Source organism: Amphiura filiformis, chromosome 15 (genome assembly GCF_039555335.1).
Source record: "Amphiura filiformis chromosome 15, Afil_fr2py, whole genome shotgun sequence".
NCBI lineage: Eukaryota > Metazoa > Echinodermata > Ophiuroidea > Amphilepidida > Amphiuridae > Amphiura > Amphiura filiformis.
Window position 1 is genome coordinate 35,179,336 of NC_092642.1, and position 144,179 is coordinate 35,323,514.

Below are 144,179 nucleotides of genomic sequence, written 5' to 3' on the forward strand. Positions count from 1 at the left end.
GTATAATATGTACTGCTGATGAGGGTATGGATGACATATCTGGTATGCTATCTACTGATGATGAGGGTGTGGATGACATACCTGGTATGCTATCTACTGCTGATGAGGGTGTGGATGACATACTTGGTATGCTATTTATTTCTGATGAGGGTGTGGATGACATTTGGTATGATATCTAACTGCTGATGAGGGTATGGATGACATTCCTGGTATGTTATATCTACTGCTGATAAGGGCGTGGATGACATATTTGGTATGATATGTACTGCTGATGAGGGTATGGATGACATATTTGGTATGCTATCTACTGATGATGAGGGTGTGGATGACATACCTGGTACCGGTATGCTATCTACTGCTGATGAGGGTGTGGATGACATTTGGTATGATATCTAACTGCTGATGAGGGTATGGATGACATACCTGGTATGTACTACTGCTGATAAGGGCGTGGATGACATATTTGGTATGATATGTACTGCTGATGAGGGTATGGATGACATATTTGGTATGCTATCTACTGATGATGAGGGTGTGGATGACATACATGGTATGCTATCTACTGCTGATGAGGGTGTGGATGACATACCTGGTATGCTATCTACTGCTGATGATGAGGGTGTAGATGACATACCTTGTCTGCCAGCTACTGCTGAGTGAGTGTGTGGATGACATACTTGGTATGCTATCATCTACTGCTGAGGACATGGATGACACACATGATACTGCACACATGATCTCAGACCCGATTATAATTACTTTCAACACCGTTTACGGCTGAATATTTTATTTTATTATTTTATTTGTTGCTTTTTATTTCAAAAATATACCAATGGTGAACTCAATATTTGTACAGATCGTGTCATGTACTGCTTGTGCTCGTCCAAATATTAGCCTTGAGCCTATCATTAACAATATGTGTGACTGTGACACATAAGTTTATTGTGCATACTCCCGATCCCGGCCCCTGGGTGCATTGAAGTGCTGGTGTATGCATGGTCGATTTTGTGCAAAAGGAATTATACACCCAAGGACTTTTCGCCATGACGAGTGTATATTAAGCTTGATGTGTATATAAGCCTACATTATGTTATAGAACATCCATCAGTTATACTAGTACATGCATAAGGAATATTAATATGGCAACTAAAGATATTTTACCTATACTCATACTATCTATTGCGTGCACAAGTTGCACACCATTTCGTCCGTATAAGCCGGATCCAAAACTAAGAACACCTGCAGATATCCCATTGAGAAAATTTGTTAATTCAACTTTAAAGTTTCACCAGAAGTTAGGCAAGTTGTGTGATAGTCCGGGAGGAAAACTAACGTATGATCCTGACACTAAATACAACGCGGTAAGTACTCTTTTTGCGACTTGATAAGACACCCCGGGGACAAACTTAAAAGGCGCGCCTACATGTTATTGTAGACACATGTCCCCCTTCTCTCTGTCTCTCCGAGTCCCTCTGCCAGTCTCTCTCTTCCTCTCCTCCTCCTCTAGCTTCCTCTCTCTTCCTACCCTATCTAGATATGTCTCACACATGCATCCTCATACACGTATATTCCTCATGCAGACCAGGATTTTTGTAGATCACGCAAGTTGCAAGTAAAGATGTCCGCCTGATACAATTAAATTATTTAAATAATTTTAAGAAATATATAACGTCACATAGGGATGAAAATTACATAGTTCTCTGGGTTGATAGGATGAACAAATTTTAATCTTTACCAGAACAGCCAGCGCACATAAACGGTTTTTTTTACAACGTTTATGTGCGCTGGCTGCTCTGGATAAAGATTAAAATTTGTTCACCAGAAATTGACAAATACAGCAGTTTTCACGTATAATTTACATTGCCAGCAGTTTTCAGCATCTGCCTAGACTACCCCGTAGTCCACTTGCCCATTGTGCATATCTGGATATTGTATTTTTAAATACAATATCCAGAGTAAGCTTAAAAGCTTAAAACTCTGATTTAATTAATGTGTGCACAAGTGATAGATTTTCACATCTGATCATTTCAGTCACCCTACTCCCTCTGTTTGTTAGCTTCCATTTTTAACCTGGAATTTCGCGATTAATAAACTGGCAGATTCTAAAATCAGAATTGTTCAGTATTGCCAATACAATTATGACATTATGATATGTTGCATTCAATAATATAAGCCTACGTACACTTTACTTTAACCGTCACTAATATAATTATACAAACTTTTTCATAACAATTTTATACTAGTAATAGTATTTTGATGTAATAAATATCAGTATAATTTCGAGTTCAACTGAATGCTTTCATCATGATTAACATTAATAACATGCTTTTATTTATCAAAAATCGAATATGGCATAGTCTAGCATCTGCCAGGAAAACGATGAGGCCCATTTATTTAAAAATAAAAGATTATGAGGGATTAGATCCATTAAGATTTCCACAAAGCACTACTTGGAAACTTGTACGTGATTCATGTTGACTAAACTTGTTTATTAACATTTTACTTGAATATTAAAAATCTTAAGATTTAATATGAAAATTAGTATATATAATATCCCAAAAAGTGAGGAGGGAGGTGGGCGCGAAACGATTTAATTTTTTATTTGGCCTAAATATCAAAAAGAATGAAAAAAAGAAAAAGAAAGAAAAAAAAAAACAAGCAAAAAAAAAAAAAAAAGTAAAGAGACATAAATGAAGGAAAGGCAGAAACTTTAAGACAAAAACTAACAAAATGAAACAGAGGTGAAATCGCAGATGGATAAATCAGGATTAAGGACAGGAAAGAAAGGAAGGGATTACAAAAACATGAAAGCATAAACACATTGCAAAAATGAAAAGAAAGGAAAATAAAGTTCAGTAAAAATTGTAAAAAAAGGAGAATGATTATATTAATCCTTCATAACATTTAGGCTAATTGTTATGATTTCAGAGTGGTTTGATCAGCAGTAAAGGCTATCCAGTGCAAGATTTTGAAGTCCCGACTAAAGATGGCTTTCTTCTTGGTATGCAGAGAATACCACATGGTAAACATGACGGGGATCTCACGGGTAAGCTTATACTTTGATCAGCTCGTAATCGCGGCGGGAATTGTTAGGCTTTTATCACTACGCCGAAAAGTAGATCCACTTTAAGAGTGATATAGTTATAGTTGTCCTGTCTGGTCTAGTCTATAATGTGCTTGTTTAACATGAAGACTAAGTATGGGACTTCAATTAATAATTTGTGATGCTTCCGACGTGTTGCCACAGGGCAATTCTCAAAATAGAACATATTGATATTAATCCGCGATGTTAATTCTATATTATTGCGATTGGTTATCATTACAAGTTTTATCTGTTAAAACAGAGTATGTGAGCAAGGGTGCTGTATATTTATTTTCATCAATTGGTTCCGATGGTGTGTTTATTTTATTAAAAAAGACTGATTTCAATACAATTTTAGCCTGTTTAGGGGTAAGGTGGATCGGTGGTGGGGGCATACAATTTTTGTTGCCGAAATGGGGGGGGCACAATTTTATTGACGCCGACTATTGGAAAATTTGGGACCCCCCTTTCGAAGAAAATGATAGCCCCCTGCCCTAAGTTACCCGGCCATACACTGCCAAAACGTGGGTTAAAATTTTTAACCAACAGGATTACCAGGTGAAACACACAAATATTGGTTAAAATTTTAACCAACAAGTTTAAACTTTTTAACCCATGTCATCAGAAGTTTAAACTTGTTGGTTAAAAATTTTAACCAACAATTATGTGGTTCACCTGGTAATCCTGTTGGTTAAAAAATTTAACCCACGTTTTGGCAGTGTATATACACAGGTGAGGAGGCAGTGGCGTAACTAGGGTTGGTAACGCCCGGGGCAAGAAACGAAATTGGCGCCTACGCGCCACCCCCCACCCCCACCGAGAATATCTTAGACGCGGGTGTGGGGGAATGGCATCGGCATTATGATTTGGCGATTTGGCGCCCCCCTAGTGGTAGCCCCGGGGCACGTTGCCACCCCTTGCGCCCAGTTACGTCACTGAGTAGAGAACAGTGCTTAAGCTACAGTTGCAGCCTGGTTGCAAGGGGTTTGATGAAATTTCATATTATTCTTAAACATGTCCTCTTATTATCATGATAATGCATAGTGGCATTTAGTTTAGAGAGGAAGGGAATAATACAAAATCCTGACTATCTGAAATTGTTTTAAGCCATTTGTTTCATTATCAGAACCAAGACCAGCAGTTCTCTTACAACATGGTTTATTGGGTACTTCAACCAACTGGCTTGTCAATCTGGCCAATGAGAGCCTGGCTTTTATCCTCGCTGATGCCGGTTATGATGTGTGGCTTGGTAACGTACGAGGCAATACCTACAGCCAAAAACATCAGTCTCTGAAACCAAGTCAGAGGGAGTTTTGGTACTGGAGGTAAATAATGAGAACTTTACATGACATGTTTCCTCTATCTTTCATGTATGTCTTTTCCCCCTGTCCGAACCTCTAGTCTCCACCTATCTGTCTCGTCTTTGAGTCTCGTCTCGTCTCTCTCTCTCCTTATCTGTCTCTGAACATCTCAAACTTTTCCACATTATTATACAGCCGAGAACCGCCAAATACGGGTAACCGCCTAGTCTATATAATAATACTGGTAGTCTGTGACTCTGTCTGTGCCTCTGTCTGTGACTCTGTCTGTCCGCCTATTTTCTCGGAGACTAGGGGTCGCACGTTCCTCAAACTTGGTGGGTGGGTGCAGCTTGACCCCACACAGAACAAGTTTGTATTGGTTAGTGGGTCAAGGTCACCCAAGGTCACCCAAGGTCATCCAGGGGTCAAATTAGTAAAAACTGTTTTTCTCAGGGACTGGGGGTCGCACGTTCCTCAAACCTGACGGGTGGGTGCGTCTTGACCCGGGACAGAACAAGTTTGTATTGGTTAGTGGGTCAAGGTCACCAGAGGTCATCTAAGGGTCAAATTAGTAAAAACTGTCATATGGGCATGCAACTTGGTGGGTAGGAGCATCTTGACCTAAGACGGAACAAGTTTGTATTGGTTAGTGGGTCAAGGTCACCCAGGGGTAATCTGAGGTCAAATTAGTAAAAACTGTTTTCCGCCTATTTTCTCGGAGACTAGGGGTCGCACGTTCCTCAAACTTGGTGGGTGAGTGCATCTGGACCTCAGACAGAACAAGTTTGTTTCGGATAATGGGCCAAGATCACCCGAGGTCATTTAGGGGTCATCTGAGGTCAAATTAGTAAAAACTGTCGTATGAGTATGAAACTTGGTGGGTACAGTCAACTTTTATAGTCAAATTTTTGGAAGGTAATTTTGGGGTCATCCGGGGTCACGCAGGGGTCATCTGAGGTCAAATGAGGAAAAATGTCGTATGGGCATGAAACTTGGTGGGTATAGTCAACTTTTAGAGTCAAATTTTTGGAAGGTCATTTTGGGGTCATCCAAGGTCAAATTACTAAAAACTGTCATATGGGCATGAAACGTGATGGCACAGTCAACATTTAAAGCCAAATTTTGGAAGGTCATTTCCAGGTCACAAGGGGTCATCTGAGGTCAAATTTTTAAAAACTGTCCTATGGGCATAAAACTTGGTGAGTAAAGTCACCATCAGCCAGGTAATCGCGACAGCCGAGAACCGCCAAATACGGGTAACCGCCTAGTCTTACTATAATTCACCAGAATCTGTCCATCTGTCTGTTTGTTTGTCTGTCTGTCCGCCTCTTTTCTCGGAGAATGGGGGTCGCACGTTCCTCAAACTTGGTGGGTGGGTGTATCTTGACCCCAGGCAGAACGAGTTTATATTGGTTAGTGGGTCAAGGTCACCCAAGGTCATCCAGGGGTCAAATTAGTAAAAACTGTTTTTCTCTGAGACGGGGGGCGCACATTCCTTCAACTTGGTGGGTGGGTGTATCTTGACCCCAGGCAGAACGAGTTTATATTGGTTAGTGGGTCAAGGTCACCCAAGGTCATCCAGGGGTCAAATTAGTAAAAACTGTTTTTCTCAGAGACTGGGGGTAGCACGTTCCTCAAACTTGACGGGTGGGTGCGTCTTGACCCGGGACAGAACACGTTTGTATTGGTTAGTGGGTCAAGGTCACCAGAGGTCATCTAGGGGTCAAATTAGTAAAAACTGTCATATGAAACTTGGAGGGTAGGTACATCTTGACCTAGGACAGAACAAGTTTGTATTGATTAGTGGGTCAAGGTCACCCAAGGTCATCCAGGGTCAAATTAGTAAAAACTGTTTTCCGCCTATTTTCTCGGAGACAGGGGTCGCACGTTCCTCAAACTTGGTGGGTGGGTGCAACAGTAGTAAAAACTGTTGTATGGGCATGAAACTTGGTAGGTACAGTCAACTTTTATAGTCAAATTTTTGGAAGGTCATTTTGGGGTCATCCAAGGTCAAATTACTAAAACTGTCATATGGGCATGAAACGTGGTGGGTACAGTCAACATTTAGAGCCAAATTTTGGAAGGTCATTTTGAGGTCACAAGGGGTCATCTGAGGTCAAATTAGTAAAAACGGTCCTATGGGCATAAAACTTGGTGAGCAGGCCTACAGTCACCATCAGCCAGGTAATCGCGACAGCCGAGAACCGCCAAATACGGGTAACCGCCTAGTGTTCTATAATGTCTCTCTCTTTCTCTCATAGCACAAACACCATTATACTAAAGATATAGTATACTGCACAATGCTTTCTTCTGAATATTACACATAGTAAAACTGTTATTTTCTGACGACTGCTCAAATGTTATCATCTGAAGATTGCACAAACGGTATCTCCAGAAGAGTTCACAAATGTTATCTTCTGAAGATTTGCACAAATGCTATATCGTCTGAAGATGTCACAAATTCTATAATATCTTCTGAAGAAAGCAAGCATATACAAGAGCAGGTATTCCTTTGTTGGAAACAGTATTGTTTTCCCTGTATGAACACATTTTCACTTTTCCTTGACCCTTGGTAATTGTTTCTTTACACAGCCGTGACGCTAGTCACGGCTGTGTCTTTTTCCTTATTACACAGCCGTGACGCTAGTCACGGCTGTGTCTTTTTTCTTACAGGTTCTTTCTGCCGACCACTACATTTGCTCTAGCACTCACATGCTTACACCGATTTGGACCTAACTTGGTCACAACCATCATTGACCATGCCCCTACATGTCACATGAAACTCGTGGGGTCAAAGGTCACGCTGGGGTCATAGGGGTCAAAAACGTGATTTCAACTCAAAATGCTTCTTCTCCTACAGATTACGTATGACGGTGACCCCACTTGCACACATGCATTGCTATTACCCAGTGTCTATGGGGTCCTCACAGATTTGGGGTCAAAGGTCATTAAGGGGTCACTTCCGGTATAAAACGAAAAACCTTCAAAAATTTTTATTTGCTAAGAAAAACATAGGACAGTAACGGAATTTTCACACATAAATTGTAGTTACCCTGTGTATATGTGGTATTTTTTTATTTAGGGTCGAAGGTCATTAAGGGCTACTTCCGGTATAAAACGAAATACCTTTAAAATGCTTCTTCTCCCACAAATTACGTAGGACAGTGACAACACTTGCACACATGCATTGCTATTACCCAGTGTCTATGTGGTCCTCACAGATTTGGGGTCAAAGGTTATTAAGGGGTCACTTCCGGTATAAAACGAAAAACCTTCAAAAATTTTTATTTGCTAAGAAAAACATAGGAGAGTAACGGTATGTTCACACATGAATTGTGGTTACCCAATTCATATGTGGTATTTTTATTTGGGGTCAAAGGTCATTAAGGGGTCACTTCCGGTCTGAGACGAAAAATGCCCTTCTGTCACAAATAACATAGCAAAGTGGTGCCACGTGCACCCATATATTGACATTAGCAAATGTCTATGGGCGTTTTCATATATTTTGGGGTCAAAGGTCATTAAGGGGTTACAACACGGCTGTGTTCGTGGTCTTAGACCACAGCTAAGTCTAGTTACACAGCCGTGACGTTAGTCACGGCTGTGTCTTTTTTTCTTACAGGTTCTTTCTTCTTTCTTTCTTCTTTCTTCTTCTTTCTGCCGACCACTTCATTTGCTCTAGCACTTACATGCTTACACCGATTTTGACCTAACTTGGTCATAACCATCATTGACCATGCCCCTACATGTCATATGAAACTCGTGGGGTCAAAGGTCACGCAGGGGTCATAGGGGTCAAAAACGTGATTTCAACTCAAAATGCTTCTTCTCTCACAGATTACATAGGACGGTGACACCACTTGCACACATGAATTGTTATTATCCCGTGTCTATGGGGTCCTCACAGATTTGGGGTCAAAGGTCATTAAAGGGTCACTTCCGGTATAAAACGAAAAATCTTCAAAAATTTTTATTTGCTAAGAAAAACATAGGACAGTAACGGTATGTTCACACATAAATTGTAGTTACCCTGTGTATATGTGGTATTTTTTTATTTAGGGTCAAAGGTCATTAAGGGCCACTTCCGGTATAAAACGAAATACCTTTAAAATGCTTCTTCTCCGACAAATTACGTAGGACAGTGACAGCACTTGCACACATGCATTGTTATTACCCAGTGTCTATGGGGTCCTCACAGATTTGGGGTCAAAGGTCATTAAGGGGTCACTTCCGGTATAAAACGAAAAACCTTCAAAATTTTTTATTTGCTAAGAAAAACATAGGACAGTAACGGTATGTTCACACATACATTGTAGTTACCCTGTGTATATGTGGTATTTTTTATTAAGTGTCAAAGGTCATTAAGGGGCCACTTCCGGTACAAAACGAAATACCTTTTAAATGCTTCTTCTCCCACAAATTACGTAGGACAGTAACACCACTTGCATACATGCATTGTTATTACCCAGTGTCTATGGGGTCCTCACAGATTTGGGGTCAAAGGTCATTAAGGGGTCACTTCCGGTATAAAACGAAAAACCTTCAATTTTTTTTTATTTGCTAAGAAAAACATAGGACAGTAACGGTATGTTCACACATGAATTATGGGTACCCAATTCATATGTGGTATTTTTTATTTGGGGTCAAATGTCATTAAGGGGTCACTTCCGGTCTGAGACGAAAAACCTTCAAAATGCCCCTTCTGCCACAAGTAACATAGCAAAGTGGTGCCACATGCACCCATGCATTGACATTAGCCAATGTCTTTGGCCGTTTTCATATATTTTGTGGTCAAAGGTCATTAGGGGTAACAACACGGCTGTGTTCGTGGGTTAGACCACAGCTTAGTCTAGTTACTGTTTGTTATTGTATTAGACATGTATATTTTAATGCATTAAGGAATATGAAGAAAGTCTGTCTGCATGCAGATAAGATATCATGCCATCCTCTGAAAATAACACACATGCTTCTGAAGATAGCACAAATCATCTGAATATATCACGCTGGCGTATCATCATGATCATTGTATATAGGCCTATATACAGGGTGTCCCATAAAAAATTACCGAGTGAATAAAATTGAACGTAAGTTGAGAAGTAGACATCAGAATAAAAAAATTCAAAATGACAGGAAATTAAACAGGGAATCCAAAAATGATATTAGTTTCCCAGTAGGAAGATGGTTAGGGAGGTAGTGGACTTTGAATAGCAACATTTTTCATAAAAAATGTTTGATCTTCAGTGATATATATTTTTACATATTACACGCTATGCTGAAAAGAACATCATATTTGAGTTCCTTGGCTCAAGAGCTTTAAAAAATGTATACTTTTATTGTGATACCTGCAACAGGTTTCGCTGTGTGCGAACATATTTGAAACACACGTTTGAGGCATTCCGAATAGGGATTTACACACAAACAGTGCAATTTAAGGCATTATCTGTAATCAAGGGATTTGCACTAGAAATTCACTAAACTTAAAGACAGAGTAACCTTTTTTAGTTTCTAAATGATTGTTCTTAAGTCTTTACAACATAAAACCAATTAAAAGAAGCAAATATATCAATATACCCCCATTTTTTTGAAATTTTTAGTTAAATTTACATATCAATCCTCCATATCAATCCTCGGCTCCACCCTGTCATGTTTTCATTAAAATCAAAATAACTTAAGAATGCTTTATGCTACATAAATTGTTATGGTATCAATACAAAGGTCTCATCAAAATGCAGCGCATAGCCTATTTTGTTGTTCATGACATACGAAAATTGTATTTGATTCGGTTGACTGGTTCCGGAGAAAGGAACGATTGAATAATGCGTGCATCAATGCAGTTCATTCCAAGTTTGATCAACAGGCGCTTTTTGGGCGAGAAATGCGGAGCATTTCTCGCCCTTTGCGCTGGGTTTTGACATACATATTGGTCACAGCGTTGCAGAAAATATTCGTGCTGTCTATATACTCGGGAAATTACAGAGGCGAGAGTGTTCATGAAAATTTGTAATTATTACTTCATTTTGATATCTAATCAGTGCTATAAAGTCATTTTAGGCAGCAATGTGTTTGTATTAAAAGAGATAATAAAACATGTTGTTGTAGAACTAGAATTACTTTTATGCAAATCCGAAAGTTGCAACAGATTATTTTCATTTCTTTGTTTGTCAAGCATGATTGCCAGTTTTTACGTAACATTGGGCGCAAGGTACCACTAGGGCGTAAATAGATTAATTTACCGCGCCTACTGATAGTCGGTCACCGAATCAACTATTCACACACCGGATTTATTTGTCAACCTCACTGAGTCAATTAATTTATGTCAACATGTCCAGATAAGAGCTGGCTATCTAATTCGGAGATCGTCTTTGTTTACTAAAGAGATTACTGGGTACTAGCATTGGTTTGAATTACTTTGCGGAACTTTTTACGGTGAAAATATATTCGATTTGTAAGAAAACGAGAGTATGTTTGGCCGTTTCAACGAATGAAAACGAGTGAGAATTTCAAAAGTTATGGTTTGAAGAAAATATGACATTAAAAGTTATATGCCAGGCCTATAATTGTTTCCACAGCATATCAACGAATAAAATCTATGGTTATAATCAGGCGTTCATACATTTGCAGACCTCCTGGAGACCAGCACAGCATGAGATGCGAGTGTATTGATATTACATGATTAAAACATATAGACCCTATTTCCAGGGTCTATGATTAAAACCTTTATGGACGTAAAAGTCAAAGTAACAATATCCTATATCCTGTATCGTTTTATGGATAAAAATGACTCAAAATGTCATTAATGAAATAATTGATTTCTTAAACATCAGTTTTGTTTTTTCAACGGGAAAAATTCGATGCAATTTCAGGGCCTATCTATGATATGGGCATAATTTATACATGTAGGCCTATTGAACAATATACCCCCATTTGACATGTATTAAAAATAGGAGAAAGGCGCTATAACTGATAATAGCGATATTAGCGCTCTTTTTTTATACTAGACGCAATTGCGCTATTTTGTCATTCGTTTCTACACATAATTGCGATAATAGCACTGCTATTATCAAAAAGTGCTAATTTCGCTATTATCAGTGTATTTTTTAGACTTAGAAGAAAATCAGTTTGGTGAAAATGGCTCTTAGACAAAATTGCGCAATTATGCAATTTTCACTTTACCCCACCACTCAAGTGATAATAGCGCTATTTCGCTATTTTCAAAATGGCCTTTAGACAAAATTGCGCAATTTTGCAATTTTCACTTTACCCCACCACTCAAGTGATAATAGCGCTATTTCGCTATTTTCAAAAATGGCCTTTAGACAAAATTGCGCAATTTTGCAATTTTCACTTTACCCCAGCACTCAAGTGATAATAGCGCTATTTCGCTATTTTCAAAATGGCCTTTAGACAAAATTGCGCAATTATGCAATTTTCACTTTACCCCACCACTCAAGTGATAATAGCGCTATTTCGCTATTTTCAAAATGGCCTTTAGACAAAATTGCGCAATTATGCAATTTTCACTTTACCCCACCACTCGAGTGATAATGGCGCTATGTCGCTGTTGTCAAGAATGGCCTTTAAACAAAATTGCGCAATTATGCAATTTTCACTTTACCCCACCACTCAAGTGATAATAGCGCTATTTCGCTATTTTCAAAATGGCCTTTAGACAAAATTGCGCAATTTTGCAATTTTCACTTTACCCCACCACTCAAGTGATAATAGCGCTATTTCGCTATTTTCAAAAATGGCCTTTAGACAAAATTGCGCAATTTTGCAATTTTCACTTTACCCCACCACTCAAGTGATAATAGCGCTATTTCGCTATTTTCAAAATGGCCTTTAGACAAAATTGCGCAATTTTGCAATTTTCACTTTACCCCACCACTCAAGTGATAATAGCGCTATTTCGCTATTTTCAAAATGGCCTTTAGACAAAATTGCGCAATTATGCAATTTTCACTTTACCCCACCACGCAAGTGATAATAGCGCTATTTTGCTATTTTCAAAAATGGCCTTCAAAAATGAGTGGTATTTTTTGTTTTGAAAAAATTGACTTTCAACTGAAAGGCCCTGTACAAAGCATTAGGGATTTTGCAATGTCCCCTTTCAGAACCGTGACAAGTGGGTAAATGCAATAGATGGAAAAACCCGTTCGGCTGCTGCATGTATGTTATTAAGAAAAATAGAAACACATTTTGGCCGTAAATCCCCAGATGTGAAGGAAATGCGTAACCATCAGACCTAACACGTCAGACCTAAGAGTTCACACTTTCTTACTTGCCCTGCGGGGCTCTTCCGTTTTGGTCCCACTTGGAGCACGTTCTCGAAACGTTTCCGCTGCTGCGTGTATGTTATTAAAGAAATGAGCAGTTCAGTTTCTTTCTTACCCTGCGGGGCTCTTCCGTTCTGGTCCCACTGGGAGTATGTTCTCGAAACGTTTGGGCTGCTGCGTGTATGCGTAAACGTTGAACAGTAGAATGAAGAGGTAAGGTGAAATTCTCAAAATTTCTCAATAACAGTTCGCACTTAAACTGCATAAACATCAATTTCTTAAGAAAGACCTAACACATCAGACCTAACAGTTCACACTTCCTTACTTGCCCTGCGGGGCTGTTCCGTTGTGGTCCCACTGGGAGCATGTTCTCGAAACGTTTGGGCTGCTGCGTGCATGTTATTAACAAAATTAGCAGTTCACAGTTTCTTTCTTGCCCTGCGGGGTTCTTCCGTTCTGGTCCCACTTGGAGCATGTTCTCGAAACGTTTGGGCTGCTGCGTGTATGTTATGAAAAAATTAGCAGTTCACAGTTTATTTCTTGCTCTGCGGGGCCCTTCCGTTCTGGTCCCACTTGGAGCAAATAGAAACACATTTTGGCCGTAAATCCCCAGATGTGAAGGAAATGCGTAACCATCAGACCTAACACGTCAGACCTAAGAGTTCACACTTTCTTACTTGCCCTGCGGGGCTCTTCCGTTGTGGTCCCACTTGGAGCATGTTCTCGAAACGTTTGGGCTGCTGCGTGCATGTTATTAAAAAATTAGCAGTTCACAGTTTCTTTCTTGCCCTGAGGGGTTCTTCCGTTCTGGTCCCACTTGGAGCATGTTCTCGAAACGTTTGGGCTGCTGCGTGTATGTTATGAAAAAATGAGCAGTTCACAGTTTATTTCTTGCTCTGCGGGGCCCTTCCGTTCTGGTCCCACTTGGAGCATGTTCCCGAAACGTTTGGGCTGCTGGGTGTATGTTATTAAGGAAATTAGAATCTGGAAATTGCAAAATGTAGGGCAAAATTGCGCCATTTTGTGGAAATAGCGGAATAGCGCAATTATCACTTGAATGAGGAGGTAAAGTGAAAATCTGAAAATTGTGTCATTTAGCGCAAAATTGCGCAATTTTTTTGAAAATAGCGGAATAGCGCAATTATCACTTCAATAAAGAGGTAAAGTCTGAAAATTGCGCAATTTAGCGCAAAATTGCGCAATTTTTTGAAAATAGCGGAATAGCGCAATTATCACTTGAATGAAGAGGTAAAGTGAAAATCTGGAAATGTGAAAATTGCGCAATTTAGCGCAAAATTGCGCAATTTTTTGAAAATAGCGGAATAGCGCAATTATCACATCAATGAAGAGGTAAAGTGAACATCTGAAAATTGCGCAATTTAGCGCAAAATTGCGTAATTTGGTTGAAAATAGCGGAATAGCGCAATTATCACTTCAATGAAGAGGTAAAGTGAAAATCTGAAAATTGCGCAATTTAGCGCAAAATTGCGCAATTTTGATGAAAATAGCGGAATAGCGCAATTATCACTTGCATTTTGTGAAAGTTTCATAATTGCAATGTTGACTTCATAATTGCGCTAATTTCAAAATGGGGTTGATAATTGCGCTAATTTGAACAAGTTATTATCATAATTGCACTATTTTCATCATAATTGCAACGTTGAGTTCATAATTGCGCTAATTTCAAAATGCAGTTGATAATTGCGCTAATTTCAACAAGTTATTGTCATAATTGCGCTATTTTCATTGAGCATTGTGAAAGATTCATAATTGCAATGTTTAGTTCAAAATTGCGAGTGAACATCTGAAAATTGCGCAATTTAGCGCAAAATTGCGTAATTTGGTTGAAAATAGCGGAATAGCGCAATTCACTTGAATGAAGAGGTAAAGTGAAAATGTTGAAATTTGCGCAATTTAGCGCAAAATTGCGCAATTTTTTTGAAAATAGCGGAATAGCGCAATTATCACTTCAATGAAGAGGTAAAGTGAAAATCTGAAAATTGCGCAATTTAGCGCAAAATTGCGCAATTTTTTGAAAATAGCGGAATAGCGCAATTATCACTTGAATGAAGAGGTAAAAGTTTCATAATTGCAATGTTGACTTCATAATTGCGCTAATTTCAAAATGGGGTTGATAATTGCGCTAATTTGAACAAGTTATTATCATAATTGCACTATTTTCATCATAATTGCAACGTTGAGTTCATAATTGCGCTAATTTCAAAATGCAGTTGATAATTGCGCTAATTTCAACAAGTTATTGTCATAATTGCGCTATTTTCATTGAGCATTGTGAAAGATTCATAATTGCAATGTTTAGTTCAAAATTGCGCTAATTTCAAAATGGGGTTGATAATTGCGCTAATTTGGAAAAGTTATTATCATAATTGCGCTATTTTCATGGAGCATTTTGAAAGTTTCATAATTGCAACGTTTAATTCATAATTGCGCTAATTTCAAAAGATGGTTGATAATTGCGCTAATTTCAACAAATTCTTATCATAATTGCGCTAATTTCAAAGCCTCACATTGATAATTGCATATTAGCAGTCAGTGTTGCTATTCTGTGTTAATATCGCTATTGTCAGTTCCAGCGCCTTTATGAAAAATAGGTAGGTAAACAAATGAATTATTGTATTAGTCTATCAATTATAAATAAAATGACTTAAGTGAATCCACCTTTTCTTATTTGATCATGTTGATTATTAAATAATTATTATGGCATTCAACAAAATGATTGAAGAGAAAACACACAATGCAGACTATAGAATTCATAGCTTCGCCGGAGTATCGGACTAACAACCAACACATTCAAAAAAGTTTAAAAGTTAAGATTGGAGCATGGAAATAAGAGACATTCTTACTTCCATGATTGGAGTGAGCAGTCTTTATAATTTTATAATGTGCTATAGTAAGTATACATTGCGAATTAATATAAAATTAATGTCATGTATAAGGCAAGTGGCAGTTTTTAGCCAATTAGCTACAAACTGCAGTGTATTTCTTAATATTAATAATGTGCTAAGGGTAGCCTAAAAGGCAGAAAAGCACAAAAAGACAGAACAATTTGGAGTAATGAATTAAAGAGTTGACATGAAGTTATAGGAGTTAATGTTTGGTTTGCTTTTTCTGTGTGCATGTTCTCATCATTGATGGTTTGGTGGACTGTCATGAAACATGATGGATCCTAAAAAAGCGTGATCCTGAAAATGCCTTCCACCCAAACTAATTACAAGACCTCTTCTGCATTGAAGCTGGCTTTCTCTTTTAAAGTGAATTTTTATTGAGATCGCATGCAAACATTGAACATCTCATTTACATAATAATGAACCCATGTCTGTGAGCCCATTTTAATGGCCATTATCTTATTTACATAATGGTTTTGGATTCAATGTTTAATTGGCATAGTCCTCTAAATATTTTACCGTAAAGTCCTATGGTGGAGGGCCTTTTTGTTGTGTAGTCCTACAAAGGTGGGGTGACTGCTGGTACATGTTTTACCGTACAGTCCTATGTGTTTATTTTGTTGTCCTAAATTTGATTGCTCTCCGTGGTCTCTTCGTCATTTAGATAACTTTCAACACCAACCTTCCTAGTTTAATTCTTTCAATCAAAATTTCACTCCTCTGCTAATGATGACAAGTGAAAATCGAAGTAATACTGCAATATCAATATGGAACTACACCTTTATCTTGACAATTAATTTGCTCGCCCTATTCCTTTTAAAGGAATTTTTATTCATACTCGCTCACCGCTTCCTAAAGCTTGTGTATCTCATTAAATTTAGCCTACATTATCTATTAAAATCCCACTGAAGATCTTTCACTGAAGATGAATAACAGTTTGTCCGAGAAAACTTTGATTTCTGCAATTGAACACTCTCCAACTTTAATTCTTTAGGTTGTGCAAATATACTTAAAAAACATTTGAGCCAAGAATGACAATGATCAAGTGCTTAAAGCTTTACGTGTGATTTTTGATACCACGCAACATTAATGTTGAAGATTTAAAAGATTTTAACTTTGCATTACAATTTCTTGGAAATATTCCGAAAACATTAATGTGTGTGAGAAATTTTTAAGCCAGCTGGAATTTTTTATGTAGTAATTCTTTATGCAACATTTATATCAACATTAACGAAAAAGATATTTACAAATGCCGAGCATCATCTTACATGCAAGCTTTCATTTTCAATATCGTGCAGGTTTTCAAATTTGAACAAAACCTAATTAAATGTTTTGCAAGAAACAGGTTGTTTAAAAAGAACGAAAAAGATTTCATAGAACAAAACATGAAGCCCATTGATAGTTTAACCATTAGTGCGCATTGTGTTGAATGATCTTTCTTTGAAACTTGGAATGAAGTGAATTGACACATGCGTTATGTAATCGCCCATTTCTTTGCGATTAGTCAACCGATTCCAGTTAAATTGGCGTATAAGATGCAGAATACGATGGGCTACACGCTGATGTTTAGATTTTTGGATTTTGATGTCTATTTTTCGACTTACGTCCAAATACATTAGCCTGGTAATTTTTTCTGGGACACCCTGTATATTCTGAAGATACAGGTGCGATATCTGCTGACGATAGCACAAAATGATATATATTCTGAAGATGATCACAAATGCTATCACTCTTAGAAAAAGAGGTGTAACTTGTAACCTTTTTGCCCCGTATATAGCACCCTAAGGTTTTATAAAGAACTTTAAAAATGTTCTAAGAATCTTTAAGATTTGAATAGGCCTAGGATTAGGAACTTTCTAATTCAAGGTCTGATCACAAAGGTAGGAAGAGTGGAAAGCAGTGTGAACCGTTTTTGGTTCTACAAAACCATTTTCTTGGCTAAAGAATCTTTTTTCTATTCTACAAAGAACCATTGAAGGGCTACATTAGCTTAAGATTCTACAAAGAACCATGTTCTTGTCTAAAGAACATTTTTTGGTTCTCCACGGGGTTCTTTGTAGAACCAAAATTGTGTTTTAGCCAAGAAAATGGTTCTTTGTAGAACCTTAAGCTTGAAGAACCGTTAAGGAACCCTTAATAAAGAACCCTTTAAGGATTCTCAACAGAACATAAAAAAGGGTTACTTAGCCAAGAAAATGATGTTTTAGAACCGGTGGTTAACACGTCTTTACACATTTCGTAACTTTGCAATGAGCTATAGAAAAGTTTTAAGTTCCAACTTTTTACCTCTGAAGATATCACAAACTCAATACATTATTATACATCTTCTGAAGATAGCACAAATATCTTCTGAAGATACTGCTATATCTTCTAAAGATAATGATATATAGGCCTATATACATCTTCTGAAGATTGCACAGATGCTATCTTCTGAAGATATTACACACAATTATAAACCGGTATATCTACTGAAGATAGCGCAAGTTTACTGAAGTCTGAAGAGAGCCCAAAATACGCAAATGCTATCTTCTGAAGATAGCAAAAGGCTAGAGTGGAGGGGGGCGGGGTGCGCGTGCGGGGGGGGGCGGGGCGGGGAGGATTATGTGTGGGTGTTACATGGTATGTTTGTAAAAAACAATTAAAACTATAGGCCTACTTTTGCTTCTTACAGTTGGGATGAAATGGCTAAATATGACCTTCCAGCCATGGTGGACTTCATTCTCAATACAACAGGCCACAAACAGATTTCATACGTCGGCCATTCACAAGGCACTACCATGGCATTTGCTGGGTTGTCCATCAGCAAAGACCTGCAGAGTAAAATCAACCTGTTTGTAGGCCTAGGACCTGTTGCTAACACGACACATATTGGCAGCCCTGTACGTTACCTCGCTTATCCTGATGTGTACATACCCATTGTAGTAAGTTGTTAGTCAGATTTTATATTTGTTTGTTTGTTTGTTTGTTATAAACGTACGTACCCCATCCCTTCAAACAAACCCGTCACACTTATTCACACACCACTATACCGCCGTCAGCACCAACATCACCACCACCACCACCGTACTCACCACCAACATCATTGCATCACCACCACCACCACCGCCGACCACCACCATCATCATCACCACCACCACCGTCACCACCACCAACATCACCATCATCACCTCCACCGCCGCCACAACCACCACTATCTCCACCATCACCACACCACCACTACCACCTCCACCACCACCAATACAACCATCACAACACCACCACCATTACCATCATCGTAGTCGTCGTCGTCCCCGTCCCAGTTTCATCATCGTCGTCGTCGTTGTCGTCGTCATCATCATCAATGATCATCATCATCATCATCATCATCATCATCATCATCATCATCATCCCCGCCATCATAGCTATATTCCACCATTATAATAAAAGGTAACTAACTCTACAATAACATATTTTTGTTTTTTCTTACTTTTCTCATATAATAGGAAGCCTTAGATGAACTTCACCAATACGAATTCCTGCCAAGTCATCCTATAATGGATAAGCTATTTGCAAATACCATATGTGCCAATGCCCTCACGGTGGTCATTTGTCAATTATCGTTGGCTCTTTACGGCGGGTATAGCTGCGAACATATGAACTCTTCCAGAATTCCAGTTTATTCTGCTAATGGATCAGGAGGGACCTCCATATGGACCATTGAACACTGGGGTCAGGTAATATGGTCTTTCTATATTTTTCAGTGGCAGCGGAAGCAAAAAAATTAGGAGGGGGACGAGCATATTTGTGCCGTTTGTACTGGAACATTTGTGCGTGAAAAATTGTCAATTTCAGACTATTTTTGCCCAAAATAGATTAAAATTTAACAATTTTGCGCGCTTTGTGCGCACTGGTCCGTCATATACCAAATTGCACCTTCATTTTGGGCTAAAATAGTCTGAAATTGTGAATGACACAAATGGTATGTTATATAACGGCTGATGACATACTTTTGGTATGGTATCTACAGCATACGAGAGTGTGGATGAGATACCTGGTATGCTGTTAATGAGGGTGTGGAAGACATAGCCTACTTGGTATGCTACGATGAGGGTGTGGATGACATACTTGATATGCTATCTGCTGCTGATGAGGGTGTGGATGACATACTTGGTATGCTATCTACTGCTGATGAGAGTGTGGATGACATACTTGGTATGCTATCTATTGCTGATGAGGGTGTGGATGACATACTTGGTATAGTATCTACTGCTGATGAGGGTGTGGATGACATACTTGGTATGCTATCTACTGCTGATGAGGGTGTGGATGACATACTGGTATGCTATCTACTGTTGATGAGGGTGTGGAAGACATAGCCTACGTGGTATGCTATGTGGATGACATACTTGGTATGCTATCTATACTGTTGATGAGGGTGTGGATGACATACTTGGTATAGTATCTACTGCTGATGAGAGTGTAGATGACATATCTGGTATGCTATCTACTGCTGATGAGGGTGTGGATGACATACGTGGTATGATATCTACTGCTGATGAGGGTGTGGATGACATACGTGGTATGCTATCTACTGCTGATGAGGATGTGGATGACATACTTGGTATGCTATCTACTACTGATGAGGGTGTGGATGACATACTTGGTATGCTATCTATTGCTGATGAGGGTGTGGATGACATACTTGGTATGCTATCTACTGCTGATGAGGGTGTGGATGGCATACTTGGTATGCTATCTACTGCTGATGAGAGTGTGGATGACATACGTGGTATGCTATCTACTGCTGATGAGGGTGTGGATGACATAATTTGGTATGCTATCTACTGCTGATGAGTGTGTGGATGACATACGTGGTATGCTATCTACTGCTGATGAGGGTGTGGATGACATACTTGATATGCTATCAATGTTTAATCAACCTTTTAGACCACATGGATATATATTTTTTAATATTGTAATTTAGGTGTTTCATGTTTTAAATAGTTGTATATATATATTTTTTTCATTATTGTGTATTTAAAAGGGCCACTTTTTGAAGGACCCCATTGGAAATAAGTCTCTGACTCCAAGGGACATCCTTGGCATATTATCATGTCAATATTTTGTATTTTTTTTAGAATTGCGTTTTTGTATAGGCCTATACCGTATGTTCTGTGCAATATTTTTATTGACTGTATGATGACATGCTGAATCAAATCAAATCAAATCAAATCAAATAAAAGTACTGTACGATAGTACATATGTACGATAGTAATTTTTGAATATTGAATGCATTGTTTTGTGAATATTTTTCTTTTTTTCATGATAACAGATGACATATGCTAAGAATTTTGCAATGTTTGACTATGGTCCGCTTGGAAATCTAGCACATTATGGGCAGGTAAGAACCATAGGCGTAGATCCCGGGGGTGGGGGCGGGAATAAATCCCCCCAATATTTTGTCAGGGGGGATGCTCCATACAATCATCCCCCAATGTTGATGCCTGCATGTGGGTTTCTGACCAAATTAACCTCATGTTTAGCCATTTTAGCCCCCAAAGTGCAAATTTTTCCGCGCTTCGCGCGAATTTACTCCGCTTTTACACCATATTTCATCAATTTAGCTTCAATATGGCAAAAATTTTCGTACGCTTCGCGCGCATTAATAGCATAAAGTTATTATGTCGCTAAAAGGTGCTTGATTAACTATACTTCAATAAATTTGTCCAACTCCATTCCCCCATGTCAAAAAAGAAATCTACGCCACTAACACCCCTACACTTACCATCAACCGTCCCTCTCCTCCCCCTAAATAAACATACAAACACACACATGATGCACAAAGAGTTGTTACGCAACTTGAGGGAGCAACATCTTGGGAAACCTTAGACTATGCCATCTATTTGGCTATTCCATTTAAAATCCATACTACCCCTGTGGAAGATTTTGGAAATATCATCTTCAGGGGGAGTATGAGTTTTGAATAGAATAGACATTTAGGTAACTTCTATTTGAAATACTTACTCCAGTTGTGCAAGATATAGATAAAATCATAATACAGGGGGAGTATGGGTTTCAAAATGATTAACCCTGACCAATTACATTTTGAAAAACATACTCCCCCTGTGGAAGATATTTCCCAAATCTTCCACAGAGGTAGTGTGGATTTTAAATGGAAAAGCCCATTTATCAAAAATCGACTATGGAATCGACTAGGAATGGGGAGGATCAATGTCGGATGATTTTTAGTGTGTGTGTGTGACGTGAGGGGTACATATTGAACTCTTTCCAACAATTCTGATTTTAGAATCTACCAGTTTTGCGAACATGCGAAAGCCCGCTTAAACTTGAGAAGCTAACAAACAGAGGGAGTACGGTGACTGAAAAGATCAGATGTGAAAATCTATCAAATGTGCACAAATGTATACAAATCAGAGTTTTATGCTTCAACATGTTAAATGTAATAGCCAGAGTATGCACAATGGGCAAGTGGACTACGGAGAAGTCTAGGGGAACCTGCACTAGTGGCGTAGCCAGCACTTTCTCAAAGAGTGGGCAAGGGGGAGACATCTTTCTAGGGGTTGCAAACTTTGAAGAAAGTGTGGAAAATATGAGCTATAAAAGTTCAAAAAGGCCTAAACATCGTAAATATCACTAGTGACGTAGCCAGCACTTTCTCAAAGAGTGGGCAAGGGGGAGACATCTTTCTAGGGGTTGCAAACTTTGAAGAAAGTGGGGAAAATATGAGCTATAAAAGTTCAAAAAGGCCTAAACATCGTAAATATCAGAGTGGTAGGTTTCCCACAGGTTGCAAGATGGGCCAAGATGGGTCAGGTAATGGTCTTTCTATATTTTTCAGTGGCAGCGGAAGCAAATAAATTAGGAGGGGGGCGAGCATATGGGGGACGAGCAGATGGGCCACGCCACTGGAAACCAGTTGCTACCAAAAGACAAGACGACAAGACATTAGGATATACAAATTAACGACACCCTAAGACAATAAACCCATCAGAAATCATAAATAGGTATGGATGGGTCTGGAAAGTGGGAATGTGCTTCATGCGAAACTTATAGGAATTGATAGAAGAGATATCCTGAATTGAGCAGACCCATGGAACCAAAACTGAAATTCTCGATTTCTAATACTTTTTAAACTTCTTTTTCAGGTAAGACCACCCCTATATGATGTGTCCGAAATCGACATTCCTGTAGCTTTGTTCTATGGCAGTGATGACTTCCTAGCAGATCCCACAGACGTCCAGATCCTGATACCACAGTTGAAGAATCTCGTCTATCAACATGAGATAGACACATACGGGCATTTGGATTTTATTTTTGCCTTTGATGCTGTTGACTATGTATATACAGATATCTTGAAACTTATAAAGGAAACGATGAAATAATGAAAATGTATTTCAAATCAATATCAATGTTACTATTGTCTTGATATCCTAAGGAATTTAACTCAGGGATTTTACCGTAGGCGTACACTTCGGATAGCAACGTTTGCACTCCCACAAAAAATACGTGAAAACGTCGCTATCCGAGCCCTTAAGGTGGTAGACATTTGAATCAATTATTATTAAATCAATCAATTAAATTAAATCAATTATAATAATCGTGGTGATCTCGACATATTGCTAAATATTGCTGCAAAAAGTGGACATTTTTCGTAACAGTTGAACGCCGTTTTGCTTTGGTATAACTACTCGTATTTCCCAGCAAACACAAAACGTTACAGAAAACGTTTAAATGTCGGATATGAATTATATAAAGGGTATAAAACGCTTTAATAACATTCAGAAAACATTTTTTCAAACTTCATCATAAACATTAACATAATATGTTGACAAAATATTTTGCCAAAATGTTTGCAAAATATTTTGCAATAACATTTTGTCCACATTTTTAATGTTGTTGTTGTATTTCTTTCATATAAAACGTTTTAAAAATGTTTCAATGATCTTTATAATTATAACCCGACATTTAAATGTTATTAATGCGTTTTGATCAAAAACAAAACGTGTTTGTAGAGTTTAAAAACATTTTCGTGTTTGCTGGGTTGTTACAATATTAATAATAAAAAAAAAAAAATATAGTCAACTTGAAAATTATTATAATTAAATTAGTATAATAATTTTCATACTTATGTGACTTCGTGTATTTGTTATAAATATGCAGTTCTGATGTCTTCCGCTAGGAATGTGACGAACACCATTCGAACCTAATACCTGTAATAGATTTATATATCTTCCGCTCTTCTCCAACGTGCCGCTATAGCTCAGTTGGTTAATACGAAGGTCGCCGGTTCGAATCCGGCCGGATGCACTGGTTTTTTTCAACGTTTATGTGCACTGGCCTACTCTGGGGAAAGATTAAAATTTCATATACGCTGGCGAAGTTACGTAATTAATCGGATTAACTACCATAGCAATAGGTACAAACAATTTTGAATATACCGCGCTGCACTACAAGCAGGTTGCACTCATCACCTGTCGTCAATCGTATATGATAGATTGAATACAATACCGATCTTTTCAAAGAGACTAATCTTACAGGTGCAAGTGATTAGCATTTCTTTGACATCTATGGTTCAATGCAGAGGTACTGCATGGACGTAGTAGTGCAGCGCGATATAATCAAAAATTGTTTGTACCTATTGCTATGGTAGTTAATCCGATTATTACGTAACTTCGCCAGCGTATAGTCCACTTGTTGTTTTGTGCATTTCTGGCAAAAAGCGTAGAACTATTAGACATACACATTCCACATATTTATTCACTAAACTCGCACGTATCGCCATTTTTGCTACAACTCTTTAGTCTTTAAAGATTTTGGATAAGTCGTCAACGAAGGTCTGTCAGCTCAACTAATTTATATAGACCCTATCTATTTAGCATGTTTAGTACAGGCAGCATTCATTTGTGACATGATTGATGTATACCCATCGGTTCATAGATGTTCATAGAAACCTTATTTCTTCAAAATGCATCATAATTTGACCCTCTTAAAATTAACGAATTGATAGCTTTATGACTTGTTATAACAATAATCTACATAATGATGTGGATCTTATGTTGCATTTTTGATGAGTCATGATGTGGATCTTATGTTATATTTTGATGAGTCATGCATTCTTGTCCATAATCATGGATAACTGATAACACTTTATGTTAACACTTTAACGTGTTAATTTATACGTTTAATAATAATCATGTTAAACGTTATAGAAACATTGCAAGCAGTGGCGTAACTATAGGATATTTTTGTAAAGGGTGGCAACTCCACGGTGAGGGGCTGGGTCTAAATAATTAGTCAACACAAAATGGTATGCTATCTACTAATGATGCTATCTATACTGCTGATCAGGTAGTATGTGACATACTTGGTATATGCTTACTGCTGCTGATAAAGACGTGGATGACATACTTTGTATGCTATCTACTGCTGATGAGGGTGTGGATGACATACCTGGTATGCTATCTACTGCTGATGAGGGTGTGGATGACATACTTGGTATGCTATCTACTGCTGACGAGGGTGTGGATGACATACCTGGTATGCTATCTACTGCTGATGAGGGTGTGGATGACATACCTGGTATGCTATCTACTGCTGATGAGGGTGTGGATGACATACCTGGTATGCTATCTACTGCTGATGAGGGTGTGGATGACATACCTGGTATGCTATCTACTGCTGATGAGGGTGTGGATGACATACCTGGTATGCTATCTACTGCTGATGAGGGTGTGGATGACATATCTGGTATGCTATGTACTGCTGACGAGGGTGTGGATGACATACCTGGCATGCTATCTACTGATATTGAAGATTACACACTTTGTATGCTATCTACTGCTGATGAGGGTATATATAGATGACATACATGTTACATTATACTGATGAGAGTGTGGATGACATACTTGGTGAGCTATCTACTGCTTTTGACATTGTAGATTACCAGCTATCTATACTGGTGATGAGGTTGTGGATGACATACTTGCTATGTTATCTACTACTGCTGTTGAGGGTGTGGAAGACATTATTATTATCGGCCCTGATTTGGTAAAACGATCTAACTTGAAATTTGGACATTTTGAGATAAATCCATATCATGGGTAATGTGAGGGCGCTCTTTCCATTGGCGACATCCTAAAATCACCACCACTACTATAGGGTTGTCTTCAACACAAATCGCCCTATGACCTCTTCCTCCCCCTCCCCCTGCCCCTCCCCCCTGAAATGGTGGCGCGAAGCGTCATGGACAAGGTCGCTGAACACGTTATAACTTGTTTGTTAATATAATTCTTTTGTTTTAAGTAAAAGTGTCCCCCAAAACACCTGGGATCGTGTCAAAGAAGAGTGAATTGAAGAAAAGTCAGGGTTTTCAACTGCCCGCAAGTTTTGCATCTGATAATATAATTCTTTTGTTTTAAGTAGAGATGTCCTCCAAAACACCTGGGATTATGTCAAAGAAGTTGAAATTAAGATAAATTGAATATAATTATTTTTGTTTTAAGTAGAGATGTCCTCCAAAACACCTGGGATTATGTCAAAGAAGTTGGAATTAAAATAAATTGAAGAATTGAACAAAGATGTAAGATCTGAAACTCGAACACACCTGTGTTTATGGCATTGTCTTAAAGAAGTTTTGAATTAAAGAAAAGTCAAGGTTTGCAATTAACCGCTTGTTAATATAATTGTTAGATCAACTTGACCGCTCACTATTTGATACCCTTTTAGAGTGAATGATTTTGAATTGGAAGTCAATAATGACTTTTACAGCCTTATGTCTATATAAGCGTGATCTTGCTCTACAAATGTATTACTCGCATTCCGTCAACTTGTATCAACTAGAAAACTTTTAATCATCATTGAAAAAATGGCAGCCGTATTTGCTGAAAAAGCTCATGTATCATTGGATACACTTTTGGCACACATACGATTCCGCGCTAGGACATATACACCAGAACAGGGTATGTATAATTCTCTATAACTATATATATATATATATCTATATCATGTTTTTAAAAAAATCGAACATATTATACCTTTAAATTGTTTTCTCATTAAAGTAAGCAAAACTAATTTGTGTTATTCTTTTTGTTCTGTATAGGTGCTGTAACTGTCGAACAGTTTTTGAACACCATAGAAATCAATGCGGTGGAGGAGGAATTGTTTTCAATTCTGCGGAATGGGGTTCATTTTTTCCACATCGGTTCTGTTTACTATGGTGAGGGACCGATGTTTGCTGAAACGGAGGGCATCTTTTGGCTCGCAAATGATTATGGAGAATTGTACTTTTTGACGGGAAATGAGCGAGAAGATTTACTAGCGTTATTTGGGGAAGATGCCCAACAAGAGACAATAAATGTAGAGACCCTTTCCTTAACCATACCGATCAACGCACCAGAACCAGCTGTAATAGCTATGCATCAAAATCATCCACCACCCTGGGAACTTTTATATCAGGATGATCCTGATATGATTGCAGCAGTGCATGCGGCTGTTCAAATGCCACACCCATATCCACCACCACTTCATATACAACCATTTGTAGAGGAGTATTCGGACACAGATGAGGGTTTTTACGAAGACATGGATGAATAAGAATAGGTAAATTTGCTTCATTTATATACAGATTATTACTCTCTTCGTAAATAATACATATTTTGTGATTTTAATCAAATCTTGAATACTTTTTTTATAAGATTACGCGCTAGGACACCTTTATTTACAACTGTGTTTTTGTTTGTTTTTTTATTATATTTGCAGAAACAAAGGATTACGAAACGAGAGCAGCTGCACAGTTGATGATGTCATATTTATTTTTGAGAAGATGATGTTATGTCTAAAAATAGAACGGATTTTGTATATAACATGAAGATTTTCTCAGAATAAAGTATATCATTATTAAGTTCTCTCAGCGATCATCACTGTAGCAAAACGAAACAAAGATGGAGTTTGCAGGAAATTACAGTTTTCCAATAAATGCAAAGAGCAACGAAAATTTAACCGAGATGGATCTTCCACTGCCAAAGTTGTTTGGAGATTTACATATTAATGATAACTCCAAAAACATGACTACAATGGATCATCATATTCCAAAGTTGTTTGGAGATTTGAAAGAACTTCACACCACAACATCTAAGAAAAACAACACAAGCAGCATAGCCGTTGATGTTGAAGCAGGTGTTAAGGAGGAACCATCTAATGAACGCGAGTTGTATCGACTACCTCTTGGTCGTAATGAATTGAAATCCAAACATGCAGTGGTGAAAACTTTCAGAGGAAAGAAGTACATACACATTAGGAACCACTTTCGAAAATCTAACAAGGGGAGTTGGTATCCAACGAAGCAAGGTGTTTGCTTGTCTCTGGATGAGTTTCAAGTCTTGAAGAAAAACATGTCAGCTATAAGTCATGCTGCGAAAGAAGACAATAATTGATCAATCATCGTGACAGAAACTTGTTACAACTTGTTCAGTGAACGTTTATGAACCATAACTGTAACATGACGTCATACCTTTATAAATAGACATTACGTGTTTCAACATGTATAAAATGGAGAGGTTCTATGATTTTTTCTTATAATTGAGTTTTACGTGCACAAGAGTGGTAACTAACACTATCATGACTATGGAGAAACACACAGCTAATGCAGATATGATGTCTGAAGAAGAGGTTGTTCAGACTATGCAGAAACTTTTGCGATATATATTGACACGTTTCCTATCAGTAGCCATTAACAGCACATTCCTACGTTGTTGTAAGCAAGGGGCAGACCAACCGGACTTTCCACAGCCAGAGGAATTGGAGCTAAGTTTTCCATGGAAAAATGAGCTGTCTGTTATCACCGGAGAATCGACATTGGTAGAACTCTTTGATAAATCGGCCAGATTTGTGAGGAGCAAGTACTTTGAAAATACAAAGTATCTGTATGAAATTTGTTTGCCACAACTTGGACTCAACGATCCTATTCCTGAAGTGGATGTTGATACTGTTCTGGACGACTGTGTGAAAGAGTGGTATCTCAGTGACTTTCAAAGTTGTATGCTTGATCTTCTACCACCCGAAAAAGTAACAAACGCTGTGTTTAAAACTGAACCCAATATACACCAGCTGATTCGTAACATACACTATTTGGATTTCTTTACGGAACACGTGGTCTCATCAGACGACAATGGAGATGTACAAGAGGAAAGCCATGGAAAAGAAGACTAAAGAACTCTTGTTGAACTTGATGTTGTATAGAGTAAATAAAAATGTTAAAGGAAAGCAAAGTGATTTTTTCAAAATAACTAAACGTATCTCTGATGAAATATGTTATGAGATCAAACTAGTTGAACGTTTTGAAATAAATAAATTTTTACAACAGCGTTCAAATGTAGAGACATTACTGTCAGCATTGTATGTAAACGTTAGCACAGAAAAAGAGTATATTTCAAGAACTATTACTTTTTTTATGTACGTCTCTGAAATATGTAAAGATATCTCTGAAGAAAAGTACCCACTAGTTGTGGAAAATGTTATTGATATATGTATGAATTCTACACCCTTTTGTCATGCAATGGAATTGATTTATGATATTGAGCGTGCTAATGAGTGTAAAGATACCTTTATAAAAATATCAATCATATCTGTATGTATGTTTGGAGTTGTATGGTTACTCAAACAAATATAACGCATATATAAAAGCGACAATAAATCTGTTTGACTAATTATACAAACGAACAAAGTTGAACAATATGTGTAACACTGTAAACAAATATCATAAATTATACTTAAACGTACTATTCTTATTATAATATTTGTATATAATTATATATCTTTGATGTCGATTGTTTATTGAAATAATAATTGTATTGTGTGAATGGAAAAAAGAAAAAAAAAAAACAAAAAAAAACATATATGTGTGAGTCTCATTACTCTGTGTCCTCATTGTGTATTTTAAGGTCTTAGAGGTATAATCTAATAAAAGTTTGGCATCATGTCTGATCTTCCAAATGTTTTAAACGATATATACTACAACCCCGAACACCCAGCAAGTTACGGTGGTATACAAGCTTTATATCGAGCTGTAAAACAGGATGGAAGGGTCAAACCTGTTGTTAAAGAGATTGTAAAATGGTTGCAACAACAAGATGTATATACTTTACATAAACAACCCAAACGTAAATTTAAAAGAAACAGGGTCATTGTTTCGGTTATTGATGAACAATGGCAACTCGATTTGGTTGACCTTTCTTCTCTGAGCCGTCATAACAAAGGTAACAAATTTTTATTATGCTGTATTGACATATTATCCAAGTTCGCTTGGGTGATTCCTTTGAAAGATAAGTCAGGAAATACATTGGTCAAAGCCTTCAAGTCTATTCTTTCAACCGGGCGTAAACCAGAGAAAATTCAAACTGATCGGGGTACAGAGTTTACCAATAGACAGTTCCAAAAGTTGCTAAGAGAAATGGGAATTCATTTTTTTACTACTGGAAATGAAACAAAAGCATCCATTGTGGAAAGATTTAACAGAACTCTTAAAAATAAAATGTATAGGTATTTCACAGACAAATCAACGTTGAAATATTTGGATGTACTTCCCAAGCTCGTAAAGAGTTACAACAATTCATACCATAGTAGTATTAAGATGGCACCCAGTTCCGTGAGCAAGAATAACGAAAACAAAGTTTGGCGAGCTTTATATGATGAACCTAAAGATACTTTTAAATTTATGTTTGAGGTTGGTGATAATGTAAGAATTTCAAAAGTCAAAATGACATTTGAGAAAGGGTATTTACCAAATTTTTCTGACGAAATATTTACTGTTCATGCTCGCTACGCACGAAGACCTCCAGTGTATAGATTAAAAGATTACAATAATGAAATCATAGAGGGTACCTTTTACGAGGCAGAACTGCAAAAAGTTATAAAACCAACAGATACATTATATCGTATTGAAAAAGTGTTGCGAAAAAGAAAGAAAGATGGAAAAGTTCAATATCTGGTAAAGTGGCAAGGCTACAGCGATAAGTTTAACTCGTGGATTGATGATATAAAAAAGATAGGTGATTAAGAAGACAAATAGTTGCATTTAAACCATCATCATGGCAGGTCGTGATTTTTACGTTACATTACCAAGTGACAATTCTTTGAATATATTTCCAAATAACACACCAGGGAATTTCAAAACAAGATTGGCTGCCCCTATACAACTAAGGGGTCGATGGGAGGTAGCTCTGACAGAAATAACTTACACTCATACATTTTTCAACGTGGCTAGAAACATGGCCTCTGTATTGTATATACACGATGCAACCACGGCAGAGTTTTCCACGGAATTTAAGTTACCAGAAGGTTTTTACAATAACAAACAACTTATTCACGAAGTCAACAAAGGTATAAAGAGAGCCGCCGAGCCCGATGATATTAAAGTCTTCTTCAAGGAGCGTAATTATTCTAGGAGATGTAGAGCAGATATTGGGGATCCAACCAGCTCAGTAATCTTGAGCAAACAGTTAGCCAGACAATTGGGATATAGAAGAAATGAAATCACACTAGAAAATAGTGATGGTATAGATACAATAGATGTAAACAGAGGATACCATGTGTTTTATTTGTACAGTGATATAGTTGATTCGACTATTGTTGGTGATGATCATGTTCCATTGTTAAGAACAATTGCAGTTCCACATGGTGAAATTGGTGAAGTTATTACAAAATCATACGACCATCTTCACTACATCCCACTAAAGACAAACGATATTGAGACAATTGAAATCAATATAAGTAATGGTTTTGGCGATGTTGTCTCATTCGGAGGTGGGATTGTTATTGCGAAGCTACACTTTAGACAGAGGTCAGAGTTGAACAGATTCTAATCATGCACACACACCCATACCAGAGCTCGTCGTTTTACGACACATACTATATGAATCAAGTTGGAACTGGAATTCCAGTGTATCATGGAAGTCAACAGTATGGTTATGGATTGGGAAATATTTTGGGAGGTCTCTTTAGATCTGCCTTACCCTTCTTAAAACGAGGTGCCAAGGCTGTAGGCAAAACAGTTTTAGAAAGTGGAGCTGACATCCTCCAAGATGCCTTGAGTGGTAAAAATATTAAGTCATCCGTGAAAAGCAGAGCAAAACAGGCTGCAAAAAAAATTAGGTTCTCAGGCTGTACGGCAAGCACGATCTGCATCACAACGTGGTGGTCACAGAACCACCATGAGCCGAGGTGTTGGTATAAATAGGAGACGACCTACAACAAATGTCATTCGACGTAAAGTTGGCAAGAGGAACAGATTCAGAGAACCTGACATATTTGGATACTAATCATTTTTACACCGAGAAGACATAATGGCATTTATTCACGATCAGAGTTGTGAATGTACCCTATCACAGTTAGATCTGTTTACAGTACCACCAACCCAAACAAGCATAATGAACGGAAAGTGGACGGAATTTTTCCCCATCACCACTTTGAATTCTGACACAGCACCTATTGAGTTCAACATTGACGGTACGGATGAATATGTTGATCTTAGTAGTACAATACTACAGATAAAAGCTAAACTTGTTAAAGCTGACGGAACAAACTTAGCAGATGGTGAAACTGTAGGACCTGTGAATTTGTTCATGCAGAGTTTATTCTCCCAGTTGGATGTATCCCTTAATGGGATGTTGGTATCGCAGTCTAGCAGCACGTATGGGTACAGAGCCTATCTTGAAACACTTTTGAACTACAGCAAAGACACGCAACAATCACAAATGACTGCTTCCTTGATGTACAAAGATACAGCTGGAAAGATGAATGTTGCCAATCCATTAACGGATTCACCTGACGATAACAAGGGTCTCAAGAAACGTGCTACGTTTTCAGCTGGGAGTAAGGTCATAGACATGTCGGGTCCCCTTCATGCTGATATTTGCTTTCAAGGCAAGTATCTACTCAACAATGTGGACCTTAAATTGAAGCTACATCGAGCTAAAGAATCATTTTGCTTGATGAGTTCAACCAACAACCCCGCTTACAAAGTGAAAATTGTTGGAGCCTCGCTACTAGTCAGAAGAGTAACTCTCAACCCTGGTATAGTGTTAGCACACGCTAAAGCTCTCGAGAGGGGGACCGCCAAGTATCCAGTGTCCCGAGTGCAGATCAAATCATTCACAATACCTGCTGGCGACCTTTCCATAACGAAGGAGGGGTTATTTACGGGGCAAATTCCCAAAAGAATTGTGGTTGGACTTGTATCAAACAATGCTTTCAACGGATCGTACACTCAAAATCCATATAACTTTCAAAACTTTTCATTGAACAAGTGCGGCGTATACGTGGATGGTGTACAACTACCCCTACGACCTTTGACCCCAAAGTACCTTGCTGATGGTGGTCAGGAGTACATTCTGAACTATCAAACACTATACACTGGACTCAACAAACTCTACAAAGATTTTGGTGGTATCATAGACAGGGACGACTACAGTTCTGGGTATGCTTTGATGGGATTTGATTTCACACCAGACATATCATCCAGCACGCACTTTCAACTGCGAAAGAATGGATCTATACGCTTGGAATTGGGCTTTGCAGATATCTTACCAGAAACAGTGAACGTTATCATATATGCTGAGTTTGAGAATATGATTGAGATTGACAGATCACGAAACGTGTTATATGATCAAGCTTCGTAACATTTTGAACTTTTGAAGATTGAACTTTTGAGAAAAAAAAAAAAGTGTATAGAATACAATGAATACATTTGAATTGCAACAGGTTCTTGAAAATGATTCATTTGCTAAATCACAGTTTATTGGTGTATTTGCTTCTAATCAATTACCAAGATCACAATTGAAATTACCCATAGCATGTATTGTAAATGTTGATCCTTCAAACAAACCGGGATCTCATTGGGTAGCTATTTATGTCAACCATCATGGTGTAGGGGAATTTTTTGATTCCTATGGTCATCCACCACAAAAATATGGCCAAAGTTTTATAGATTTTTTGAAAAGGAATAGCAAGAGATGGGATTTTAACAGAGTAGCATTGCAGGGAGCATTTTCAACAACCTGTGGACAATACTGTTTGTTTTATTTGTTGCATAAATGTAGAAATAAATCGTTAAAGTATATCACTGATATGTTTACATCCGATAAAGATTTAAATGATCACCTTGTAAACAATTTCATCAGGGGTAAATATAGTATTCCTACGTACGTGTATGATAAAGATATGTTGTTAAACCAAATAGCTAAAGCATTGGTAGAAATGTAATGTTTGTAATATAAATATGTTAAATGTATTTTAACACAAATAGATGTGTAAATAAAGTAAAGACAGTAGACTAGTAAAATACGTTGAAGATGTTGTTTTATTAATAAACTATATCATTGTAAGATACACACATATTTTGTTTTAATATTTGTCTTATTATCTGTTGTGATTATACTAAAGAAAATACACCCTTATGATTAAATAAACCCATAGATTCCACAAAGACACACATAACCCAAACACATACACGTATTATATACATAAATTATTCCGATCTATACTATTTTACAGGTATATATACTATTGTATTAATTCAATACTTAACCATGTTAACGTAATATGGTATTATCTTTATATTTATCTTATTATGACATCGACATTTATTACCTCACAAAATACATATATAGTCAACCAATATACTTTAATTAAGGTCAGCAAGACTAATTGGTTTTTAAACAATATTTGAATATTGCCAAATATTTTCTGAATAATTAGTACAAGTTTGATATTTAAATACTTAATACATACATAATCATCAGATATGTGCACAATATATTTACAACTTTTCCCATCTTACTCGTGAGGATGCTTGCTTTCTAGCCCTCTTTGACTTTTTAGAAATAGACGTAGTGGGAACTCTAGATTTTCTTTGCTCTTTAGGAGGTGTTGGTAGAAATCTGATGGAGTCATCCAACTCTCCTTGTAACACCTTTTGTTTAAACTCCTGAATTAAATTCCGTTTTTGCGGATTCCCAATAACATACTCAGGTATATTTACACTGGCTAAACCCCTAGAAAATTCACGCCAACCAGTTGGAGACACTTCTTGTTCTTTAGGTCGTACAATATCATACAATAGATCTGCTATATTAGATCCCTCAATTGTTTGTCCTTTAAAGAGTACTTCATTATTATTGTTCCAACTAAGTACATTTGGATTTCTTGAAACAACATTCAATATTTTCTCAGATCTTGCTCTATAGTTTTTAGGAATTAATTTCAATACATCTTCAGAAGTAGTAACACGTTCCACATCTCCTACAGCTCCTTCCTCCGGTAATTCCTCGGGTGAATCAGGTTCTCCGGGTGGTCCTCCTAGAGGATCAATGTTTTTATTGTCAATCACACTAATTGAATATGGTTTTCTAGTTTGCTTGCGAAATGTTAAATATTTCTTCAAAATTTCCTCGTAAAGTAATGCTTTATCAAAGTCAGACATATCTTGCCGTTGCATTATTCCAGATAATTCATTGTCCAAAGTTGACATCTTCTTACTAGCAGGTCGTTGATCGGATGTGTGACTCGCCTTCAATTGATCAACCATCTCGACTGGAACCACGGCCATCTTACGTGTAAAATTCATAATTCAAAAGTATCTACTTCAGTAGAAGACTTGCAATTGTTGGTACAATAGCTTTTAGCAAAACACCAAGAAAACCACCACGCTGTATCAAGATATTTTTTTTAGAGTTCAAAGATTTCTTTTTATCCGCGAGTGATCGAAGAGTGCGTTTATGACGAGAGAGTTGTCTTTTCTGAGCCGGAGTAAGAGCAACATTGCCCTTTAAAGTATTTAGAGCTATTTCAGCAATAGCTTTGATGAGTATAGGATCTGCAGTTTTGATAATAGCATTACGCTGCTTTGCATTACATCGTGAGAGTACTTTTAAGAAGTCACCACGTTGCTTCACAGTCTGAGACATGTTGAACACTGAATAGTTGTAGCAATTGAACCTGTTTATTAAAGTTCAATTTTTAGGAACATAAACAAATGGCGTCTGACCTGGTAAAATGTTTGTGCGCAGACGGAAGTTGTCCGGTGTACCCGGTTTTAAGTCTATAAGTAAGTAAGAATATGGCTCTCTGGTTGCATCTTCAAAACTCTCTTGTAAATATTTAGGTTTGGTTGGAAACATTTGTCTAGCCAGGTAACTGATTTGCGATCTGTCTCTTGGATTTTTAAAGAGCACAAAGTAATGAGAGTTTAAACTCATCGTGCGTGTGTGTTTTCCTTGCTGGAATAAGTTCTGAGTTATGAAAATAACTGAAAGGTTTTTGTGATGACTACCTTTAGTAAACATGTTGACCATTCGTACATCGTTGGACAGTTCGCTCATCAAATCATCCAAAATCAACAAATTGTTTACTCTTGGGTCAAACTGGCTTTCAATAGCATCAGGGAGTCCTTCAACAAATTGTATTTGCGGAATTGTTTTACTCATTTCAGTATAAGCGGGTTGATATTGTGCGTAACACCAAATGATAACATCCGGAGGTGGTGTGATAGTCTGATCAGCATTCTCTAACAGTTTCTTAACAAAGAACGTTTTTCCACTGCCACTCATTGCCGCTACAATTGCTGTAAATGGGGCTTTCAACCTCAAGTCCATATTGTCTGTTGCGCTTCACAATTCAAACTGAGTTTCTGCTGATCAAAGTAGGATAGTTAAAGCATTTGTACATGAAAAGCAAATCACAAGTATTGTATTTCTAGATAGTTATTGATAAAACTTTAAAAAACAACCAATGATATATCATCTATTCAAAAATATATCCGTGAGGATAGCTGTCAAAACCCTTCTCTAGTATACGTTTATTGAAAACCTTTCTGTACTTTTTACTCATAGGTTTATTGTGTATTGTTATAGTTGACATGTTGCGAACTATCTGATGCTCGTTATGAACAACGATCTCTTGTTGACCTTCACCTAAAACCATTGCCTTGATAGAATCAAAGTTAATCTGTTGAGAAGCATGAAAGTTAAGCGTGAAACCTCTAACTTTTGATACTGTTTCTCCCGATTTCAATCTATACGTATAATTTTTACTACCAGCACTTATAAATTCTTCCATTTCATCATCACCTGAAATTTCGTTGGTGAGATCTCCGAGATAATTTCCTAACAGGGGCTCATATTCACCAGGAGGGGGGTTTTTTTTAGACACAAAAATCACGGAATCAGTGTCATAATAGCATACCCTTCTTTGAAGAGCTTTTAGATATTTATACAATTGAAGGCGCGCTAATGAGGTAGTCCAAGCAGCAATGACGACGTTAGTGTGTTTTGATGGAAGTACAAATTCATTCGCTTTGGTGAAATGAAGTTGCGCACAATCGTCAGATATGAATCTTACATCGTGCACTTCATACTCGGGTGAATCTAAGTGATACCAAAGTTGGCCTATGTTTTCAACGTACCTTTTGCTGGGTAGATTATTTCTCTGTCCAAACTTACCGTATAAGCTATTCAAACACATTTTTGAAGTGGCTCTTAAACCTGGATTAACTTTGATCTTGTCGGGTCTAAGCGCTATACCTTGATGTTGTAAATAATCACTAACATAATCTTCTCTTTCTTTGTCTGTGACGCAGTCCTTGGGATATCCACCACTCTCTTGTTTGTATCTCAAAAAGGTGGATATGTATCGTTTAAAAAGATCCCTTGATTTGTTCTTAAAGTGCCATACCTGGTGAATCCGTTGTATCAAATACCCTTCCCTTACAGCTTCTTCAAGTTCAATGGTAGTATACGTACCTGTCCACTGTCGTTTTTCAACATCGTGTGAGCATTTGCGGATTATATAACTCTCATCCTTTTCCACTTTAGGGGATGTATTTATTTCACCGCATGTTCGACATAATGTAAATAGTAACTTGTTATTACATCTAAAGGGTAGTACTGGATGATATAGATTTTGAGGAGGGAGCACTGTCACTTTTGCAAGGCCAAAGTAAGACGATATGTTTTGATCCGCTGGATCTGTGATGATCTCGTGTTTTCCTACAGGGAAGTCCATATCATACATTGTAAATGGATAGAGGCTGGTTACATCATAATATCTTAAGAGCTCATCCTCTTTTGCCTTGTAATATAATTTTGTTGCCCCTGTACGACCGCCAAAATACGCATCTCGGGGCTTTAGGGGTTCCTGATAGTTGAAATCTCGAAGAATGTGTTGTACACGTTCATCCTTCAACATCTCATCAAATTCGTCTTCCCAAATAGCAATCACTTTGTAACCAGCCTGTTCTATCTCTCGTTTTCTATCCATAGTATCAAGATTAAGCTCCCCCATAGTACGACCTACCTTTTTGTTCAAGGTTTTAGACTTGTACTTTCTCAGATTTCCATGCCAATAGTCTCCCATGAAACTAAAAACGGTTTTCCCATGTATACCATCTACCCTATACTTACCTAATATCTTCACTTCTTTCCCCCGACCATAATGTTGTATTTGTATATTTCTGGTTTGTTCTTGATAGTAAAGCCATTGCAAGGCTTTTTTTGATTGCAAAGTGTTTCCAACAAACCCATCTGGAGGAAGAATAGCGATCGATTTTTCAGGCATGAAGTTACGTCTGTAGATATAACTACATGCTGAGGCAATTGTTATACATGTTTTGAAAACATCAACTCCACAGTCACCCACTACATTTTCATTGATCGATGCTTCCATGAAAATGTCCCTAAATTTCAAACAACCCTGAGTTAGTATCGTGACATCACTAACACAGTATTCACGCAATTCTTCCTGCAGATGAAATTGTATACCCGCGTCTTTTTGTTTCTTATACCACTCAAGGAATGATTTCCTTGCGTCCGGTTTCATTGATGATGCTCCATACGCTTCTATTGGGGGTAGTTCACCTATATAATCTTGATGCTCTGGAGTATTCCAAAAATATGGGAAGTAACCTTTTTTAAGTTCTGTAAGTTGAAATGTTTTGGGAAATTGACTTAGTGGCATCGTGCAAAAGTTGTGAGAGTCTATCATTTTTAGGTTTATGGCTTGTATTTTCAAACACATGATTTTACCACCTGTAAAGATTACGTCCGGAAGCACACCTTTGCATTTTAAAAATTCATTTAAAGCAAAAATATTGTCGTAAGCCTTACCGTTATGACTTATTACTATGGTATCTTGGTTATAGTCTGACAATAGAAATTTGGCAAACTCTGCCTTGGTGTTTGGTCCTTGGAAAATTTTCTGTCTCTCTTTTCCACATCTACAACTATCAACGGGGTATTTCACATCTACCTCACTCTCGGCTTCTTCATTGGGGTTGAGAATTACGTAACTTTCATCTCTGGGAGTTTGATCCTTTTCATTACGCAAACAAACCTCACATCTCCACTGACACACGCATAGGTTAGGTACATGTTCATCATTTTGGAACATACTCTCAAAGTCAAAGAAGATATATTTATAATTTTGACCTTTCTTATCAACTTTCGTTGATATTGCATCATACTCCATCTCATCATCATCACTATCTGGACAATCATCCAAGTCCAACTCATCGTCATCTTTGGTATTCTCATCTTCTTTATTTTCTATATGTTTTGGTTTCTTTTTACCTTTTTGTTCCGTATCTGATGCAATTTTACGTATGTAACACACGTGATCGGGTGGGTAAATACCATTGCATATGAAACACGAAACCTCATCACATTGGTGTTTCGTCAAACGGGAATCATTGTCATCACGATCATCTTCATTTTGATACTTTTTCTTGTTATAAGTGACTCCACAGTCTTTACACTTTTTGTACAAATCACAGACACTTACCTTTTTCTTCTTACTCTTCATCAAATGGTTTGAAAGACACTTAATGGATTTGAAATGCCTATTACACATATTGCAGTACTTTAAATTTTGTTCTTGAATGACAGTTTGACATTTAACATTACGCAGATGAAATGCAAGACTTTGTTCCGAGTTGAAGTATCTGTTACAGTTTGTGCATCTCAAATCACCATCGCAATTGTCCTTACGACATCTTTGACACGTGTTAAGACATTGATGTTTACCCTTCTCTTGATAACCTTTGTTACAATGTGGACAATAATAGTTTTTACAAAGAAAGCCTGTTATACTGTTGATAGCATGATAATGATTATCAACGTGCAACACATGTAATTGTTTTTCTGAGGTTGGAGATCCAACATAAATTTGTTTGTTCTTTGGATAATCACCCATAACCCAAACATTAATCCCGTACTTTTTGGGATGTTCCCTCTCCAATACCTCTTGAAATTTAGACCACTCATTCTTACCACATAGTACACCCATCTCCACACTAGCCTTATCGTGTAACGCAAAGGCGCGCCAATATTGCTCAGGCCTACCATTTACGATCTTGTTGTATGTCTTACGATCAATTTGGTTTTCTTTCTTTTCTGACATGGCAATGGTTACGGCTAATGCCCTAGCAAAGCACATGTCATCATTCCTGTTTTTAATAACAACTATTGCCTTCTTCTTTTGCAAATATTTTTTGATTGAGAGGGTAGTTCTCCTTGCAAAATGTCCGCCCTTTTGTTTTGGCTTATGAGACACTACTATGATTAAACGCATGTCTGCTAGGAAATGAAAATTTTCATTACTCTGAATAATTTTTTCTAATTTGGTTAGAAGGTGCTGAGCTATGTCAAATTGACTCATCTGTGCGAATGACATTGATATCGTTCTATCCAAAGATGGATTGGTCAATATTATACGTATAGAATCGTCTTGAGACACGTTTAATTGGTCAAGAGCTCTCTCGATGGCTCTCTCAAAGAGCAGTTCGATTTGCTCTTGTATTCCTGAAAAAGAGTTAATGTTGTCTAAATTTGAAAATGAGAGTCTGAATTCTGTTTCCGTTGAATTAAAATTTGGATGTCTTTTATGAGTTGAACGTTCCAGGTTTATGGAACGGTCCAAGTCTCTCTTGTGTCGTCTCAATTCCTCTTGAAATAACCTGTCCAGTTCTTTTTGTTTTTTGAGTTCCTGTTGTTTGGCCAAATGTTTTTCCCTCTTGTTTTTGTACATTTTTTCTTTTAGTTGTTTTTTCTTTTCTCGCTTAGTTAAAGTTTTTCTAGATTTTGCAATTTCAGCGCGCTTACGTCTTCTAATAGCTAATCGTTTTTTCCAATGAGGGACATGTTCTTGTTTTTCTTGGTTATCTTCGACAATGGTTTTACGCGGTGAATTTCGTTTGATAGCGTTAGGTTTGTCAACAAAATCATCGTCGGAGGACCAAACAACATGTTTAGACTTTAACTTCTTCCTAGCCTGTTTATTTGATTCATCTTCCGATGAATCGCTTACACTGTAATTCGTTTTGAATTTTCGTTTCCCATTTTTGCTTTTGCGTTTCCCTGTTTTGCTTTTGAGTTTTCTCGTTTTATTGGTTGCTTTTATAGTTTTGTCATGACCACTAGAAATACCTTGCAATTCTTCTTCGTGTACACTCTCACTATCCGTACTTTCTTCGCCCTGGGCCTTGCGGCTTGTGCCCTGGTTGTTGTCGGTCATGGTCGTTACTGTGTACAACAAAAGAGCATAAAAAATAGAATTATCCAAATTGACCAAAATAAACCTTGAGCTTAACAAGCGTCCCTGACTCTTACTAATTACTATAATTATAGTTTCTGTGTTAATAAAATTAATCCTCATTTGACAACAAATAAATACATGTAATAACACTTACCTTTTGTGTAAGCCTGTTTTCAAGCGCTGACAATTTTCCTTCAGCCTTCTTAATAGCTTCCTTACATATATCCGACAACCAAGTGTTTTCTACAAGCTCTTTCAAGAGTGATACAGTTAGTGGTCCTTCCAACAAAAAATATTTGTAGGCATCCGTGATACTGAACACGTCTTTCAGGTTTAGTTTTAATATGTTTAATTTAACATATATCTGTATGTATATCAGATATATCCGCTGTATATCTACTTTCGATGATGCGTCTTTAAACCAATCCACACTGTTGTTGTTGTTGCTGGTATTGTTGTACAGCTCTCTCAGATACAAACTTTTGACAATCTTTTGCTCCATTTGAAGTATTAACACTTTCAAGTTGTTCTAAATTACAAGTAATGAACGTTCCCAAATTCTGAAGGAGTATATATATATATATATATTTGAAATCTAATTTTAGATCTTACATCATTTAAAAAACTCTTTGTTCTCTTTATTTCTCGTTTTACACGATTCTATATATCAAACGGGTAATTGCAAACCTTGACTTTTCTTTAATTCAAAACTTCTTTAAGACAATGCCATAAACACAGGTGTGTTCGAGTTTCAGATCTTACATCTTTGTTCAATTCTTCAATTTATTTTAATTCCAACTTCTTTGACATAATCCCAGGTGTTTTGGAGGACATCTCTACTTAAAACAAAAATAATTATATTCAATTTATCTTAATTTCAACTTCTTTGACATAATCCCAGGTGTTTTGGAGGACATCTCTACTTAAAACAAAAAGAATTATATTCAATTTATCTTAATTTCAACTTCTTTGACATAATCCCAGGTGTTTTGGAGGACATCTCTACTTAAAACAAAAGAATTATATTATCAGATGCAAAACTTGCGGGCAGTTGAAAACCCTGACTTTTCTTCAATTCACTCTTCTTTGACACGATCCCAGGTGTTTTGGGGGACACTTTTACTTAAAACAAAAGAATTATATTAACAAACAAGTTATAACGTGTTCAGCGACCTTGTCCATGACGCTTCGCGCCACCATTTCGGGGGGGGGGGGCAGGGGGAGGGGGAGGAAGAGGTCATAGGGCGATTTGTGTTGAAGACAACCCTATAGTAGTACCACCATGCCACCAAATAATGAGATTATTATATTTTCTAAGACATTAGATCTGTTTAATAATTTATTTTATTCAAAAATAAAAACGTCAAGTGTTCAAACTTGAACGCTCTTTTTCTCGAAACAGCGATTTTATTTTTCAAGTTAGATCATTTTACCAAATCAGGGCCGCATACTTGGTATGCTATCTATTGCTATTGGCATTGTAGACTGCACACTTTATGCTATCTACTGCAGATGAGGGTGTGGATGACATATCTGGTATGATATATCTACTGCTGATGAGGGTGTGGATGACTTGGTATGATGCCTACTGCTGATGAGGACGTGGATGAAATAGGTGTAGGTTATGGTGTAGAGGACATCACATACTTGGTAAGGAGGGTGTTGATGGTAGGCGGATACATGGTATGCTCCCTACTGCTGATGAGGGTGTGGATGACTGGTACTGTGCTATCTACTGCTGATGAGAGAATTAGGGTGTGGGCGACATACTTGGTATGCTATCTACTGCTATTGCCATTGAAAATTACACACGTGGTATGCTATCTACTGCTGATTAGGATGTGGATGACATGCTTTCTAATGGGTTCTGAAGATTGCACAAATGCTATCTTCTGGAGACAGCGCAGCAAAAACACTATATCTTCTATATATAAGGCCTACAGTTATCTTCTGTAGAGATATCACAAAATAATATCTCTGCTCAAATGCTATTTCCTATAAGCACATACATGACAAATGGTATTTTCTAAAGATTGCACAAATGATATCTTCTGAAGTTGGCACAAAAGCTATCTTCTGAAGTTGGCACAAAAGCTATCTTCTAAAGATTACACAAATGCTATCGTCTGAAAATTGTACAAATGCTATCTTCTGTGAAGACTGCACAAATGCTATATCTTCTGAAGACTACACAAATGATTGCACAAATGCTATCTTCTGAAGATTACACAAATGATAATCTGCTGTCTTCTGAAGATTGCACAAATACTATCTATCGTCTGAAGATTGCACAAATGATATCGTCAGAAGATTACACAAATGCTATCTTCTGAAGATTGCACAAATGATATCTTCTGAAGATTGCACAAATGATATCTTCTGAAGATTACACAAATGCTATCTTCTGAAGATTGCACAAATGATATCTTCTGAAGATTGCACAAATGCTATCGTCTGAAGAGTGCACAAATGCTATCTTCTGAAGATTGCACAAATGCTATCTTCTGAAGATTACACAAATGCTATATCTTCTGAAGATATCAGAAATACTATATCTTCTATAAAGATATATGCACACATGCTATCTTCTAAATCACAAAGTAGTTATATTTTCTAAAGATAGCATTTAATCTTCAGAAGATAGCATTTGTACTATCTTCTGAAGATAGCAAAATTAATTATAGGCCTATCTTCTTAATATCACGGAAAATCATAACAAATGCTATCGTCTGAAGTTACCGCAAACAAGTATTATTTCCAGGAGATGGCGCACATGTTATCTACTGAAGATTAGACTATGCCATAGTCGATTTTTGATAAATAAAAATGTTATTAATCATGATGAACGCATTCAGTTGAACTCGAAATTATACTGATATTTAGTAGGCCTACATCAAAATACTAGTATAAAATGGTTATGAAAAGTTTAGGCTATATAATTATATTTGTGACAGTAAGTATAGGCCCTACGTAGACTTATATTATTGAATACAACATATCATAATGGCATAATTATAATGACACTTCAATACTGAACAATTCTAATTTTAGAATCTGCCAGTTTATTATCCGAAAAACCGACTATGGACTTTCACTTTTAAGCAGAACTTTACGGGACTCACACACTGTCAATCATACTTGTTTATCAATAAAATCTAACCACAAGACTAAGCATGGTGGTACAATACGCGCTAGATGCATACGTTCATCCACCAGCACAAAAGCGCCGCATTCCCTAGATAGTAGTGTAGCATGTATAGTTATAATGGTACCAGTACGCGTCGGGAGGATTTAAACAATAACGAGATCTGGGCGACCAATCACAAGCCAGATTCATTTTTAAAGATGCATTACATCATCACCAATTTTAGTTAGGCCAGAAATTGGCCTAACTCTCAAGGCAAAGTCAGTAGTCCACTTGGGAAGCTAACAAACAGAGGGCGTACGGTGACTGAAAAGATCAGTTGTGAAAATCTATCAATTGTGCACTCATTAATTAAATCAGAGTTTTAAGCTTAAATGTAATAGCCAGAGTAGTGCACAATTGGCAAGTGGACTACGGAGAAGTCTAACTGAAGATACGCACTGGGGTGTGGGGGATGGTGTTCATTCCCTGCTATATAAATTTCTTAATGTTGTTCAATTTCGTGTCACTCCTTTTTACCTGAATAATAATATTTACTTTATTTACTCACTAACTTAGCCTAGGCCTACTTACTTACCAATCCAAAAACATATTGCTTGCACCACACGTTTTTATCGTATGTGTATATTTTGGCATAATACACCTGCACCAGTTAGTTCTTAGCAACAACATGTACAGAGCACCTTACTGTGCAGTGACCCAGTGTCGTGTCAATTGGTATAGACAAATGCACACGACATGATGGTGGTTAGGTAGAGCTGAGACCAACCATAAATTATTTGTATGTTCATGCTGCAATGCATACAATCCAAATGTGATTATGGTTATTGATACATGTAGTAAATAAATGCGTGCCATATCCCAAATGGATATGTAGTGGTATGCCCGCATGCTGGTTAAGTTGCCGCTATCATCATGGCGATCATCAAAGGCCTTTCAATCGTAGGCCTGTTACTTGCAATATTGTTCGCATTCTTTGGCTTCGAACCATTTTCTCCTGAGAATGGCGATACAGATTGGACTATAATACCACGTAAGATTGCTGAACTTATCAATGCTACAATTGAAGCACAGATTTCAGAGGCATGTCGCCTGCCAGAAGAAAACCAAAGAACAGCTTATGATGAACCGGATACAGTTTTCAACGCGGTGAGTTTGAAAGGTATAGTCCTGGGAAACCTCTACCTATATAGGAACCATGTATCTGATTAGACATTATGTTATTCATGCAAAATGTATTTTGTTCAATACCACTGAGCTCCACTGCACGTTAATGTAACCTATTTATAGCCCTACCGGTAGCAATTCATAATGCTATATTGGCGGTAGCTATCATATACCGGTGTAAAATGACATACTTATAATAAGAGAATAAAGGTATTGTTTTTAGCCGATGGAGTGCATCTATCGCCGCGACATCATTATTTTAAGTAAATCAACGAGGCGAAGCCGAGTTGTTTTACGCCAAAAATAATGTGTCGCCCGTGTTATATGAGACGATAGATGCACGACAGCGGCTAAAAACAATACCTTTATTTTCATTCTTAAACACTTCAATTCAAGTAAAAATATGATAAGTATTACAAATTGTAATCAAAGTAAATCCTACATTTTGCAAGTATACCTCGGGCTTAAAATCGATCAGTCCCATTGTTGCTATGCGCCTCCGATTGGTTCAAATTGCGAGTACGCGTATCGCGTCGATGCACACGCGCTGACCCGTGTGATATCGTGTCATATCACATGGGTAAGAACCAATAAGATTGCAGGAACATTCTCAAGTGTTTAAGAATGCTATCTACTGCTGATGAGGGTGCGGATGACATACTTGGTATGCTATCTACTGCTGATGTGGGTGTGGATGACATACTTGGTATGTTATCTACTGCTGATGAGGGTGTGGATGACATGTGTTTTTATTGTGTTTGCTAAGGATCAATGTTATATAATATAATGAACAGAATAGGCCTTATGGAAATACAACACTGCTACTACCACATGTAATGCTAGCTAGTTGTATAGTTATACTAATAATACCATACCATAGCATACCAAGAAAGCCAATTACACGTGCATGCTAGCTTCTGTATGCATATACACAGTAATCATGGCAACGTACCAGTGAACTGTGAAAATAACTATGTTAATACCAGCATGACCTGGTCTCCAACAATTCCGCCATAACAGAACCCTGGGAACTGAACACTATTATTAAGGACATCTGCATAGCTTTTGCCATCAGTATTTACAATCCAGATGGAAATATCTTTGTAAAATTCAGGTGTCAAGGAGTCTTTGAAGCTTTTTATGTTTTTATTAACATAACATTATGTGGCCTACATGGATTTTTATTATTTATTCACCTGCTTTTCATTCTTTCTATTTCATAGGCGCAAATCGGGGGGAGGGGGGTGAATCCTCCTAATACTTTGATAAGGGATATTATGGTCCAAACAATCGTTGTTGATGCCTGTATGTGGTTTCTGATCAAAATAACCTCATATTTGAGCTTATTTGGACATTTCAACCTAAAAAGTGCCAATTTTTGCACTTTTCACACAAATTTGTTCCACTTTTGCACCATATTTCACCATTTTAGCTTCAATATGGCACATTTTTTGTACATTTAGCTGCACACATTTATGATCAAACTTATTTTTCCAACTCTATCCCCCAAAGGTCCTCAATGTCAAAAAGAAATATATGCTACTGTATATTTTTAAAATTATATATTTATCATTATATATTAGTAGTTTATTTATTTGATTTGATTTAGCATATCATCAAGAGTCAAAAAATATATTGCACAGAACATACACAATTTTATAAAATACAAATTAAAACATAAAATATTGACATGACAATATGCCAAGGATGTCCCTTAAAGTCAAAGACTTATTTCCTAAGGGGTCCTTAAAAATGTTTGTTTATAATAATTAATATATTTGCTTACTGATTTATATATTTTCAGACTGGATTAATCAGTAGTAAAGGTTATCCAGTAGAAAACTATGATGTCCAAACAGAGGATGGTTTCCTGCTTGGTTTAGTGAGAATACCACATGGAAAGACTAACTCAAAAGATAAAGGTAAAGCTTATTAGTGAAATATTAATAAGAGAATATATTTAAAGGAGTATTTCGTGATCCTGGCATTCTCTTTTTATGACATTTTTTCAGTAGATATCCACGAGAAAAGCTTATTTCCAAAATTTCAGTTGATTCCGATTTTGTGTTTGTGAGTTCTGCACGGTTATGTGTATTTCACTGCTCCATAGACAATGAGTTGTAATTTTGTTCTGGTGTAATTCAAATTTCACGATACTTTTGCCAAACGAATTAATCTGCAAGAAATTTTTTGTACATAAACATTATGTAGCCAGAGGTTTCCAGTGATATAAAAATCTCAACTTTTTTTGAGAAAAGTGGGGGGGGGATGAATATGATGCTGTTTAAGACTCATCTGAAATGAAAATATAAATCAAAACATTACGTTAGGTATTTTCACAGGTTCATGCTCCCCTGTCAGTGGCGTAGCCAGCACTTTTTTCAGAGGGTGGGCAAAGTGGGGAAAGACAACTTTTAAGGGGGAAAACTTCAATGACAAAAATGGTCAAAATGGGCTAAAAAGTACAAAAAAGGGCTAAATATCCTACATATCAGGGCGGCCAGCATCCCACAGGGGGGGCAAGACTTCTCACAAGGGGAGAAGTCTTGTAAGCCCCGACCATCTACTTCTATCAAAAGCCAAACATGTTGCACCATACATTCCGTGTGATGAAACATACTTCACATCATTTGTCCAAGATGTTGATGGACGTCCCCTTCCACGGCTCCCTGAAGAATCTGCTACTCAACTCCACCATCCTTTCTTACAATGTGGCCAAAGTAGTGCAATATCCTCACACTGTGGACTTTCTGATGTTTAAGTATGTGCCATGCCATGCACCAATCTTATTCAGGACCCAGATGTTTGTCTTCTTGTCTTTCCAAGATATACTCCCAACAGTCTCCTAAAACATTCAAAACATGTGATTCTAAACCATTAAAATGGACCTTTTTCTTCATTACCAGGTCAGAAACCATCAGTTTTATTACAGCATGGCATATTGGCTTGTTCCACTAACTGGGTAAGCAATCTAGCCAATGAGAGCCTGGCTTTCATCTTGGCAGATAATGGATATGATGTATGGATGGGTAATATAAGAGGAAACACGTACAGCAAGAAACACAAGCATCTGACAGAGGACCAGGAGCAATTCTGGGAGTGGAGGTAGGGCTTTGATGACTGAATTAATTGTCTTTGATTCACTTCAATCATCATTCTTTCATTCATTTACTCAATCACATCTTTATTCATTTTGTTTAGGCCCTATGCCATCAGCTGCTTGAATATACTTATGCAAACCATGTGTGTGATATATATGCATGCTATCTACTGTAGATAGCAGAAAAGAAGCATCAAACTGATTTTGAAAATGTGTACTCGGGGGCTGACTTTGATCAAGTGGACTTGGGGTGGATTTTGAAAAAGTGGACTTTTTTTCAAAATTTGGACCTTTTTTGACCAAAACCGCATCAAAACCCCCTCTATGGGAATTTTTGGGTAAAAAAAAGAGGAGTTTTTGGCCTCTGGTGATGTGGGGGCATCTTCCCCCTCGCCCCCTGGTTATGGGCATGTGTAGCATATGTGAATGCCTGAATAATATGCTGACATGGCTAAAAAAAGGTTGTCTCAAAGCCCATGGTAGTTTCAAAAATGAATGCAGAATAAATTTTTTTAAAAGATTTAAAAAATAAAATTAATTTTGAATGAAGATGTCATTTGCAAGTGTTCAAAAGTCCATAGCATAAAATTGTGGTTGATTTACACAATTGAAGTACAAATATCAATATTGCTAGATAGCATAGATCAACTTCTTTTTTGCTGTTTTTGTAGCACTATACATTCTCAATATATTTTTCTGGCTATATGCTATCCACCTTAGACAGACATGTTAGATAACGTACCGGGGTAGTTTAAAATACAATTTGCTATCTACTGTAGATAGCTTTAAAGTACAATATTCTAGCTACTGTAGAAAGAGAAGGGGAATAGAATCAAAATGCTTTCTACTGAAAATAGCTAAAATGTACTACATGCTATCTGATGCTGTCTACTGAAGATAGGAGTCAATGATGACATCTACAGTTGTACTTCTACAAAATATCTGAACAGAATACTTCATAAAGAAAAACAAAGAGTCAAAATAAATATATATGAGCAAAAATATCAACAACAAAAGCAAAAATCAAGTTTACAACTTTACATATTTTTATAATTTAGTGATTTATGATATAGGTTGGCCTATATCTAAAATGTTATGTTAAACTGATTATTTCAGTGCTGGTCTGTCACATTGGGCTCTCTCTCTCTCTCTAGGTGCCATATCCTAAGACGTTGGCGATCATGTCATGCCACAATTCTCTGTTATAAGCCATCTCCAGAAGCTCTGTCGCTTTATGTTCAGCTCCCCTTTCTTTTAGCCAGTCTTTCAGATTCGATAACCACATCACTCTCTTCCTGCCTCTGCTCCTTGTTCCTTCTATTCTTCCTGTCAATACTAGGTTCTCGAAACCATCCTTTCTGAGGATATGACCAAGGAATTTGAGCTGCTTAACTCTGATTTCACGTAACAGCTTCCTGTTCACATTTGCTCTTCTTAGGACATCGTCATTAGACACTTTATCAGTCCACGGGATCTTCATCATTCTTCTAAGGAACCACATCTCGCAGCTCTCCAATCTTCTTTTAATGTCTGTTGTTATTGACCATGCTTCACTTCCATACATTAATACAGGGACAACATAGCAGTTGAGTACCCGAATTCTGGTCTCTATACTGAGGGCACTGTTTTTTAGGATCTTGTCTAACTTTGAGAACGCAGACTTAGCCAGTGCAATCCTCCTCTTAATCTCCTTAATACATCTGGCATCTTCTGTGATTAGACTGCCAAGGTAGTTGAAGGAGGAAACTTGCTTAATTCTTTGATCTTTGACCTTCAATATGCATGTTGGGCTTTCAGTCTTTGATACCACCATACATTCTGTCTTCTTGCAATTTAAAGATAAACCTTTCCTCTCACTTTCCTGAACCACCACATCAAGAAGCCTTTGCAGATCCTCCTCAGACTCAGCTAATAGGACAGTGTCATCTGCATATCTTATGTTCGTGATGTTATGTCCACCTATACTGAGACCATTTTCCTTTTCTAGCTCCCTTAGAATCAGCTCACTGTAATAATTAAAGAGATCTGGTGACATCACACATCCCTGTCTGACTCCTCTCGTAATGCTTGTATATTCACTACAATCTCCATCCACCCTTATGCACGCTGTTTGGTTCCAATAAAGGTTCTGCAACAGTCGTAGATCATTTCCATGCAGGTCTAGCCTGCCAAGATCTTCAAAAAGCTGATCATGTCTCACCTTGTCAAAGGCTTTTGAGTAGTCAATGAAACACATGAAAACATCCTTCTGCATCTCTACCGCTCTCTCTGTTATCATTCTCAAGACATAAATCGCATTCCTGGTACCAGCATCTTCTACAAAGCCGAACTGCTCTTTACCAATCTCAGGTTTTATTCTACTTCTTGCACGGAGTAACAGGATTCTTAGAATTATCTTTGTAACATGGCTCATAAGGCTAATTGTACGGTGTTGTTCACAATCCACAGCGCCAGGTTTCTTGGGAAGAGCAATAAAGATTGATTTGCTCAGGTCTTCCGGAAATATCCCATCATCATACATTCTGTTGATGACTCTTGTCAGTTTCTCAATTCCATAATCCTCTAATGCTTCAATCATTTCAACAACTATTCCATCTGGCCCAGCAGCCTTATTTCTGCTCATCATTTTTATAGCTGGTCGAACCTCTGACTGCAATATCTTTGGACCCTCAATAGAACCGGGAAAGCTTGGCAAACCATCCCTTACATCGTGAAATAACTCCCCAACATATTCAATCCATCTTTTCATTACATCATCTTTCCCTACCAGCATATTACCATTCTTTGCCTTGATGCACCCAGAGCTTGAACAGCCTGATTTCCTGCCTGATATCTCATTTATCCTCTGGTACACATTTCGATTCTCTCCAAATTGACTCTCAATTTTGGCACATTCACTATTCAGCCAGGTCTCTTTGGCCTCCTTGCAACGTTTCTTTATCTGCCTGTCCAACTCTCTATATTCTTTCGAATCCCTGTCCATGATCTTTTGCCTGTCTCTCATCATTGATAGAATTTCTTCTGTCATCCACTTACTTTTACTTTCTCTCTTCTTCTTTGGCAGGCATTCCTCTGCTGTTTCAACCAAGATATCCCTCATTGATTCCCATGTCATCTCTTCTCCTTCGTCTGTAAGTTGCTCAAACCTGTTCTCCACTTTGATGGAATACTCCATTCGGATCTCTGGTTTCTTCAGCTGTTCAAAATCTACCTTCTTTGTGATCTTCGCTCTCTTCAACTTTCTCAGCTTACAACGAAGTGTGCATACTACTGGAATATGATCACTTCCGCAGTCTGCCCCTGGATGTGTCTTCGCATGTTTCACTGCTCTTCTAAATCTGTCATTAATGGTTATGAAATCTATCTGGTTCCTTGTGCGATCCCCAGGGCTCTTCCATGTATATATTCTTCTGGGGTGCTCCTTAAACCAAGTGTTTGTGATTACCATGTTGTTTGCTTCACACCACTGCACCCATCTATCACCACGCTCATTTCTTTCTCCAAGTCCAAACTCGCCTACTGTTTTGCCATCTTGTCCTTGCCCCACCTTTGCATTCAAATCTCCCATGATCAGTTGTATTTCATCTGATTTGCACTGAGACTTTGCTTCCTCCAGTTTATCATAAAAAGCATCAATCTCCTCTTCTGTGCTCTCTGCTGTGGGAGCATATACCACAATAACAGATATATTGAAAGGTTGTCCTTGTAGTTTGACCAGCAAAACTCTCTCACTTACATCCAATAGCCCAGCACACATTTAGCCATATCTGCATCTAGCATTAGCCCAACTCCTTTCTCATGCTTGTCACCACCTGCATAAATCATCTTGAAGTCATCGATTTTGAAGTCTCCATTATTTGTCCACCTGGTTTCATTTATTCCTAGTATGTTGATTTTAAGTCGGGTCATCTCTTGCTTAACATTTTCGAGCTTCCCACTCCGGCTGGTTAAGAGTTCGCACATTCAGGTTCCAACTCTGATGATCTTACTTTTTCGCAAGATGACCTTACTATTTCGAACAGTAGCTAGCTGACGGTCTGGGCCCACCTGCTCTCCATGGGACACCCTACCGGGCGAGGAGCCGTCCACATTGGGTTCCACAGCCCCCTTCACGCCGTTAGTCTCTAACATCAAATTGTGACCTTCCATGATTATTCTTGGGAAACAATAAGTGAAGTGGTATCCCGTTGCCTTCTTCACTGCAGCATTGACAGCCGTGTTTGGGGTTGCCAAAACGCCCATCACTAAATCGAGTACTGCCGATATCCTTGAATATATTAAGGAGCGCCAAGAACTCGTACTACATCGCTGCTGCTCGATGCAGGGCTAACCATGTATCAGGGTTATTCCAGTTAAAATCCACACTACCTCTGTGGAAGATTTTAGAAATATCTTCAACAGGGGGAGTATGAATTTCAAATGAAATGAACACATTAGGCAGTGCCACTTGAGTTTCATACACCCTCTGAGAAAGATTCAACCTGAATTCATTCATTCATTCATTCATATTTTATTTTGCCAATCACCAATTAATAATACAATGTACAAATGTAATTCAATAATGATAAGCAGAAGCAATAATAGTGATAATGATAATAAAATCATGGTAATAAATAACTAATATAATAACAATAGTAACATTGAATCAACCTGAAAATATAGGGTTAAATCAGGTGATTGACGAGGACCCTGCTAAACGCGGAGCGTGGGGGTGCAGGGCCCTCTTAAATAGTTACCAAACAGACAGGCATACAGACAGACAGACAAACACAAAACAGATGATCCGATTTAACACGAGGATGATAGTTAAGATAGAAGGAATGAAGTTGAAGTAAAACTATGGCTCCTGAAGACTAAGGATGAGAGGGTGTGAGCAAGTACTTACTAAAAAAATGGATTGAACTAAAGTACAAAAGAAGAACGAAATGTATCGTGAAGGTATTAGATGCCCTCTGTGTAACCACAAATGATATATTTCTTAAAGTTGGATTTGAAGGTAGCAAGAGTCCGAGTCAATTTGAGAGAAGAAGGGAGTTCTTTCCATAGTATGGGACCTTGCGTTTTGGAAGAATTGTTTGCAAGGGTAGTGTTAGAAGGAAAGATAACATGTTCGTGAACATTCCTTGTATTGTAAGAGTGAGACAGAGTGAGAGTGTTGAAAAAGTTGTCAGGGACTAGATCCGGAGGAAGAAGGTCATTATGAAATTGATACATGAATGAAGCCAGTTGGAGTCTATAGAGATCACGAACTTTCAAAGTGCGTAGTGAAGAGAAGAGCGGGGCGGTGTGGGCAAGCCAGGGGGAAGGGGTACAGCTTCTGATCACTCTCTTTTGAAGAAGAAATGCAGAGTCTAAGTTGGCATTGTTAGGATCAGCCCACACGAGGGCCCCATAGGATAGATAGGGAAGAACCAGAGAGTTGTATAGAGTGGTAAGTGAACTAGAAGGAAGAAAATGGCGGACCTTTCGAATCACACCGTTGTATTTAGAAACAATCTTAGAGACATGTTGGGTATGTGAGTGCCATGAGAGATTATGATCTATTAATAGGCCTAGGAATTTAGTTGTATTAACATTTTCAATTGGGGTATCATCTATTTTAATATCATATTTAATATCAGGCTTACTACTATGTTTATTTTTAAATATAATATAATTAGTTTTCTTTATGTTTAGTGATAATTTATTCAGTTTAAACCAGTTTGATATTATTTTTAGATCCCTATTTATGTTTTGTTGGAGTATCTGAGGGTCAGAGTGAGAAAATAAAATGTTTGTGTCATCTGCAAATAAAATGAAGTGAGGAGTGGAAGTAGTGCAAGGGAGGTCGTTGAATCTTCCCCAGAGGTAGAGTGAGTTTCAAATGGAGCTGACTAATGTGTTAATTCCATTTGAAATCCACACTCCCCCTGTGGAAGATATTTCCAAAATCTTCCACAGGGGTAGTGTGGATTTTAAATGGAATAGCCCATTGACCTCTTTTTTTTTTCTTTCAGTATAGATGAGATGGCCAAGTATGACCTTCCAGCCATGGTGGATCACATTCTCAATACAACAGGCCATAGCCAGATTTCATACATCGGTCATTCACAAGGCACTACAATGGCATTTGCTGGTTTATCCATAAGCAAGGAATTGCAGAGTAAACTCAATCTTTTTGTAGCTCTTGCACCAGTGGTGTATACATCTCATATGACCAGCCCATTGCTTGATTTTGCCAAGCCATCAATGTATCGTCCATTATTTGTAAGTAAAAGGAATTGTCTAAAATTTATTCACTTGATTAGATCCCCAAAAGTCATTTTGTTTTATATCTTATCACAAATTCCAAAAAATAAGACATGTGGGCATGGAATCAGAAAATTTGATACCCTTTGGAGACTAAGGGGTGAATTTGATATCCCTAGCGGGACTAGAAGAGACTTTTGGAATATGATAAGTTACTATGATATTCCCAGAGAGTCATTTTTTTGGTTTTGATACCCCTAGTGGGAGTCTCGAGACTAGCGCTAGTCTCGCTTTTCCCCCCGGATCCAGTGGCGTAACTAGGGTTGGTAGCGCCCGCGGCAAAATTGGCGCCCCTACCCACCCCCGCGCGAAATTTTGGACAAATAAGGCCTACCACTAATTAATTTTGGTTACTAAAAGTTGAATATTGGTCTCAAAATGATTTTGTACTGAAATGCGCAAAATTTTTGATTTTCGTCGCTTGGAGGGGCGCAGAATTGATGCTGAATTGATCAATTTGGCGCCCCCTAAGGATCGAGCATGGGTACCTGGCCAGAATCCAAGTACAAGTACCCCCCCCCCTCCAGGTGTTTGCAGGAACCATTTGGTTCTGATGAATTATCTACTGTGGAGAATTTAGAAATTAAAGAAAAATTTTTTTTAATCAAGCAAGCTTTTTTTCAAGAACCCTTATGAATACTTTGATCCCGGACTTTAAGGGTTCTCACCTAAATTCTATAACCCTGAATGTATTATTAGATTCTTTTAACAATAATTTTTAAATAATTAAAATTATGTTTTTGAAATTTAAAGTGGCAGTAATCACATCAAACTTATTAAAATGTTTTCATTTTACCAGGATGCTCTCAGGTTAATCGGCATGTATGAACTTCTCCCAAAAAAGGAAATTGGTGATTTTTGGGCCAATACTATATGCAGCCATGACCATGCAGTTGTCCTGTGTAGGAGTCTAATATTTCTTTTTGGTGGTTTTAGTTGTCAACACATGAACACTACAAGAATACCTGTGTATATATCTAATTCACCAGCGGGGACTTCATTGAAGAATGTTGAACACTGGGCACAGGTAGGTACTAAATCTTTAGCTTTCTTTGTGACAAAACTATGTCATCAGGTGATCCTTTGTTCTCAAAACAATAAAATATACAATTGGGCTATTCCAGTTGGAATCCATACAACCCCTATAGAAGATATGACCTTTATCTCCCACACAGGGGGTGTCCTATGTCTTCCATAGGAGGGTGTAAGGATTTTCACTTTAATAGCCCACTTTACCACCTGGATATCCAGTGGTGCCAACACAGCGCCTTAGGTGCACAATTGGGCTACTTGGCGATCACTTGTTGCTACTCACAAAACCGTGCCGCTACTTGCCTAAAATTGGGCTGCTGTGCAAATTAAGTCAGGTTGCGGCAGTATTTTTGATGTATTTTCCTTTCAATTTAGCCGATCTATAAAGGTTTTGAGTCTCCGAAACTCCCAATCGCAATTACAAAGTGTTTTGTGACCATTTATTGATCGGCCCGTAACTTTCCATTAAGTACCGGTAGTTTTTAAGTCAAGTACTTTTCCACCCAATTGGGTGATTTGGGTTTTAAATGAGTAAATCCGCCCAAATATCCCGGGTATTGTGCGCTTTTTTTGGAAGCTCAAAAATTATGTCACAAAACTATGTCATCAGGTGATCCTTTGTTCTCAGAACCATAAAACATTTCAATTGGGCTATTCCAGTTGGAATCCATACACCCCCTATAGATGATATGACCTTAATCTCCCACAGAGGGGGTGTGGATTTCAAATAGAGTCACCCATTCAGGTAACCCCATTTGAGACTCACACTCTTTATGCGAAAGATTAAGGTCATGTCTTCCATATATGGATTTTCACTGGAATAGCCCATTTTTACCACCTGGATCAACTTGAACTACTTGACACAACAGGGAAGTGAAACTCACATTTTGAAATGGCATATTACATCCAGTTGAAACACAGTCCCATGTACACTCTGGGTATAGCTTCTACATGCTATCCACTGTAAAGCTTGATCTCATATGTATCTTAGGCCCTTCACACTAAATTCTTAGTTTACTGTTAACCGCCCGCGTCCAAGATTGAAAATTGCAAAATATTTAATTATTTTATTTTTATTTTGGATTTTCTCCTTTAAAATAACTTCTAATGACTTTTACTTGCTACTTTCTAACATGAATCATATCAACAATAATGATGAGTAAACAAACAGCATAACTGCACCTTATACTACGTGTAAAAGTAAGCATATTAATAAAATAATTAAATGCCGACTCCTGTCAAAACGGGTTGATAATTGGTTGTGATAACTAATACTAAATAAAGAAAATAATAGATAATTAATAATTAAAAGACACCTCATCCTATTTTTAAAATCATGAACAGTAAACTCAGAATCAATTGTGAAGAGCCTTATAAGTGTGTACACAGCTAATAGCTTTTTATGGTTTAGAAAAATGCTGCTATAACCTGTGCTATATGCTATCTACTGTAGATAGCCTAAATATAAATATATGATATCTACTGTAGGTATAACTAAAATGGGTTGATTTGATAGTATTCTGGTAAATAAGGCATATACGAATCAAATGCCTTATACTCAGTGGCAGCACCAATGGGGGGGCTCCCCAGTCAGAGATCCCCTATTAAAAAAAAAAAAAACAACCATTTTTGAAGCAATTATGCAGAAATGTCATGAGTTTTGGCCCCCTTGAAATTCACTTTCCCCAATGCCTGCCCCTTCAATTTATTTTGGTGCTGCTACTGCTTCTTCTGAAGATAACCTACAATGGTACATGTTTAACCTTTATTTTTTACTTTTACCATGCAGGTAGTGTACTCTGCAAGCATTGCTAGATTTGATTATGGTGATGATGAAAACATTAAACACTATGGTCAGGTGAGGAAACAAAGTTTTGGGCTATTCAGTTGAAATCCATACACCCCCTATGGAAGACATATCTTGCTATTGTATTTATTCTTCTTCTATAATTTTGTTTATCTTAATTATTTAATACTAACTTTTGTAAAGGGTGCCACAACAACATGCTCTGCGTTCAGTGGCATCCTCATCATTTTCACCATATTATACAACGTTTGTAAAAGCTTTTTTATATTGTAATTATTTAATGGATGGAATTTGATGAAATAAAACTAAACTGAACTGACATGACCTACTTAATTTCCAACATAGGAAGTGGCAATTTCAAATGGAGTCCCCCACTCGGGTAACCCCATTTGAAATTCACACTCGCTGTGTGGGGGATTATTAAGGATATATCTTCCATAGGGGGTGTATGGATTTCAACTGGAATAGCCCAATTACAGTACTCGGCAGGGGGAGTGGGAGTTTTAACAAAATATTTCTGGTCCCCCCCCCCCAGTCAATATTTTTGGACACCTGGAAATCTGGCAAAAATGCATTTTGAAAATGTTTTGAAATTTTGTCAAAAACTTTGGTCAAAATCAATTAATGGCCAATTTTACATAGTTATAGGCGAATTAAACAAATTTAAACACTGGTTTGGTCGGCCTGTAAAATGTTTTTTTTTTGTTGCCTGATCTCTCAGTATTGTACATTCCCCTAATGAATATGTTTTTACATGTTGTTTTCCAGAATAAACCACCAATGTACCAGATGCATGACATAGACATCCCGGTGGCTCTTTTCTACGGGGCAAAAGACATTCTAGCACAACCAAAGGATGTTTACAAACTTTTATCGCAGCTGAAAAATGTTATTTATAAGAAAGAAATTGAAACATACGGACATTTAGATTTTATATGGGCTGTTGATTCTGTAAATTATGTGTATAAAGATGTACTTAAAATTCTTGGAGGAATTTATAATGGATAGAAACTAACTGAAGCCACTTTATAAGAAAAATGTGTTTTAGTATGAGGACTCCGGAACTCCCAACTTTCATTTTGCCAAGGGTGCGTGGCGCACAGTGTCATCGCCCCGATATCTTCATGGCAGAAATCGCCATGGTAGGTTGAATCAACAGCCACGCATGGCTACTAAGTATTTTGTTCCGACCTGTTAAATAGTTTTGAGACGCATAATGGGCCGAGGGACATCGGACTTAGGCTATTGACAATAGCCTGGTAACTGACCTCTCTACTGTGTGTGAGCGAGCATGGGATATGCCATGAGGTCATCTGCTTTTAGACTGCCTCCACGTGAGGCCTATGCTGCGCTATAGTTCGGCACATATAAAATCAGAAATTTTGTCAGTTTTTGAGCTCAATACGCACGATTCTTTCTCAATACACAGCTAACGACTATCATATCCTTTTAACACATATGTTCAAGAATAAAAAAAATATGGGAGATATTCATCATTTTCTACCCCGGTATCCAAAGATTATCGTCTGAATATCAAATCGTGCATAGCACATTTCATGTGTATCTATCCCGGGTATTGATTTTAGCATCTCTGCTGTACCAAGTAATTATTAACCAGGCGATGTCGGTATGCGGCGTGGAACCAATAACCTTGCGAACTCAGAACTGATTTTGTGACAAGTATGTGGCATCTGAACTGAAATTTCAATGCGTCTTTGTGTTTATGGTGAACTGAAATCGAGCCAAATAATAGATTGCAGAGCTACAAAAATTCTGTTTCCAAAGCTACAACTTTTGAGAAGTTTGGGGCTGTGCAATAATTGAGATGGTGGATAAAATGTCCAAATGGCAAGCAAAAATTGGCTTGCACCCCCCTTTTTTGGCCTGCCAAAAATCCTTGCTGCCACCCCCCCCCTTTTTAAGGCTACAATACTCAAAAACAGTTTGTCTTTTCACTATTGGATATTACATCACAGATAAATGTGCAAAAGGCTGGAAGTTATATTAAATTTGCTTTAAAAATCAAAATTATTTCCTTTTCACTGTAAATTACACTATTCTTACTTAGATCGTCAAATACAATGTAGGTATAGATGAATATTCTGTGATTAATCTGAACCTTAATAATTTTATCACCATTATGCATGTGCAGGCGGCGGATGACATGATCGAGCCGGCAACTCGTGAAACCGCCCGGCCGTATGGCATTTTCCATATACTCGGTTAGTTTTGTGGGGTTCATTATCGAACCCCAACGGTTTTAGCTTGTATTTATATTATTTATCAACATAGGCCTATTTGTTTGTGATATTTCAAGCGTTTTAAAATTTCAAAATAACCCCATTCAATTACACGGTTGACGATGAAAATTTACTGAATTCAGGGACTGCACGTCATACACCACCTGTGCATGTGTGCCTCATTTTCTGGTAGTGGTTTCATCTCAAAGTATTGGGCAAGGTTGCTACAAATGTTTCACTGCACATCATACACTGGGCTATACCATTTAAAAACCCCACTCTGCGGAAGATTTTAAAAATATCTTCCACAGGGGGAGTATGAATTTCAATAGGAATGAACACATTAGTAGCTCCATTTAAAACTCACCCCCTCAGTGAAAGATTCAGGTTGATTGCATATGAAAAAATAAATTGTTTGGTTGCCTTTGGGTCAGTCCATATCAAAACAGATTGAGTGTACACCCACCCTCTTGGATTTTGCTCTCCTTTGGCTCAGGGTACCTTTCATGGATCCCTAGGTGAGGTCACAAGAAAAAATTCAAATTCCATTTAGTTTTGCGAATGGCGGGCAATCAAAGTTTGGCGACCTCGACCAAAATTGGGAATTTAAGGGGTCCAAATGACAAAGTGCTCTCTTTGAGGGGCACTTTCTTCTTAATTGAATCAGTTATGATCCTCTTTTTGAATGTGGTCACTCACTGGCTGTGTCTGAAATACCTAATGCCAAAAAAGATAGATTTGAATTTCGTTGGGATTTCAGAGGGGTCAAAATCAACAATTCGTACTGTTCAATCAAATTATCTTGATTTTGAAGGACCCATGATAATGTCACAGTGCACTTATAGGTCCTAATTATGTTCAGAATGGATTAACCATATGCCAATGTCTATGAGCAATTCAAAAAAAGAGAAATTTCTAGACCCCTACAGAATTTTAGGCCACCCCTAAAGTGGTTCAGCCACAAATGGCACTTAAAATCGGCAAATTTTGAGCCCTAATAACTTTAGGTGTACACCAGATATGAATTTCTAGTCTTTTGCATCTGAAAGAATGTAGTTTAATGTTACTAGGAACATAAGATTTGTTTTGTATTTTTGTGTTTTAGTATTAAGTTGACGCTTTCAAAAATAGTCATTTTTGCCTAACATACCATGCATACAGGATGCCAATTTTAGTATGATATTTTTTTATATTTTTGATCACTTTATAGCCATTTGTATTATTTATCCTGATATTTCAAGTTGCTCTTGAGTCAAGTAATAAGAAAAAACTACTTTTTAATCCTCTGTATGGATTTTTAAGGGGTCAAAAATGCACTTCCTGGCAGCGATGCACATGCAAAGTACAGGTTGGGGGTCAAATTTTCAGAATGCTCCCAATTATGTCAAGTAATATATCAAATTACTCGTATGGTCATGAGGATTCCAAAAATGTATCGTTTGTTATGTGTCAGACCTTTCAGGAGGCGCTATGACGAAAAAATGTTCATAGGTCAACGACCTTTTTGAATTCTGACCATAGTTAACAACGTCTGATCTTGGTAATTTTGGTGTCTAATTATATATGTTTTCTTGCATGAGAAATACAACTAAGCAAATTAAAAAACTATACAAGGAACCGATGACCCTCTTTTGCAATATGTCTGCCAAAAGCGTCCATATTGTAATAAGGAGGTCATTGGTTCCTTGTACAGTTTTTAAGTTATGAAGTTGTATTTCTCATGCAAGAAAACATAATTAGACACCAAAATCGGACGTTGTTAACTACTGTGTAATAACAGGATAAATAAGACAATGATCAAAAATAGAAAAAAGGGTATGTTGAAATTGACATTTTGTACCCATAACCTGTACATTATTAGTCAAAAATTGGGATTTTTGGGACCATCAACTTAGTAACAAAACACAAAAATACAAAACAAATCTTATGTTCCTAGTAACATTAGACTACATTCTTTCAGATGCAAAAGACTAGAAATTCATATCTGGTGTACACCTAAAGTTATTAGGTGTCAAAATATGCAGATTTAAAGCGCCATTTGTGGCTGAACCACTTTAGGGGGGCCTATAATTCTGTAGGGGTCTAGAAATTTCTCTTTTTTTAAATTGCTCATAGACATTGGCACATGGTTAATCCATTCTGAACATAATTAGGACCTATAAGTGCACTGTGACATTATCATGGGTCCTTCAAAATCAAAGATAATTTGATTGAACAGTACGAAGTGCTGATTTTGACCCCCCCTGAAATCCCAACAAAATTCTGAAATCAATCTTTTTTGGCATTAGGCATTTCAGACACAGCCAGTGAGTGACCACATTCAAACAGAGGGTCACAACTGATTTAATTAAGAAAGTGCCCTCAAAGAGAGCACTTTGTCATTTGGACCCCTTAAATTCCCAATTTTGGTCGAGGTCGCCAAACTTTGATTGCCCGCCATTCGCAAACGAAATGGAATTTGAATTTTTTCTTGTGACCTCACCTAGGGATCCATGAAAGGTACCCCTGAGCCAAAGGAGAGCAAAATCAAAGAGGGTGGGTGTACACTCAATCTGTTTTGATATGGACTGACCCCTTTCCAAGACAAAAATTTGGAGGGTCGGTAGGTCGATATTTTTTTTCCATGGGCACTTCCTCCATTTTGAAAAGGCTAGTATTGACAAATTCTTGATCATTTCACTTTTTTTTAAATGTATTTTTGGACAGAATTTAAATGGAAATACTTCTTATTTTTAATCAAATATGCATTTAATAAATGAAATGAGTGAATAAATATAATATGTCCTTGATACTGTCCAAATTTAAGGTTTCTTCTAAAAAGTGATAAAAAAAAACAGACCCCAAGATTGATTTTTTAGGTCGGTCAGTGGAGGGCAACCAAAATAATATTCATTCCATTTGAAATTCATACATCCCCTGTGGAAGATATTTCCAAAACCTTCCAGAGGGAATGTGGATTTTCCAAATATCATGGCAAACTGGCTTAAAAATAGGCCTACTCAGAATAATCCAAAATATCTGCCACTATTAAACAACTATCCAGCATTTGGCAAACACAAAAATGTTCTTAAAAACACTGAAACATGTTTATAACATTTAAATGTTGGGCTATAAATATGAAGGTCATGAAAACGTGTTATTTGGAAAAAACACACCAAATATTGGTATAAAACTAATTTTTGACAAACATTTTTGTTATATATTCCAAATAATTGGTCAACTCATAAAATGTTTCATACAAAATTTTGGATTATTAATAAAAAATCCTGTAAAAAGGAATGGGGTGCTTTGATGCGAGGTGCTGAAATTGCTACCCAACACAAACACAAAACATTGTTTGCTGAGATTTCTTGAATTATGCGGAAGTAGAGGGCAGCAAACAGAATTTGATAGTTGTCAGGGAATGTCAGACACTATTTTGGTTGAGGCTTTGTCACTGAAGAACAATTCTTTTTCTCAGAAACCCATTTCCCTCAACCAAAAAAAACACACCCCAAAATTTGATGGGAGGCTTGGTGAAATCACCGAAAATAACGAGCCAATAACTTTTAAATAAATATTGTGGGAAAAAATCATAGCATACCCGAATTTTCTGCTATTTTCATTGCAACAATGGAACTGAATAAAAATGGGATTAAATGAAAGCAATTTGGAATCAAATTGGAACAAAAATGGAAATGAAACTTAATTGAATTGGAACTGAAAACGGCCAATACCTGTACTTTAGCTCCCGATTTGATTCAAGACATTGTCGAAATCGGTTGAGAAATAAAGAAACCATGATCCAAAACCCAAGGAAGTTAAAATCAATTTCCACTTGTTTTAAGGGGTACTACACCCCTGGCCAATTTTGTGTCTATTTTTGCATTTTTCTCAAAAATTATAGCGCATTGGTGACAGGTAAGATATGTATATTATAGGGGCAAGGACTACAACTACTGCACTGAAAATTCAGCAACTCAAGGCAAGTAGTTATTGATCAAATATTAGGTTTCCCTCATTTTTGACTAACTCCACAACTGTTGCCTGTGCTGAAATAAAATTTCCAGTGCAGTAGTTGTAGTCCTTGCCCCTATAATATACATATCTTACTTGTCACCAATGCCCTATAATATTTGAGAAAAATGCAAAAATAGGCACAAAATTGGGCAGGGGTGTAGTACCCCCTTAATCAATAAAAGCACAATAGTTCAAATGGAGCAAACTGCAACTTGGATTTGCATCTTCCCGAGTTTTAGAATAGTCCCATTTCTTGAACGATTTCCACAAATGTCTCAATCCCAAGCTAAAAGATACCCTATTATATAAGTATATTGCTTCGTTTAGGATATTCAGGTGAACATAACTGGTATCGAGATTATCAAATGATCGATTCTTGCTTTGCGAAACAACCATGTCAAGGAATGTAACCCCTTATGCTCTGAAACCCAACTATGGATCAAATTGACAAAATTTACAATTTCAAAATAACAGGAAACTTACAAAAATTATGGAATTTGGTATAAAACAGTCTCAAACTTTAATTCCCACCATCCATATCACACATCTAAATACTACCATTATACAATTGGATACAAACACTAAAAATAAGGGGGAGCTTGATATTCCAGACAAACACATTATAGCCATTAAGTTCTGTGGTCACTTTTCTCTAACAATTGAACATTCTCAAAAGGGGGTTCAAAGTTCAAGATAATTATTTATCACTACCGACTCAATGGAATGCTTAGTTCTGTACATTTTAGTCCTAAATTACATTGTAAAAAGAGCGAACTGGATGGATCATTTTAAAAGAGTTCTTTGGAGAGAAGTCACAAATTACAATTGTCCAGTGGCTAATTAATGAAATTGGCTTATTGTTATCAGGGAAAGATTTAAAATCCTGTTTTGATGATCAATAAGTACTTCAGAATTACAAAAGCCCATTCAAAAACACAAGTCAATGTCTTCCATTATTATATTGCTATAAAATATCCTCTTGGTCAGCTCATTTTGACCTGCATTGACCACAAAGTAGGGGAAATCAATTAATCCACCTTGCTTCAAATGCTTTGGGATCAATACACCTTCATACCATGTAAAACATGCAATTTTTAAACCAATTATTACATGTATTTATGTCAGCAATGCTGAGCAAAGATGGATTTTGTATTGATTTTCCCTGTAAGCCTGGACACACAAAACTTTCCTATGACATTGTAAGTTAATAATAAAAAATATTCACTAAGAACTACACACTGTACAAGAAAAAAAAAAGTTGCTCGCCGATCAGAAGACTTGTTGTTTCACACCGGGTGGTTCTTGTTATGCAAGTGTGAAAATCATGTTCACTCGGTTCTACAGCATCCAGTATTGAGGAATTACGAGCATGTGCATTAAATAAACAAAGGGTGCACAATTTTCCTCTTCAGAACAAAAACCACATACGACTAGCTACCGGTAACACAGTCACAAAGAATTCATGAGTTTTTCGGTTATCTTGAGTTTTCTAACAAATTGCGCCTGAGTGAAATGGAGACAAACTGGAGATCGGCTAACAGACTAAAAAAACTGAAGAAATTAGCCATGCAGCATTTATGTGGCCTTCTGTGATCCCTTCTTGCCGATGAGTGACTTGTGAATATGAGGGATGACACCTGGAGATGGAAACAAAAAAAAATAATGGAATTAGTAATCAATCAAAATGTACATAACAAAGCATGTGCTATGAAATATTAATATGCAAAAAAAAGCGTTTAAAAACAAAACCTGTGGCAAAATATAGTACATTCATGGCTTTAGAGTGACCCCATGTCTTGTGATTTTTTAATTTTTTATTTCAGTGCCAGTGTCCAAGACTATTGCTCAATTTGCTTTACATAAAAAATTTCTTTTAAAATTTACACTGGATGTTGTCATTTGTTCAAGTTATATTATGAAAACTTTGCAATAATTTCATCAAGTTATTTAGAAACATCTATAATTTTTTCATCTATAACATCAAAACAGTGTCTGTACTTCTAATAGCATTACGTGTCACAATAAAACGACTGAGAAATGAGATTAACGATGTTTGAAAGGCCATAGCATCATCGCGATATTCTTCACACATAAACTCATCTTTTAGCTATTAAATGATGTATTAACCAGCTCAATAGGTCAAGGGGTTGTGAAGTTACTGTATCTTATTGGTGACTATTCGTAAAAATGTAACACCGCCACCCTTTTTGCATGCCCACCTTATGACATACGACCATATGGAATTAAAAGATACATCATGGCTACCATAAAATGTAATTTTGTTGAGCGACGCTCGCATTTAAGCTTATAATCTTCAATTTATTGTCGGGGAAATTTGCAAGGAATAGCATTTTTCTCAAAAAGAACTACACACTGGTAACAAAAATTACGTATATCATGGGCAAGGAATCCAACTACTTCACTGAAATTTCAGTGATTCAAGACATAAATAATGTACCGCTTGTTGTGAAGTTCTAGTGTAGTAACAACTTTTGTTACAAGTGTCTTATTATTTTTTGAGAAAAAAATAAAATAGTAGCAAATCTATCAAGGGGTGTAGTACCACCAAACAATGGCTTTTAGGCCAAGTAAAAAAATTAACCATGTATATCGTCCGGGCTGTTTAAAAATCTGGCGAGGGAGGTTATTATTTGTTATTTTTCACCATTCATTTCTGTGTAAAATTGCAACTGCAAAGCATTTGTCAACACGCAAGATCATGGACCCCATAATATTTGTTATTTCCCCAAAGCCCTACCCCTATAATTAAAGACAGAGATAAATGCAACTTATCGCGTCCGATGTCACTGTCAATTACGATCCTTGATTGGTTTACACAGGTTAATCAGCGCGTAAAAGGAAGACCGATCTATCTGGTGCTGATCGGAGAAAAGGAATAGCAGCAAATGGCGAAAAAGTTCGTACTTTTACAAGGCAAAAGCAGCTTTTCTAGGGATTGTGGACATGGTGCCTTCACCAAAGAAAGTTTCTTACTATAAAGCCCTAACTTTTGAGATGGTTTGCATGTCGAAAAGGTGCAAAATCAACAATAAGGCGCCCAGTTATAAATCCGCGTTCAGCAAGTCATCATCACGACACTTGACGTCAGACGCGATAAATTGTATTTATCTTTGTCTTTCATTATAGCTTGAATAAAGTGTTTGCAATTGATGCGTTTATAAATGATAACCAAGAACTTCTAAACATGGTTTTTTCATCAATTTTGCAAACAAAGCAAATAGGAAAAATAACTGTTTAGCAATTGCAGTAGACTTGTACACGCAAGTCAATAAAATTTCCCATTCAATGCTAAACACAGCAATCATAACTACTCTTAGAAATGTTATCGTAAGCAATATTGTATGCAGCATGCACACAACTTAACACTTTGTAAGGTACTGAATAATTATTGCAGGCGCTATATAATTGTTCCTTTCAACATAATGCACGTTTAAGAAAATAAACTGAATAACACATGCCTAGTAGGGACGATATAGGCCTACATGTTATTTATTTTACTTGGCCTAAACTTTACATAAAGTGCACAAAACAAGTACTTACCACCGCCAGCAATGGTTGCCTTGATCAATGAATCCAACTCTTCATCCCCCCTGATGGCCAATTGCAGATGGCGAGGTGTGATACGCTTTACTTTAAGATCTTTGCTAGCATTACCTGCCAATTCTAATACCTGGGTAGTGAGAAAAGAAACAAAAATCAAATTATTCTCAAAATCAATTGATGGGGAAAACAGAATCCTAAAGGCCAGTTCATACCAACACATTTGCGATGCGTATATCATGTGTTGCTTTGTAGCACTGCATCGTACTGCAAACTTCTGCCTGGCGATATCGCAATAAAGTTAAATACATTTTAACTTGGGAATGCGACGAGTTGTGGTAAAAGTAATCGATACAGGGTTCGATTTAGAGGTGTTTTACATGCACAAATGCATGTAACTTTGGCTCTGTGCATGTAGAATTTTGTGTTATTCAGTCCATTTTGAGAGTTGTGCATGTAAATTTTATTTTCTAAATCGAACCCTGAATCTATATATCGGCATGGCAAAGCAACGTATCGCAAATGCTGTGGTATATGGTAGTATGAACGGACCTTTAGTGAGGTTCTGATTGGCCAATTGGAATCGCTGGTCAAGCTAGCAACATGTTATTGTTAACAAGTCCTTTAGCGGATTTATAGCTGACCGAGAATCCATTCTCGCAAAGATTCATCAACAAATTTGCAATCTAAATGGGTTCTTGTCAGCGATCGAATTGACGGTATCAAGATCGCAAAATGCGATGCAATTTCCAAAATGCATAGCTAAAAGTGCTATACTGCTATGCAAACATGTGTTTTGCATCTAGCACAAACTGCGATGCAAAAAATTGACTGAATTCGAACCCTGGTTCTTGTAAATATATCAGTTTATCATGCAAAGTTATATGGAAAAATTCAACTGGGAGAATCCGAATTGGTAATTCTAATACCAAATTATTCCACCATAAACACATGTTATCCCATGTCTCTCATACCCAAGGACTTCCAAGTTCAGGCATGGAAGAGATGGGATTCAAATTCATTTAAGTTTAACTTCAAATAATGAAGTCAAACTGCCATACATGTTTTGGGCTAGGCCAAAAAAAAACAATAACAAAGATTTCTACAAGTAGGGATTTCCCAACCCGATCACGTGACCGTTGGTCGACAGCATCATCACCCGTGTTGATTACACACACAGCAAAAATGGTCAAGGACTTTTCAATACTCGTTTTTTCTTTCTTTTGCATAATTTTTATTAATGAACAAAATAATTCAATCGTTCTACATTTCAAACAAGTACATATTAAGTGTTATTTATGTGAAGTTAGAATATTATTTTTATGTATATTAAGAGAGAAATCGCGAATTTAATTCGGCCCGGTGAGATCGAATTTCGCGTAAAATTGTGTATACAAAGAAAGCGGCACCGGATTATGAATCTTAGCATAGCGGTTGCTTATGACAAGGTCATGGTCGAGGTCAAATCGCCTCTCGCCTATTGGTGCAGGGGTATAACGGAACTAGCCAATCACTAGCTGACATTCCCAGCTATCCTACAAATTTTCCCGGGACCGATTTGACCAACTACAAGCCGATCTAGGTAAGTTTGGAATCTTTCTATTTTAATTTGAACGATAAAATATTTTTCAATTTTTCTCGGATAATTTATGCAAGTAGTTAGGTCTAATATGCATATCCATGCAAGGTTTCATGTCATGTAGGCCTCAAATAATGTAGCGAAATAGATTTTTCTACCCCTACCCAATACCGCATTAGCACGCAGAAATACTAGCACGCAGAAATCTACTGCTACCCTACACACTGCATGAGCGCTGGCCGTAGCTTGCTGTGCACTACGTTCACGGCATAATAGGGTTCCGCACAGCGCATAAACCGCCTCACATAGCTGCGTTCAGAACAAAGTTTGCCATACTTTACGTGTATATTTAGCCTTACCAGTCAATTTGATAAATGTCCGAACATGTAACGACATAATGATGTAGTGATTTTGTAAAACTACCCCATATTTCTGTGATTTTAATGGTCTGAAAGTGATCGATGTTTCAATGGGTTGTGTTTGTTTCGCTCACTGTGCATGAAGCGAAAGCGCGCTGTACAGCTGTTGTTTTTGAAGCTGCGCGGTGTTGCCAGATTGCGCACCCAATTTCCGTTGTGACGTGTTTCTTCCGTTAAGCTGCTGTATAATATCACGCCCAAAATCAGGTGGACGCACCCATTTGGGCGTAATATCAGGATAATGTTAGTGTAATATTCCGAGGCCAGCGTGGACGGCGATTTAAATTAATGTCATAATGAACAAAATAATCTTTTCCTGTAAATTCTATTTCAAAACTTATTTTATCAATACTTATTTCAAATAAATGAAGAATGTTTTAAAATCTTCTCTCTTTTTTTAATCATTGTTATTAAATATTATTTACTTATTATTATTATAATATAATTTTTTTTTTTTGGGGGTACCTGAACTTTTTGGATGGGATCTTGATCGGCGTAACGATCTACTTTAAAAAAATTAGGTCCGCTTCTGACTTTTGCACAAAAAAATAGATAAACAAATAAATGAATTAACTTTAATTTTGGGGTGAGGGCCTGACATTTTTGGGCAAGATTTTGTTTCGTTTATGGGTGGATGGGGTATGGAAAAAAACATAGAAAACTTCTGTAATTTTTTTTTACATTTTAATTTTTTGACATTCTCTAGGACCAACAACTTGTATGTGCCACAGTACATCCCTTTCCTAGTGCAGTTTCCAGCAGCCTCTCCATAACAGGTAAATATTTTACAAATTCTCTGTTTTCACATTTTATTATAATTTTTAGATAAAAATGGTTTCAGTAATTCAGGTAATAAAAAAAAAAAAAAAAACATAACATTGTATTTATTTTACATTCTACAGGGTCAACAACTTGTATGTGTCACAGTACATCAGTCCCTTCCTAGTGCAGTTTCCAGCAGCCTCTCCATAACAGGTAAATATTTTACAAATTCTCTGTTTTAACATTTTATTTTAATTTTTAGACAAAAATTGTTTCAGTAATTCAGGTAATGATAATAAAAAAAACAACACATAACATTGTATTTATTTTACATTCTACAGGGCCAACAACTTGTATGTGTCACAGTACATCAGTCCCTTCCTTAGTGCAGTTTCCAGCAGCCTCTCCAAAACAGTCTAAAGTTGATTGTCTAACTTGATGATGCAAGGGTGCGAATTCGGAAGCCATGATGAAAAGAATTCAGTACTTTGACCAAATATATGCAAATTAGTAGTTAATTATGCAAACTTTAAAGTGTAATATGTAACACTGGTCCTTATGAATTGAATAAATACTGTCAACACAAATCATTACAGTGCACAAGAAGTCAATCATTACTGATTCATAATCAAAATCTAACTAAACGGAGGCTAAAATGACTCGTTAATTGGAATAAATGGCTTGAATATGCAAATTAGAAGCAATTCGCCCCCATGCAAATTTGTTTTGATATTTCAGACCTATACTTTTAACTCCCATGCTTAAAGTAATCTCCCACATGCAAAAGCTACATTTGCACATCAAATTATACAATATAATTGACGAAATGTGGCTTTTAAGCCTCGGAATACATCAAAAAATGACCAAAATTGGCCAAAAATATGCAAATTAGCGGTAAATTATGCAAATTAAGATATGTGCACAACAGGCTTTGGCATTTGGGAAACAACTGAAGCTTACATTTGGGTATTAATTCCCTTTTATAGCTTTTTCTCCTTCAAATTATACAATATAATTGTCGAAATGTGGCTTTTAAGCCTCGGAATACATCAAAAATTGGCCAAAAATATGCAAATTAGCGGTAAATTATGCAAATTAAGATATGTGCACAACAGGCTTTGGCATTTGGGAAACAACTGAAGCTTACACTTGGGTATTAATTGCCTTTTATAGCTTTTTTCTCCTTCAAAATTGATTAAACATACACTTTTTCCCATCATTTACAGTGTTTTTATATGATTTAAATGGTGCCATTGCTTAAGTACATAGCCTATGGGAATGACCTTTGACCTCTGGTCTAATTAAGGCCAAAAAATATGAAAACTTTAACGAGCCGTAACTTTTGATCCCATGGGTCAATTTAAAAAAATAAAGTATCTTTGTAATCAGGAAGCCAGGCTGCATAATCTGAGCTGTGTTTCAACTCTTATTTCAGTGTTTTTAAAATTGACTGAAAAACCCTACTACAAGTAAATGCCATGAATTGGAAACGTATAAAATAAATCAAAATGAAAAATGTGGCTATTATTTAATTAACGTGTCGAGTGAAAACCAAATTGAGAAAAGACAAAGTCGAGAATGCATTGAAACTTGAGACATCGAGTTTGACCGCCAAGGGTACGGCGTCAACAGAAGCCGGGTTACAAATTTCGCGCCAAATCGGGTTCAAATACACACCTACATTGCCGCCAAAGAATACCCGATATTTCCACTTTCCTATCACCCAAACAAACCAAAAAAATGTCAAAAGATAGAATAAAATATTCTTTATCACGGTGACAATTTTTAAAATTAAAATTTTGATGGCAAAATATTTTTTCGTCGTGACCAAGCCAGGGTCACGTCAATTTTCATGAATGAAAACAATCATACAGCTGTTCGCGGTTTACTATGAAACGGTCCGTGGCATTTTGCCGATGTCCAAGCCTCACGACCTCGCAAAATTTATACAAAATTCCAATTTTTGTAGTACAGACATGACAGAGGAAAATATGACATAGTTTACTTACCTCAGCTGTCAAATATTCAAGAATAGCAGCAGAATATACAGCGGCTGTAGCACCTACTCGACCATGGCTTGTCGTTCTGTTTTTCAAGTGCCTGTGAATACGACCGACTGGGAACTGCAAAAGACGGCACAGAAAATGCGTTAAATTTTCTTGAAAACAATAATTGTCTCCGAAAACAAGCTTCTGAATGGTGACAAAATATTTAATACACATGGAGATGAGTTTTAACTTCGAAAAAGCAGCGTGGAAGACTGCAACAAGCGGCTATTTCTTACCTGTAATCCTGCCCTTGCAGATCGAGAAACTGCCTTCGCCTTTGCCTTTCCAGAGTCTTTACCTGCTTTACCACCTGCCTAAAATACGAGGAAAAATAAAATATCCTGTATTAATTCACAAAATGAATGCACAATAACGTAGGATAAACATTGAAGTTTCATGTGCACTAAAAAATACAGGCGGATGGGTAGATTTTATCGTATATTTTTCTAAATAGCAACCGGTAACCCTTACCATCTTTGTCTTCAGTTGTGTATTCAATAAACGATAAACCGCCAAGCCAAACCGACGCTTATAACATAAATAGCGCTGGATCACGTGATGCCTATTAGCCAATCCTAGCGTTGGTTTTGTCTATAATGAATATTCGGAAACTATCGGTGATTTCCGGAAGAAACCCATGAAAAGATGGCAGTACAGGAGCTCATTTCGTATGCATTATTCTTTTATTTCAAAACTTCGGGCAGAAAATATTAAAGAATAGTTTAATAGATAGGGAATTAGCATAACAAATTAAGTAACCGAGCGATGCATGAAAAAGAAGAGTACAGCAGGAACATTGATTTATTTTTTCTAGTGCTATAATTTAAAAAAATATCATAGGGGGCCTAAAATTACAAAATTTCCCAATTTTTTTCTAACAATAGGCCAGTGTAGGCCCCCTACTGTATAAATAGTAATATTATTCCATTATTTTACTATAGACCTATTATTCTATAAATTACACATTTTCATGTGCAAAATATTTATTTTTATTGACAGCGATCGAATATCAACATTTGCACTTGCACAGTATATCTTGTGGGACATGAGAGCACATCAGACATATCGAATTGTATTCTGATATCAAATAATTTTGACCTTTTGAAATTGGCGATATACCGTACACATTTTATGGCAAATTGTTAAAAATTTATATTTTTTTAATTTTCCATATTTAAAAGTCCTCGAAGTAAAATTTATAAATCAGTGGCGGTGCCAGGGATTTTTTCCGGGGGGTAGTGCATGATGTGAAAGAGGGAAAAAGGTCTATAGGTCCATGGATAGAACTTATTAAATTTAGTGTATCGTATGTAGCTGGGAAGAAAAGCCGACGATCATTTGAAATTTTGACCTTCCGTATTAAAGATAGGCCTCACATTTTTTCACAAAAGACCTAATTTTTTTATTAGATCTTTTGGAGAAAAAAAATGTAACATGAAAAGACAACATTGTCAAAATGATCGCCGGCTTTTCCTCCCAGCTACATATACTTTTTAAAGTAAATATTTATGATGATTTATAAATTTTACTTCGAGATATCCATTTTTAATAATTTGCCATAACATTTGTATTATCGCCAATTAAAAAAAAGTCACAATTATTTGATTATTTTGATATCAGGACATTCTTCTTCTTATTCAGAATGCAATTCGGTATGTTTGATGTGTTCTCAGGCCCCACAAAAAATACACTATTAGTGTTGCGATTTGGTAAGCTCTGGTAGTTCACGGCATCTTGCGAATGGTAGTCAGCTTTGGCAAAAATCGCATTGCTCGTTTCATAGCGAGTGTGTGAAAGAATTCAAATATCACAGATATACTTTTGTAGGTCCTGTGGTTCTTGAGTTATGTTGTAGGAGGCTGAAACACCTGCAACACTTACCGGTAGGCCTACATAAACGTACATAAATTAAGCAAGGTTTCAAAGTATATGGTCTGTAGAGTGAACTTTTGCAAAACATCAGTGTTGTTTTTGGGCCCACTTCTTTTTTGTACATCCTACCAAAAAAATTCTTGGGCCAAATTTTTTTAAAATTAATTTTTAAAAACTAGATAAAAATATCTAGGAGCCGTTTTTTCATTTTTTTGAATTTCGACCAACTTCGAGAAATTTGCACCAAAAATGGTCAAAAAATGCTGAATTTTCAAAAAAATCATAAAAAAGCCCGATTTTCGCCCAAATTTCAAATATTAAGTTGGTCAAAATTAAAAAAACAAAACAAAAAAAACGGCTCCTAGATATTTTTATCTAATTTTTAAAAATTAATAAAAAAACAAATTTTGGCCCAAGAATTTTTTTGGTATAGGATGTACGAAAAAGAAGTGGGCCAAAAAAACCCAGTTTTTTGGGATTTGGGGCCAAAAATGAGCATTTTTGGTCCAAATTTGACCTCACAGATGAACTTATCAAGTCTTTGCCCCCGGGTCTTTGCCATTCTAAATATGTATACTTTTATATACATTACACCAACAATTTAGCAGTTATGAGGCCCGAAAGTTTCCATAATTCCAGGGTCTGGTCAGGACCAAAATGAACATAGCGCCATCAGTTTTTATTTATCCGGAGAAAAAAATACAGAGATAGAGAGCGCTAAATACAACAATGTGTAATTCCAGGTGGTGTAATTCCACCTCACATAATCAGACTGTTGTGGCTAGAATACTTTGGTGTACACAATTTTCTTGAAGTAAAGTGAATCCTGCACCTTTTGGGTACAAAAGAAGTTTATGGTACAAATGCGAGCGAAGCGCTCGAAAATTTTTGGCATATTGAAGCTAAGGCTGGTGAAATCATACATAACTGGAATAAATGCTCACGAAGCGCGCAAAATTGTTTTTTTTTAAGGTTTAAATGACCAATATGAGGTCAATCATCCCCTTTAAAAATTTAAGACGAGATGGCAGGAGCCATAGGCCTATTTTGGTTATTCCTTCATGTAATTTTACACGAAATTAGGGTTAGGGTTAAGGTTAGGATTAGGGTTAGGATTAGCTTACACGAAATAATTACATGAAGGGTCGACCCAGATTTAACCACTGAACTAAAAACAAAACAGCCGTTATTGGAAATGAGTCAAGTTCAGGAAGTCAGTAAGCCCATTTATATTTCCGTATGTCTTGCGGTTCTTGAGTTAATTACGGCCGCCATTAAAACCTTTTATATTCTTCCCATAATTATAGTCCAGCATTTAAATATGATAGGGTTTTTATCTTGGTTTGAGGATATTGTTTGAGCCTGGTCCCATCAGGATCCAAGTGTGTCTCCACGCGGAATGACCGTTTAAACAAAGCAAAGTTTTGGGCGTTTTCCTTTCATGCCTTTACAGAGATGGCACTCAATTTCACTAAATAAAACCCTGAAACTGGTGAGAAAAACCTGAAAAGCACATGAATACAAGCCCAAAAGCCCCCAAAAGGGACCGAAAATAAATACCGTGGGAATTTGGGCTCACAAAAACTTGTATTCAGCTTAAATTTAAAACCTGAAAAATGGCATCTCTGCCTTTATTTAGCGAGAAAAATCATGCACCATGATGGGACGGGATCTCATTAATACCATTCCTCTTGTGTTGGCTTTGAGCGCAACCCCTCCGAAAGTATCCTATTAAAAAGTATTATTCTCTGGTTAACTTCAAAGGGCCAATCATTCGCTTAAAAACTCACTTCACCAGGAAAGTTGAGAAACTTTCCTGCCCACTAATGATGGAACTACATTGGAACTGTTCATTTTTTTGATCTCCATCTTTTTTCTCTCCATTGCTCATTCACTTCAATACAAAAGGACACACAGCACTACAATATTGACATTTTGCACATGTTAATAATATTTATTTCAATCTCTTTTCATCACAATTCAATACACGCAAAAAAAGTGGAAATGATTGTTTTCAAAAAGTTTAATATAAACATAACAAACATCAGAATACAAAACAAAATACTGATTGGTTGAATATTAAGTTGTGAACAGAGTTATGGGATACAATTCCTTCAATTTAGCAGCACCATGAATTCCATATATCATTATCAATGACTCAAAGTACTTTGAAATTCAACTAACTGAAGGTCCGTTCATACTACGCTGCAACTTGTTTGCGGTGCAGTGCGTTGCCGCACCGTACTGCAAATTACTGCATTGCGGTATCGCAATTTAGTTAAATACATTTCAAGTTAGTTAACTTAAATACATTTCAAGTTGGAAATGCGACAAGTTGCGACAAAAAGTAATCGATATATCAGCAACGCAATGCACCGCAAAGCAATTGCGGCGTAGTATGAATGGACCGTAATTCATGAGTGAATTGCATCACATTTACAAACTTCCCAAAATGCCCAAGGTTGATACAAAATATGAACTTTTATGTTTAATTACTAAAGTTACTTGATGTTGTTGAAATGTTAACCCATTTGATGAGTCAAGTCAAGTTTCCATGTTTAAAATTGTTTCAAGTAAAAACACATATCCCTTATTATATAAATTTAAACTAAAATGTTAAAAAATGCAGTAAATGTTTTTGAAGTTTTACAAAAATGTAGCAAGATATTTACTTTCTCCTTTTCAGGAAGTATACCATAAATACTGAAAATGTCAAGAACAATACATTGGTAGTGTCAAAATCAACACAATCAGGGTTGCCAAACCCACCCAATTGGGCGATTTTTGAAGACATTCATGCAACGTTTAACAATGTTCCGGCCCATAGAAACCAATGGTAAGGAAACAAATTGGGTGACTTTTCAACATTTGCTCCTACAACCTTCAGTAGTTTCCTATCCCATAGAAACCAGTGGTTTTAAAGAGAAAAATTGGATGACTTCTTGATTATTTGACCCACGATTTGGGCTAAAAATTTATGGCAACCCTGAATATAATGTTGATAATCAAACACGTAATAAAACAATACCTAATTAGTAAATCATGATCTGATGTTTATACTAAATGCCCTTCAGTTTTTTGTTTGACTTTCTGTTCTAAAATTTAAGGCCAAAGTAAATTATGCCTAATACTTGGTGGACTCAGTGCAACAATGTCTCATCTCCATTTAGTCACATCATGGAAGTACTAGTACTTCCATGGTCACATGCCTCGCTTTAATGTGTGTAGGAACATGAAATACTACATACAGCAACTTGGGCATGAATAGAGATAGGCGTACCATAAGGCTATGTTATGTAGGTATTGGTTTTTAGTGGCCTGTGGTTTTACGGTAAGAAATGGCCAAAATCTTATTTTAAGAAAAAAATGGAGACCAGGCAATAATTGCACAGAGCCCAAGACTTGTTATTGCACATAAAAATTGCAGAAATACTCTCAAAACACAGAATACATCAATACACAAAATGAATTACGATGATCAAGTATTTAAAGTAAAACTTAACACATCTAATCTTCAGATCTCATGTTCAATTTTAACACTCGAACAAAACAGTAGTTCATAACTGGTGATGGTTCATGTATTAATTTACTAATTTCATAATGTAGCCCAGCTACACTTTGAGCTTAAAAAAAGAAAGTTAGGAAAAAACATTGTTTTTCAGTTTCAGTTTCAGTTTCAACTTGAACACAAACATATACAATACATGTACCTCAGCTCTGCTGAAGACATTTGACTCACATGCATTGCATCAGTGGAATAATGCGTGCAAGTGCTTGTTGTTCATATTAAAAATCATATTGCTCATTCTGATAATAATATTCACCATGCATACTGTTTATCACTGTCAATTACACTGCCATTGTTTCAAGTTATTACCAGGTCCTTGTGATTGTGAATACAATACATGATATTTATAACCGCCAGGCACCATATCCAGGGTAGCCTAAACCATCACATGACATATGGCACGATCTTTAAACTGCATCCTGTTGAATCATACTGATCTGTTTTTGCGAAAATCTTGTTGCCAATTAGGGAACAACCCCTTAAATTTAGTGCTTCCACTTTTAAGCATTCAATTAATGTACGCCCTGTAATACTAGGTATACTTTAACGGGAACATCACAAAAGTAAAGTGTGTGGCACATTAAAAATCAAGCAACAAGTTAAAAAATTCACCAGTTTGCACAAAAATTAACATGTTAAGGCCTATATTAATCAGCATACCATAGTGTCACAAGACTTGCATGACAATCTCTTACACAGATTGACAGTGCAGTGTTGACTAAAAAGTACAGCTTGGCAAGTAGGTGTTAACCTGACGTGTGAAAGAACCTGCAATGTCAGCTGATAGCCCTGTGAAAATTTGTCAGGTGTGAAATTGCCAACTTGCCATTATCAAAATTACTGGGGGCAAGAAAAAATAATTGTATAGCATAATTTAGAATATATTTTGCACTGAAGTCCTCATTTACTTGACCTCATACAGAACAGGAAATTACAGGGACCTGGCATGATGATCGAAATTTAAAAATATTTATACCAGAATTATGGCTTATACAGCACTAGATACACCATACAAAATGCCCCACAATATTGTGGATTCTTGCAAGATGATACAAAATTAAACCCCAATTGTCTGATATTGCCTGTATACTGATCAATAATTGCAAAAAAATTACCACCAAATGTAACCACTGGTCTGTTTTAAATAACAAAGAATGATGCAATACCAATTCAGGTCACTGGAGTGTGTCCTTTCAACAAACCAGCTGATTATGTACACTGAGCGCAAACAACACCTACATTGTATAATATTTGGTTTAACTTTTATGGGCGAATATTTATTTGTGAGGTCATTGCGTGCAAAATGCAAGTTAAACATTTTAAAAGTTCCTTGACTTCTTTTGTTCTTTTAAGAAATTTAGTAAATATTACACTGATTTTTAAAATTCACACCTAGGTGTACGGGCATTAGGGGGGGATCTACTTCACACATGGAACATATTGAAGAGTTATTTCTGCAAACACATAAATGACAATTGACAAAGAAAAACATCCAAGTTTTCATGTTCATCTTTTCTGGAAGCACCTGGAATTTACCATACCTAGCCTGGTTAAAAGGTCGCTGGCAACAAAAATGTCTAAATTAACATTGAAAACAATACAAAAATTGAAAACTTTAGTGTCCCAAATCAGTGATATCACAGATCTGAGAAACAAATTCATACAATATTATACATGATCGGACACATGATCATGTACTTGGAATAGCACCAATATAAATATGTAGAAACTATATAGTTTTAAAAAATTGACAGGGGACAACAGAATAGCATGGTCTTTTTTTGAACATTAAATTGTGTTATTTTAATTTTTAGTCTTACAGGCACATGGACCTATATGATTCAATACCAAATTTCCAAACAGCTTTCACCATGACAATTTAAGAATTTGTAAAAGACCATGCTACTTTTTCCAGTTCCCCACAACAACCATCATGTTTAGACTTGGTCTTTGGCACACACTATCAAAAGTCAGATGCACTAGTTAAAAAAAAAAGTGCAGTTCCGATGCTATAATGACACTTCTCGTATCGTGATTCTGCTCTCGTCATCACTTCGGTAAAGTTTTCTCTTGATAAGCTTATAGCCTTGTTTAACAGTTGTTGGTGCCTCGTAAGAGTTCCGGAGATATGATTGCAATTTGGAAACCAGCCACCTTGGCGTGTCTTTAGTAAGAACTAATGTGATTTCAAAAGTTGTGACAGTGTATGGATCCAGTTCCACTTTGCCCATTCTTTGACATAAATTTCCATCTTCCATAACAAACTCCATGATGCATCCTCTGACACCACAAGGCTCGTCTTTTGACATGAGCAAAATGTCCGCTGCTATTCTGTCCGTAAGTCCGCAAGGTACTAAAACTTTACTTGTTGTAAGTTCTTTGTCACGGGCATTCTTCAAGCCTTCTACTATCAGATTGGAGATAAATGGCCCAAGGTTTGTATCTTGACTCTCTCCTTCTTGTTGTTGTTCAGCATCTGTAGCAGAAAAAAAAGAGAGAAAATACCATGATTAGAAATATTTTCACTTGAAAGCATAACATCGAATTTCAAACAGCATTGATCATATAGGTTCAATTTCAAATCCTGTATGGTCAGTGAATTATTTTCACTGGTTGCCATGTCTATGCGAAGACAAGTCGGGGTCAAGAGCCAGAAAGCCATAACTCACTAAGGATTCTTTTGTGAGTTAAGTCTTTCTGGTTCTCAACCATCGACTAGTGTTAAAAAACCCTTTCTCGTATATTTTATTTCCATGCACACAGCTAAACTTTATTTCTCCAGCATTGATCATGTATTCAATGCCACTGGTTTTCAATGGTACAACTTCAAACCACCAATACATCAATATTGGTTTAAAAATAAAATAAGACCATCGAAAAAATTGACCAGCCAGCCAGAATTCAATAGCCACAGCATTCATACACTAGTAGTAAATGAGTCCTTGATTAACAATAACATATTGAACATACATATGCCTATTTCAAAATAAAGGATCCATAATACTTATTAATAAGTCTGGTTTAACCATGAAATGACCAGCAACAATAGAAGTTACTCAGTGGTCAATAACATACAGGAAACAGGCAGTGGTTCAAGTGGTTCTTATTTTAGCGCATAAATTCTTTGAAAGGATGAATTCAATTTATAATGGTTGAGGCAGGGGCTTCAAACAAGTTGCAACATTGACCATTTAAACAGTTTATTTTACTGTATTCAAAAAGGATATGCATACAGAGGAATTAATGTTTTCTCAAGTAATCTGTAGCGTAAATTAAGTCTAACGTTTATCACGTAAGCCACACAACACAGTTTTTACTTTTCAGGTTGCAACATTGGCTATTTAAGGTGGCTGTGTACTCTCAGACATGCATGTAGTAAAAGTGCAATAACTTTGTAATTATTCGCATAAAACATATAAAAGTATACATTTTTATGAAGGCAAGACATCAATAAATCTTAATATAAATACAGATTTGGGGTAAAAACAACAATTTTGAAGAAAGTCACAAAAAAGTGAGTTTTTGGCAATATTTGTTAGGTACATCATAACCAAAAAACACTCTTTCCAAAATATTTTATTTTGTTTTAGCTCAATCTTGAGGCTCCATTCAAAAAACGGTTTTTTATTTTTTGATATTGGCCTTATTTTTTGAGATATTGACCATATAAGGCATCAAAATGAACTTTTTAAAATTCAAAACGCATATTTGCACAAAATGATGCCCAAAATCGGAAATAGACCAAAATAAAAAAAAATGAGAAAACCGTTTCTTGAGTCGATCATGCTTTTTACGATGATCATATTTGCTTACCTATAGATGCTGTATTTATTGAGTTATCGTGTACCTAAATCGTCATTTTACCGAGAAAAATGAACATTGAAATAATGGCCGTTGAAGTTTAAAGTGGTCACATTTGCACTTTCGTCGAATCTCACAGGAGAATGCGACAGTTTTCGTTTTGTAACTTATATTACGTGAACATCGGGTAAATCCACAGCCCCTTGAGAAGTTTGAGCGAAATCCATTCATAACTTGATATTTAAATCGGGGAAAGAACTTGAAAAACCCACATTTTATCAGCTAAAAGCGGAGCCATTTGACCACTAGGTTTTTGTGAAATCAGTGCTTCCGTGGTGTTTCCATAAGATGCGGCGCATGCAGATAAGCGTCGCGTATCGTCAGCGTATTTGTGCGTTAACAAATTGCGCGATACATAACGCGATGAGTTGTTCTTGTGGCGTGTACCTTGCTGGTACAACAAAGATTTTCTTTCCTTTTCAATTTCAAACACGAGTGGAATAGTGAAATAAAATCCTTAAAATATTGCAGTTGGAGTTTACAAATCTGGATTTTCATTCCTTGTATTTATAAAAACATAACAAGGTACTGTAGGTACAAACATATCATAAAAACTCAATTTTGAGAAAGAAACAATGGCTAGAGTACACAGCCGCGTTAAACATTTTAGTTATTCAAAAAGGATATGCAGGGGAATTAATGTTTTCTCAAGTAATCTGTAGCCTAATTGTTAGTCATGTTTATCACGTAAGCCATGACACTGTTTTTACTTTTTTAGGTCACTTGTAAATTTTAAAAAACAAGACAAAAAGTGAATAATGTTACCATCAGAAACAATCCTCTTTTGGGGGCGAATCTAGTAAAATGCTAAATTTTTGGTGGTTGGTACCTGGGTTGGTATTGATAAATGTTTGATGTTCTCCTTTTCCACTCAACCTCTTGAATAAATCAACACAAGGGATGCATTTAAGCCTCGCTGTCAACATTTCTTGGAATCGAGCACCCACAAGCCTCTTTCTACTTAAAATTCAATAGCCAGCTTTGCTTGTCACACACTACACCATGTTAAACAGCAGGGAAATGCGTCATGTGATGTGCTTGCCTGGAAAATACCAAGGGTCAGGAGCAGCCAATGATAGCAGCCCAGCAACAAAGCGGAGTGTTGAGCGCTTGAGTTGAGCTGAGCACATTAATAATAGAACACATTATGCGAAGCTATTTTTTCATTCAGAAACAGCTGATACTAGAATCTTCTATTTATATGTTAATTTGTGTTTAACAGTTTTTTATTTAATTTATCATCTTTTGTGGTGATTTTTTTTCAAGCTAATTTCCTTAAATACTTTTATTTTAGTAAAGAGTTCTTTTTTCACTGCACAAAATATTTCTTTCATAATGCTTACATTACATGTACATGTGAGGAGACTGGCAAAATGTTTATTATCAATATTAATGTTAGTATAGGAGCTGTGTTCAAAGATTCTTGCAGCCAGTTTGCACACAGTACATTGTATGCACTTTGATCTGAAACCAGTTTGCAGTGGATCCCATGGGCCAAAAGTTCGCCGATTCCCATGGCAACTCACCCACCCATAGTCAGTACACCAAAACAATATTATTGCTTAGGCGTATATTTGGTAAAATTGTGGATCCTTGTTTTGCACAATATCCTTTCAATTTGGTTAAAACTTGTGCGTCACAGGTAACAGCATAAACTCCACAATAGCAGTTTGGGAGGGTTGTCACAAACAACATTTCACAATGGTACAAAGTCAGTGGAGCGTCATTGTGTGACTCACTCTCAATAGGCATAGAAATCCCGTGACTGAAATCAGGTGTGTTGGTTTTTTTTCCCACAAGCTTTGGTTTTTGTGCCAGAATTTTCTATGGCGCCAAATTTCAACCCATATATGGTATGACAGAAAATTAATGTTGACAAAAAATGACGGGAGGGACAGTTGCGTATTTTATCACATAAGAAAAATTATATTTTAAAAGAAAACTCTATTTGGATTTTGATTGTTATTTTGTCACTACTTCGACCGTTTGCCAATTGTGTAATTTATTGATTATGAATTGATTGGTGCATGAATGTAAATGATCACATGTCTGTCACAACATGATGCATGCATGATGTTCTGAAACATTGTCCCCCTTATTTTAGCAAGCGTGTATGTAGCAACCACCTCAACGATTGGAACTGTGCACAATTGCGTAAAGTGATCAAACCCACCCCCCCCCTTTTAAACGTCAGCTGGTACAGCTCAGTTTTATTATTTTCTTTACTCTGCCGATTTACATTGTATCAATGTATGTGTTTTATATTTCAATATATTTTGACATTTTGGCAATCTGTCACTTGGTCCAAGGGCAATATTGGCTCTCTACCAAAAGATGGATGATGAGCTGATGACATGTCATGCATGTGTACTTGTGTAGTAAAATCATTCATGGGACAAACAAAATCGGAATGCAATAAATACATTTAAATAATGCTTTTATACACAATGCCAAGCTGACTAGAACTTCTGAGACGGAAGTCCCATGATCCATTTGATAGATCTTGATCCAATTTATATTTCAAAGATTTTTTACTGAATTTTTATTTTAAGTTAAATTACGCTGTCATTCATTTTAGCGAGTGTTCATAAGTACACAGCCTAAAATTGTGGTTCACTTTATACACAATACCTAACATTTTTTTTTCTATATTTTTCAGAATTTCATGATTTTGAAAATAAAAATGAATTTGCTGTTTCAGCTGAAGAAAAACTATTCACACAGGCTTCGAGACATAACATTTATTTTACCCTAAATTTATTGCACTTTGAAAACTTTTGGACCGTATGTACTTATTGTACTATTGATTAACTTATTTGAAGACTTTTAATAGTGTACACATAGTCGATATAGTCCTTACATAGTAGTATTGTAATTTGTATAATAAATTATCATACTTTAAATTTAACTAAGGTCAAAGAAATTAGTTACATTTCATGATTTTAGTAGTTAAATTCATCTTTCAAGTCCACCCAGGGTCCATCTTGTTAAACTAATATAAGTTCAATTTTATTAATCATTTGTACTCTAGGATGATTTTTTTAAAATCTGTATTTTAAGTTAAAATCTGCATTGACAACGAGTCGGTTTGCTCAATCATAGTCAATGCAATTTAAATAGGTAAGCTTAAAATGTCAAAATCACAAACATAATAAAATTTAACTTGCAGTTAATTGCACAAACAAAGGTGTTATTCTTCATTAAATCATTTAAACAAAATACTTCAAGTCCATTATTACACTTAATATCATGAACAATGGAAGAAAGAACTTTCGCAAGAGCATGAGAGGCAATCGATTTCGCAATTTTAGACAAAGTAAGAAATCGGAACAAGTGAAATTGAATTGCGAAATTCCTTCGCACAGTCAGATCCTTACCGTTATTTGTTTGGTTCCGTCGATATGACTCAATATAAGGTGCAGAAACCCTTGTATAGCCTAGATTTTCTCTTCTTTGGTCGTACTTCATCATGAAGTTGTGTAAAACTGTTTCAATTCCAACGTTTGGTTTGGTATAGAAGCAGGTTTCAGAGTTTGAGTTCAACATTTGAGACATTGAAGATATTGAAACAGCTGATCTCCCGTCAGCTGATCACGTCCGAACTTGTCAGGTTCTGTTGCTGCTACAAAAACTACGCAGAAATACGGCAAAATGTGCCGAAAAAACGTCGTAATCACAAAACTTCGGTAAAATATAAACTGCAGAGTCTTGATTGATGATAGATGATTATTGCACTGCAAAAATGATGAAAGTTACTGGCCAAATTAGAGGTTTTTTGAGCAGATTTTCCACTATCCGTACAGCTGACGCTTCAGTCAATCTTGCCCAACAACAAAGTCACACAGATTGCTCTGTTTTTATATTCCTGTATATGCCCATGCGCAGCATGATGAAACAATTCAATCAATTATCCCTTATATGGTAAATAAGGCGGAGTAAGTAAAAATTAACATAAAATGGTAGTATCTGACCAATCAGCGAGCGGGATTTTGGAGGCTCGTCATTGACCTGACCTAGGTCAGTGAACGTTTTAACGAATTAGCGAACTCAATTTAGTTGCTGGCTCTCTTGCGAAAGGTTAAGGTACCACTGCCTGCTGCCTAATAACGTTGAAAATAAAGACCTTCAGAAACAATAGAATACGAGGCCACTACAAATAATTAATTGTTTGATTGTCGTCCGAATTAATGAGGCGAGGAGGAGATTTTATTTCTTCAGTGTTGCCTTTTTTCAATGTATTTTTTTTCTTTTCCTGTTTTTTTTTCAATGTAAAAAGTGATACCCAGCATACCCTGAACAATAAACCCCCTGACAGCCACAGGAATAGAGTAAATCCTTGTCCTGAACTTTTCTCTAATTTTTCTAAAGATTTCAAGTCTAAATTTTTTTAAATCTAAATAATAATAATAATAATAATAATAATAATAATAAAAAAAAACCACAATCGGACTACTATCCCATAAGTTGAGGCTGCCTGATGATAAATATAACAGGCCTAATTAATTGTTTAAAAAGACAACCAATTAAGAACACTGAAAAATATAACAAAAGAAAGCAAATACAATGAAGGCAGGCCTATTATTATAAAATTGAGAGGAATCTCTTAATTGTTTTTTGAAGGGCGGATTTTGCTGCATTTTAAAAATAATAAAACGGGATATCTTTCCTTCCACATTTCCAGGAGAGAGTCAAATATCACTATACCGTTTGCATGATTTGTATTTTGTTTAAATTTATAGGCCTAAACATTTTTTGATTTATTTTTAGCTATAGGCCCCTATATAAATAAGGCCTAAGGCCTATATACATGGATTGTGGAATACCAAACTGCGTGCATATATCACAACATTTATTGGCCCATTCAGTGATAGCGAAAGTGTAAAAAAATGTGTATAAATTGCTTAAAAGTGAAGGATAAGGCATTAAAAGTGTATTTTTGCTATAAACAAATAGTAGGCCTACTTAAATAAATGAATAACAGATTTATGTAAATTTCACATTTTGTCTTAAATGCATGGGTTTATACAAAGGTGCTAAAAAAATCTGAATTTTGATGAATATGCCTTTAAATATTTTTAGAGAAAAGACATTTGTAATATAATTGGATTTTTACTTTTGTCATGGCTATCAGTCAGTCATCATTTTGTGTATTACACAGAACAAATGATATTGTTTTAAAATTAAAAATCAAACAATTGTTTTGTTATAAAGAAATATTTTCCGCATTCATAATGAATAAAAGTTTGTCACTATGATTTTTAAAAGCCATAAGAAAATTGTTTGGATCTTTAATGATGGACATATGGTAAAATTACTTTGATTATTTTAAAAATCCGTCTTTCATAATATTCAATATCTAATACAATATTTTCAGCTTGCATTTTCTGCATCTTTCAAAATATAATATTTCCGGGAATATTTCATTATCATATTTAAACTTTTAAAGACCACACAAGGGCCAAAGGGGTGTCATTTGCGCCCCATGTGCATGATTTTTCTAGGAAGCGGGAAAATAATGCACACAACTTTCTTTTTTGGCCAAATTTTTCATTTAAAAAATATCAAATGACAATTTTTAATGACTTGTCATTAAATTTTAAATTTTAGGCAATTTACACACAATTTTAATTTGCTACGGTACATTTTCGCAGGGATCACTGAGATACGTGTACACTGCGGTTTTTTTTAGTTGATTGGCTAAAACTGGAAAAATAATATGGCCCCCTGTCATCCGATTCGCTTTTATGATGACATTTTGAAATCAAATTTAAGCATTCTGATTCTCCAGTCCATGCCGGGTAGTATCACCTTAAACCCCCAGCACAGCTGCAGTAAACATGTGAACGTGCAGATCGTTCCTTGCCTGTGTGGACATGTACATTTGCTGTGCAGGGCTTTCGTACATTTGCTCATTTGCTGTGCATGTGCAGGATTTTTCCAGGTAAGCTGTATGCAAATGTCAAGGCCATATTAAAGAATAGGCAGGTTTAGACTAGGCTTGGAGAGACGCGAGACGTAAAAATTACGTCATACAAAACAACGATAAAACGGCAAAATGCAGGCAGTTGACAATTGAGTCCCGTAAACTTCACTTCTATATAATTATAGGCCTATGTATTCGAATCCGTAATATCAGAGAAGATCTTCTCTGGTAATATGATGTGTTTTTGTTTTGTATGTCACGTCAGTTTCATATCTCTCGTCTCCTGGAGAAGTTTGGCACAGCCTTCTAAATTGTGGGGCAATGCGCGTGTGCAGTACACATTGAAAAGCATGACTGCAAACAGGTACACATACACGTAAACATTAACTTACTAAACTGTAGCCACAAAATATTTCAAATCCAGTTCTATCATAGAGTCTATGGTTCAAGCGTACTATGCCATAGTCGATTTTTGATATTAAATAAAAATATGTTGTTATTAAATCATGATGATGATGAACGCATTCAGTTGAACTCGAAATTATACTGATGTTTATTTATATCAAAATTAAAATGGTTTATAAAAAAAGTTTATAAATTTATAGTGACAGCATATAGGCCTACATGGTATATTCTATTACCCCCACGACCCATTATTCAAAATCGCGCACTGTGATTTGTTGGAACGCGTCACGTGACAGACCATTAATTAGCGATAAAGTGTCAAGGGCAACGAACTTTATGTTCTTATATCATCACAGCGCACAGCAAAGCGCACAACACACCTGCTTATGTAGGGGAGAATGGAATGCCAGGGGTGTGTTATTGTATGTGCATACCTGCTTATAGGGGAGAATGGAATGTTAGGTTGTGTTATTGGAATGTGCATACGCTTTGGCTACGTGTAGGCGCTACACCTTGAGGTAAACAACTTGAAATATTTGGAAAAAAATGTGATATTTTCTCTTTAAACGCACTATTTTGTGGTAATAGAATAGAAATAAAGGGTGCAGCATTATCCTTTACACGCAAATAATGTGTCCTCGGCAGTAAAATCGTTTAAATAATGGGTTCGGCTGCGCCTCACCCATTATTTACGTTTTTACTGCCTTGGACACATTATTTTCGTGTAAAGGATCATGCATTACCCTTTATTTCTTAAGTAAATGGCTCATTTCAATACTGAACAATTCTGATTTTAGAATCTACATGAAAATCTATTAATTGCGCACAAATTAATACAAATCTGGTTTTATGCACAATGGGCAAGTGGACTAAGCGCTGTAAAAATTGCAAAAAAGTGCCGCGCTCATAAATTTGTTTATAGAAAAATAAATAAATAATACAAAAATAAATAAAATAAATAAATAAATAAATAAATAAATAAATAAATAAATAAATAAATAAATAAATAAATAAATAAATAAATAAATAAATAAATAAATAAATAAATAAATAAATAAATAAATAAATAAATAAATAAATAATCGTCACAGTTTCGTCACAGTTTAGGCCCATAGGCCTATATCATGGGGATTGGGTGAAGTCCCATGATAATCGCTATTAAATGTTCAGCAGGGAAGTTTTAGGCCAAGTAAATAAATAACATGTAGGCCTAGACCTATAATAGGCTAGGCTATATATCGTCCGGACTTTCTCAAAAATTGGTGAGGGAGGCCCTTGTTGTTTATTAATTTGTTACAAATTTACTATTCTTTTCTGGGTAATATTGCAATTGTCAACACATCATAAAAGCGGGGAGGCCCCTAATAACATGTCATTACAACAAACAATTTTAACAAAAATTGGTACGATATATTTAGAACTTTTAATTTGTACAGTTTTTTGAAAATATCAAATAGGCCCTAACAAAAGTTCCTAAAAAAAAAATTGTGGCGTCAAAAATTGGTGCGGGAGGGGACGTTTAATAATAATATTAATTGAACTATAAATACCATAAATACCAACAACAATAAAATAATTAGCCTAATGATGATTTTATGTAATTTGTAAACGTAAACATGATTGAACTCTGACTGACTTCCCTGGATGATGAAATCGACTTACTTGTTTACGTCAGCTAGCTCCACTGTTTATTTACTGGATCATGACATCATTCTGTACACATCATTCGCGGCACGTGTCATGAACTCACTTTCTTGGAAACTCAAATCCCGGGAATCTGTGCTCGCTTTCCAGGGTTGTAAACACATCCTCAGTTGTAAAATCTTCTCCGTTGTCAAATAATAAATACACGCATTTTCAGTTTACTTTAACTTGAAAATGCTTTTTAATATGCTTTATATATAAAATTTAGACTATGCCATAGTTGTTTTTGATAAATAATAATAATAAAATAAATACTAATCATGATAAAAGAATTCAGTTGAACTAGAAATTTAAAAGGGCATTTCGTGATCCACTGCCTCATCCCCCACTTTTCTTTTAAAAAGTTGAGATTTTTATACCACTGGATATCTCTGGCCACGTAATGTTTATGTACCAAAAATTTCTTGCAGATTATTTCGTTTGGCAAAAATATAAATCATGCGTAACTCGCAAAGGCAAAATCAGAATCAACTGTAATTTTGGGAAAAGCGTTATTCGTGGACATGGTGGACATCTACTGAAAAATGTCATAAAAAGAGGATGCTAGGATGTCATAAAAAGGTTTAGCCTATATAATTATTATATTATTAATAGTGACAGTAAAAGTAAAAGTATAAAAGTAAAAAAGTTATTTATTGGTTGCGAGCTCGTGCTTGTAGGTCTACGAGAATAGGCCCTATCGTACCTGCCACAATTTAATGGACGTTTCCCGTATCCCCCGTTAAACTTCTAAAAACAGCTGTGAGTTCGACCATGCAAGGACCCCCCAGTCCCAGGTCAGTGTTTTAGGGGAATTCGGTTTAGGTCTAGGCCTACGTTAATTAATGAGCTTAAAATATTATAGACATGGCTTTGGCCTATAATCACATTACATACATTACGTAACCTCTCCTATACGTACTGAGTTCAATGACCCCAATGGATGCCAAAAGGACATGAAGGATGTCACCAGCACATATGTTGGTGCTCCTACATAGTATAGAAGCTTATAGATCTGGATCATGATGCATGATGGTGCTGGTAAAAGCGTTGATTGAAAAAAAGGGGTGGGTGGGGTCACTATTTTTTATACTTTAATAATACATTTTTATTTATCAAAAATCGACTGTGGTATATAGTCTTAAAAAAATTGGGGACATATAATTGAATACATGAATTCAAAACCCACCCAAGTCCATGGGAAGTGATTTTGAGAAAAAAACCTGTGTATCATTTTAATTCCTTCAGTTTATAGATTTACCTGGTCAATATGGTAAGTTTTACGTGAAAATGAGTGGGTTAAACTGTATTAGGTATGACGATTAGCATTTCATGGACTTATACAAAGACAACAATGTTGGAATGAGATTACCACTAGTAAGATAATACAAAATAAAGCACACATGTATGTATGTTGATAAAGCATACTGCTATGTAATATAAACCACACACTTTCCTTGCCCCATTTTTTTTTCAAAAGTCACTCTCCAGCAATGAATGTGTTGCAAGTGGACTTTTAAACATACTAGATTTCAATCAATGTGTTACAAGACTCAAATCCTGGACTTAATTGGGTGGTTCTTTCATACAATGCTATTTTTCACATGCTCAATAGACACAGAGGATGAATCATTTGTTCTTTCATACATATGAAAGGCCTATGTATAGCAACAATAATTTCTCATGCTTAACTCAATTTGGCCAAAGTATGGACTTGGGTGGGTTTTGTATTCATATATTCAATTGTAGTTCATGCCTGGGTGTTCATGCGCAAAATTGTCTTTGGAAGCTTTTGGATGTTTTTTCGGGTAATTTGTTTGTTTGTTTTTCTATTCTTGTGGAAACATTTAATTAGGCCGCAGGCACTCAGGTTTTTTTTACCAAATTGTTGACCAAGTTTTGGCCCCAGGTGTGTATAAAATGTCTACAAACTATAGGACCAGGCTTATCCAGGAGCCATTTTTTGGACGGCCAGGCGCTCAATTTAGCTCCTGGTCCAGCCAGGTATAAAGGCCTGGCCTATAAAGTATAGGCCTACCGAGGGTCTATTTACTCGAATATTCTAGTATTTATTCGTTTATGAAGGTTTCATGTTGAGAGTTGAACTTCTGGTAGGCCTACATGTATATAAAAGCAAAGCACATTGATAAATCATAAAACATGCTGCATAGTGCCAACAAACTTTTTCCAGCTGCATACGTAGGCCTGACGTAGGCGGAGAGGAGCGGCGAGGCATGAACTTTACCTTTTCTTTGAGGCATACGTGCAATTATTCAAAGCGATAGCATAGGCACTGACATGTCAACGCACAAACAAACAGTATTATATTACCGATAAACAACATTTGAATGCGCCACACAAACATATATAGGCCTACCCCCCCCCCGAGAGGGTCAGGCTCACACACTAGCTGTGTTAGGCCTACATCAGATTCTGGAGGATCTGTGGTTACATGGACTCCATTTCGGCAATGATGCCAATGGAAGAAAAAATCTTTCTATTTCTTCCATGATGGAAGTAAGATGGAGTTAGGGGTTGTGCAATAATTATGTGTACCCCGGGGTGGTGAATTCTCAAGGGGTCTGCCAAATATCGCTTGCCCCCTCCCTTTATCCGTGATGCCAAAAAGCACCCCCCTTTGACGTGCCATAAAACCTTTGCCCCCCTTTTTTTGACGTGCCAAAAATCTTTGCACCCTCCCCCGTTACACACTAAAATTGGGGGGAACCCGAATTTTAAACCTAATAGGTCTGTCACACTACGACGGACTGGATCAACGTATACATCACCGAATACAAAAATATTTTATTCGGTGGAAAAATCACCAGTCCGGCAGAAGATTCGGTGGGATTTTGGGTCCGATTCCCGTTCGTCTCTCTATGCGTTGTGGCCGCTAATAATCCTGCAGGCGTCTTATATTCGATCGTTCAACGTCCGACAAATGACCGGATTTGGGGGTCAACGTCCGACAAATGACCGGATTTGGGGTCCGATTCCCGTTCGTCTCTCTATGCGTTGTGGCCGCTAATAATCCTGCAGGCGTTTTATATTCAATCGTTCAACGTCCGACAAATGACCGGCGAATCCGTCGCATGCATGTGGCACCAACAGGAACGTCCACCCTATCAGAAAAGTGGGGGAGGAGAGGGTGTTTGACTGAGAGGGTTTTTGACCCCTTAGAGGCAGTGACGTAGCAAGCACTTTTTCAGAGGGTGAACAAAGTGGGAAAGACAACTTTTAAGGGACGCACCATTTGATATCAAGGGGGGGCTGGGTAGTTGGGGTTGTGACAAATTTTTTTTTTTGAGCACCTCGGTGAAGCAAATTTTTTTTTTTAGCCCCTGGATGAAGCAAAATTTTTTTTTCAACACCTCGGAGAGGCAAATTTTTTTTTTTTTGCAATCGTAAAGTCCTATAATTTTCAACAATTTGTTTGTCGAGTTGTAAAAATTTGTCCATATTTTTAATCATTTTTACGTTTTGTAGCAACTCAATTTCTATTGTCACAAAAAAAACATCATTATTTTTATGTGTAAAAAAGTATAATGAACCTCTTCTGTCGCGAAATATTTTGGCATATTAAAGCAAAACTGGTGAAATATGGAATAAATGCGCGCAAAGCGCGCAAAAATTGGTGGTTTTTAGGTTAATTTTGTCAGAAACCCACATACAGGCGTCAACTTTGGGGATGATTGTATGATGGACCACCCTAGCAAATATTGGGGATTTATCCCCGGGATCTACGCCTATGCTCTCAATCAAATAATAATTTTGACAATGGGGTGGAATTTGGTGAAAAACTGTGAAGTAGAGTGAATCAAGTGTTTTCACTCACAGACCCGGCTCACATAATAACTTTTCATAAACAAATGCGCACAAAATACGTACCAGTTTGAAGCTAATGCTGATGAAAAAGGGGCAAATTCGCGCGAAGCGTGAAAAATTTGGCAATATAAAAGCTATATGAGGTTAATTTTTCTTCACTATTCTGTGACAAATTTTTTTTCACCCTTGACATCAAATCTTTTTTTTTTCTTGTCCGAGGTGGATCAAATTTTTTTTTTAGTCTGAAGTGGAGCAATTTTTTTTTTTTGCTCAGATGGCGCGACAAAATTTTTTTTTTCAAAAAACTACCCAGCCCCCCCCTTGGTATCTAATGGTGCGTCCCTAAGGGTGGAAACTTTGACGAAAACGGTCAAATATTGGCTAATAAGTACAAAAGGGCTACAAATCTGCATATACAGGGTGTAACAATAAAATTTATACAATTGCATTTTGACTTCTCCGGAAAAAACTAAAACAGTTACGGCACAAATGTTATATGCAATGGAATCAGTAATATCTTGGCTAAAAGAAGACGTTTAGTTGGTTTCATTACTAGCTTGGGTTCAAAAGTTATGTCCGATTAATTAAATCGTCCAGAAAACGTGTTGGGCCACTTTTGTCATGTTAGCGTAAATCAAGTTTGAAACGCGTAGATTGTGCTTATCGTGCATTGAACATCAAAGAACTGACACAAAAGAATTATAAGTGGTGTTTCTTCATATAATTAACATGAATTTAATAATAATATGATATTTCTTTATATTCTATAAATGAAGTCATGAAATTATCTTATAAATAAAGTAATTTCTCATATCCTCATAATTTTTGCACCCATAAGTACAAAACAATAAAAATTTGAAATTAAGTTCAGCTGGGCTTCTAGCTGTTATGGGGCGACCACTATTGCCAGCATTTCTGTAAACAAATTTTACATACTTCTTATAGTTATATGTTATTGTATGCCTTGAAGGAAGACGTGAGTTTGGAAAATGAGCTATAAACAATCATATGGTTTCTGCTTGACTCCATGTGCTACCGAATGTCACAACCATAAAATTACGCTCTTCCAACGTGAATTGGGGTTGAAGGTGTTGAGCTGCAGCCACGATTTCTAGTAAATGAAGTTGTTATGTCAGTGCTTAGTTGTGACTTTCAAAACCCAAGGAGATATTCTATTATGTAATCATTTCTACCACTTCGAATACCCCATTGTTTAAATGACCTATCATAAGAGCACCGTCCAACTGGTCCGTGGTTCAACTCTATTCAGTCACTTTTGTAACACTTAGACAAAAGTGGCCCAAGCGGTTTTAAGACTAGGTTACATAATTGGCTATAACTTCACTTGTATACCTACGATTTTATTGGAACAAAGCTTTTCTGGTGGCTAAAGAAATTATCTTGATAGACATATTAATATCAAACCAAAAAATAGGCCGCATATACTTGTGTCATTCTATTTTCAAAATTGTACAAATTTTATTGTTACACCCTGTATATCATGATATATCAGGACAACCAGCGTCCGGGGGCAATAGAGGTGAGAAACCTTTGGACAATGAAGGTCCAATTGAAGCCATTTGTCATTTCTTGGATCAATTTTAGCACTATTATTGGGTAGGCCTACTATTTTAGTTTGAAACAGCCGCAAATTGGTGAAACGAAAGCCTATTTGAAGCCATTGAAAAGTTTTCACCATTATTGTATAATAATAATATAAACAATCGTTTTAAAAATAACACGTGGATGTCCATAGCAGAAGCAAAAAGGAAGACTTGTCCATTGTTCAAAATGAAGGTCTAATTGAAGCCATTTGCATGGGGACTGTAGGGCCTATTTACATTATTAGGCCTAGGCCTATTGTGTAAAAATTTAGTTTTAAAAATGGATAATTTGGAAAATTGTTTTTGGTGCATCATTTTTACACTATTATTGCCTTAAACAAAAAACAAAGAAGGCCCGAACTGAATTTGCAAAATTTAAAATGTTACACTGATCCACTGACACTTAGATATAAGACTTCAGACTCGTAATTTCAAGTAAAGCATGCATGGATTGATATGTTAAAGTCAGTAATAGACCTAAGTCCGTCTTAAATACTGACTTTGGTGACAAAATGTCACAGGCCCTACATATCGACGGGCCGGCAGTAATTTTCACAGGCTTTTGGACCAAGGAACCACATTTAAGCACTGCCTATAATCACAGGCCTATACATAGGCTTACTAGCCTACTATCCTTGGCCTACTCAATAACGTACAATTTAACCTTGTCCATGTTTTCTCTTCTTTTTTCTTTCTTGTCAATCACTAATCACTGGTAGGAATTTGATATTGCATCCTCTACCCTTCAGAAAGTGCCCCTCCCTCAATACTACTTACATGCATAGGCCTACTAAATTACGGGCAATTTAACTTTTCTCTTCTCTTCTCTCTTCAATTTTTCTCACTTTCTTTTCTTTTTTTCTCTCATTTCCCCCTTTTTTCTACTTGTCAGTCACTAAAGTACTGGGGGAAATATGATATTGCGCCACACACCCTTCAGAAAGTCCCCCCCCCCCAATGATCGATGCACATGTTCGCCATAGGCCTACATCCAGCACAAGCGCCTGCGAAACCTTGCAAATACCTGCGGTATATAAACGAAAGAATAACGAACAAACCCAGGGTATATATACAGAACAGTACGAACACACATCGGACAACTTCCGAACATGTGTATTCGGCACACTCCGTTTCAAGTTTTGTGCATGCACAAAACTTGAAACGTATTGTCAACGGACTAAACAAACATCACCTAACACGAAACGCATTTGGCGGATAATAGCAGGACATATGAAGAACATAAAACGAACATTGACGAACACTAACGGATTTGCTAAAATACCATCCGTTTCTTATACGGAAGACCGATCCGGTGTAGTGTGACACTAAGACGGTCTGGGTCAACGTACATCACCGGCAAAAATATGCTATCCGGTGGTGAAGGCCTCACAGGAACGTATTTGCAACGAATACGGGCCGAGCCTGGTGCAACGAACAAAGAACGAACATGAACGAAAGGAGAGCGAACAAACTCCGGCAATATGCAGCACCATACGAACACACATCGGATAAATACCGAACATGTGTATTCGGTACACTCCGTTTCATGCCGACGGACTTAACGAACATCACCTAACACGAAACGCATTTGGCGGATGATAGCAGGACATAAAAAGAACATAAAACGATCACTGACGAACAACAACGGATTTACTAAAATACCATCCGTTTCTTGTACGGAAGACCTATTCGGTGTAGTGCGACAGGCGCATTAAATTGTCTTATCATATACGGTAGGCCTAATAGGCCTAAATGCGAGCGCAGCGAGCAGGAAATTTTGTGTAATTATTTGAACGTGTTCCTAATGTTTTCCTATACACCTTTTTGGGTGTAATATATGTTCCCAACATTTCTGTGCCAAAAATCACTTACCCTGCCAAAAATCGCCTGACCCCCCTTCGACCTGCCAAAATGCTTCCAAAAATAATCTTTGCCCCCCCCCCCCTACAATTCACCACCCGGGGTACAGTACACGTATTATTGCACCACCCCTTATAATGTCGGCAATCTCCCGGGGCAATCATCATTATCATAGAGGTTATCCGTGTTCTATAAGTTGCATATCCTATCAACGACTGCTATACCTTGTTTAGAACTTTCAAAAGAAGTACCTGCATGTGCAACCATGACTATTTCAAAATAGCCCGCCAAGAGTCATGCAGGTAACTCCGAGGTCATGTACTGAATTGGTTTGAATAAGGAATACTACGGGAATCAGCGCCTTTTGTTAGAAGTCACACATGAGTGAAGTGGATAACCTCTATTGCCGAAATTTCGGTATAGTGTTTTTATTTAATGCGGCAAAATAGGGCCTACATGCCGGCATCATCATGATCATCATGTGGCATATTCACTACATTGTGCGGCATAATAAAAGCAGTGAAAACGTTTTTGGCGAATAATAAGATTCATAAAATCCACACGATCAATCATAATTATTATTAATCATAATATAACTATTAATTGAATCATGCCATCTGAGAAACGGTTTTGTGGGCCTATCATTATTTTGCGCGGAACAATTCCATTGTGTTGACTGCATAGACTTGAATGTGAACTTTGGACGAGCCGTGTAGTTTTGTCATTGTTTACAATGTTTACCAAGGTCTCGAAATTGTGTTTATTTTGTTTTGACGAAAGCAATCTTCGAAGATTATAGTTTTAGTACAAATAGATAAAGTCTATCAGCTGATTATATCGTCGATCTGCGTCCCTCGTGGATAAATGTCCGAGTGCAAATAAACAGGCTCAAACGAGTATAGTTTCTAGCGAATTGCACGAGGTTCGAATCCCAACCCCAAACCCCGGGTTTCAAACCTGCCGCATTCCAAACGTAGCCTGTAGACAATTTTAAAAATGCCTTTAAATGGGTCAACTAGACTACAAAGTGATTTTGTGAGAAAAGAAATGAGCTCTGTGTGGATTCAGGACCTCGACCATACGGGGACCAGTACCATCATAAAGTATTGAATGAATTTGACAAGAAATCACACAAAAAATAATTACATTGCAATCACAAAAAAAAAGAAAAAAAGAACCCCCCCAAAAAAAAAACACCAACAACAACAAAAACAAACAAACAAACAAACAAAAAAAACACCTCAGAAACATTAAAAAAAGTATTGAATAAAATATTTCTGTCTCGATGGAATAACACTCTGTTATTTCTTTCATCGATTTTACCTGAAACCCCAGTGACGTAGCTGGTATTTTTTGTCGGGGCGGGTGTTGGAGCGGGGGAGGTCAGGGGTATAACTATAGGCCTAGTATCAAAACCGACAAGAAAAAAAAGAAAGGAAATGGTCACCCCTATATAGGTTTTAGACTCAAAAGCCACAAAAACAGCTCTCACAACAGGGCCTATATAGGCCTACAATCGAGTTTAGGGTGGGGGCCCTGCCCAAATCTAAATCTATGGTGCACTTTTAAGCTTTTGGAGCCCTTATCCATGAGCTTTACATGTTATACGTACAATACGTGGATATATCGACATCTCTTTTAGCAATCTGTATCGCATTATCTATTTTGCGCTCGCACGTGTCCATTGAACTTCGCTGGTATTTCCAACTTATCACTGTGTAAATTTTGAAAAAAAATTATTCTTCTATGCAAATATGAATATGAACAGCGACGTAAAATTGTTATCTAATATTAAACAATATATACAAAGGCTGCTGATATAGGCCTAGAGTGATGACAAACAAAGTGCTGTCTGATGTCTGATGATGTATGGGCGGTGTGGCCAATGATCATATTGCGCATAATTATACGGTAGCCAAGTTCGACGTTTTCCCAATTTCCCGTGCGTTTTTCGTCCATGGGTACGACAAACGGCGCGTTTCCGGTTCACCGCTCCGGTTACGCAGAAATGAGTTAGAGCTTTGTACGGGGGTTTGCTCTGGACGTTAATTTACACAATTGAAATTAACTAAGTTTTGTCACTCAGGGCCCTGGTTCGAATCTTATGCCGCTTCAAAAGTGCTGTAACTGCATGTACTAATTATACATGCAAGATCATCAAAAAAAAATTAGGTCTTTTTGGGAAAAAAATCCATATCTTCAATATGAAAGGTCAAAATTTTCAATTGACCGTCGGCTTTTCCTCCCTGCTACATACACTTTAAGAATATATCATTAGATTTATATAATTTACTTCGAGGACTGTTATATCAAAAATTTGAAAAATATCAATTTTTTATAATTTGTCATAAAATTTGTATTATATTGTGATTTTCAAAAATGAAAATTATTTGATATCAGAAAGACATGCTTCGTATTCAGAATGCAATTCGATAGGTCTGAGGTGCTCTCATGTCCCACAAAAATACTGTCGAAACGCAATAAACGCTCATTTTAGATCCCAAGAATTTTTTTTCCAATCCCCCCCCCCCCCCAATGTCAACAAGAAATCTACGCCACTGTGCAAGATAATAGAAGTAGGCCAAACATTTTTGGAATTAACCAATGATCTAAATATACATTATCTGGTAGGCCTATTGGAGATAATCACAAAAATCACCTGTTTTGCTTTGTTTTTAAAATATTTTAATGGTCAGAGAAGATGAGAATTATATTCTGATCTTCTCTGGTGCATATGTTTGTTATTACTTTATAGACTCAGTAACTCATTTTCTAGAGCAAATTATTTGTTTGTTACGCCTTGGGCTAGCTCTGAGTCATTAATTAATTAATTGATTGATTGATTGATTGATTGATTGATTAAAATTAATTAATTAATTTATTAATATTATTTATTTATTATTTATTTATTTATTTATTTATTTATTTATTTATTTATTTATTTATTTATTTATTTATTTATTTATTTATTTATTTATTTATTTATTTATTTATTTATTTATTTATTTATTTATTTATTTATTTATTTATTTATTTATTTATTTATTTATTTATTTATTTATTTATTTATTTATTTATTTATTTATTTATTTATTTATTTATTTATTTATGTAAAAAACAATCCAGCAGGTCACAGACCTAATACACATACCTGGGTAACAATTAAAACATGTATATAAAAACGACAGACAAAGCACCAACAAAATGCATACAAAAGCAAAACATCAAAAGGCTATAAGGGAAATCACAGATTATTATTGCATGTACCCGGTAAACTGACAAAAGAACTGACAAACAATTTTTTCTAATAAGGAACTCAAGTGACAATTGGTCAATAAGTAATTTTGTAACAAACATGCACACACTGTAAAAATTGGACAGTGATTTGTACGGTAGAATTCTTGACTTTTTTCTCTTTCATTAACACCATGCACTCGGTGGTCATACCTTCTTGGCATTTCAAGATATGTCGATTTCAGACCAAAAGGTTAGTCAGTAAAATAACATACACCAACATACATACATACACCAATATAGGCATGCGCGTATTTTTTGGGGGGGGGGGGGGGCAGGGGCGACGAAAGAAGAAGGGCGGCAAAAGAATTACCGGTATTAAAGAAAGAAGGGCGCTTGCGCCTATAATCCTTTCTTTCTTTTTTTTTTTTCTTTTTTGCTCTTCACTTTTCAAACCACCGGAAAAAAATGGGTCAACCTTTTCGGTCTGTTGAGGAAGGGGCGGCAAAATTTAATTTTCTTCAGCCCCCCGGGGTAGGAGCGGCCACGGTACGCCACTGAATTACTCAATTAGGCTGATTTCATAGTTCAGCATGTGGAGGTCAAATCGTGACCTATATGACCTTTTTGCTTATAACTCCAGAAGGGTATGTCACAGATAGGTAAAAGTAGGCCTATACTTCTTCTGGATCGCCATGACGATGACGAGAGGAATAATTTGGAGAACTTTTCAACAGCATTTGAGCAATTTGAATTTTGACCTCTGTGACCCGCCAAAATGCCCAATGCTGACAGAGGTCCAGTAAACAAATTTTTGAAGTTCATGGTCTTGAGAAACAATATCTATCAAAAACAAAACTATGGACATCAAATCAACCTCATACCCACTGGCAGCCAGACTAAACCATAAAGTAACATAAAAAGTGAACATTAGAGCAAAATTTTGGCATAAAAATACTCAAGATTTTGAATGCTTAGACTTGTTCCAAGTCTGTGATTTTTGTGACTCGATTGTCAGAAAACACGCCGAAAAGGCATGTTTTTGGGGGTGTTTTTTTCAAGAAATTAGTCATAAATAGTGAACTTTTTCTTTTATATCCAGTTAGGACTAAATGAATGATAAGGATTGAGCTATGTTTTATTTGGCAAAACTTGATAATATTTTTTAATTCCAAAAATCAGTGCTGTATTTTTCTGGAAGGGGGGGGGAGTAGTATACGTTCACGGGGTGTAGGCCCTACCTCTGCATTGAACCAGGCTGATCACTCGCACCTGTACATGTATATAGGATTAGTATCTTTGAAAAGAGGGGTAGGCCTATATTAAATCTATGATTGCAGACATACACAGGTGATGAGTACGTGCAGGCTGCTTGTAGTGCAGCGCGATATATTTAAAAAGTGTTTTCACCTATTGCTATGGTAGTTAATCCGATTATTTATATAGGCCTACCTCACTTCGCCTTTTGTGTTGTGGACCCATCAGTGGTGGTTAGCCTGAATCCTTCTGGCCTCTAATGGCGGCGCCTTTTTTTTACCCACAATCCTTCACGTTGCCTTATTCCAACAGCACAACCCGATGACCGTGCGTAGTTGTTGAAAGACTGAAGGACCCAGTCTAAGTGGTGGTCGCCGTGCATTCTCTAAATTCAGTTAATTTTATCGTCAACCGTGTAATTGAATGGGATTATTTTGAAATTTTAAAACCCTTGAAATATCACAAACAAATAGGCCTATGTAACTTAATAAATAATATAAATACAAGCTAAAACCGTTGGGGTTCGATAATGAACCCCACAAAACTAACCCCCGGGAACTAACCGAGTATATGCATGAAAATGCCACACGGCCGGGCGGTTTCACAAGTTGCCGGCTCTATCATGCCACTCGCCGCCTGGTGCACCCAGGTGCACCAGTCACATGTTATAACGCCACCATTTCTTTAAGCATTTCCTCGCCAAAAATCCAAGAAAATGGTGGCGCTATGACAATAGACATACAATAATTGCAAATTGCTGCAGATCAAAATATTGAAATGAATATCATACCCACTTTGTGGCTCTACTGATACTGCAATTCCGACTTTGCAACTCTATCTATTTAATTGCGATGATGGACAAATCCAAGCTTAGATTAAAATTCTTAATCTAGTAGATTAGAATTGAACTGATCTTAATTAGATTACTATTTTAATAGATTCAAATGTATAATTGAATTTTTAATCTTAATTTGGAATTTTTTGATCAGTCAAGCATTAGTGTCTGTTTTAATCCAAGATTAAGCATGCTAACATTTCAAAAGTCAGTCTGTTGGATTTGAACTTTAATCTGTAAGAATAAAAAATGGTAGGCCTAATCTAATTTAGATTTAGAATTTTTACTATCTAAGCTTAGATTTGTCCATCCTCGCAATGAAACAACTTTTTAGTCTTTGGAATTTGGAGCCGGTGGAGTGCCAGGTGCATCGCAAAGTGTAAAGATAGCGAAACTTGGACCCAAAATGTCACTGAAATTGTAGATAACTATTCGCTACTTGCACGGTTCCGCCATTATGCACTATGTGCAGGGGAGAGCCTCGAACTGGCAGCATACATGAATGGGAATTGAACTAGTCATAACGTTCTGTGTAAGGTTACATAATTCTTCCTTTCATGTATGCTGCCAGTTCGAGGCTCTCCCCGCACATAGTGCATAATGGCGGAACCGTGCAAGTAGCGAATAGGCCTACCCAAAATTATAAACTTTCTGTGAAATTTGTTTTAAAATATACGGTAGATTCTATCAATTGCATTATTGTAGAGGGGGAAAGGTATGCTTTTTGGCCATAATGAAGGCTCTTGAATGAAAAGGTCTGCATTTAGATGGAAAATCCGGACCCCACGAAAAACCCTGGCTACAGGCCTATGAATTACCGAATAATAAAGAGCAAGGTTTCTCTTTATTCGAGTCCCACTAAAATGGATAGTAATTTTGTTACTTTTGAAAGTAGACCTATATTCAGGCGGTTTAGGCCTAATCCTAACAAGTGAACAACTGAATGCTACTGATTTCAATGATAGTCCAACAACTGAGTGAGGCGCAATTAGGTGACAGGGGAACTGGGAGGGTCACAAAATCAATGATCCAAAATGGTAAAAAAAGGCCTATTAAAACAACCAAGTGGCCAACATCACACAGGCGGGAGAGGGATAAGACGGAGACCGCAGAGTTGACCCCCTCCCTAACTACGCCGCTGATAGCCTATACCGCGTCCGTACCTCAAAATTAGTAGGCCTATCGGGAGTGAGCCTGAAGTATTCGGTATGAGTATATATGTTTTCGGAACTTCCCAGTCGCACATTCCTACCATAGTAATACAAAACGAGGTACCCCCATAATACGATAATAATAAGTGAAAACGTCTTAAGGTGGTACTACACCCCTGGCAAATTCTGTGTCTATTTTTGCATTTTTCTCACGAATTATAGCGTATTGGTGACAAGTAACTATATTATAGGGGCAAGGATTACAGCTACTGCACTGGAAATTTTATTTCAGCACAGACAACAGTTGTGGGGTTACAGTCAAAAATCAGGGAAAATCAATATTTGATCAATAAATCAATAACTACTTGCCTTGAGTTGCTGAATTTCCAGTGCAGTAGTTGTAGTCCTTGCCCCTATAATATACATATCTTACTTGTCACCTACGCGCTATAATTTTTGAGAAAAGGCAAAAATAGGTATAAGATTGGCCAGTAGTACCACCTTAATATGGACACGATCTGGTCCATGGGAGCCAAAGGCGGCAAATTTGAAATTGAGATAAAGGCAAAAATATGGAGTAAAAAACAATAAAATACATCATATTAAAAACAAAATACACATCACAAAGCTTCAGAACTTTAGAACCAAGTATGCTAGACCTTTATAGCCTATTGTTTGTATAAGGTAATAATTATAGTAACTCAATTTTCAAAAATGCCTCCTTTTGGCCCCCATGGAGCAGATTGTATCATATAATGATATTGATAGGTCAGGTTGTGATAACCTCCACTTTATAGATCTAACTTTGGTTAGATCTAACTTTGGTTATAGCGCCATCACTTTTTCGATCCCAAAATAATGGCAAGGAAATGGTGGCGCTATAACAGCAGACGAGTAAATAATTTCATGACATGAGCCTGTCAATACCCCATTTTTCTGCAAATCTGCCGCCCAATGACCCCTTTTTTCATCAGCTTACACCCAATGACCCCCAACTTTTTGAACAAATTTACATTTTTGCGACAATTTAACTCCAAAATGGCAAATTTTGTCCCAAAAAGTTATTTTTCACGGCCGGCCAATGACACCCAATTTTTAGTGTTCCCACACATACATGCACATAATGACTTCCATTTTCTTAGAGCCCGCCACTGAATAAGCTGGTGAAGAGTAATCCAATCCACTCAGAAGAATAATTCATAAACATTGATAACTACAATTAAATCTTCATATCCATTACATTTTATTTAATACTATTATTAACATTGTCTAGTTATTTATAAAAAGACTATTAGTCCCCATATCTGACAATCCAATATGGCAGAGTTTCTCATAGCAGGAGTCCATACCTCAAGCCAAACCTCATGATAAACATGATAAAAACAGTGCAATACAATGGTTATACTGAGCAAGGGGACAAACAAAATTGGTTACTGAGTAAGGGGCAAATTACAAAATTCCCCGTTAACTCGGTCCCATTTGTGACTTTACCATGACATGTACAAAAAGTGGTCAAAGGTGCAATTTTGATGCTAAAAATGGTCCAAAAACAGGTTTTTTGGTCTAACACAGGGATATCAAAAATGAGAATTTGAATTTTGGACACGTTTGTCCCAATATTTCAAGCCAGAATGTGCAACTGTACTACCTTATGACCATGAGTGCGTCAGCTTTGAGTTGACACTAGTATAATACGCGTCTCAGGCTTTGAGATTTTTTTTCATTCAGAGATCTACCAATCCCAAACTACACTATTTCCCCCACATGTCATTTTGTTTGCACTTTTAAAATATCTACTAACCCTTTTAGACAATATTTCTAAAAAGAAAATGGTTTTAGAGTAGGGTGCCTATTTCTCTGATCTATCAACTATTTTCTAAGCTACTTCAGAAAATATGTCAGATTTTTTTTGTAGTTGACAGATCTCTTAGCTTTTAAGCAGTAACTGTTCCACACACCAACTAATTTCACACACCAGGCCTAGACCAAAAAAAGTTTGTATTGCCTTTAAAGCTCCAAAGTCAGGGTTGGTCGGTTGGTTTACTTAAATAAAAATTCCCTTTAAAAGGGAAAGACAGCCTCAATGTAGAAGAGGTCTTGTAATTAGTTTTGGTCAATGTGAAAGGCATTTTTAGGATCACGCTTACATCTACATGACAGTCCACCAAACCATCAACGATGAGAACATGCACACTGAAACAGCAGAAAACATTAATTCCTAATCTCATGTCAACTCTTTTAATTCATTACTCCAAATTGTTCTGGTCTGTTTTTTTTTTTGTTGTTGTTGTTGTTGTTGTTGTTTTGTTTTTTGTCTTTTCAGCTTTTTACCCACGATATCTCAATTTCCAATTTAGTAATACCAGAACTTACGAACTCAATATCTTCGCTTAGGAATGTCCGATTTCACTGCTTTCGATATACCACTTCACAAATACACTGCCGGTTTGAGTTAACTTACATGTACATTTTATTTTAAAATAACTTAATTAATTCGCAAAAATGTATAGTTTAAGCCTACTATATTATAATAGATAGTGGCCAGCACATTTATAAAGGACTGGTTACTCACTACAATCTTCGCTCTTAAACTGTGTTTTTCTGAATGTGCTGATCATGTTGATTGCTAGTCGGAAACTCCTGCGAAGCTATATGGACATGGCATCTTACATACTCCATTCTATAACAGTCTGCCTATAGTGCCTTGTGTGTTTTCTCTTCAATCATTTTGTTGAATGTAATTTTATGAATCAAATAGTTATGTGTCATTTTATTTATAATAAAGAAGTTATTAAATTAATAAAGTAAGACAATTTATTTATCTATAAGTGCATGTCAAATGGGGTACATTGTTCAATACTATAGGCCTACATGCATAAATTATGCCCATATTATAGCTAGGCCCTAAAAACTTTATTTTGCATCGGATTTTTCCCGTTGAAAAGACAAAACTGATGTTTATGATAGCAACCATTTCATCAATAACATTTTGAGTCATTTGTATCCATAAAACGACACAGGATATGATAGATAACTACTTTCACATCAATATGGTCCATATGATCACAGATTGTTGAGAATCTGTGATATGATCCAGGATATGATGAAGATTTTGATTCTATAGATCTGTTATCAACATGATATCACGCTGTTCAGTGGTCAAGGAGTAAGGACCCTGGTCAAGGACACTGATATGACATCATAGGTGATGTCAGATTTTCTTCTGCTGACCATATGATGCTATATATTAACTATTATTGTTACATTTAGGCCTATACCTGACTTTTAAAGTCATAATTAGTTCAAACATAACTTTGGTAATACTCACTCGTTTTCGTTCGTTGAAACGGCAAAACATACTTACTTTTCCTTACAAATCGAATTAAAATATTTTTAAAAAAATTCAACCACAAAAAGTTTTAAACAAAAGTCATTCCAATACCAATAAAAAATAATCTCTTGAGCAAACTGACCCCATCCCAGAAATAGGTACCAGCCCGATGGGCTGGCGAAAAACAACATTTTGCCACAATATCAAAAAACACAAGTACAATATTAAAAAAACACAAGCTCACCATGATGATGGTAAAATAATTTAATAGGTTTGTCAGGCTTGTTTTTTCACACATTAGAGTCAGTTTGCATTATAAACAGGCAAACATTTTTTTACCAAATATATTAAAAAAAATATGAAAAAACACCCCAAAACTGTTTTTTTTCCTTCAAAATGTTGGGTTGGTCGAAAAGGGCAATGCAATGTCTTTTTGGGTTTTGGCATAGTACATTCCATTGGACTATTCCATATAAAATCTGTACACTATAGGAAGAATTTACTGCCATCTCTATTCCGGTTGCACCTTAAGGGAAGGGGTATGAACGTTTGGACAGTATTTATTGTGGGACATTAGAGCACATCAGACATATCGAATTGCATTCTGAATACGAAGAATGGCCTTCTGATATCAAATAATTTTGATTTTTCGCAATTCGCAATGTAATACACATTTGATGGCAAATCATTAAAATTGATATTTTGATATTTAACAGTACTCGAAGTAAACTTTATAAATCTGATGATTTCTACCTAAAGTGTATGTAGGTGGGATGAAAAGCCGACGATCAATTGAAAATTTTGACCTTTCGTATTGAAGATATGGATTTTTCCCCAAAACACCAAAAAAAATTAGGTCTTTTTGGGAAAAAATCCATATCTTCAATATGAAAGGTCAAATTTTCAATTGATCGTCGGCTTTTCCTCCCAGCTACATACACTTTAAGACTATATCATTAAATTTATAAAATTTACTTCGAGGACTGTTATATCTCAAAATGTGAAAAATATCAAGTTTTAATAATTTGTCATAAAATTTGTATTATATCGTGAATTTCATAAATTATTTGATATCAGAAAGACATTCTTCGTATTCAGAATTTCAACATCCCATACGTGTAATGTACAAAACTTTCTCGGTATCAATGTTACGATTGTTTTTTTTTTTTTCCTTCACCTTTTTGTCTCTGAACCCTTAGTCACCAATACAACCATCACGTAGTGCAAAATAATGATTTGTTGAAGCTAATTTTGACATAAATGAGAATGTTGAAAAGTGCAACTTTTTCTGAAAGCAACATTTTTAGAAAACGTGATTATTTTTGGCCAAAACAAAAAGATTTTCAGACGAAAGAACGTTGGGAGGGTAGAAAAACAATTCCTTTATTCACAGGTTTTTAAATTTTTCAAATCCACGAAATGTATGTCAAGTGATGTAAAAAAAATGTTTTGTAATTTTAGGGGAGTTATTTTTTGTGAACCCTTTAGTGTAAAATACCAAATTGATGCACACACATTGTCCCAATAAAGCCCTTTTTGGAAGCTCAAAGACTACCGGGTACATGTTCAGTTTCTCTAACTAAAAAAGACAGGATACGTGTATATCTCACCGATAATACTGGGTCAAACCCAGGGGCGTAGCCAGCTTTCTTGGTCGGGGGGGCAAACTAAAATTCTGGGGGCACAGACGAAAAAAATTGCAGTTGCATCATACAATAGAGACTGTATATATATGTCTTCGAGCTTCCCGATAAAGCCCTTTTTTAGCCGGGTAATGGGCGAAAATAGTGTAAAATACCACTTTTTTCGCGCTACGCGACCACATTATTCCAATAAGGCCCTTTTCGGGAAGCTCGAAGACATATATTGTTTTACATAACTTGACATACATTTCGTGGATTTGAAAAATTTAAAAACCTGTGAATAAAGGAATTGTTTTTCTACCCTCCCAACGTTCTTTCGTCTGAAAATCTTTTTGTTTTGGCCAAAAATAATCACGTTTTCTAAAAATGATGCTTTCAGAAAAAGTTGCACTTTTCAACATTCTCATTTATGTCAAAATTAGCTTCAACAAATCATTATTTTGCACTACGTGATGGTTGTATTGGTGACTAAGGGTTCAGAGACAAAAAGGTGAAGGAAAAAAAACCAATTAAATCAATCGTAACATTGATACCGAGAAAGTTTTGTACATTACACGTATGGGATGTTGAAAAGCGCAACTTTTTTTAAAGCATCATTTTGGAAAAATGAGATTATTTTTGACCAAAACAAACAAGATTTTGAGAAGGGATAACTTTGGTAGGGTAGCAAAAAGATTCACAGGTTTTTAAATTTTTCAAATCAACAAAATGAATGTTAAGTTATGCAAAGAAATGTTTTGTAACTCCTAAATTGATTTTACCATTTTTGAAACACCGGCTCAATAAAATCTTCTAGAAAATTCCCGTACATGTTAAATAAACATTGTTTTATACTGCAAGATGATTGCATGGGTGACTGGGTAATCGTATACATAAAAATTAAAGAAAACAAAAACACCATTAAATAAATCAAAACATTGATATCGAAAATGTTTTTGTACATTAAATGTATAGGATGTGGAAAAGTGCAACTTTTTCTGAAAGCATCATTTTTGGAAAATGTGATTATTTTTGGCCAAAGCAAAAAGATTTTTTAATGAAAGAACTTTGGGAGGGTAGGAAAATGATTTCTTTATTCACAGGTTTTTAGATTTTTCAAAACAACGAAATCTATGTCAAGTTATTCAAAGAAATGTCTTGTAATTTTAGGGGGGGGAGTTATTTTTTGTGAACCCTTTATTTTGGTCCATGATTGGGGTGAATTTTGGTGGGAAATGACACCCTTGACAAAAGGGTCCTCTTTTGGGTAAAAATGTCCAAGGTTCAAATTAAAAAAGAAAGAAAATTAACAAAGGGATTACTTTTTTCGTTCATGTTAAACTATTCTAACCAACAAAATTCCATTTTTTGCATGCAAGCAATTCTTTTTGCTCTATTTTCTCATTTATTCCTCAAACTAGCTTTGTCCAAGTTTTCCCGGGAAGTTTTCCTTCCTCTCTTCATCATCACTGAACCCAATGCATGCGCGTATTTTTTTTGAGGGGCGCTAGCCCCCCGGGTTCAAAGTAGGGGGCGGCAAAAACGAAGGGGCGGCGGAAGAAGAAGGGGCGGCAAAAACAGGGGCGGCAAAACGAATTAGCAAATAAAAAAGGGCGCAAAAAATTGAAAAAGCATAAAAAAATTTGAAAAAAGGTTGCTTTTACTAGGGCGCTAGCGCCTAAAATCCTTTTTTTTTTTTTTTTTGGCTCTTCACTTTTTCAAAAGACCGTGAAAAAAATTGGGTCAACCTTTTCGGGCTGTTAAAGAAGGGGCGGCAAAATTGTTTCTTCTTCAGCCCCCCCGGGGTTGGGGCGGTCACGGTACGCCACCGACTTCAAGAAAGAAATCAGGGTCATCAGTGTTAGGGGCATAATTTAGATATTAACTAAAAGCAAAGATAACCCATTGATTTCAATTGACACAATTAATAACGACCATTGGGATCACTGAAATAGGAATGACATACCAAGGGCACAGAATTACGAATTAAAAATTTGCTCACCCCCATTGATTTTTCCACATGTTTTCATCATTGGCAAAAGAATGTGTTTCTTGGAGGAAGATAAAATCACAATCAAGAGAACGTAAAAAGTGAAACACTTTCCTTCTTTTTACATAATCTAGGATCTTGACAGACCATTAGTAGCCCAGTTCTGAACCTTTACATTGATCATTCATAACAATAGGTATATGATGGATCAGTGAAGATAAGAAGGATTATAATATATCCGTAACCTTGATATTATAGTATATCTCGAGGAAAAAGTGCAATGGACATGTTTTCATTTTATGTTTCAAATATCCCGCGCATGAAAATTGAGTATTTAACCCAAAATGGAAAATGGAAAAATTTATTGGAAATCTGTTTAACAGATTTTTTGACATCTTTTCTGCACTGTATTATACCTAAATTAAGAATTTTTTATAAATATTCAAAGAAAATATAGGTCATCCAAAAAATTGTGATTTTTACACATTTTGGGGCAAAAAAGGAAAAATAAGCAAAAATATCAAAATCTGTTTAACAGCTTCATTCATCAAGTCATAACAAACGGCCTACATGCTTAATTTGTAATAAAATATTGAAATTGTGAAAAATATAGGTATTTATTGATTTTCATGTTTTTTCTTGCAAATATGCTAATAATATGCAAATTGTGAAATTGCAAAATAAAGTTTCTACATAGCATACATCTTTCAAGTGTGATGTTCAAAATGACAGACATCAAAAGGACATTCGATGAAATGTAAAGGTGTAGTAACAATTTTGGCATGGACTGTCTGGTCAGGAAAAGTACGGTAAGTTGAGCTGTACCCGTCTGATTATATGGAAAACAACGCTAAACACCTGTATTTGGCACCATATTTTGGGTATTCGACATACAGATTGATATCTGAGAAAAAGGAGGAGGCCCTTTTTATTTTATTATTTTGAGAGGTAGGCCCCTCTAGTGATCACAAAACTCTTCTTAAATGACGTATTATGCATTTACAAAGCCGTAAAATAAGTTTCAACTTCTGAAACATCTTTTTCAACAAGTTAAAACTGAAAGATTACAAAATAAAAAGAAATTTGAAAAATGTTCAAAAAAAGAGGACGGCGCGGACGAGAAAGATGTATTTTTGTTACTCAGCCTAAATAAGAAGTTCAATTATGTGCGTGACAATCATGATCGTGTTACGAGGCAAGCTGCATCTGGCCATTGCTAGCTCTTCCACCTCTTGTTCATGGTAATGACAATAAGTCCAAATTTTCGTTTGGCTATCTATGGCGGTAAGTTGTGGAATAATATTGACTCGCCTATTAGAAATGGTCTGGAAATGCTGTTAAAGGGGCATTTCGTGATCCACAGCCTCATCCCCCCACTTTTCTCAAAAGTTGAGATTTTTATATCACTGGAAACCTCTGGCTATATAATGTTTATGTACAAAATATTTCTTGCAGATTAATTCGTTTAGCAAAGATATCGTGAAATTTGAATTTCGTTCTGGTGCACCAGAACGAAATTACAACGTATTGTCTATGGAGCAGTGTCCGGCAGTGTAATACACATAATCATGCATAACTCACAAACGCAATATCGGAATCAACTGAAATTTTGGGAATATGCTTTTTTCGTGGATATGTACTGAAAAATGTCATAAAAAGAGGATGCTAGGAACACGAAATACTCCTTTAATGTTCAGTCTCAATCGTTTAAGATAATGTATAAAAGTAGCCATTTGAAGTAGATTGTATATACCGTGATCCACAGCCTCATCCCCCCACTTTCCTCAAAAAAAGATGAGATTTTTATACCACTGGATACCTCTGGCTACATATTGTTTATGTACCAAAAATTTCTTGCAGATTAATTCGTTCAGTTAAGGGCTGGGGTATGAACGTTTGGACAGTATTTATTTTGGGACATTAGAGCACAACAGACATATCGAATTGCATTCTGAATACGAAGAATGTCCTTCTGGTATGAAATAATTTTGATTTTTTTGAAATTCGCAATTTAATACACATTTTATGGCAAATCATTAAAAATTGATATTTTTGATATTTAACAGTACTCAAAGTAAACTTTACAAATCTGATGATTTATACTTAAAGCGTATGTAGGTGGGATGAAAAGCCGACGATCAATTGAAAATTTTGACCTTTCGTATTGGAGATATGGATTTTTTCCCAAAACACCAAAAAAATAGGTCTTTTTGGGAAAAAATCCATATCTTCAATATGAAAGGTCAAAATTTTCAATTGACCGTCGGCTTTTCCTCCCAGCTACATTACACTTTAAGAATATATCATTAGATTTATATAATTTACTTCGAGGACTGTTATATATCAAAAATTTGAAAAATATTAAATTTTTATAATTTGTCATAAAATTTGTATTATATTGTGATTTTCAAAAATGAAAATTATTTGATATCAGAAAGACATGCTTCGTATTCAGAAATGCAATCGACGATAGGTCTGAGGTGCTCTCATGTCCCTCCAAAAATACTGTCGAAACGCAATAAACGCTCATTCTAGATCCCTTAAAATATCGCCAAATTTGAATTTCGTGAATTTGAACTAATGAATTGTAGAACTAACGACATTTAGATACTTGTTAAAATCATGCACATGGGAAAAAACTATAACTGTCAACTCATTACAATGGGGGCTGTCAACTTAAAGGGATCTGGAATGAGCGTTTTGACAGTATTTTTTGTGGGACATGAGAGCACATCAGACATATCAAATTGCATTCTGAATATTAAGAATGTCTTTCTGATATCAAATAATTTTCATTTTTTGAAATTCACGATATAATACAAATTTTATGATAAATTATTAAAATTTGATATTTTTCACATTTTGATATAACAGTCCTCGAAGTAAACTTTATAAATCTAATGATTTATACTTAAAGTGTATGTAGGTGGGAGGAAAAGCCGACGATTAATTGAAAATTTTGACCTTTCATATTGAAGATATGGATTTTTCCCCAAAAATACCTAATTTTTTTGGGTGTTTTGGAAAAAAAATCCATATCTTCAATACAAAAGGTGAACATTTTCAATTGATCGTTGGCTTTTCATCCCACCTACACACACTTTAAGTAAATCATCAGATTTATAAAGTTTATTTCAAGTACTGTTAAATATCAAAAATATCAATTTTTAATCATTTGCCATAAAATGTGTATTACATTGCAAATTTCAAAAAATCAAAATTATTTGATATCAGCAGGACATTCTTTGTATTCAGAATGCAATTCGATATGTCTGATGTGCTCTCATGTCCCACAATAAATACTGTCCAAACGTTCATACCCCTTCCCTTAAACAATACATTTCTAATCACACCAACAAAGAGTCACCATCAAGAAGTCAATTTATTTCATTTCAGGAGTTGGCATATATTTCTGCCGACTTCCAATTTATTCATTTTGACCTCTCTTCCGGAAGCCTTCACAAAATTTCATATTTTTGAGTCTACAACTCTGACAAGCAATTCAGTAACTTTATACAGCACAATTCATTTTTAAAACATTTACTACAACATTATCTTAAACATCTAAGAATAAGTTACCCCTATAAGAGTGAAAAATAGACTGATCCAATTACGGTTGTCAATTTGATTACATTAAAAGTTTATAAGCATGGACCGTTCCATTTTACTCAAGGGAGTAGTAATGAGATACTTTACATGTACTGTAGAACTATTTTACATATTACATAATACACTTTACACACACAACATGCACACAAAATGGAACAGCCAGCGAATAGGCCTACATTTTATCCACCCTAAACATCTTTTAACACAGCTGCTAAAGATAGCAATAAATAGATGATTGTTTATATTGCAACTTTGAACGACAACTACAGATTGTTTTAGTCAATCATAATGCATAATAATTGTTGCAATTTAAATTATAGCAAGTGTTTTCACCCCACTATTTCACAATTATTGTAATTACTGGGTACAAAGGTCTATATTGTACTATGGGGCAAATTTCCACATATTGAGAATGTTCAACTGCTGCAAGATAATTCTATCCAGCACCCAATTGTAAGAAACCTTGGCAACACTTGCACAAATATGGATGCTAAAACAGGGCCCAGTTGTGCCAGATTAGCATCACAATTTACTAATCTGACTTCTATGAAGTGCATTAAGAATGAAAGATTTTAAACATGTCCACTCTTGCTTTTGCATAATAATAAATTAAGTAAACTCAAAAAAGTTACCAAATTTACAAACCATGTTGAACAAACAAAACAAAAAAGGCAAAATATGATAATCTAAACACAGCTTTTTTCGCAGGCCCAGTGTACAAATATTTTTTATATTTCACATTTGTTTTAAAACCATTTCATAACAGATAGATCATTTGAAAAAACATTGATAATCTCCCGAAATTGTAATTATCAACTAGTAATATGTACACATATATCACTACCATTATTACAGTGTAAATCTATGAATCTCTTCCAGAAAAACATCAACAAATTTGTCACTGTATAGTTCCATCTAAAACAAGATCATATTCACTATGCTAAAATTCAGAAAATTCATTCATTTGTTTCTCAATTGTAATAATATAATCATCATTATTATTATTGAATCCCGTGTGAGATTTCAAAAATAGCATTATATATCTATAACATATTATTTCCATGGCGTTCCCTAGTGCACTAGATAACACTAGAATAATTATGTTAGTTGACTTATAAATTAGAATTAGCTCAAGCCTTGGGCTTGGAATTATGATTAAAAAAACCACATTTGTGGTTCGACAATATTTCTATACTCTATATTATAAATCTATACATTCAAAATATTTCTACAGTCAGATTTTCCCCGTCCATAAAAATTGACAATCTCCGCCACTTGATTTGATCAAGATTAAAACTAGAAACACATAATTCACAGATCACAATCTTAAATATCTGCGTCACTCACGGCAACTGTTGCCAGATTGAATAAATTGTATTTGTATACAACACTATACATAATATTTTGATGTTAAAAAGTTAAAATCAGTGATTACTAATAAAAAAAATGCCTGATTTTGTTGCCTTTTATATAAAAAAAAAATATCTACAACATACTACGCTGATTGACTGGTAGCCGACTACAAGACCGTTTGCACAGTTTACAGAAATACGGATCAAACACTTTATAAAATGCTTACAAATAATCAAAATGTAACGTTATCGGTTCAGTTTGTTTTATAAAATGGATGACGAGTGTCACATGTATCCCTGAAGTGTAAACTTAAAAATAATAACAAAATTGATCAAATATAAATTGCAAGTGCTCAAAATTAGAAAGGGTTACAAAGATCATTCAGTTTCCTGGGTACAAAAAACTAAATTTTATCTTCCTGGCCTGGCTTCACAAAAAAGCATCTTTTCTGTAGCCTGGCTTCACCAAAAAGCATGTTTTCTGTAGCCTGGCTTCACCAAAAAGCATGTTTTCTGTAGCCTGGCTTCACCAAAAAGCATGTTTTCTGTAGCCTGGCTTCACCAAAAGCATGTTTTCTGTAGCCTGGCTTCACCAAAGAGCATGTTTTCTGTAGCCTGGCTTCACCAAAAGCATGTTTTCTGTAGCCTGGCTTCACCAAAAAGCATGTTTTCTGTAGGCTGGCTTCACCAAAAATTTTTAATAGCCGTAATCTATTGAGCTCTTGTCACACAAAGTAAACAACTTACCTGAGGCCATGAAAGAAATTTCTTTGGGTTAGTGTAACATTATTTGTTTGTTTTTCCTCCGAATACAAAAGGATGCATTTTGATATTGATGAAAATGGATAGACCTTTAATATCGTATGCAGTGCAGCCCTTTAGAATCTCATTTTTCATTGTAATTTTTCTGTACTGTCAAATTTGTTTTTAGAAATTTTGAGATTCAGGGCTATTTTTAAGGTTGGTAGGTTCACGCTAACAAAAAATATTTTCTTGGCCTCAGTTGATAGTTTGTTGATGTTGGTGTTACACACAATGTAATTTTTCATCAAAATCATCTGAAACTTCAAAGTAATGTAATCAGTAGCACCAATCATGTACTAAACATCAGAGAAGACATCTTGCACTTCCCACAATACATTTCTTCCATTTCATTTTTCTGTACTGATTTGCTATCTAGTATAACATGGGTTGATAGTGAATGAAATGTACATAATGAATAGAGCACATCCAGATCTTGCAAACTGTTAATTATTTTACTATCCACCCATGTTTAGCCAGTCTATTCTCAAAATGAAAACAAAGGGAACCTGTACAAAGAAATGGGAGTGTCATTTGATGAAATGAGGTGATGCATTATGTAGCAAAGGATTCTGGGAAGGGCAAGATATCTTCTCTGTAAAAACATAAGAAAGTATATTGCATTTTGATGATCTGATTAGTGTCTTGCTTTCGATGATATATTTCAATTCTTTGTATAGCTGTGATTAAATAGTGGTGTTTAAAAACAATATTGCAAACAAAATGCAAAGTCTCAAAAGTAAAAACAGAAATTTGTAACAACAAAATGAGAAAAAAAACCCAACAACACCACACTTTTGGATCAAATTGAGAACCACAATTAAAAGGAGCATTTGGATATTATAAATGGAAACTTATACAAATACAATTCAAGCAAAGCTTTTGTACATAAAATAATGCTCTACTATTTTTCACCTTGGCGAGTCAGTAACATCAGTGTGCAATTTTATTGGGCACAGTGAGCGTTCGCTAAGAGCAGGTGTACACGCTAAGCGTATGAAGACCCACAACATACTGATGTTACCAACTTACCAAGAAGAAAAATAGTGTAAGAATCCTTCATAATACTGCATTTGATGAACAAACTAGCATGACAAATATTTGATTTTAAGGAGGACATCCCCTCTTACAAAAATATGCAGTAGGAAAATATGGACAGCGGTGACTACAACCTTTTCTTTGAAAATATTTTTCAAAAGTACAGACGAGTCTAGCACCTACAGAGGGGGTTGGTTACTAAATGTTTTGCACACACATACAAATGGTATTCTGGTACCTACTCTGTACACAAACTTTCATTGATTTAACCCCCTGAGCACTACCTGCCAATCTAACATTGCCTCTGATTGGTCAATTACATGATATTTTCACTTTAATCACCAATCAGAATGGAGCTTTGCAAATAATTCACCCCAATTATTTTGCGTGGTGAAATTATTCTGACAATGTTGCTGATTGGGCTAATTGATAATGAAAACTTCTTTTTGGCCAATCGGCAGGTAGTTCTCATGGGGTTAATAACAAATAAGACATGAAATATGTTCAATATTTGCACTTTAAAATGCATCAGGCTAGCTTTACATGACTAAAAACATTTCAGTTTGGAATTGGAGTTGAGTGTACAAGTATAACTACATTATCTACATCATGGCTACAAAAAATTATTCAAAGGGACAAAAATATCACATATTTTTGTTTCTTTCAAAAGGTCATAAATACTAGTGAATATAATAAATTGCCACACATCTCCCAATTTATGTTACAATAAGTTATCAATAATTAACACTTTTGCAAGTCAATCTGCAAAATTAAAAAAAAAAATATTTGGAAACTATTTTACCGACATAATGTGTAAATTATAATCACAATTGGTTTGTAAAATTTCGACATTTGTTATCTTCAAAGGACAGTAATGTTCACATAATTTGATGAGTTAGGGACAGAAAGACATATCTCCATATATAGCTGCCGTCAGGAAGTATGCCCTTGTATGCACTGCATACCATACACAAGTGTGTGAAGTTGAGCATCACACCGGCCAATCATACACACAGCAGCTATCAGAGAATGGAGATATGCCTTTCTGTCGCTGAGCCATCACTATTATAATTGGCAGTGATTCATTTACCCCATTACCCACATATCAAAATATGCTGCAAAATGTACAGAATCATCAACAGAAACAATTTCTGTATCAAAATATGTTTAAAAACCCTTAATGGTGACATAGCTCTTTTAAGTACAGGAATATATTCCAAAAGCTTTTCATTCCCAATTTGCCATTTTTGAATAGAAAGCTCTTCTCCACTAAACAATTTCATTGGAACAAAATCTTCTGTTTAACAAAATTTGACCTATTTGTCCGACAAATTGAAATAATACCTCAAATCAAATCAAGACGTGCATAGATGTGTTGCATCTATAAGGTTTTGTTAATTTACACCATCTATGTTACAGTACCAACAGAAAGTGTTTTTTTTGCACAAATTTGTCAAGTAACAATTTTGCAAGATTCAATCAAATTGGTTCTCACAACATTTTAAGAGTCTGTACAGAACGAAATTTATGAAAACACAGCAATATCATAATTATGATAATTTTCTAGCCTTCACAACACACACCATGTTTCATATGGATTTCTCAAGTTAGTGATGACACCACACTACTGCCTTTCCTAAAGTGTACACACCGCAACTTGAAATCTGTCGCATCAATTTTGCACTGTCGTCACTACCCCAAAAATGGAAAAGCACTGTAACATTAACTCTGATCTGAACAGAGGGCAGCAAGAGTTAAGTTTCGGATTGATTATTTTGATTGGCTTATTACGTAATCATGGTAACTCGTACTCCACCAGCAACATTATGATTATAATACTGTTTTGGTCCCTTTGCAAATGCTGCTGATGGAATCGAAGAATTAAAACTCCTGAGAGGGTCAAATGTCAAGTATGGCAATTTTTTATTGGAAAATATAATACCATTATTTCGGTTTTGGTACTCTACTTACTTCTAAACTGTCCGATATCAAAATATTTAAGTTTGGTATGACAAACTTGAATCTGCGCCAATTTCTGAACTGAGATTCTGCTGTACTAATTTGTTTATAACACGATTGTCACATGTATTCACAAATTAAAACAATATCCACCAAATTTTTCCATTTCTATATCAAATTGATAAAACAATAATTACTATGAAACATTCCCCAATCACTTAATAAATTACAAGTCATTTGATAGTTCATATTTTTGCAATATGCATTGATCACATGTTTGTTTACAGTAAATTTGGAATCAGTTTCCATTCTTTTTTCATAATTCAACTATTTTGTTGAAAATTCATAGTATTTATGACGTGTGTGAGATATGAAAAGGTTAGCAGCCACATGAACTAGAACGTTCAAGGTTTTTACATGACACAGAGTGCAGCATTATTTCCTGATGATCCTTGTTATTATAGAACAATATTTCCTTTTGAAAGAATGATTTATTAATGACTGTATATGCGACAAGGCAACTCACAAAAACACAGAATCAAACTCTTTTCATGTTACTTGATTTCTATAAAGTCTTCAAGCGAACCAGAAAGTACCCAAATCCATATTTCAATCCAACAGATTATTCCTTGTTCAACTAGTAGTAGGTGAAATTTATTTACCAATGCACCCATCAATTACATCCCGTTTACGTCCATGTAAATTCAGAACTACGTACACCAGCTACAGAGTATGTTGGCTATTTTAGAGTACGTAGGCAGAAGTGCTACGCTCAATTGCGTGTATAGCATACTACGAGTATATCAATCTCCAACATTTCGAGTCTCGCCTACTATGAGTTGAACAATGTATATCGTGACGTTATAATGGATTAGGGCATTTCCTATAATACGCAAGTCTGAGAAATCCAACGAGATAGGACCCAAAGAGTACCAACTTCACAATATGTCACCATAGTGTTACGCATGGTGCAATTCCGAGTCGGTACCTTTTGTGTACAATCTCTGTGGAGGAATCAAACATTTCTCAGACCAAGATAAAGCCATGAACATTGTCAGTTTGCTACACATACGCAGCATGGCATTCAAACGGAGATGTTTTTATTTCATTTTTTACCTCCCCGATTGAACCATGAGCTTGATTCTGTGATCTTTGTGAGTAGTCTTAAGTGACATCCACTTATACCCACTTCTGATACGGACCCGTGACCTGTGGAAAGGCACACGAGGCAAGTGTCACTAAGGAATCCGATGTTCTTGTTACAGTTGCTTTTGTAGGAATTGTTGGCGGTTCTTTCCCTTTAGATTTTTTGCCAGGGCCCGAACTTGAATCACCGTCGTTCTTTCGTTTCCTATGGAAACGCGATGGCAACGGCTCTCCATTGGCTAATGCACGATCCTCCTTCAATTGCATCTTGCGCTCGTAATTCTCCATTCCATGGTTTGGATAATTCAAGTTCTTGTGTTGATAGAACACCAAACTGATTCTAGTCGGGTGATGCCTTTGTGGGGCCATGATTGACGTTGTGGCGTGCAGCTCACGTTTTGCGCATTCAAATAGTACTGAACCATGACCAAGGGCAACTGCAACGCCTCCGACGGTTGGGTCACGGAAACATTCTTCGCTATCCGATATGTACTCTTCCTCTTTTTTAGGAGGGGGTGGGGTGGGGGTGGCTGGAGGTGCTGGTGATGCAGATTGTGAATTACTCCCTGGGGTACCCGGTGCATTTGCTTTGAGGAAAGCAAATGCACTGCTTGGTTCAGAACCAACTCCCGTATTTAATGTAGGGTGTGTTCCCTCTTTGTCATGGAAACCTGGATAGTACTTTTGTTCTGTCGGTGGGTAGACTTGTGACAAGTCTTTCCTCGCTGGGCAGTGTTCTGGTGTCTGGTGCCCAGGATGCGAGGAACTATGATAAGGGTCGTGTGACCTTTGTGAATGTGAAAAGGAAGCAGGACTTTGTGATGATCTACCATCCGCTGCAAGTCTTGCATGCGGGGCATCGCGTGAATTTGCATCACCATGGCTGCCTCCGTGAGGATGAGAATGAGGATGATGCGATCCATCTCGACTTTTGGAATCGGATTGTGAAATGTATGCGCCCGAGGTATTGTGGTGCGTGATAGTGGCTGGTTTTGTATCTTGCGGTGTCGGTGTTCTCTCTTTGGGTGGTGTGCTACTATGAAAGACGGGTGGGCGCCAAATTGACTCTTTCTGTCCCTGAGGTTTAGAGCTTGTTGGTTGGCTACTATCTTGCCGTATGCCGTTCGCATACGACCCAAATTTACCAGTCTCGCTTTGACTCTGTGGTCTTGGAGCATGACCTTTAGACAAATCAATGTGATCTGGTCGAGGAGATGCTCCATATGTACTACTATGGTGAGATGATGACGAGGGCGATGATCCGTACGGATTGAATGCACGTTCCGAGCCATGTTTCATCATACTGTTCAGATGATTTGGGTCTGGTTTCACATCTTCCATTCCCATTCTAGGATAATGCTGCTGCAACTGTTGCATATATGCATGCTGCATGCTTGCAGCAACATAGGGGTCATTCGCATAGTGGGCCATATACCTTGCAAGTGCGGATTCTGTTGCATGTGTTAGATGCGGCGACAAGCTGACATGCCAGGATGCTGGTATTGAGGCATCATGAAGCGCGAGTGATATGGAAACATGCGTGCCCAATCCGGATGGAGTGGATTGGCGCCCATTTGCATAGCGACTTGCGCTTCATGTTGCATGCCTTCTAGTACCATGGGATGTAATCTGTGCATGTCAGGCCGCATAGCAGCAACCTCAGACATGTGCCTTGCTATGTCAGTTACAGGCCATTGTGCTCGTGCTGCTGCTTCCATGCTCTGAGCATAATGCGGTGGCCAGAACCCGGATGGATGACTTGTTTGAGCACCGTAAGGATTTGACTGTACTGACAATTGCACGGTGATTGATCCGCGGTCGCGTGGCGGATCCCGTGGATCTTTTGACGGATCTCTAGAGTCCCTTGTTGGATCACGTTCACGCGAGGCATCACGATCGCGTGATGGATCACGAGATGCGTCACGATCACGCGATGGGTCACGATCACGCGATGGGTCACGATCACGCGATGGGTCACGATCACGTGATGGATCACGTAATGGGTCACGATCACGAGATGAATCCCGAGACGGTACATGTGAAGATGACGACAATTCCTTGGCTTTCGCCTCAACAGAGGGAGTCCTTTGCGACACAACATTAGGCTTTACGTCCACATCTCTTGAATCCCTTGAAGGACTATTATTTCTTGCACTATGTTTTGAAATATGCGGAGATGAACTTGTAGAATTCGAATTCGAAGAGCCCTTACGGCTTGGGCTGCCATGTTTCTCACTGTCCGTTTTGTGTCTGATACCACGGGCTGCCCCAGTAGGAATAATTTGCTTCTTATAATCCTTTATCCTAATTTTGTGCCTGTAGTGTGTCAACACTTCGATTGCACCTTTGCGTACTTTGTCCTGTTGTCCTTCCATGCTGCCATGTTCATCTGTATTGTCGAGATAGTACAAGGGCAAGACATGGAGCTGCTCGTCTCCAGGTTGGGGTCTCTTTTCTCTTATATTTTCCTTGGTCAGTGTCACAACCTGCAAAAGAAAATTTTAAGAATTGTGAAAATATAGAGTAAAATTGTACCACATATACTATGATCAGCTCTTAATAGGCAAGAATTATTCGGTTTTTGTTACTGCGCTAGTCAATAAAGTTCCAACTTACGCACATGTAAATTAACAAAAGCGTACATCATTCACGCATAATATGCAAAGTGCAGTTCACGTGGGTGCTGCGCCCAGCTGTGTTTACGCCATTCTATACGAGCTGATCAGACCTAAACTTTTTCAAGATGTTATATTGGCCATGGTTAAGGGGCACAAAAACACACAAGTTTGCGTGGTACAGTCCAACCTCTCTTATCCGGACCTCTTTTATATGGATCACTCTGTTATCCGGATGTAAAATCCTCACAGGAAAACCTATTTTGATGATTTAACACAGCCTTAATTCCATGCTCAGAATGCTTAGAATGACATATCTATGTTGCATAAAGCACTGTAAAGCCATCTTTTAGTGTTATTACACCATGTTAAAACAATCTTTTGTTGTCACAATTTCAGTACTTGGGACAGTCAATGCAGTATTACATGTAATTCACTTATCCGGATTTTTCACTTATCCGGACAATGCTTGGTCCCATCATGGCCCGATGAAAGAGGTTGGACTGTATATCATTTCACTGTCAAGCAACTATACATTGGTTCACCTCAAGTTCAGTAGCGATGTAGGTGCGTATTTCATTGGTTGCAGTATCTATAGCTTATGCATTGTGGAGGTGGGTTGGTTTAGAAGTTCCCAATTATATTTGCCTGCTGGCCAGAGATTCAAAATCATTTGAAACGTTTGTGTTGGAAGGCCAAATACATCTTCTTTTGCTATCTTTACTGTAACATTTCACAGCTGTTCAAGGAAAACATGACCTTATTCTTCCACACAAGGGGTGTAAATATCAAATGGAATCACCCATTCAGGTAACTCCCATTAGAAATTCACACTCCCTGTGTGGGAGATTAAGGTCATGTCTCCCACAGGGGGTGTATGGATTACAACTGGAATAACCCTATGAAACACACACACTAACTTACCACTGTACTGCCATTGTTCATATTGTGTTGGTCTCTATGTGAGTGAGCACAGAAATCTAAGCAAGCCGTTACACCTGAGAATGGCTTGCCTTCCTTCGTACCCAGCCTACAATCCGAAGCAACCTCGGAAAATGCATTCTGGAAAGAAAAGAAAACAATCATGATGAAATCACATAGTTCTTGTAATAAGGCCAAGTAGCAAACTTAATTAGATTCTCCTTCCCAGCTGCTCCAACTTTGGATGTCACAGCGATTTTTTTGCTATATGAAACTAAGTCTGAAAAAATTTGATAAGTTTATCTCAGCAATTTATAAGTCCAGACAACAAACATGTTATATGTGACTCCTCGCCACAACTGAGCTCGGATGTCGCCAGTGCCACTATTGAGATATGCTCCATCGAACTTAACAATAAACAATAGGAAAGAAAGGATTTTTTGACTGTTTTATTGATTTTTCACTACTTAAATGTCAAGTACTACAGACATGATATACATCATTTTAAAGCTAATTTCAAGCAGAATATTTTGGTTGAATATCTCAAAAATGATGATTGGCGACATCCGGGCTCAGTTGTGGCGAGGAGTCACATATTTGGTTACTTGGCCTAATACTCAGCAAAGTTACTATTCATCCATCCTTCAAAATAAATCATCTCTTCAAAATTTTAGACACCGTGCATAAAAAGCCATTGGACTCGCGTCCTTAAATGGCGATGAAAATCAAATCAAATTCAGTGAGTTAAGTGTGCTCTTGCTTGAGAGTTCAAACCATACAGCAATTGACACTTGGGCATTATTGCAAAGAATAAATAATTGATAAACGATTGGCAGGTTCATTCAGACACTGGTATATCCAGCCTGTGGTTAATGAGATGCAAAAATAATGCATGATGGGAAGGAAACCTGCTGTGTGTCACTGGCCCCTGAACATGTTTAAATCAAAACCTCCTATGTAACCTCTTGGCTGTTTTGTTTTAAACATGTTCAAGAGCTACAAGTACATTTTTTGCCCAAAGATGATATATATTTGCGCTTTTTCGCATTTCAAGCAGCTATCATGAAAATAACTATGTGTGAGTATATTCCTTTTATGTATAGTTCAATGTATGGCAACTAGAACTGCAAATTTTTAAATAATTGAAATGGTTCACAATTGGCAAAGCACAAAAAAGTACATGTGTGAACTGTGAAGATTTCCACTTTTATTGCACTGTTATGAATTTAGACCATGGTTTTCTTACCTGATTGTTGTAAGCATCTGGGGCCAACCTTTCGAACAATGGAGCTATATCAGTTGCGAGATGCTGAAATTTGTCTTCTAGAATTTGTTCCTGTAAATACAAGATAAACAAGCGACCATGAGAGTCAAATACTTGTCACGTATATAGCTGCACAGATATTTTACAATGAGCGTTGGAACTAATGCGACGTTGTGGTGAAGAGCTGTAAAATACTCATCTATCTGATATGCGTGTAGGCCATAGGCTTCAAAATAAAAAGTCAATGTCAACATTAAGAGTCCCAAGTTTTGAGATATTTCCACAAAATATCAAGAGTTATCTTAAGAACCAATGAACCAATACTAGGCTTGTTTGTATTCATTTTCATTCATTTTGAAATGTTTTGAAATTAATTTAAAAAAAATTGAATCTTATCATCTGCGGTCGACACCTGTGTGGAGCAAATTCAAGAATGGGGTGTAATATGATTTCTATAAGGCTAAAGGCCAGTTTATATATGTTTTGTGTATGTTAAGCTGTGAGCATGCATTTTTTACTATATGCAAAGACAGCAAAACACTCACAAAACATCACATTACACACTGCCCTTTAATTATAGACTATGTGACAGTCCTAATGTTATTCATTTACAACTTTACAAATGTTATGAGGCAAACATTTACCAACAACATCATATTTTTGTCAGTGGCCATATCATTGCAGTCCTGACATGTGTCTTGCCAGTCAAATTAGGCTCCGGGAATTAGGCCAAATTTAGCCCTTGAAACAAGTGGTATGTTGTTGGTAGTACAATACAGTGAAGTAAGAAAAAAACAATTTGTTTACCCCCTATTGACGGTTTCGCCTATCATGGTCAATAGGCATCATCAGAATGATGATGGATGATCCTTACTTCCGGTTGCACATGTCCTGACTGTAGGGGGTGTACTTTCAGTCAGGAGAGGATCATATGCATGACTTGGGTACAGGGGCGTAGCCAGCTTTCTTGGTCAGGGGGGGCCAAATAAAATTTTTGGGGCACAGACGAAAAAAATTGCAGTTGCATCATAGAGACTGTATGTCTTGAGCTTCCCGAAAAAGGACTTATTGGGATGATGTCTGCGAGTAAGCGCGAAAAAAAATGGTATTTTACACTATTTTCGCCCATTATCCGGCTGAAAAAGGGGTTATTGTCACAATGTGTGCGTAAGCTTGGAAAATGTTTGTATTTTACACTATTTTGGCCCTGAATTTTGCTAGAAAAGGGCTCCTTGCCCTTTTCTTTTCCTTTGCCCTCCTGATTTTCTCTTTCATTTTTTTTCAGAGGGGCACTTTTTCTTTCATTTTTTTGTCAGGGGTGGCACTCTGCCCCCCCGCTGGCTACGCTACTGCTTGGGTAGTGGGCCCCGTCGTCTCTGTTCATGACATTGGGTCCTCGTCTTCTGATCCATATGGATTCTTTGACATGTCTAGCATTAGTATCAAACTCCTTGCATAGAATTTTAGCATAGTCCCAATTGATGACATGGTTTTGTTGTACTGCGTGGTCTGTTATGGCCGACTAAGAGTGCTCACTATAGAAAAATTATTTAATTCTGGTACATCGTGGAACATTCAACTACGCATGTCACTCCGCGACTAATCATGCTAATTCACATGTACATGCGTCCATATATGCAAGGTTATCTGAGTACAACAGCTTACTACGCACAGCCACGCAAAGAGTATGTTCCACGATGTACACAAATTAAATAATTTGTCTGTTTTCGGGCTTGCCTGGTGTAATTAGATTTGTTTTTTGACACCCTGTCAATTTCTTTCTGGTGTTCTTTTAGACGTGTTTCAACATCTAGGCGCTGTGCCTGTGCGTAACGCACTATAAATCACTGCACTTTTTTTAAAGGTACTTACCACTTCTGTTAGTTTGCCATCTTGCAACTTGAACCTCTTTGGGTTCTTACTTCTTGCAAATTTACACGAGTTGTAGAACATGGACCATGAGCACCCGAATGTGAATGAAGCGCCGCAAGTGTCGGGATCGAAACCTTGGCATCCACATGTTTTGCTGCAAAAAGGAGGGAGAAAAATAGAGATGATTTTGCCTTGATTGGTATGTTTTCCAAATTTTAAGTTCTGTATGGTATGCATTTTGTGATATCGACTGCTCAGTGCCAAAAGCGGGTAAGTGCAATAGCTGCCCTGTGAACATTTGGCAATTTACACATAGTATATTGTACTCATCTACACATGGCAGTTACACATGGCATCTATATTGCACTTACCCACTTCTGGCACTAAGCAGTCAATATTTGTAGCCCAAGAGATGTCAATATATGTAAATTTTATATTGCATGATGGAATTACAGTATTGTAGATAGCACTCTATGATAGTTGCTGAATACGTGACCAAACTGTATCCGGACCATTTGACCAAACTAAACATCTACCAAAAAGTAATTATCCACTTTAAACGATGGCCATTATTCCTAAACGGTTGATGTTTATATCCGGACTAGACTGATGATTCTTGCGCAGCAAGTTTACAGGAATCATTTGATTATTGCAAAATACCTGATGTTAGAATTTTAAAATTTACAAGTACTAGGGCGAGTCAAAATGAAGTAAACTCATTTTCATTTACAGCGGATTCCTTCTAGATTTCATACAAAAGCACCACAAACATGAGTTTACTTCATTTAGAATCACCTTGTATCAACTTTGATTCATGCAATTCGTTTTAAACAACTGATTTGCTGTTTCCCGCTAAAACTCTACCCTAAAGCTTCCCCATGACTTACTCTTCATTTGTGCCGCATCGTCGCACTGTGGGTATAGCATTTACTGGCAGTGTGGTTCTCAGCGTTTCATACAGCTCATTGGCGAATTTGTCTTCTACCCCTTCCCATGCAGCTATTGCTATGACGATGTAAGCAGTATCGCATTTGTGACCTGGCCTGTTGCGTACCAGTACTAGAAGTTTTTCTTCCGGACCTGATCTTCTGATGATCTGTGAACGATGAAAATGAAATTGGTTATCATAAAAAGACAAGAGAAACTTGATAAATCACAGACTTGGTTGCATCTCTTGACATGTACCAAATATACCGTCGTTGGGCAGGAAAAACATGTAATTGTGGCCCCTGAACATGTTTAACACAAAACTGCTAACAAGTTTTGCTTTAAATATGTTCAGGGGCCACTGACACACAGGAGGTTTTACCTGCCTAATGATGATACACGTTAAGAGCACAAAAAGGTCAAGTGCATAAGCTGCCTTGAGTACAAAAGGGTTACTTGCCATTGTTTAACCTTAGCAGCTAATCATTTTGTGCACCAAGCAGCTATTGCAGTTGACCATTTTGTGCTCAAAGCAGTAATATCCATGAGATTGGCTCCCTAACACCACCAAAACCCACAAGCTCCCACACCCTGGATACATTTTATGGGGCAAGGACAGCAACATATGGCTATGTCACGCCCAGTCGCCCACCAAACCAACCCTGACAGTGTTTCGGTTAAAATATTACATTATATCATAACCTAACTGCTGGTATTCATGGGAACTTCAAATATCCAAGACAAGAAATCACCAAATTATGGGATTTGCCTCTCTTCACAAATCACAAGTATATTATATGCACAGAGATGCCAGTCAGTTTCATTCAAAAGACCTGAAACTGGTCAGAAAACCTGAAAAAGCGTGTGAATGCAGGACAAAAAGCCCCAAAACAGGCTAAAATAAATAAAAACGTGGGAATTTGAACTCGCAAAAAACCTAATTCAGGTTAACACCTGAAAACTGGCATCTCTGTATGCAGTTTCTGACTTATCAATTGCTTACAGGTTAATAAGCGAGTCTTACTAGTTGCGAGTGAATTTAGACAAAATGATGCATGTGCGCTGAGACAACGATGTGTCCAATGCACGCGCATAACTTACCCATTTAGCTATTGGACAACCAGAGGAACTCTTGCCTTCTTTACCAGAGTAGACTACTTTCTCTATTCTAACACAATTTCCAGTTTGTTCAAACCTGAATGAAGAGAAGAAATATTAAAATAACAAATGCATTAATATTTTTCCACGATGTGGTCCTGATAGACATAACAGATTCATATCATAGTTTGCAAAATTAGGCAGTAATGCCGAGCAAGTTGCTTTTTCAGAGTCTTGTATTTAGGCACCAGAAAAACATTTGTTTGATCTTTAAATCAACCGTCGATGTTGCTTTGATGCTTGCTACTAATGAACTAATCGTAATTAACAATAGTAAATTAATTGATTTCATAAATAATAAGGATCGACCAAGCATCAATGGATGATCGAAAGATCAAACGTATTTGTTTCTATTGCCTAAGCAGCAATGTATACAGTCAAACATCTAATACATCTTTCACCCAGTCATGAGGGGACCAAACAATGATTGGATACTGTATTCTCTCTTCTAATAAATGCCCCCATCATTTTTTCAACATCAAACTGTTCTATAAATGCTGGAAATGAAGAGCTTATTTCCAAACCGTAAGTCCACAACCCCATGTTTCTGATTTACCTGTGCAATATAATGCAATGGGAGGTATTATAATTTCAGTTGGATGCACCATTACAGAGCAAACAGTGGATGGATGCACAGTAACAATACTGTGTGAGGCTTTGTTTCCCAAATGAGAACAATAGTCTGCATATTGCCATGCAGCACTGTTATGGTAAATAATGGCTAGTTGATGATACAACTCATTGTTGTCAAACTTGTCAAAGTAATTGTGATTGTATCACACAAGTAAATGAGACACATGGGGTTGTGGACTTAACACGGTTTGCAAATAAGCTCTTCAAATACCAAACAGTACCTGTCTTTTCAGGCATGTGATCACTGATTTCATGATATGCATGTGTGTGTCCATTTTTAGAAATCCTGTTTTCTTTGTGAGCACTGTAATTGTCTGCCAGATGGTACTAAAATTTGTTCGGTTTATAACCTGTAAATTCCACCTTTTTTTTGCCTTTTTTGTTGCCTAGCTAGCTACTCACCTTTTTTCCATGAGTTCCCTGATGGCAGGTATTGATGGTCCAGCACCAAGATGGGTGTAGTAAGGTGCTTCATCTCGGTCATTCTCTGTTGATAACAACAAATCATTGCAATATTTTTAATAGATTTCCAAAGAATCATTCATCGTAATCAAAATGGCAAATAATTATTCCATTTATTGTAATCTAAGTTGATGTCAAATTAAAGAATGGTTTTATTTCATCGTGTACTATTTCCACCAGGGTCGAATGATGTCGATCCTAATTTTTTCCCCTTTTTTTTGGGAGGGGTGCAGATTTTCCATATTCAGACCTTTTCAATCATCACACTGTGTCAAGCCGTGTTCATTCAATTGAAATTTATACTATAAGTGATCATCCTGAACAAATTTGACAATACCCCTGTGTGGGTAGGGTTGATACCCCGGCTCGGGTCTACACCAAGCTGGCCTAAACCAGGTCTGCAAGTACATCTGAAATTAGTGGCTACTAGCCAGTTTCTACAAACTTTATATAGTTACCAAAAGATGTACGGATAGTAAACTCACCTACACAACCACACTGTGGCACCTCCACCTTCTGATTGTCCGACAAAAACTTGCGATGCTTCACCTGCTCCGGAGTCATATGCTTCTCCGGATCTTCCTTTGGCTTTGTAGCAAGAGACATTGCACTTTGTGCCGGCAGAGGAAATAGTGTCCTTCCCCCCGATTTAGCTGTTGAACTCAACTGTGTGGCTGTCATAGCCTGTGCCGCCTTGGCGGGTATTGATGACCCGGTGCCCGTGATATGGTGCTATCCTTAGCAGAAGCGGGCATTTCTTTTAGCATATCTAGCCCTGTTGATTTGGAAAGGAAGCTTATCGATGGAAGTGCAGTTGATGATGATGGTCTACCGTGAGTTCTACCACCATGGGCACCTATTGAGGTACCATGGGCACCTAATGAGGTGCCTGTGGGAAATGTAAAGCTACTGGTGCTTGGAATCACACCACCTAATGATAATAGTGATTCGGCAGCATCATCGACAGGCGAGCGAGATTTCTGCGGAATCGCCTCTTGCTGTTCCATTGCAACAGGAGTAGAAGTCCTTGATTTATCTTTCTTGGTGTGATTTTCAGACGATGGTGGCATTGCAGCTTTCGCCACCGATGGGATTGTTGGAGCCGGGGAGGGAAAGTGATACGGTGAATAAGGACTTGAATTTTGTGGAGAGTCCATGCTCTGTGGTTGCTTTGACGACGGTTCACCTGAGTTTTTATGCAGCATTTTATTAGTGTGGTGGTGGTGTCCCTGTGATGATGAATTTGAGGCTCCCATATGTCTGGGCGCCTCGCTTGTTGTAGTTTTTTGTTGTTGTTGTTGTGTTGCAGTACTTGAATGAGGTATATTGACTTTGTTAAAGTCTTGTCCGAGTCCATTCACCAAGTGTGGACCACTTTGTTGATGTACTGCTGGTTGCTGTCCTGCAGCAGGATGGGGTTGTTGTTGTTGTTGTTGTTGGGAGGGTACTCCCGGTGGTAATGCATTAAGATGATGCGCAGCACTGTTTAAATGATGTGGGGATACCGTTTGATGTCGTAATGAGCCCGGATGTGCTCCGGCAGAAGCTTGCTGCTGTGGCACAGCAGCCGGCTGTTGCGGCGGCACTGCGTTTCCAGCAGGAGGTGCAGTGTTAGCCGGGAGTCCTATAGTACTTGGGTGATGTGCTGCAGCAGCACCTGGTTGTCCTGCAGGAGGAACAGGCGCTCCTGTAGGATTTCCAATAGATGGATGATGCTTAGCAGCAGTTGGAACTGCTGGAGCTGATGCCATAACAGGTTGTGATGTTGGTGCACCAGTTTGGGCAGCTACTCCAGTGGGCTGGTGAGCACCTGCAGTAGGGTGGTGTACTGGGCCTGCTGCACCTGATTGATGTAGTGCAGCAGGTGGTGGTGGCGGCCAATTCCTTGCAACACCTGGTGAGGGTGCATTGTTCGGTGTTGGTGAGGGCGTCTGCTTGGGGTAACTTCCATCTCGTGCTCCTGAAGCTGCTGGGTGGGGTGGGGGTGGTACAGCAGCATTGGCTGGGGTGGGATGTCCATCACCTACAACCTGCATAACGAGAAAAAAAGAAGAACAGAGAAATGTTTAGTTTGTTTATATATACATAACACAAAGGATTCTAGTACTGGTTTCTGTTAAATGCAATGGCAGACATCAAACATCAAACACACAAAATGTAGATTGTTCACACTGTAATATGTGTGAATGCTCAAGTACACATGTGTACAGTTTGCTAAGCTCAACACTGGCTTGATTTTCAACATTTGGGGGCTAACAAAATGAAAATATGTTGATGACCAATTCTGGGGGTACCCAAGGGTGGTTGCCCCCATCCCCTCTCAGAGTCAGAAAATTCTGCGAAAAATATATCCAAAACATCCATTTTTCCTGGTTTATGATAACATTTTTCCACTTCACTTGTAATTACTGGAGGGACAGGGGTGAAGGTTATTCGAGAGCCCCTGCACCAAAATTATTGAGGGGGTTCCTAAGCAAATGCTCAAGATAGATGAAATGATGTCACCATGGTCACTGCAAATAACATTCTAATCCAAACATTAGAAATCAACACCATGCGATAACAACAGGGTATGTCTACATGTAGGACCTAACACACAGGACTTACACAAACATGTTATCAAAATATTGTTTAGCAACACAAAAGATTTTTAGCTTCGCCAATACAGAATGGACAAAGCATTTGTCATATTATTTTCAAAACTGTTTCTCTTCCCCTTTGGATGCTGATTATATAAAACCCTATTATATCAAGTGACCGAGCATGGGTTCATAAAAATGCCACGCACCCTATGGTGACTGTGCCTGGATCATGCCATAATACCCTTCAGGTAAACTGGTACTGTATAAAGGCAACCATTGTTCAAGATCTTCGACTTGGATTTGAGGAAAGCCACGTGCAAATGGGTGAAATTGCCTACAAGTCACTATATTTTAACAAATTAAAAACAACTTTTTATTGCAAGACTTTTCACAATAAACCTATTACAAAATAACAATAATTTATTTATGGTGTAAATAAAATTTGCACAAAATTCACCTTTAATTGACAATACATGTACATTATAACAAATTGACTGTTAATGTCATATAGCCCAACAATTAACAACAGTCAAATTTGTAGCAATTTATGTTGGAATTTATGCCAATCTTCAACAAGGAATGCATGTGACAATAGGCTCAATAATGATGACAGTGAAATCCCAAACTAATGCACGGCCCACTTTGAACACTGAAATACATCAATTGCATTTAATATCGGCTCTCTATTGTCACCACGGGTTAATGTTGATCTACATGTAGCGCATACACGACAAACATGCGGAAAGTGGGTCAAGTTCGTCAACTTTACGCCACGCCACGTGCCTTGTGGCCTCCTGGGTTCAAACGAGCAGCATGATACAATACCGTTTTTACCCCACTTCTGTTCTCCTTGCGTTTTTCTGTGTCTCAACTTCTAAAGTTTTTGGCTGATAGATGCATTGGAGGGGGTCTGTGTCAAATCTCCCGTCTTACAAGTAATGTGGTTTCATGATCTGGCAAGGAATGTCCACCGCAGAAATGCCTTTATCGTGACAATATCGTGAGACTATTCGAGAAAAATTCACAAATTTGAAATTTTACAGAATTTGCTTTAGTATCTATAGGCCTACTTCAAATGCACACATGTAGGGCTACACAACATTTAAGGCGGATGGGAGTAAAATATTTTCTTTCAGAAGGGAAATTTATCTATTTTAGAAATAAGATTGTGTCATGCAACAGACATTTCCTAAATGAAATCACAGCGGGAAAATGCTGCATTTCTTGGAATTCGAATACAATGTAACTGCGCATTAAAAGGATCAGTGAAGGGTGTAACAGACAAACTATGTATTTTCATCTAGACTAGACTGTTGCCTGAAGAATGACCTGTAAAAGTGCATTGACCGCAACAATAAAAACATGCCAATATAGTCTTTAATGCATAGGTCTATGTACGATAGTTCAAAATCGTGAAGTTAAGAAGTGAAGTAGCTCAAAATTTGTAAAAATTACCACTTTTACAGAATACCGGTAAATGCACTTTGTTTCGTTCTATTTTAGGAGACTGAATCAGAAAAGACAGTATCTGCTCACACTGCAATGTAATTATTTACACTTACTGCCTTTTTACTTGAGGGCAGCTATGTACAGCCCGTAGCCCTTTTCCTGATTAAATTTCTTTGTCCATTTATCATAATGAAATATGCAGGAAGCAGTTACTTTTGATTTGCACACGTATGTGTCCTACTTACAATTCCATGTTTGACTTTCTAATAAACGGGAAATGCACAATGTGCAGTGAGCAAATTTAATTTACCGTCAATGATTTCAGTGCTACATACAGGGCCTATTTTAAAATACTGGTACTTAGAAAATAAAAAAAATATTGGTTCAGACAAAATGTAGGATGGCTCAGAAAAACTATCATTGATCCTGGGACTACCAACACTTTGGGGAAAAAAAACCAAGAAAGAAAATCAGTATTTTCGTGGTAAGAAACTTTCAGAAAATGAAAAAGAATTCACATTTTTGAAGCACAAATTGAATTGAAATTGATCCAATTCAATTAACTTCAAAAAACTGCAAACAAAATAATTAAATGAATAGACAATTTTATACTTTTGCCATTTACTAAAATTTACACACAGACAAATATTACAAGTTATAAATGTCAGTATTTTTGAGCTTACTGACCTTCTTACAAAACAAGGAAACTATAACCCTGACCCTTTTAGTCATGCTACAACTCAAGGCAAATCATTAATAGTGTCAACATATTAAGAATAAGAAATACTACAAATTCAATGAAATAGTCTTCCAATGTATCTATGGAAGCAGTGCGACTGTTAGACAAATGCAGAAGGCCTATTTTTACATTTTACTTCAATTATTGTATATTGTGAATCACATGTATGAAAAGATAAATTTTTCTAAAAAAATACCATATTTTCTAGTACTTGGTAGAATATATACAAGGGGCTGTTCCGGTTGAAATCCATACACCCCCTATGGAAGACATGTTTTTAATCTCCAACACAAGGAGGATAGCTTTCAGATGGAGTCGCCCATTCAGGTAACCCCATTTGAAATTCCCACCATGTAAAGAGAAACCTTGTGCAAATTGGCAGGACACACACTATGAACCACAATGGCCTCATCCCAATGCCATAGTCCAATAACCTCAATTAAACAATCATAGTGCAAAATTTGACCTTAAGTTGCAGAGTATGAGTTTTTGTACCCAAGTTTTCAAAGGTCATTCAATGAATGTACAAATGTATTGGAGCTAAAGAACTGTGCACTAATACTATAGATGAGAATGTTTTGGATCCTAGTGACTGACTTCCAAGCAAGCAAACAAAGATACCCTAAGCTTTTCAGACCTATTCAGGCATTCACAACCTGTTGTTCAAATGTTCAAGGTGAATGCTATGGAAATGGTTATAGTAAGGTCAACAGACAGGTATGATCTGCCACTTAGGGTCAAAAGCTAAAAATAACTCAATTGTTACTAAATATGAACTGATTTATTAATATGTGCACACAGTTTCTCCATCATGTCCAAGTTTAATACCTATAGGCCTATATAATTATTTTAGTTTCCTGTATGTAGGCCCCCTATGTAGTGGCGGTACCATATTTTTTTTTCGGTAGAGGACGTTTTGGGAAAAGTGAATTTCAAAAAGTGGAAATTTACGTTAAGTTTTGGGCTTGAGGGCTTAAAATAGTTAATCCCCCCGCCCCGCAAAAGGACCTCCCACACCTCCAAATGTAGCTCTATTTTCCTAAACATTTCATCAAGACTAAGGCAGATGTACACCCGCAACATGAACACCTACAAATCCACATTTATATGTAGGCCGACATCTGATGACACATTCATCATTTCAAGAGGCAAGACAATCATGGAGGATGAAAACATTCACTCCAATGCTGTACCATCACCTTCATGTTCACAATCAGCACTCATACATCACAGGGCATTAACCTACACTGCCAAGAAAGTGCCAAGCCACTACTGCCAGACATCACCCACATTTAACCAGTGGTAATTATATTGCTATTTATACACATACAGAGACATTTGTTGTGTCTGGGTTTCACTTGGGTTTGATTGTACTACCAGATTGTTGAGGTGGTGTCCTTAAATGCCCTAGCCGGTGATTACATAATCAAAAGGTTGGAAAGTTGCCCCAAATGTGCGCTGTCTGTGTTGGACAATACAGCAGCGAGATGACTGTACTTTTCCAGCTCCAGTGAAGTATGGTAGACATTTCGCTGGATTGTAGACTTTGTGGTCAAGCCGCAGCACAATGTACGTAACATCACGTCCCTGGAAATACCTGTTCATGTTAGGTCAACCAACACTTTGGGAAAACCAATATTGCATAATCTCCATGGTATGCTTCAGGGGACAAACCAAAATAATAATTGATGAAGCCTTGGAACAGTATGGGAAAATGTTAGGGAAGCCATCTGAGAAGGAGTGGTGCAGCCTACCATCCTCCAGAAAGGGGACTGTGCTTTCTACTGGCACACACTAGCCTAGTCCGAGGTGCTCTGACGATAACACTCCGATCGCCAGGCAATCTACGTTTGTGGGACAACGAAAACGCTACGTGAACGAGCTAACACTAGCCTAGCTCTAAGCATACTGACACTGCTTTTTGGCAGAGGGAATAGAAGGAAGGAAGGAAGGAAGGAAGGAAGGAAGGAAGGAAGGAAGGAAGGAAGGAAGGAAGAAGATGATGTGAAAAGTTGTTTACTTCGGACTGGTTAAGAACCAAGGACCCCTCTCTCAGATGCCACCGACAAGACCAGGGATAGCAAGCCATATGGCACTGGCCGTTTGGTTCTACATGTATGCTCCGATCATTGCACAAACACATCATTTGGGATGCCTGCGCTTGCAGTTGCTTCGTGCTGTGGTATTTTGCGGTCTTTAACAGTGTTAGGGTTAAAAGATCTTCCCAACAATCTTGTAGGCCTACATGTACGCCTACATGCATCATCAACAACCTGATTTATGTCATGTGGTACCAAAATGTATAAACCAACAAAATGTATCCATGGTAAAATATTTAAAATAGCATTGGAATTCTTGGTTTCCAATTCAAAATGGTTTCATCTCCAACGGAATAGGTCAATAACCTCCATACAAAATCACACATCAAACCTTGACTTCGTGTTGGGGGTATAAGTTTTTGTACCCAACAAGCTCAAACAATCACGAGTATACAGTTACAGGCACATTTCGGCTGAAGAACTTTGTACTTGCAGTTGAGGATGTGGATCATGTTGTAGGTCTTTTAATGCAACTCAAAACATAAATCACAAAACAATGTCAAATGTTTCTTTAGCTCTCAAAGTTTCAAAAAAAATTTAAAAATTCGAAAATTTCAGAATTGTACATTTTCATGACCATATTTGGAATCAACATGAAAAATGCATTAAAATGAGTACAAACAAGCCTAGTATTGGTTCAGTGGTTCTTAAGATAGCTCTTAATATCTTGAGAAAATATCTCAAAACTACCAGATTGTTGAGGTGGTGTCCTTAGGGATCCTTAAATGCCCTAGCCGGTGATTTTTTATGTTGAATCCTATGGCTAGCATGCAGAGCATTAATGTTCCTGAACTAGTACTGTTGCTCCCTTCTCACATCACAAGTAGAATGTCATAGCCTCTGCCACATAACTCTCTGCCTCCCGTTTGTCACCATTTGTCGACCTCTGACCCTTGCAGGTGAATCGGAGGCCACATTGTCTGCAGATGAGAGTTTGTTTAGATCTCACATGACACAGGTAGGGTACATCCTTCCTGATGGTATGTGAATAGTACATGTTTTGATATGGTGTATTCTCGACCATGGAGTAAATTTTCTAATTGGCCTGAAATGTCAGGCCCTCTTAATAATTTAATGCGGTATCATGGTACATTGCAAATCAACTGGTATGCAATTATTTTGTGGACAATCCCACTATGTACTCATGGTACGTTACTCCCACTCCCAGCCTTCTGGTGTAGATTTCATTTTGACATTGGGGATGGGATTTGTGTAAAAATTCTGAAGTAGAGAGAATCTAGTGCTAAAATAGTCAAATATGGCGTAAATTCGAACAAATTTGTGTGAAAATCTGCACTTTTTAAAACTAAAATGGCCAAAATATGCTGTTACTTTGGTCCAAAACACATGCACAGCACCAACATTGGGAGGGGGGATAATTGTATGCACACCCCCTATCAACCCCCGTGATTTACGCCTAATAGAGGAATATATTAGCTATTGACAATTCAGAATAAAAATGGTCAAATTTACATCATGAAATGTCAAGTTTGGAAAAACTTTCCATTCCAACAAAAGTATGCTCAAAATGTGGAAATTAAATGAATCCTTCAGAATTATATTATTTCGAAATTTGTGGTAATTTATATGATCTTTACTTCAATAGCAGAATATTATGCATCCAGGCCACTATATACGATGGCCAAGAAATGCTCCTATGGTGTAGCGCACTGAGTTGATCCAACTAGGTAACATCGATATCAAAGCAGGAAAATTCTACACATTTTAACCTGTGCTATCTTACATGTACATTGTACATCTCTTTTCTTGCAGTTGAGACATGACGTCAGAGGGCCGAGTTGCGTCACTGGAGCCCTACACATGGGGAAATATGTAAACACATTACAAATTCCATGTTCTAGTGTACATGGATTACTGTATAGCCGAGGTGTATACATTATTCTACAAGTGAGAGACCGCAGCGTGCATCGCAAACTTACAGAATATGATTGTATTCCAAATTGTCTCAGTGAATATAGTTTTACGTGTATAAACACGTCCTTCTAGATGTTTCTGTGTTCTTACTTTCGTTGCACATTGCAAAACAAAGTTGTTCGGGATGATGACGAAATAATTGTTTTCAAAATTTTCAGGCAAATTAAATGAGCACGAAAGTGATTTTTGGAGTGGCCATTCAAATGTGCGAATTTCATAATCACAACGGTTTACACTTTGCAGGTAATTCATTTTGTTTCTGATAAAACGATTTTGGACAATTTTTGTTGAAAATGTTAAGAACCAGCCTACTTCACAGGACAAAAAAAATTACATAATGTAACTTCATGATGCCTTTAAAACTCCAGGTACATGTAAATGATGCCATGCTACCCTGGGAAAATAATGTTTGGATAAGTTCACATAAATGTCAAAAATGTACAGTACTCACTAAACTGTACTCCATAAATAATTAATTGTGAATAGTAAACCCATACATTTGTACAAGTTCATGCCTGATACTCATCCCGCCCTTTCCTGCCACTTTCCAGAACAGACAACTACGTCCCTCTTGTTACTATGGCGATTGTTGCTATGGAAGCACTTGGATGGAATTATGAACAGGTGAAACAGAGGATGAGGTAGATTTTAAGTCTGTTGACTCATGAAATAGAGACTTTATTATTAGTTTCAAGCAACTTCATTGATCAGTGTTTTAAGAATTAATATGATATTTGTGCAAGTGAGCTTTTGATGTACCGTGTTGAGCAGGCCCGTATGGTAGCCAAGGGGTGGGGAGAGGTGTGGGCCTGGGTGTGGGGTGTGCCATGCACCCACATAATAAAGGTGCCTGTCCACTTTTTCGTGAATATTTACATCTGATTTGTCCAAAATGATCCCAATTTGGATGAAAAATTCACATTAAAACTATTTCCACTTAATTTGACTCAAAATATGCCAATCAAAACTTTTTTAGCAAGCTGATTTTTTAAAAAAAAAATGCCCAAATTTTGAACATCCTGGCTATGGGCTGATTGGTATTGAGTATGTTTTGCATAAATCCAAATCAATAAAGGTATCCATCATACATAATGGTAACAGAGTGCCCCTGACGATCATTTTGAATTGTTGAGGTGGCTTGATTTGAGCAGATAGCCGGGGATGTGTCCTACCTCCATGATCCTACTAAGTATCCCTGCTGATTAAATGCTCTTCACAGCTCAAATACGTTTTTAACTAATTAATAAAAGGCTAAATTGAAATTAATTAATATGCACTACATAATACAGCAAATATGTACAGATGTTACCAATGCCAATGACATCAGCAAACAACAAGGACATTAGGACAAGGACATTAAATACCATACACAAATATAGCTCTTTACATGCACATTGAAAATTATTACATTGTACACATCGACTGCATGACTAAATTGACATGTACAGAGATATTACTAATTAATATCACTTGGTTTAATTAAAATATGCTTTCAAATGAATTTTTAATACTATAGGAAAATAATTGCACTGGTTTTTTGATATGAACACTGCGAAATTGACAAAAATCGAAATATCTATATATATATAACCGAGTATGTTACAATTCCAATCTAGATATGGTTGGCACGGCTCCAACGTGCGTATAAATAGCCACGTGGTATCAAGCAGACAAAATACTACACTGGGAAATGCCCGTCAAACAGACATTCTTATATAGACTGATGTTGGGCGCAGCCAGGCAAGCGCTTCATTCACAGAAAAAAAAAAATATATAATTGTGAATCTGAACGAAACTTGGCTCTATAGTCGATTTGCAATATAATATTATTGTGATTTTTATACCTGATGCTAAATTTGAACAATTGTCAGCCAAAAGAGACTACTTTTATTATCATTGGTCTGTTTGTGTCAGCACTGGTTTGTGTAAGCATATATCGTCAAAAAAGTATTGTGCAAATGTGGTTTGCCTTTGCACCTGCTAATCATACTACATTGTATACTCCTTCATACATATTTAATTGTTATTTGCACACATATTTAATTTTATCATGAGTAATACATTTACTATGGTATTACTACCCACTAAATTTCGATCCCCACAAAACAAATTTTAAACATTTATATTGTATTTTTGTACAGGTTTTACTTTTTTTAATTGCATTTTTTTAAATGTTTCATAAATGATAAATCACAACAATATAGCAATTAGCATGACTTGACCATTAAAATTAATAAGACACTGAGATATCAGAAGTAACATACCGTAGTGTAAAATAAAAGACAAACAGTTTTGCAATTATGTCAATCCTGCAATTCTTTTGAAGCCATTTTAAAAATCAGTTTAAGATCAAAATAAATGTGAAATTTTTCTTCTTCCTATGTAAATATTCCACACACCAATGCCTCAACACAATATATTGATTATCACATAGCAGCACAAATTCTTCCCTGCCAGTGTTTATGCCTCATTTGATATGCGAACTGTCAAGGAAATGCTAATTCATGCAGGGATACCATTTGTGTGTGTATGCAGGGGTGTGTTGTGTCTATGCACTGTGACAAAGCCGGCTTTTGAATACACTAAATTCGTGATTCAAGCTGAAAAATTGAATTGTCTGAAATGTGACCTCATAATAGTTTCATATTAAAAAGCTATGACACTATAAATAGCATGGTTTATTTAATATACCCACATAAAGTGCTACGTGATAAGTAACACGTTTGTTGAGTTTTAAATTTTTTTATAGGTGATTTATTTTATTGTTTATTTTGATTTTTCAAAATTATTTAAAATGTGTGATTTTAAAGCAAATATTTTTGAAACGCAATGAAGATAATTATCTTGAACATATTGCAGGCCAACCTGGCAAATTAAATTAAATTAAATTAATCATTATAACTATAATTTGAGATTATTTTATGTCATTAAAATGACTAAAATTGATCACCGAAAATAAATCGGCTAAAAATAAAATTAACATAATTTCAGGTCCATTTTTCAAGTCAACTTATGTAAATTAGATTATCAGATGTTGGACTCATACAGATGTAAATCAAATTATGCTATTTAAAACTTTTTTTGAAAGGTAACTAAATAATATGATTCTCAAATTGACTAGTTATTAAATTTCATAATCTAGCAACAAGTTAAACTAAAGGGGATTCAATTTTAAAACATTTGTGGTGTTGGCACCCTAGTAATCAATCACACTGCAATTAAAAACATACCAATTTTCAAATCATGCATATATTATTTTGATCAAGTGCAATGAAAAAATACCAGTTTTCAAATCATGGGCATATTTTTCACACCAATTTCCAAATCATAAGCATATTTTTACAAATCATGCCAGCCCACACTTTCCCAATCAAAATAAAATCCACCCTGATTTGAAATAATCTACTCCCAATTTGTATCAGCATGGAGTACTATTCACGGCAACCATTATCTTTTGCAAACTGGTCCGTCCGTCTGCGAGCAGAATACAGTAATATAAACACTTGACATTTCAGATACCGGCGTACATGCCTGAAATACGACGTCATCGTCATCTTGCCTGCCTGGCCGGGTTACTTGTCATTCCGCTGCACAGCAAGTCTAGCAATATCTACTATGTACTCTGACTCACATAAATAAACTGCTAATTTTAATGACCCACTTATTTTCGTGCAATACCAATTAAACAAAATATAAAATATCAGGACATCCACAAATCAATTAAATTCAAATTATCTATTTAAACATAAATGCAATAAATATAGGCCCTATTCAAATTTTTACACAAGTTTTGAAGAAATGTTTGCAATTTTTTTTAAAATAATGCAATTTTAAATTTAAATTGCTGCAAAATATACATGTTCTTGATATTTAAATGAGATACTTTTAATAGCAGAAAGCTAATCATGAATGAAAATTGTTGCAAAAAATATTAAGTGTTTCTAGTGCCCTGATGGCTTTGCTCATTAGTATGCGTAATATATCAGGCCAAATCAATCGTAGCTGTGGCCGATGTGAGCTTGCTTGCCTGCAGAGAAAGCATGCTAGCGAGGAGTGCTGATGCTGGCGATGAATTCACTCAAGTTTGGCTGCTCGTTTATATCGGCATGCCCTGTCATATTATTTGAAAACTGGACAAATTACTTTTTATTGATTTGCTTTAAGATGGTGCTTTATTTTGTTGCCACACAAATTTTTTTTTTAAGAATTCTGTGTCGTGATTGTTGGATTTGGTTTAAAACTCGAAATGTTTTGAATTATAATCAAGTTGGATTACTCTATTTGCGCCTCAACTGCTGGGTGATTTAGTTCAGCCCACAGGGTACATTAGTAGTAAATTCTGGTTGTTTGCCATAGAGGTGAAAAAGCAGGTGATGCATGGATTTTTTTCTCTAAAACATCTTTTATATTTGGGCCAAGTAGAAATAAATAGATGTTTCTCATCTGGGTTTCAAAAAAAAAAAGAGGAGGAGGAGGAGGAGTTTTTATAAATTTTTAATCGATATAGGTGTAAATACCCATAATAGGCCCTGTATTTAGTGTATAAAAATATTGCCTGTAAAAAGGAGGAGGCCTATTTCATTTGAGCTTTTTTCTTAAAAAAAACGTTTATAACGGAATAATTAAAACAAAATAAAATTGAACTTGAAGTGGCCTCAAAATAGGTAGTGAGATCTTGAAGGACAAGAAACATGTTTTCTTTTTTACTCGGCCTTGTACATTTTTGCTGCTTTATTATTAGAACTCTTTGTGTTAAAAAATACAAACTATCCGCCTTTAGTTTGGGTAACTAATATGTCCACATTAAAAGTGATAAAAATGAGAAGAAAAAAAAAATACCAGTAATAGATGAAATTATTTTAAACAATATTAGTCTTTGTCTGCAAACTCATCTTACCAACATGAAAACAAAATGCAATTTTATTTTTTATCTAGCAAACAATATATAAGCCAACTACCCTTTCTAATTATGTGAAAGATTTATTTATACCCTTGCTTCTTGTGCGTGAACTGAGTGCATAACGTACACATGATAACCCATTTCGTGACCGCACATAATCAAACCATCCAACACGCTCCACACACAACACAAGAAAAAGACAGATATAGAGAGTGCAAGAGCCCTGGGGGGTCCTAGGTTTTCATAATCCCATCGTTAGCAATTCTCGTTATAAAATGACTCGCTATGTGGTGCAAAACTATGATGAAAGAGAAGAGACTGTAGAATAGGCAACACGATCTGACTTTGCACAGTGCGGTCGCAGTATGTAGACTCGCTGTGATTCCACAGTGCTTAGGTTAAAGCCC

General features: G+C 36.7%; 7 protein-coding genes and 1 long non-coding RNA gene across 8 annotated transcripts; 4 read left to right on the plus strand and 4 right to left on the minus strand.

The window, feature by feature from the left end:
* Positions 1-1,113: 1,113 nt before the first annotated feature.
* LOC140171565 (gastric triacylglycerol lipase-like) lies at positions 1,114-23,438 on the plus strand. Its single transcript, XM_072194841.1, has 7 exons — positions 1,114-1,361; positions 2,929-3,046; positions 4,209-4,407; positions 18,237-18,486; positions 19,048-19,278; positions 20,877-20,945; positions 22,711-23,438. The coding sequence occupies exons 1-7, from the start codon at positions 1,140-1,142 to the stop codon at positions 22,945-22,947; spliced, it is 1,326 nt and encodes a 441-aa protein (XP_072050942.1). The 5' UTR covers positions 1,114-1,139; the 3' UTR covers positions 22,948-23,438.
* Positions 23,439-31,902: 8,464 nt separating this feature from the next.
* Positions 31,903-33,237, plus strand: LOC140170911 (uncharacterized protein F54H12.2-like). Its single transcript, XM_072194111.1, has one exon. It carries the CDS (start codon positions 31,903-31,905, stop codon positions 33,235-33,237), a length of 1,335 nt encoding a protein of 444 aa, XP_072050212.1.
* Positions 33,238-36,358: 3,121 nt separating this feature from the next.
* Positions 36,359-41,122, minus strand: LOC140170912 (uncharacterized). Its single transcript, XM_072194112.1, has one exon. It carries the CDS (start codon positions 41,120-41,122, stop codon positions 36,359-36,361), a length of 4,764 nt encoding a protein of 1,587 aa, XP_072050213.1.
* A 3,879-nt stretch (positions 41,123-45,001) lies between these two features.
* On the plus strand, positions 45,002-60,343 carry LOC140171566 (gastric triacylglycerol lipase-like). Its single transcript, XM_072194842.1, has 7 exons — positions 45,002-45,437; positions 47,260-47,377; positions 48,362-48,560; positions 54,552-54,801; positions 55,643-55,870; positions 57,665-57,733; positions 58,451-60,343. Exons 1-7 carry the CDS (start codon positions 45,204-45,206, stop codon positions 58,688-58,690), a joined length of 1,338 nt encoding a protein of 445 aa, XP_072050943.1. The 5' UTR covers positions 45,002-45,203; the 3' UTR covers positions 58,691-60,343.
* Positions 60,344-64,409: 4,066 nt separating this feature from the next.
* On the minus strand, positions 64,410-72,890 carry LOC140171568 (histone H2A.V). The gene is made up of 5 exons (XM_072194843.1): positions 72,762-72,890; positions 72,527-72,604; positions 72,252-72,365; positions 67,483-67,612; positions 64,410-65,558 (listed from the first exon to the last, which is right to left on the minus strand). Exons 1-5 carry the CDS (start codon positions 72,762-72,764, stop codon positions 65,497-65,499), a joined length of 387 nt encoding a protein of 128 aa, XP_072050944.1. The 5' UTR covers positions 72,765-72,890; the 3' UTR covers positions 64,410-65,496.
* On the plus strand, positions 68,978-70,695 carry LOC140172210 (uncharacterized). The gene is made up of 4 exons (XR_011861702.1): positions 68,978-69,064; positions 70,187-70,256; positions 70,383-70,455; positions 70,584-70,695. It is a non-coding gene; the product is annotated as an uncharacterized lncRNA (long non-coding RNA).
* Positions 72,891-78,550: 5,660 nt separating the features above from the next.
* On the minus strand, positions 78,551-85,441 carry LOC140171569 (DNA damage-inducible transcript 4-like protein). The gene is made up of 2 exons (XM_072194844.1): positions 84,969-85,441; positions 78,551-80,206 (listed from the first exon to the last, which is right to left on the minus strand). The coding sequence occupies exons 1-2, from the start codon at positions 85,144-85,146 to the stop codon at positions 79,740-79,742; spliced, it is 645 nt and encodes a 214-aa protein (XP_072050945.1). The 5' UTR covers positions 85,147-85,441; the 3' UTR covers positions 78,551-79,739.
* Positions 85,442-113,692: 28,251 nt separating this feature from the next.
* Positions 113,693-130,881, minus strand: LOC140170913 (methylcytosine dioxygenase TET3-like). The gene is made up of 9 exons (XM_072194113.1): positions 130,554-130,881; positions 130,009-130,093; positions 128,917-129,010; positions 127,776-127,984; positions 126,889-127,042; positions 124,999-125,088; positions 123,756-123,893; positions 121,888-122,702; positions 113,693-121,807 (listed from the first exon to the last, which is right to left on the minus strand). The coding sequence occupies exons 1-9, from the start codon at positions 130,747-130,749 to the stop codon at positions 120,250-120,252; spliced, it is 3,339 nt and encodes a 1,112-aa protein (XP_072050214.1). The 5' UTR covers positions 130,750-130,881; the 3' UTR covers positions 113,693-120,249.
* Between the last annotated feature and the right edge of the window lie 13,298 nt (positions 130,882-144,179).

Coding starts and splice junctions, on each gene's coding strand:
- LOC140171565 (XM_072194841.1), top strand. CDS start 1,140: ATGGCAACTAAAGATATTTTACCTATACTCATACTATCTATTGCGTGC. Junction 18,487..19,047: donor ATGTGTACATACCCATTGTA/GTAAGTTGTTAG, acceptor CTCATATAATAG/GAAGCCTTAGATGAACTTCA. Junction 20,946..22,710: donor ATCTAGCACATTATGGGCAG/GTAAGAACCATA, acceptor CTTCTTTTTCAG/GTAAGACCACCCCTATATGA.
- LOC140170911 (XM_072194111.1), top strand. CDS start 31,903: ATGGCATTTATTCACGATCAGAGTTGTGAATGTACCCTATCACAGTTA.
- LOC140170912 (XM_072194112.1), bottom strand. CDS start 41,122: ATGACCGACAACAACCAGGGCACAAGCCGCAAGGCCCAGGGCGAAGAA.
- LOC140171566 (XM_072194842.1), top strand. CDS start 45,204: ATGGCGATCATCAAAGGCCTTTCAATCGTAGGCCTGTTACTTGCAATA. Junction 47,378..48,361: donor GACTAACTCAAAAGATAAAG/GTAAAGCTTATT, acceptor CTTCATTACCAG/GTCAGAAACCATCAGTTTTA. Junction 57,734..58,450: donor ACATTAAACACTATGGTCAG/GTGAGGAAACAA, acceptor GTTGTTTTCCAG/AATAAACCACCAATGTACCA.
- LOC140171568 (XM_072194843.1), bottom strand. Junction 72,366..72,526: donor CTGCAAGGGCAGGATTACAG/GTAAGAAATAGC, acceptor CGTCTTTTGCAG/TTCCCAGTCGGTCGTATTCA. Junction 67,613..72,251: donor TTGAATATTTGACAGCTGAG/GTAAGTAAACTA, acceptor CTCACTACCCAG/GTATTAGAATTGGCAGGTAA.
- LOC140171569 (XM_072194844.1), bottom strand. CDS start 85,146: ATGTCTCAAATGTTGAACTCAAACTCTGAAACCTGCTTCTATACCAAA. Junction 80,207..84,968: donor ACGGAACCAAACAAATAACG/GTAAGGATCTGA, acceptor TTTCTGCTACAG/ATGCTGAACAACAACAAGAA.
- LOC140170913 (XM_072194113.1), bottom strand. CDS start 130,749: ATGACAGCCACACAGTTGAGTTCAACAGCTAAATCGGGGGGAAGGACA. Junction 127,985..128,916: donor GTTGTCCAATAGCTAAATGG/GTAAGTTATGCG, acceptor CATCGTTCACAG/ATCATCAGAAGATCAGGTCC. Junction 125,089..126,888: donor ATGGCAAACTAACAGAAGTG/GTAAGTACCTTT, acceptor TTGTATTTACAG/GAACAAATTCTAGAAGACAA.